The sequence below is a fragment of the Mustelus asterias genome, unplaced genomic scaffold (genome assembly GCF_964213995.1).
Source record: "Mustelus asterias unplaced genomic scaffold, sMusAst1.hap1.1 HAP1_SCAFFOLD_1047, whole genome shotgun sequence".
NCBI lineage: Eukaryota > Metazoa > Chordata > Chondrichthyes > Carcharhiniformes > Triakidae > Mustelus > Mustelus asterias.
Window position 1 is genome coordinate 1 of NW_027590992.1, and position 117,500 is coordinate 117,500.

General features: G+C 46.1%; 2 protein-coding genes across 4 annotated transcripts; both read right to left on the bottom strand.

Moving 5' to 3' along the window:
* Positions 1–612: 612 nt before the first annotated feature.
* Positions 613–23,290, bottom strand: dolpp1 (dolichyldiphosphatase 1). The gene is made up of 8 exons (XM_078205885.1): positions 23,184–23,290; positions 12,026–12,126; positions 9,585–9,669; positions 8,374–8,473; positions 5,819–5,917; positions 2,849–2,977; positions 2,347–2,436; positions 613–793 (listed from the first exon to the last, which is right to left on the bottom strand). Exons 1-8 carry the CDS (start codon positions 23,266–23,268, stop codon positions 757–759), a joined length of 726 nt encoding a protein of 241 aa, XP_078062011.1. The 5' UTR covers positions 23,269–23,290; the 3' UTR covers positions 613–756.
* Positions 23,291–30,952: 7,662 nt separating this feature from the next.
* Positions 30,953–88,487, bottom strand: miga2 (mitoguardin 2). Of its 3 annotated transcripts, XM_078205881.1 has the most exons (17): positions 88,416–88,465; positions 77,831–77,938; positions 73,754–74,196; positions 65,093–65,282; positions 63,925–64,037; positions 60,176–60,296; positions 59,924–60,060; positions 58,808–58,922; positions 58,571–58,677; positions 49,512–49,627; positions 48,325–48,397; positions 44,039–44,125; positions 43,202–43,300; positions 40,278–40,412; positions 37,799–37,852; positions 37,493–37,609; positions 30,953–33,102 (listed from the first exon to the last, which is right to left on the bottom strand). In XM_078205881.1, exons 3-17 carry the CDS (start codon positions 73,847–73,849, stop codon positions 32,896–32,898), a joined length of 1,767 nt encoding a protein of 588 aa, XP_078062007.1. In that variant the 5' UTR covers positions 73,850–74,196; positions 77,831–77,938; positions 88,416–88,465; the 3' UTR covers positions 30,953–32,895. The 3 variants fall into 3 exon arrangements, with proteins under 3 accessions (XP_078062007.1, XP_078062009.1, XP_078062010.1); XM_078205883.1 differs by lacking the exon at positions 73,754–74,196 and having other exon boundaries at positions 88,416–88,487; XM_078205884.1 differs by lacking the exon at positions 73,754–74,196 and having other exon boundaries at positions 88,420–88,477.
* Between the last annotated feature and the right edge of the window lie 29,013 nt (positions 88,488–117,500).

Below are 117,500 nucleotides of genomic sequence, written 5' to 3' on the forward strand. Positions count from 1 at the left end.
AATCCTCACTTCTGTTTGGCCCAACCTCATTGCGAGAATACAGAATGAATGGTTCCTTTGGGGTGGCAGAATCCTAATAAATGCTCCGCTACAGAGAGTTTTAAACAAGCCACTAGCTAGATATAACTAACTGGCAAGAAAAAAATTTTTTAAAAAGTTTTTCCACTCACATCACTAGTGTTTCTTTGTATATAAAAAGAACTAATTTATTTTTCTAAAGTGCAACATGATCCCTTATAGTTTTCTCTGGATGCTACAGAGGTGACCCTAGCACGTCAGATACCTGATTGCCAATACAAACTGCATCGCTGCCCTCCTATCTAACTGTTCTTAAACAGTCGCGTAAAAAATGCCACCTTTTTTTTGTAAAATAGCACACCACTACCATGTGAAGGTTGGTCCTTTCCTCCCCTATCACCCCTTCCAAAAATTAAACCAAGTTCCTGAATCAGATGCAATAATATCACATTTCACCAGCACTGTGTGAACGCGCTTGAAACGAGTTCAGTCCAGCACTCACACGAGTCTAACATGCAGTAGAAAGCTAACAGCAAGCTGCATCAACACTGACTGCTGTCACAGGGGGTGTCTCAGCTGCCGGCAAACGCCTCAGCTTGCCTTTGACTGGTCTGCAAAATAAAAATTAAATTTTTTTTTAAATGTTTTTTTTTTGAGTCGGTTTCCTTTTCATCTCCTTCTCGGCCGGGTCCACACCACAGTCCTGTCCCACCCCCAGCAAAAGGTGTCGACTTTGCCTCATTGCATCTTGGTGCCCAGTTTCCGTTGTCTGTTTCTGAGGAAAAAGGCAGAGGAAAAAAAGTTTAAATTCAACCCAAGGAAAGCAGGCAGCAAGCGGATTTTGTTAAAGCTTGTGGGGGGAGGGAAAGCAGTGGCACAAGGGTATTTTCACTAGATTAGTTATCTGGATACTCTACACACCCGGGTTCGAATCCCACCACAGCAAATGGTGAAACATAGGAGCAGGAGGAGGCCATTCGGCCCTTCGCGCCTGCTCCATCATTCATTACAATCACGGCTGATCGTCCAACTCAATAGCCTAATCCTGCTTTTTCCCCATAATCTTGGATCCCATTCGCCCCAAGTGCTATATCCAGCTGCCTCTTGAATACATTCAATGTTTTGGCATCAACCACTTCCTGTGGTAATGAAATCTGAATTCAATAAAAATCTGGAATTAAAAGTCTAATAATGGCCATGGAACATTATCAATTGTCATAAGAACCATCTGGTTCACTAATGTCCTTTAAGGAAGGAAATCTGCCATCCTTACCCGGCCTGGCCTACATGTGACTGCAATTCCACAGCAATGTGCTGACTCTCTAATGCCTTGTACAATCTGAGCAAGCCACTCAGTTCCAGGACAATTAGAAACGGGAAACAAAGGCTGGACGCCCACATTTAATGACTAAAAGAAGCTGAAGAGGATATACTAACTAATACGCTAATGGAACATGTAATTCTTCTCCTCACCAACACCCCCACCAATTCTAGCAGAACGGCCCTGGATAACAATAATAACACTAACTATACACCACCAACGACATAGCACACTTCACTGAATTAACCAAAATGTTATCATGTCGCATCAAGAGATACGATGACAGATGATCAAAAGCTTCGAGTAATATCTTATTTGGAGAGAGTTTAAGGACAAAATTTCAGAGTTCAGGAATGAGGATTCTGAAGCCATTGGTGGGTGATGAAAATCAAGGAAAGCAGCATTATCACACAAACTGAGTTTCAACACGGTTTGTAAATGAATCACGGCTTGGTTCCGGTACACAGATGTTTCTCTCCCTCCTTTTTTTACACTCCACCATTTACTGGGAGACAACAGGAAATGCATGTCAGGTTTTGGGAGTCCAGGCTCACAACGGCAGTGGTGAATAAGTCAGAGTGAACAGCTTAGCAGAGAAGGGGCCAAACGCCCGACAACACAATACCTAGCAAATAGTGAGGATGGTCAAAATGACAAATGTGAGGAGGAAAATCTCCCTCTACACTGTCCCCATCAAACACTCCCAGGACAGGTACAGCACGGGGTTAGATACAGAGTAAAGCTCCCTCTACACTGTCTCCATCAAACACTCCCAGGACAGGTACAGCACGGGGTTAGATACAGAGTAAAGCTCCCTCTACACTGTCCCCATCAAACACTCCCAGGACAGGTACAGCACGGGGTTAGATACGGAGTAAAGCTCCCTCTACACTGTCTCCATCAAAGACTCCCAGGACAGGTACTCTCCAATGCGTTTAATGCAGAAATTGTGAGGAGTGTCTATTCAGATCAGCAAGAAGACAGATGTGAGGAATTGACCATCTTACCGTGCTTCTGACCTTGTGACCGTGTACTCAAACCACAGGATGTTTGGAATCAGACTTGTGTCCCGTATCAGGAAGAACTCCGAGACTGGCCTGAATCATGGAATGACAGGGAAAGCAGGTATATTAACCATAGTGTCCGAAGTTAATGCAAAACCCAGCAAAGAACCAACATGATGAAGATTTACACCCAAAATATTAGCCCAGCGTTTGTTTTAGGGCGCGAGGCCTGTACTGCTTTTCAAAACAAGCCCATCAATGTATGTTACACAGGAACAGTAGCTACAGGGGGTCGAGGGCTGGGGTTTTTGCAGGTCAGAATCCTGACACGCAGTTCACACCAAGTCCCTATAAAAGACAGCTAAATAAACACATTCTGGGAATTGAAGGGAAACATTTTTTATATTTTCTTGTGCCAATTTAATCAGGACTTCATATAAAACTGGAGCAGAACATGTAGAATATACCAAAGTCTTTACAACGCAAATTAAAATTTTCTATTTACCATGAAGCTATCCTGGGGAATAGCGGCGTTAGTACCTCTTGTGTAAAGATAAACCAGACTGCTCCCATTACCCCACCTGCTATAACTCCATATATCACTTGGCTCCAGGAATGGTACATCAAATAGACTCTGCAAGAATAAACACAACATTCCTTTAAAGACTGAATCATAGAATCATACAGCACAAAGGAAGGCCACTCAGCCCATCGTGCCTATGCTGCCTCTTTGATAGATCTTTTCCCAGCAGCCCTGCAAATTCTCCTTTTCAATTATTTGTCCAATTCCTTTTCAAAGGTTACTACTGAATCCACCAACCTTTCAAACAAAACACCTCTTGTGTATCATTCTATGATCATTCTATGATCTATGACTGCAGATCACGATGTGTCTCCCAAAAACAACCCTCATCTCCCTGTGCTTCTTTTGTCAGTCACCTTAAAGCTGTGTCTCTGCTTATCAATCTCACTGTGTTTACAAAGCAGGGATTCCCCCTGAGAACTAACACCCAAACACCCCAGGAGGAGTACCTCGCCCTATAGTCTGTAAGAAGTGTGTGAGAAGTGGTGGGACCTGCTCTTCAGCAACTTCTAGTGGTTAAATACAAAATAAATCCCTGACACTCTCTCTAAAATCAACACGTAACAATTTATTTATCTAACTAACTGTGAGCAAATTAACTAAACTATTAACAAACCGAATAAATCCCTTCTATTAACTATTCCCAAAACAAACAAGATTCTAATGGAATTCTTTTCCAATAAATACAATTCCCACTCATTAACAAAATAGAATTTAGTCGCTCTCTGAGGTTTTGCGTCTTCCGGAATATTCTGGGCTTTCTCTGTTGATTCTTCTGTCTGGAATTTCTTTCTTCTTTGCTATCTAGATGGTGCTTTCTCTAAGACATAGATGAAGCTATGAGAGCCAGTGATTTTCTCTCGAGAGCAATGTTAGCTCTGGCAGATGGCAGTTGCTCTGTTTCTTTGTCCCACTGCCCCCTTCTTTTATACCCATGACAACATATCAATATTTCCCACAATAGGATTGGTGCTAGGTTGTCAAAACCATCAGATTTAAATTTAATAGGTTTTTGGTATCTAAGTGCCTGATTCAAATTGATTGGCTAAATTCAAAGCCTGTTGTCTTGGTAACACTGCTGCTTGGCCTTTTGATACTAATGTTTCAGTTTGGGCTCTCTGTGTACTTGCATTTTTAAAATCTCTAAGCACAGAAAAGTACCACCTTTGAAAGGGACTACTCAATGCTTCCCCCCCCCGAACATTTTACAATTTTATCATTTTTACAAACTCCAAATTCTAACTTCCAACCTCCCAATCTACAATAACTCCACCCAACTTCACAACAACTACAAGTGAAAAAAATACTGTTCCACATTGTACAAAGAAAATGTTGGTCTCTTTTGTCTCAAAGGCATCAGCAACCCTCTAGGACCTTGGTCAAATATTCTTCACATACAACAAAAGCTCAAAATAAAAACAAACTGTGCTGTTGCCTAGCAACAGAGGTCCAGACACGGGAACCCAAAGAGTCAGTGATGACCAAAAAAGTAGTTTTAGTTCAGTTGGAAGAAAGTGCCGGAATGGGCAGGACATGAAGAGAGATAGAGAGCAAGTCCCAAATTAAAGAAAGTTTCAAAAACTAGGGAGAGACAAAAAAAGTCCCAAGGTGACAGTTAAGTCAAGGAACAAGGACAGGGATCATGAACAGATCCTGTTCAGTGGAGTTAAGAGTGAGAAGCAGAGGAAGCTCCAAGCTTAAGTGAGAAAGCTGCAGGAAGCAGACTTAAAGTAAAATAGGCCTGCGAAGCAGCGGTATGCTGGTGGTACGGTCGGGTGTGTGTGCGGAAGGCCATGCTCGAATGCGTGCAACAATCCAAGGGAGAGGAACCTCAGAAGGAGAGATCAAAACCCTGGAGGTGGACCAATGTGAAAGGTGTCCGAGAGAAAGCGCTGTTTGGGAGAAGATGCCACAAAGCAAGTACTTTGAGCATTGAGATTGGAAACCCACATGTCAAAGACAAGCTTTGGTGAGACCAGACAGTCTCTCAGGGTGACAAAGTTTGGGGGGAGTTGATGAGAGACCCATCGCATATGTTGGGGGTGGACTATCACTTGGTTTTGGAGTGTGTGTCTGACCATAGGTTGCCTATTAGTTTACTGGACTGGGTACTTGCTGTAAACTTTAGTGTACAAGATAGATTTTGTAACTTGTGTTATCCTTACGAATCTGTAAAGTTATAGTTGTGGGTGATGGAATAGTGTAATATAGTTTATATTTTCTTGTTTAACAAATGTTTTATTATTTGGTATAAACTTCTCAGTTGACTTTGAGACTCTGTTCATTAGTCACTCTCCCATGTTTCTAAACAAAGAGAGTTAGGATCTAGCAGGCCTAGTTCCACCCTAACCCTGACCAGCAGTAACACCAGGCAATTAAACTCTGAATGACCCACTGTTGTCATCGGTTTTTTATTTTATTCATTCATGGGATGCGGGCATTGCTGGCTGGGCCAGCATTTATTGCCCAGCCCAGAGGGCATTTTTAAGAGTCAACCACATTGCTGTGGGTCTGGAGTCACATATAGGCCAGACCGGGTAAAGACGGCAGATTTCCTTCTCTTACAGACATTAGTGAACCAGATGGGTTTTTACAACAATCATGACTTCATGATCTTTTAACTCCAGATTTTTATTGAATTCAAATTTCACCATCCGTCATGGTCCCCAGAGCATTACCCTGTGTCTCTGGATTACTAATCTAGCGACAACACCACCGCAACGCTGCCTTCCCCCTGAACAATAAGGCTTTGTGGCCTGCAAGGGACGCCCACTGCACCTTAGCCACAGAATAACACATTGATCACCACATCGTATAACACCCTTCCCCTCATAAAACAGTGCATCATTCACCTTACTGTGAGAATCAGTTCATACAAGAAGTATTACCTACCTACTATATGAGACAAGGAAGGCCACAGCCAGCAAGCATATGGATAAAACATGCCTCCATAACAGGTCTAAACATCTAGCGTTGTTTGTTTGGTGCATTCTGAGGAAAGAAACAAATAGGTTTTTTTGAAAATGTGCACCCCATGGTTTACAACAGCTCGCATTTATATAGCACCTCTAACATGGTAAAACATCCCAAGGTGATTCATAGTAGTGTCATCAAACAAGGTTTAACACTAAGCCTCATAAAGGGGCATTAGAACAGGTGATAAAAGCTTGATTAAAGAGGTAGGTTTTAAGGAGCAATTCAGGGGGAAGAGGGGTCGAGGAAGAGAATTTCAGAACTCAGACAGCTGATTAAGATTGGGGTGCTCAAGTAGCCAGAATTGGAGGAGGGATTGTAGGGCTGGAGGAGGTTGCATAGATAGGGAGGACAAGGCCATGAATGAATTTAAAAACAAGGATGAGAATTTTAAGATCCCTAAGCAAGTAAGCACAGGGAATGTTCAAATAATCTGCATTTATTTGGCACATTTCACTGTGCTTAGATCCCACTTCACTGCTGCACCTCCTCCTCATGTGAGGTAAGTAGTGTCAGCAAACCTACCACCACTGCAGTGCACCCCAATTCTGACTTACTAAATCAACTAGTTCAGTATCTTACCCAGTGGTGGTCACTCAATGGTTAATACGTTTGTGCCCACTCCCCTATTTCTAGTAGAGGGGTGTTGTTATTTATTCAACATCTCTGCTGAGATCGGTTAACTCAGCAGAAACAAGAAACCAAGCCCAATACTCACTCTGCATCACTCATTACTGCAACTGCCAGTATTTACCTGCTAGGCAGTGAGCTCCTATGAGGCACTTACTAAATAACGCAATACCTAATCTCTAAAAGTTCAGTATAAATATACAAAATAAACTTCATATAGGTATGAGCAGTGTGTTATATTTTGCTATTATAAATTCCTATATCGACAGCCATAATAGAAACTGCTTATGTAAACTTAAAAATAAAGTAAAAGTAAAGTTTATTTATTAGTCACAAGTAAGGCTTACATTAACACTGCAATGAAGTTACTGTGAAATTCCCCTAGGCACCACAGTCTGGTACCTGTTTGGGCCAATGCATCTAACCAGCTCTTCTTTCAGACTGTGGGAGGAAACCCACGCAGACATGGGGAGGACATGTGAACTCTGCACAGACAGTGACCCAAGCCGCGAATCGAACCCGGGTCCCTGGCGCTGAGGCAGCAGTGCTAACCACTGTGCTACCGTGTCGCCCACTCGGGCACTAGGGTCCAATCATCTTCCATCCTCTGGCCTGAACAGTACACTTGGTCTTCATTCCCTTTTTACATGTCTGCAGGAGTTTCCTCCCAGTCCAAAGATGTGCGGATTAGGTGGATTGGCCATCTAAATTGCTCCTTAGTGTCCCAAAATGTGTAGGTTGGGGTAAATATGTGGATTACGGGGATGGGGTCTGGGTGGGATGCTGTGTTGGAGAGTTGGTACGGACTCAATGGGCTGAATGGCCTGCTTCTGCACTGTAGGGTTTCTAGGAATAGCAGTGTCCTCAATAGTGTTTATAAAGATCAGTAAAGATGAGGGAGGCAATCAGCACGTCCCGCTCACCTTTCCATAGAAATTTATGGATTCCCCATCATGGCAACCGATTGCTTCACGTGATTTCAGAGCTTTTGACTTCACTACCAGCCCAGAGCTCATTCCAATGTAGGGCGGCACGTGGCACAGTGATTAGCACTGCTGCTTCACAGCACCAGGGACACAGGTTCGATTCCCGGCTCGGGTCACTGTCTGTGCGAAGTCTGCACGTTCTCTCCGTGTCTGCGTGGGTTTCCTCCAGGTGCTCTGGTTTCCTCCCACAGTCCGAAAGACGTGCTGGTTAGGGTGCATTGGCCGTGCTAAATTCTCCCTCAGTGTACTCGAACAGGCGCCAGTGTGTGGCGACTGGGGGATTTTCACAGTAACTTTAAGTCAGTCCGTGTTCCTGACAGCACGGATCTTGCCTAGCACTTATTTGTAACCAAGCCCTCCTGCGCTGCTACAGTGATTTAATTTGAAATATAGCCGAGGATTAAATTCTTCTTGGAATCTTACATCACAGAAGCAAGCCATTCAACCCATCATGTCTGTGCCAGCTCTTTGAAAGGGCTATCCAATTAGTCTGACTCCTCCTGTTTTTTTTCCCCATGGACCTATTCCTCCCCCACTCCGCAAAGTATTTATCTTTTGAAAGTTGCTACTGAATACACTTGGCACCCTTCATTCAGGCTGCACATTCCACATCATCAGAACTCTTGTTAAAATAATTCTGACCATCCCTCTTGCTTCTCTGCCAATTGTCTCATGTCCCCTGGTTACGGACCTTCCTGCCAGTGGAAGCAGTTCCTCATTTACGCAATCCTGCTCTAGTCTAATTAGTATTTGTACACCTCGACAAAGTCTCCCAGTATTTAATTTTCATGGATGAAGAGTTGAAGTTTTTCTCACCTTCATACTGAATCATAAAACAGACCCAACAGCCATACATACCTTAAATAAAGGAAAAGGAGGGAGTAGATGGAAAAGAACCATATGAACTGGGAATGACTGGAGGGCATCCCATACTCTGTAAACAAGGTACTGTGGCCACCTGCGGACAGAAGTAATTAAGAAACATTACAAACTGTGAAGTAATATAACCTTGTACAGAAGCTGAAGGATCCTCAGGATTAGCACAATTAGGATACCATATTCCTCAGGTTAGACACGTTCATCCATAGGAACATAATTCCCTCATGGGATAGGGACTTTGCTGGCTAGGCCCAGCATTTATTGTCCATCCCTAATTGCCCTTGAGAAGATGGTGGTGAGCCGCCTTCTTGAACCGCAGCAGTCCGTGTGGTGTAGATACACCCACAATGTTGTTCGGGAGGGAGTTCCAGGATTTTGATACAGCAACAGTGAAGGAACGATGATATATTTCCAAGTCAGGATGGTGAGTGACTTGGAGGGGGACCTCCAGGTGATGGTGGTCCCAGCTATCTGCCGCTCTTGTTTTTCTATTTAGTGGTGGTCGAGTATTTGGAAGGCGCTATCTAAGGAGCCTTGGTGAGTTTCTGCAGTGCATCGTTTAGATGGTACACACGGCTGCTACTGTGTGTTGGTGGTGGAGGGATTGAATGTTTGTTGAAGGAGTAGCAATCAAGCGGGGCTGCTTTGTTGTGGACGATGTCAAGCTTCTCGAATGCTGTTGGAGCACTCATCCAGGCAAGTGGGGACTATTCCATCACACTCCTGACTTGTACCTTGTAGACGGTGGACAGGCTTTGGGGAGTCAGGAAACGAGCTACTCGCCACAGAATCCCTAGTCTCTGACCTGCTCTGGTAGCCACAGTAATTTTATGGCTAGTCTAGTTCAGTTTCTGGTCAATGGTAACCCCCAGAATGTTAACTGGTTCTAGGCAGCTGAATGAATAGCACAGTAACACCAGACTATATCTCAGGTTATTCCCACTCCAGCATCATCAGTATCGCAGTGACTTCTCTGATCCAATTAATATTCTGTTCTTTAAATAAAATTAGAAAGTGAAAACTCTAAGCAACTTAAATACGGATTGGTACTATGATCTCATATTTACAGTACATTCAAATATTAAGGTGGTGTGACCTGTGAACCAGAAACTACAGTCGGTTTTCAGTGAGACCTCAGTAAGTCTTATTCAAAAGGAACGGAAACATTTATTACAAAGAGTTGCTCTCACCTTGGCATGGTCTGGGTTCTTTGATAATATTCTTAATTACCCAGTTGAAGCTTTCATTTAGTACCAAACCGCAGAGAAATGAAATCTGAAACAAATAACAGAGTGCAATCACCGTTCATGTGGCTGCACTTTGGGAAACTGCCGTTCACCAACATCAGATTGGAGTTCACTGCAATTCTTACCATCCATAAAAGGGGGGAGCGAATTGCTAAAGTTGCCCATTGGCTGCAGGCAAAGTAGTACAACACAAGATATTTCGCAAAGGGACTTACAAACTATACAGAGTACTGAAAACTAAACAGAGTGCTGAAATTACTAGTCAGCTTAACGGTTTTACAGAAACAGTCCCATTATACTTCAGCCCTATTCCTAAAGCTTGAACAAGGGACCCAAAGAGGGGGGCTGGTGGGGAAGCAGCGCCCGACAGCAAGAGACGTAAATACCTCCAGCCACCCTTTTCTTCCTGGCTAAACATTTTGGGGTTCACCTCTGCTCTGTGCAAATCATCTCAGCCATTCAGGGAAGGTCCAAAGGCCAGAAAATTAATTTGGTGAGTTGTAATTTTCAAACCTTGCCTTCAATCTCACGTACAATTGTTTTTTTCCCCCTCTTTACACCACTGCTGGAGCAGCAGCTCTACAATGTAAAGAGGATACAGTTGAACAGCATCAGAAGCTCCTGAGATTACAAACTACATCTATATGGAATGGTTCTGCAGAGTGAGTTTTGCACAGAACACTCTTCACACTCCAATGCAAAACGACCTCAAAGCTTCAAAACCTCACTTCTTTTCCCCCCAGAAAAAGTACAGTGGTGCACATTTAGAGTAACCAAACAAATATTTCCATAGCTACCCTCAATCCACTTACATGTTCTACAGACACTGGACTGGGAAAAATTTCCACATGGTTTACTTGGGACAAGAGCACTATGAAGTGCCGCGCATGAAGCGCAGTATGCTGGACCCACTGCTCTGAATGAGAGATCAGAGACCCACATACTCCATCCATTTCTCGCAGTTTTTCATGTCCCCTCATATATTCCACTCACAGGGAACATGCGCAAGTGATCCTGTCCAGAAGGGCTATTCATTTACAAAGAGTCATAGAGGTTTACAGCATGGAAACAGGCCCTTCGGCCCAACTTGTCCATCCCGCCCCTTCTTTTTAATCACTAAGCTAGTCCCAATTGCCCACATTTGGCCCATATCGCTCTATAGCCATCGTACCCATGTAACCGTCTAAACGCTTTTCAAAAGACAAAATTGTACCCGCCTCTACTATTACCTCTGGCAGCTCATTCCAGACACTCACCACCCTCTGTGTGAAAAAATTGCCTCTCTGGAACCTTTTGTATCTCTCCCCTCTCACCTTAAACCTATGCCCTCTAGTTTTAGACTCCCCTGCCTTTGGGAACAGATGTTGACTATCTAACTAATCTATGCCCCTCATTATTTTATGGAAGGAGAATTTATAACATCTATTTTATAAGAGGAGAAAATTATTCCCACTAATTTAAGCTGAGGAACTCACTATGTCCAGAAATGAAGCAAATACACAACCGGCTATCATCCAATCTATTTGGGCGGCTGATGCCCATTTCTTTTTGTTTTAATTTATTCTTGGGATGCGATTCACTGCCAAGGCCAGTTTATTGCCCATCCCTAACTGGCCCCGAGAAGGTGAGCCACCTTTATGAACTCCTCCAAATGGCTCGCTAGGTCATTCCAGAGGGCAGTTAAGAATCAAACATGTTGCTGTGGGTTTAAAGTCACATATAGATCTAGACTGGGTTGGGGTGATAGACTTCTTTCCCTAAAGGGCATTACTGAACCAGAGTTTTCACAACAATCCAGTAATTTCATAGTCACCATTACTGAGTCTAGCATTTTATTCTTCATTTAATTAATTAATTCAATTTAAATTCTCCAGCTGCCATGGTGGGACATGGCCTTGTCTCTCTCTAAATCATTAGTCTAGACCTCTGCATAGTCCGAGAACAAATCCATTATGTTACCAAATTCCAAATGAACTACAACATTTGAAAAGATCAAATTAAGTAAATGTATTTTAAACATTGATCAAATATTTATAATGTTTAGTTTAGATTTAACATTGCATTCATTCCATCATATCTATAAACACAAATAAAAACGATCACATTTAAGCAATGTTTGGGGAAACCAACTATGAGGCATATGGGTTGCATGATGCCAACACCTTGGTGCATCCGCCCACACTGCAACAGAATCCAAGACATTTCCTTCTGCCCGACAGTGTCAAGCGGGGAAGTCCCTCAGCCAGCTTCCCCACTCACCTCGTCGTCCAAAGAGGGGAGGGAGATTGGTCATGGGGAACATACTAGAACAGTGACCATCCCATTGAAACTTTCAGAGCCAACAATTCCCAGAGATCAAGATAAGAAACATTTGCAAGACTTACAGAGTGCAGCTCTCTTTTGAACACGATGAGTGTGATGAAACCAAAAAGGATAAATACTGGTACAAGACTTAAATATGCAAGAACCTTCCCTGTGAGGTCACCTAGAGAGCAAGAAAAATTAGACTACAATTAGGGACACATTAGCAACACAGGTTTAAAGAAAAAGTTGATGCAAATTTTAAAATATTATTTAAACTTTTAATTTCCTCCCTAATGTGCCTCAGATGTCTCACACCGAGAGTGTAAAGGATCATCTCCCAGGGATCTGCCACTGCAGCTCTGGGCCAGATCCTAGAAGTTAAATTAAATACAGGGAGGGCCAAAGCACTGTTTTCAGTCCCCATCATAAAATGCGTTCCCTGGCCACCAACTCCATCATCCTCCCTGGCAACCATCTGAGGCCGAGTTCGATCATTCTCAACCTCGGCACCGTATTTGATCAAACTCCAGCATCAAAACTATCCACTCTGCTGTCAAAGTCCTCATCCATGTTTCTCTCGCTTCTACACTTGACTATTCCATGCTCTCCAGTCTCCCACCTAAACCTGGGCTCCTCCAAAACTCTGCTGTGTGCATCCTAATTTGCACCAAGTCCCATTCACCCGTCGCCATTCTCACTGGCACTTCGATTTTAAAATTCTCATCCTGGTTTTCAAATCCCTCCATAGTCTTTCCACTTCCTATCTCTGTAACCGCCTCCAGTCACACAAACCTCACACATCTCCGTGCTTCTCCAATTCAGGTCTCTTGTGCATCGCTTCTTTTAAACACTCCATCATTGGTGACTGTGCTTTCATCCAACTGGGCTCTAAACTCCTGAATTCCCTCCCAAAATCTCTCTGCCTCTCTCGTCCCTTCCTTGAGGTGGTCCTTAAAAGCTGCCTCTTTAACCAAACTTGTCATCTGATATCTCATGTGACCTGACGTCCAACTTTGTTTGTTAATGCTGCTGTGAAGCACTCAGAGTTTAGACTATGTTAAATGTGCTTTAGAAATGCAAGTTGTTATCAAACACTGACTGCTCACTTCTCCATAGTCCAGCTTCTGCTATGACTCAGTGGGCAACCGCAACCCTCTCATCTGAGTCAGAAGGTTGTGAATTCTAGCATACTTGACAGACTCCGAGCACAAAACCTAGACCAACACTCCCAGTGCAGTACGAAAGATACCGTTGCATTGTCAGAAGTGCCATCTTTCTGACCAGATATTAACCCAAGGCCCTGTCTGCCCTCTCAGGTGGATATAAAAGATCCCATGACACTATTGTGAAGAAGAGCAGGGGGGTTCTCCCCAATGACCAGCCCAATAATTTCTCCTCGACCAATATCACCACAAAAAAAAACTGGTTGTGAATACATTGCTGTTTTGTGGAAGTTTGCTGTATACATATTGACTGCTGCGTTTCCTACATTACAACACTTCAAAAAGTACTTCATTGGCTGTAAAGCACAAGTTTTTCTTTTGCCGTCACAACCCTGAACAGGTTATGGGTTTTCACTACATCAGCAGAACATAGATAGAGAATTCCACTGCAGGTGATTGGATGGCAGGGAAGGGTTAATCAAATATCTTTCCACTCTGGTGCACTGTCTACGCTATCGCATTAAATTCATACCACAATCCTCTTAAATAGCTTTTCTAAAGTGGTGACAGCTACTGCAGGTTAGATATCTGATCACAGTGCAATTTTTCCCATGGCCTTTTCCCTTTCTCAAATAATTGAAATGAGGGCTTGACAGGGTAAATACTGGGAGGCTCTTTCCCCAGGCTGGAGAGTCTTAAACTAAGGGTCATAGTCTCAGGATAGTGTTAGCCACTTAGGACTGAGATGAGGAGAAACGTCTTCACTCAGAACTCCAAACCCTTGGAATTATCTACATGTTCACGGCTATGGGGTTGGAGTAGAGGAATAGGACTGACTGGAGTTCTCTACAAAGAGCCGGCATAGAATCTATAAACCAAATGACTCCTCCTACGCAGTAATGACTCATGACCTGAGAGCCTGCGGATGTTCGGTTGTCGAGTATATTCAAGGATGAGAGATTAACGGTTTTTGCATATTGTAAAATACAGGAGATCAGTCGTGACCTTAGTGAATGGCAGAGAAAGTTGAAAGGGTTGTATGGCCTATTCCTACCCATAGGATCCCTACTGTGCAGGAGACGGCCATTCAGCCCATTGAGTCTGCACCAACCCACCATTTTATCTTACCGAGGCCCTATCCCCGTAACCCCACACCACACCAATCCCCCCTAACCTACACATCTTGGGATGATAAGGGGCAATTTAGCATGGCCAATGCACTTAACCTGCACATCTTTAGAGTGTGAGGAAACCGGAGCACCCAGAGGAAACCCACGTAGACACGGGGAGAACGTGCAAACTGCACACAGACGGACATATTGCCCATATTATTTTCCTAACACAATCCTATATCTCAAAAATGTCAACATTAACAGTTCAATTATATTGCCATATAAAAAGAAATTTGACACTTGGTAAATATACAGCAAGGATGGAACTGAACCATTCATCCAAGGAAGACTCCAAGTTTGATCAATATGGCAACAGGGACGCCGCAATCGTCTTAGGCTCAATAAAGGAAAATTAGAATTGGCTAATGTTTCCACTCCCAGCCACTATCTGATTAAGATAGAAGCAAGTTTGGCAACAATTGATGCCTTGCTGTCAACTTCCCTCTAATCCTTTCGTGCAGTTTGACAGAGCACTGGACAACACCCCAAATTATTTATCAAGAGGCACAAGCACAATGAGTCAAGTGGTTGCTTTTGTGCTACCCCTGCTGGCCATGCCTCCAGCTACCTCGGCCCGATGCTCTGAAATTACCTCCCTAAACCTCTCTGCCTCTCAACTTCCTTTAAGAGACTCCAAAAAAACATCTCTCTTTGACCAAACTTCCAGTCAAACATTTATCCCCAAGAAGCAGGGCAGGATTTGAGGAGAATTTCTTTTTGTTACGATGACCTGGACGGAGTGAATAGCCTGAGAGGGTGATGGAAGCAGATTCAATGGCGAAGAGGGAAAAAAATAGGACAGCTATGGGCTAAGACCTATTGCATATATACAAACGTACGAATTAAAAGCAGGAGAAGGCCCCTCAAGGCTGCTCTGCCATTCAATTAGATCATGGTTGATCTGATTATAACCTCAACCCAACAATCCTGCCTTCCCCCATTAGCCTTTCACCCCCTTGTTAATCAAGAGGGCAGAACGGTGACACAGTGATTAGTTAGCACTGCTGCCTCACAGCGCCAGGGACCTGGGTTCAATCCCGGCCTTGGGCAAATGTGTGAACAAAGAACAGCACAGCACGGGAACAGGCCCTTCGGGCCACCAAGCCTGCGCCGATCACGTTGTCCTGCCTAGACCAACCGCCTGTATCCCTCAGACCCTGCCTGTTCATGTGCCTATCCAGATCATTCTTAAATGTCGCTAACGTATCTGCCTCAACCACTTCGCTTGACAGTGCATTCCAGGTCCCCACTGCCCTGCGTAAAAAACTTCCCCCACACATTTCTACTGAACCTTTCCCCCCTTATCTTGAACTTGTGCCCCATTGTGATTGTCCTTTCTGCCCTGGGAAAAGGCTTCCAACTGTTCACCTTATCTATGCCCCTCATAATTTCATAAACTTTTATCAAGTCGCCCCTCAGCCTCCGTCTTTCCAGGGAGAACAATCCCAGTTTATTCAATCCCTCCTCATAGCTAATACCGTGGTTTGCACATTCTCCCCATGTCAGCATGGGTTTCCTCTGGGTGCTCCGGTTTCCTCCCACTATCCAAAGATGTGCATGTTAGGTGGATTAGCCATGGTAAATGCGCAGGGTTATGGGGATGAGACGACGAAGGGGGGCCTGGTGTGGGATGTTCTTTCAGAGTCAAAGGCCAAATGGCCTTTTTCTGCACTGTAGGGATTCTGTGGTTCTAAGAATCTATCTGGCTTTGTCTTAAAAATATTCAAACACACTGTTCCGCTGCTTTAAGATAAAAATTCAACTTTCGTCACATGCCAAGCACAGCATAGATTTGGATTATCGAGTGTGCTGGTCCCTAAATTAACAACTATTGCCCAATTACTGCCTGGGGCAACTCCTAACCATGAGGAGTGCCAAACTGATGGCTGATTGGCTGGCTGCCAGATACCTCCCACTGATAATCATTAACTAACTGTCGGACTTGGGCAGGTTCAGAGATTACCCAGGCTGTGCAAGCGAGGAGCCAGGGAGCTTTCTCTGGAACAGCCCTTTTGCACATTTATACAGAGAATGGCTGTCAGCAGGCAAATGATTATTCTGTGCAGGTGAATCTAAAACCCAAATAACATCAGTAAAATCAGGGCTGAGCAGCAGATAGTTTACCCACTGCTCCAATTTAAGCTCCAACACACTGGTATGGATTCAAGCCAGCAATTCCACACAATACAATTCCCAACATTACAACTTGCATTTATAGCGCACCGTTAACATTGAAAAATACACCATGACACTTCATTAAAATATCGGGTCTCTAGGAGGGTCAGCATTTATTGCTCATTGCTAGGTGATGCTGAGCCACCTTCTGGAACAGCTGCAGTTCGTGTGGTGACAGCACTCCCAACACTTACGGAGGGAGTTCCTGGATTTTGACCCAGCGACAATGAGTGAAGGATGATTGTATGAATTGAGTTGGGATGGTGTGTATCATGAATGGGAAGTTGGAAGCGATGGTGTTCCCATGTGCTTGCTGCCCTTGTTCTTACAGATAATGGTGGTTAGGGGTTTGGAAGGAGTGTTGAAGAGGGGTGGCCAGAAGCTTGGTGAAGGGGTTACGGTCGAAGGGTTTTAGGAAGGAAAGTGTGGAGCTGAGGTTGACAAAGGCACAATTGCCAACAGTAGAGTGAAAGGAGGAGGAGAGGATTCGCTAAGAGGCGAGAGTGACAGAAGTGGGTCGTTCAAGCACAAGCTAATAGTATTAAAGATGGTTACAGTTCTGGAGAAGAGTGATGCCACAGGGTGATTCAAAGACTTGAGCTAACCTGGAGTAGGGAAACACCTCATGAAAATTAGACAATTTGCCACACTTTGAGGAGGAAGGCAAGGTGGCAATGTGTCACGCTGGGACATTCTCGCACACCTCCCCAAGGCCAATTATAGAATGGCCGGTCTTGGGTCTGGAAACTGGCTGTTCAAGTTGGTTTTCAAATAACCAAAGATAGAAAAGGAGGAAAAAAATGGTTTAAAAAAGGTATGACAATAAATGGATCGAAAGTGGGAACATTCACAAAATGTGCAACTTGTTGAGATACCTTTTTCTCTCAGAGTTGAGTGTCTCTGGAACCCTCTTCCTCAAAAGACTGTGGAAGCAGAGTCTTTGAATAATTTTAAGGCAGATCTATTTAGATTCTTGATTAACAAGGGGGTGAAAGGTTATCAGGGTGGGCAGGAAAGTGGGGTTGAGGTTATCAGGTCAGCCATGATCTTACTGAATGGCGGAGTAGGCTCAAGGGGCCTATCCTGCTCCTTGTTCGCTCATAATAGTCTTGTCTCAATAGGCACGTGGTTAGTTACTCCCAGTTCGAATGTTGTGAGAAATATTCTTCCAAATGCCACCTTTAATCTGCGACTGGGTTTCTGCCTCTATGTGGCTAATGTGCCAACCAGCAGAAATAATCTCCCACCATTTTTCACACACTTTTAATTCTGAAAAGCTTAGTTAACCCTCTCTGTTCCATTGGCAAATACCCAAATTTTCCAAGCCTTGCCTCAAAATCATAGTCCCTCATTTAATTGAGTTTCACTGTAACCTTTCAATTACTCAAATATTCTTCCTACAAGTAATGACCAGTTCACCAAGCAATACTCCAAACAAATCTAAAACTTTGTCCAGCCCAAGTTTTCTACAGTTTCAAATCACTTCCTTGTTTTGGTAGCTGATACTCCCAGATATACCCAACTGTTTCAGATAGACTAAAATATGTAACACTTTACCCTTTACCTTGTATATTCACATGTGTCTATACATCTTTAGACTTATTCTTACTACAAAACCAAACTGAAAACACATTTGGAGGAAAGTTGCATACAATCTTTTTCCTTCTCAAGATGCCTATAGGGAAGCCCAGACATGGAGACATTAACCAAAAGAAAGACTTGCATTTATATAGCGCCTTTCATGACATTCCTAAGCATTTTACAGCTAATGAAGCCATTTTGAAGTGTTAGAATATTATAGTGCAAGAAATAAGACAACTAATTTGCACACAGCAATCCTCCAGAAACATCAATGTGATATGACTGGATAATATATGTTTGTAATTGTGGTTGAGAGATAAATATTGGCCAGGACACCAGAGATAACTGCTCGATTCTTCTAAATAGTATCTCGGAATCTTTTCCATTCATTTAAGAAACTCAGTTTAACGATTCACCCAATGCGAGCCTTCCAACAGTGCAGCATCTCCTCAATACCGCAATGGAGTGTCAGCCTAGATTGTTGCACTCAAGTCTCTAGAGTGGGACTTGAATCCTCAACCTCTGACTCAGAGGTGAGCGTCTTACAAATGGTTCTTCCTTCCCATTCTTAAGTACTTTTATTTGCTTCATTTCAAAGGTTCATCCATGTTTCATGGGGGTGGGGTGGTGGAGGTGAAATAGGAAATAGCAAAATGACTTTACAATTTAGAATTACACCATTTTCCTTACAAAGTAACAGTTAATTGTATACACAACTATGGGAATTTGAAGGCTACATAGAAAAGCAAACTAAACACTAGGCTCCTTTAGAGAGGAAGCAAGCAGGGAGGATATGCTAAACATGAACTGAACCTCGGTTAGACCACACACAGAGTACTGTGCACAGCTCTGGCCTCCACAATATACAAAGACTATAGGGCACTGGTGAAGGAGCAAAAACGATTCACGAGGATGATACAAGAACTGAGACTCCATAATCCATAAGGAAAAACTGAAAAGATGGAGGCAGTTTTCTCCAGCTGACGGGCTGATCTGATAGGGGTCCTAAAAATAACAAAAGGGTTTGATAGGATGGGGTAGAGAAAATGTTATCACTTGGGGCGGCACGGTAGCACAGTGGTTAGCATTGCTGCTTCACAGCTCCAGGGACCTGGGTTCGATTCCCGGCTTGGGTCACTGTCTGTGTGGAGTTTGCACATTCTCCTCGTGTCTGCGTGGGTTTCCTCCGGGTGCTCCGGTTTCCTCCCACAGTCCAAAGATGTGCGGGTTAGGTTGATTGGCCATGCTAAAATTGCCCCTTAGTGTCCTGAGATGTGTAGGTTAGAGGGATCAGCGGGTAAATATGTAGGGATATGGGGGTAGGGCCTGGGTGGGATTGTGGTCGGTGCAGACTCGATGGGCCGAATGGCCTCCTTCCGCACTGTAGGGTTTCTATGATTTCTATGATTGTGGGGAAGCCCAAAATTACAGGCCATAAATGCAGGATAGACATTAATAAATCCAATGGGTAATTCAGGCGAATCTTCCGTACCCAGAGATTGCTGGGAATATGGAACTTGCCACAAGGCAGAGTTAAGGCAAACAGCATTGATGCATTTAAGAGGAAGCTGGATGAGTACAAGTGGAGCAGGGTGAAGAGACTTGTGCGGAACATAAACACCTGCAGCGATAAACTGAGCTGAATGGCCTGTCTTCGTGCTGTAGATACACTGTATTAGCCAGTTTGCAAATCAGTATATTTTTGAAGTCAAGTTGCCATTTGCTGTGGTTTAAGGAACAGCCGAGATTAAGATAAATTCAAGCAATTGGACTTCGACAGCAAACTGACAGAAATAGTGGACGAACTGGTATACCTGGAAATATTTATCCCAAAGGGGCACATGAATGAGATGATCGGATACATCATCTGCCTGGAATTGTTTATGATCAACTATTGATGCCAGAATGTTGGATGATTGTGGAACATGTTGTACAAGCAACAGGTTAGGCATCAGCTGGGACGACAGCGTAAACAATGAAGTCATAATAAAAGTGGCCTGCATCCAAAAAAGCAAGTTACAGCAAGGCATTGTGACTGACAGGTCGGGCGCACGCTACATAGATGATTATCAGTACACTGGGGAGTTAATGGAATCAGCTCCACTGGGAGGCTAAAGGCAAACCTGTCTATGGGAAGCCAGCAAAGGACGTGCATCTACGTTACAGCTTTTAAAACCCTTGGAAGTCCCATCGTGCCTTACAGCCTGTGAAATGCACCTTCCAAACCCATGGGCTCCACCACATAGAAGGACAAGGTCAGCAGACACATGGGAACACCACCACTTTACAAGTTCCCCTCCAAGCCACACACAACCCTAACTTGGAACTATATCGCTGAGCCTTCACTGTCTCTGGAATCCTGGAACTCCCTCCCCAACAGCACTTGGGATTACAAAGAACAAAGAAAATTACAGCACAGGAACAGGCCCTTCGGCCCTCCAAGCCTGCACCGACCATGCTGCCCGACTGAACTAAAGCCCCCTACCCTTCCGGGGACCATATCCCTCTGTTCCCATCCTATTCATGTATTTGTACAGACGCCCCTTAAAACTCACTATCGTATCTACTTCCACTACATCCCCCGGCAGCAGGTTCCAGGTACCCACCACCGTCTGTGTAAAAAACTTGCCTCGTACATCTCCTTTAAACCTTGCCCCTCGCATCTTAAACCTATGCCCCCTGGTAATTGACTCTTCCACCTTGGGAAAAAGCTTCTGACTATCCACCCTGTCCATGCCCCTCATAATCTTGTAGACTTCTATCGGGTCGCCCCTCAACCTCCGTCGTTCCAGTGAGAACAAACCAAGTTTCTCCAATCTCTCCTCATAGCTAATGCCCTCCGTACCAGGCAACATCCTGGTAAATCTTTTCTGTTCTAAAAAGCTGCAACGTAACATGCCAATTTTTAAACTCAATGCCCCAGAACAGTTCCAATGGTTCAAGAAGGCAGCTCACCACCACTTTCTCAAGGGTAAATATGGAGAGGAAACCAATGCTGACGTCGCCAGCAATGCCCACATTTCAAGAGGAATAAAAAAAGTATTTTTTGAAAGGTGGTCACTTGTAACGTACTGACACGCAGCGAGTCATTTGTACACAGCAAGTTCCCACACACAATGTAATAATGATCAGATAATCTGATTTACTGTTGTTGGTTGGAGGATAAATATTTTAAAATTTTGCACAAGATTTTCACCATGCACTTGAGAAGGCCTCACACAGGGGCACACTCCCTCAACATGTTCATCTTTCTGGAATGGGTTACACCCATGTCAATTGGACTTGGAGGTTGAAAGCGTTATTCCAGAACCAAGAACAAAACCGAGATTTGATTTCCAGTCTGATAATGGCCGGGTCTTATGTCTATGTTCAACCAGGTTACAATTCACTGACCAGGTCAGTTGATTAATTTATAAAAGGCTTTGAATAGATATTTTATGCTGTGTTTTATTTTGCTTTCTTTCCTTTATCAGACCCCGGCTCCACTATACACCAAGCCACAGCTGTGAAAGTCAGCGGCAACCTATCCCAAAACACTGGCACTCTGCAAATGATTTCTCATTTGGCATCTTTCCCACCCTCTCCACACACCTGGGGGACATTCGACGTTCGTGAGGAACAGCAGAAACCAAGCACTGAGCAACAGCTAACCATCTTTAAACACATCATGGAGACCCGCCGTGAGCTAATCACAGCATCTGTGATGGCCTGAACCAATCACTGCACAAGAGTTCCTCCACCCCACCTGGCTGGTCACAACTATCTATTAGGCGACGTGCCTGCAGGAGTGCTCAATCATGAAGATGGTTGGGCCTAGGACACTACCCTGAGGAATTCCCACAGTGATGTCCTGGGGCTGAGATGACTGACCTCCAGCAACCATCTTCCTTGGTATGACTCAAATCACTGGAGAGTTTTCCTCCTGGTTCTCATTGACTCCAGTTCTGCGAGGGCTCCGAGATGCCACACTCAATCAAATGTGGCCTTGATGTTAAGGGCAGTCTCTTTCACTTCACCTCTGTTGTCCATGTTTGAACCAAGGCTGTAATGAGGTCAGGAGCAGAGTGGCCCCAGCGGAACCCAAACTGAGCATCAGTGAGCAGGTTACTGCTAAGCCAGTGTCGCTTGATAGTGCTGTTGATGACCCCTTCCATCACTTCACTGATGGTTGAGATGGGGGTGATCATTGGCTTGGTTGGATTTGTCCCACTTTGTGTGTACAGGACATACCTGGGTAAGTTCCACATTACCGGATAAATGCCAGCATTGCAGCTATACAATATTTCAATTGTTTGTCAGTGTATCATTGTTAGTGGGAGCTTGGTGTGCACAAATTGGCCACCATATTTCACAATAGTGACTACACTTCAAAAAGTCCCCCATTGACTGTAAAGTACTTTGGAATGGCCTGTTGCCTTGAAAAGCTGCACAGAACTGCAATGCTTCTTTTTCTCATACTGGCCCCTAAAATGTCTTATAGCACAGAAACAGATCAGTTATATTTTGTTCTCCATTTGATCTACCTTAGCTAATCCCACCACCCTGTTCATGCCCTCGTATCCTTCACCATTGCATTTTATCAAATTTCCTTTATTAAAAATACCAATTACAATGAGAATTGGCCTTCAGTATTTTCATAACAAGATTCCATCCTTTCAAATTTTTTTTTAAGATGTTATAAAAGCCAACAAACGACTTGGAAAGATGCAACACTGCAGTTACTATAATCTCTCATTAGTCATTGCTATAAATATTTTCACCATGACAGCTCTTTGCTGCCTGATCGCTGGGGCGCAATGCGCATGCGCTGCAAAACCAACCCACCAGTCCGCGCATGCGTCCAAGGGAGGGCTGCTGGTCGAGCATGCGCACTTATGTCTCAGATCCGGACACAATTTAGCAGCAATGGGAAAGTGTGAGTACGCATGCGCGATTCCAGGTCGGACATACACTAGCCGAGTGGCGCATTATTGTGCAGCTGCGGCCGAGCGGAGGAGTTCCTTCCCTCCCCCCCGTTAAGGCCTGCAAACAAGGCTGCGAATCTCCCCTGCACCGACCGCTCGCTATTTATTTCCTCCGCCCGTTAAAAAAAATTCTAAAGGCAGCCGAGAATCATTCCTGCAAAGCCCTGACGGGAAACGTTATACCTGGTGGATATTCGACGTACGTGAGGGACAGCGGCTGCCACCGCTCCTTCTCCACAGCAACCGAGCACTGTCCAACCGCCGCCATCTTCACCGCATCACAGCCACCCGCCAGCAGCCAATCACAGCCATGGCATTCCAGCCAATAGCGGCTCGGCCTCTGCAGCTGACTGAACCAATCACAGCGCGGGACAGGGGATCCTCCCGCCCCCTGGCCGCTCGCAGCCCTCCTATTGGGTGAGTGACAGCAGCACGTGTCCAATCAGAAGAGCGGAGGCTCCTCTAATCACAGGACAAGACAACTTCCAGGCAAAGTGGTGGAGGCAATTTCAGAGTTGGCTTGAATGAATGGAGATGAACCCAATTACTCTCCATCTCCAACTATCTCACTATAAACGCCCAATTTGGAATCAACAGACAAGTGGAGCAAAACTAAACTTGCATCAGCATAATTTATGGGCTCAGTGGGGAGTATTCTCACCCTGGAGTCAAAGATTGTGGGTTTAAACCCAACTCCAGAGACCAGAGCACAAAATCTCGGCTGACACACCCTGTGAAATAGTGCACTGATGTGGAGATGCCGGCGTTGGACTGGGGTGAACACAGTAAGAAGTCTCACAACACCAGGTTAAAGTCCAACAGGTTTATTTGGTAGCAAATACCATTAGTCCACTGGCAGAGGGGACGTGCAGAGGGCGTGCTGCACTGGCAGAGGGGCCATGCAGAGGGAGTGCTGCACTGGCAGAGGGGCCGTGCAGAGGGAGCGCTGCACTGGCAGAGGGGCCGTGCAGAGGGAGCGCTGCACTGGTGGGGGGGCTATACAGTGGAAGTGTTGCACTGACAGAGGGCATATAAAAGGATGGTTGCACCAGCTGCTTTTTGGATGAATTGTTAACCTAAGGCACGATCTGCCTTCTTAGGTAGTTGTAAATATCCCACAGCAATATTTGAAGAGCAGCAGTAGGTCTGATGTCCTGGCAACGATGATCACTCAACCAACCTCACTGGAACAGATTATCACTATACTACATATGAGACTTTGCTGTGTGCAAATTGGCTACCACACTTCCCACATTACAATAGTGCCTAAATTTTAAAAAGTACTTTGAGGCACCCTGAAGTTGTGAATGGTACTATAAATGCAAATTATTTCACCTTACTTTATCAAGCTCTCAAATGACCAAGCCACCCAATGCATTACTTAGTGCCTTGTTCTAAGGTGGAGCAGCTAAGAGAAAGCAAGAATTTGTGCTTAACGCAGTGTCGGCCTGGATTAGGTTTGAACTACGTTGATGGTCACTCAGTTGCCTAAGACTTTAAAACTCTCAATACTTCCCCAAACCTCCGCAGACTCTCAATTTCTTTTTTTTAAAAAGACGCTCTTTAAACCCTACTTCTTTAAGTCAAGCTTTCGGTCACCTGTCCTAATATCTCCTTACGTGGCTTAGTGTCAAATTTTGTCTGGTGACACTCTTGTGAAGCACCTTGGGAAATGTTACACAATCGCACCAGGGCAGCATGGTGGCACAGTGGTTAGCGCTGCTGCCTCACAGCACCAGGGACCCAGGTTCGATTCCCGGCTTGGGTCACTGTCTATGTGGAGCTTGCACGTTCTCCCCGTGGATTTCCTCCGGGTGCTCCAGTTTCCTCCCAAAAGACGTGCTGGTTAGGTGAATTGGCCGTGCTAAATTCTCCTTCAGTGTACCCGAACAGGTGCTGGAGTGTGGCAACTAGGGGATTTTCACAGTAACTTCATTGCAGTGTTAATGTAAGCCTACTTGTGAAACTAATAAACTTTAAACTTTTCATAAATACAAATTTCTGTTTCTGTCTCTAGCATGCTCATCCCACAATTAGGATATATACAGTGCCTCTAAATTAGGAAAATGTTACGGGATATTTGTGTGGACGATAGTCAGAGTAAGAATGTAAGAACACGGGGGTGCTGTTTGCCATTCAATTAGTTCATGGCTGATGTATCTTAACTATTTACCCGTCTTGGCTCTATAACCCTCAATATCCAATAGTAAATAAATCCATTTACAGACATTTTTGTTCTGTGATTTTTTTTTAATTGCAACGTATTGATGGATACAGGACAGCAGCGACGATTTTAAAAATAAAAAAAATCTCAATTCTCAAGATGAAAAGTTTTACATCAAAAGCAATAATTCACACAATAAACAGAAATAGGCACACATTTATATAATGAAAGAATGACCATTTCAGACACTTTCCCTCCCCATTCCCTTTTCTTCTTAGGCCCCCAACTTATTACAAACCTCTGAATCTTTGAGAAGTCTCAATAGCAGCTTCAAAAGACTGAACCCACAGCTCAGTTCAAAATGGACTCAGCTCAAGTCTCAGTACATGACAAGCTTAATTCAAATTCTGGACAGTGCAGCAATTTTGCCATATACCATTACCAAAATTAACCAGTAACCTTATAATAATCAGTAACAACCAAATTCATTGTCAACTTAGGAAATCGTGGCAGGGAGGAATGACATCTTAGAATATCCAGATCAGAATATAGTGTTTCTGTGCTAGAACGAGTTGGGACTTTTCAGTTGCTGGTGCTAGTTTGGTACCAATTGAGATATTCCTTGGCTTACTTGCTGGTAAAGAATGAGCTGGTATTGATATGGTAATTGTTCTGGTCTATCCTACAACACTTGCACTGATATTAGTTACTTGTCCAATTAGTTAATTCCACTCAAGTTTAGTTAATCCGCTGTTGAAGCAGCATCTTAAAGGCAGTATGTGGGCTGAACTGTTTCTTTAGGTCTTCAGCACTTCCCAACACTCTCTCAATGGGTGACATTCTTTACAGGAACTAAAAACATGATTTGATTGAGGGGAACTCAACGTGCGGACAGAAAATATTTTAAAAATTAAAATGAGAACAGAAATAAGGTCCAATATGTCCACATCATCAGATTGTCACTTACAGACTCTTTGTCCCTTCCCTCTTATAGGTATAAACCACCTTCCCACAGTCACATCCTCACAAACAGGCAGGTAACTTGCTCCAGTCCAACTCCAATGCTAGTCAAAAGATGCATGAACATAGCCAGAGGACTGTTCTTTCCATTGATTTGATTTTACAGCTCTCCTCCTTCACTCTCCTGGACACCATACTCATACCAACTCCACTTAAAGTTCTATAACTTGGCTCCAAACTTGAAAGTTGCATTTTTTCTGTTGCATTTTCAAAATATACCACCATTACAAAACCCAATGTGCTGCCCTCCCACCGGGTGATGCACACATACCGAAAAATTAAATGTCTAATGATCTTTCTCTTAATTATCTTGCACAGTAAGCCCAGCCTGACACAACTGGTATCCGGGTTAACTGACAGAACAGCAGGTAAGATTATATATACCTTTCTAAGCACACAACTTGGACACGTGGTGTCTGCTGGTACATTGTGTGGATCAATCAGGCTCTTTAGCTTCCAACAAAATATTAGAAAAAGATGAAAAGAAACTTTCGGCCGTTCAATAACCCTCACCTTGAGGTGACCTGGTCAATAAAGTAAAATATGAGTAAAGTAGTAAACATTTCTAAAGCTGATTTACATTTCAATTCTCTTTTAAGTAAAAAATCTATTGGAATTAACAGAAATAAATCCAAAAGACATCTTGCTAGTTTTGTAAACAATACAAAAAACAGTTTTGCTAGCAGTGGGCTGAAATGTGGAGGCCAGCCCACAGTTGGGGAACTTCAGTAGCACCAGGCTAACAGAATGGGGCCAATACCAGAAGGGTCACTGTGATCTGTTTATTCCACTGTCAGCGTGCGGGCACTTTGCTTTTTAAAACTAACTTTTCATTGATGGCTGAAGATTAAAGCAACACCTTGCTCAAAGGCAGCTCACGGAATGCTCCAACCTATTGCACTAGTTAGTGACAGAATACGGGTCTACACTTACAGTTCTCCACACAAACATCAAGACACTCACTTCATGAATGGTACTCAAATAGCTACGGTGAGGGGAGGAGAGGCCTCGGAATCTCAGTAGACTGGCTGCTTAAAACATCAATCCAAAATGGGACAGCAATCATAAAGTAAAGTTTATCTCTCACAAGTAGGCTTACATTAACACTACAATGAAGTTACTGTGAAAATCCCCTAGTTGCCACACTCCGGCACCAGTTCGGGTACATTGAGGGAGAATTTAGCACGGCCAATGCATCTAACCCAGCACATCTTTGGACTGTGGGGGGAGCACCCGGAGGAAACCCACGCAGACACAGGGAGAACGTGCAGACCCCACATAGACAGTGACCCAAGCAGGGAATCGAACCTGGATCCCTGGCGCTGTGAGGCAGCAGCGCTAACCCATTGTGCCACCGTAAGAACGTTAAATCACCAAAAACAGCTCAATGCAAATCAGAGGATGTTGTACTCAAACTGTACAGAGCTACGGTTAGATCACTGCTCAAGCACAGCATCCAGTTCTGGTCACTGAAACACAGGTAAGAAGTCTAAGGCTGGAGAGGCTGTGCAGAGAAGCAAATCTCTATTGTCAGCAGTTAACCAGGAAAAAAACATTAAGTGACCCAGGCTTCTCAGCTGGAAAAGGAAATGAACTTCTAGAGGTATCTAAATAGTAAATAGTATGGAAAAGGATAAATCTAGAATATTATTTTAAATTACGATAGGAGTGGGACACAGGTTCAAACTGGTAAAAGATAACTACTGATTTCAGCAATGTCGTCGTGCAGAGTGGCTGACACTTGGTAAGCTCATCCCAGTAAAGAATTGGAGGCAAAAACACTAGAACATTTCAAGAAATTATGCAGTGCTGGAGGCTATATTTAGTTGAATAATGGGCCTCTGTATCAACAATTACATTGAGATTTGAAACGTGCCACCATTGCTGGTTGCTAATTAGAGACCACAGGAAGGCGGGGGGACAGAAACTCAAGGCCTGTGAGCTTTACGGCTGAGTGCACACCGCTTCCTAAAGGAATTCTCTCACTTTCTCCAGCTTAGGCGAGGAATCAGCGTTGAATGTCACTTATGATGCTAGCTTGTAACTAGGCAATTCACAGATGTAAATTCAGAGACGCTCCCAAACCTTCACCAGCTACCAGAATGCAATCCTGCTGTCCCACTCCAGAGCTTTGAGAATAAATTCCCGGCTCACACACAGAGTGCTGCACTGTTTTTTGGATGAGCTGTTAAACAATGTCGCCCAGCTGAATATTCAGATGGACATAAAAGATCATGTGGTACGACTTGGAAGAGGAGCAGGGGAGTTATCCCAGGGGCCTTGGCCAATATTTATTCCTCAACTAACACCATAGAATGCCTATGGTGTAGAAGGAGGCCATTCGGCCCATTAAGTCTGCACCAACTCTCCAAGGAGCAACACCCCCGTCCTATCCCCGTAACCCCACGTATTTATCCCATTAATCCCAACCTACACATCTTGGGTCACTAAGGGGCAATTTAGCATGGCCAATTCACCTAACCTACACATCATACGCAAAAAATAGATGATTCCATCACAATTGCTGTTTGTGGGATCTTGCTGTGTGTGCCATGTGACTGCATTACAACAGTGCCTGCACTAAAAAATCTTCCATTGGCTATAAAACACTTTGGGACTTCTGAGGTCGCTATAAAAACGCAATTTTTTTTCTTTTAAAATAGATACAGTTTAGGAAAGACGGCCACTCGGGTTTGGGCTAGGATGAATTTTTTATAAACAAATAAAGTGCATTAATAAATCTGGTCTCTACACAGCCAAACTGGCTAACATAAAAAGAAAACATAGGCAATTGGACTTTTATTGGGCATGAGTGCTTTCTGACACATTGGCTGGAATTTTACCGGCAGGTCCGTCCCGAATCGGGGGCGGGCGAGGCTCGGAGAACGGCATCCTCCATTGGCCTCGGGCAGGATCGTACGAACCTCGGGCGGGTGTGCCGGTAAAAAGGTCTCGGTGCACAAGCTGGTTCAAACTTGGTGACACACAGCCTTGGACTCAAAATGCCCCAAACCACCCCCCCCCCCCCCCCCCCCCCCACCCACTTTCCTATCAAATACTCTCAGATCAGTTATACCCTGTATTAAGAAGCAATGTTTGAAAAAAGCTCCCTCCCTTAAAATTATGCACTTTAACTCCCAACTGCAGGATAGAACGCCTGGCTGAGTTACTTTGACTCCAGTCTCCCTTGTAGCCTCTCCGGCTGAGGTTTTTAGATATCATGCTGAGGACCCTCACCGACTTAAGGCTGCCCCAAACTCATCCCACCTAGAACCCTCACGCCAATCAGCCAGCCAGAACGGAATTCCATCTCCGTCTGAGCTGAGATTTCAACCCAGGAACTGGCGGTGAAGGGACCAGTGTCCTCACTGAGCACGACACCCAGCCCCTCAGGCCAATCTCTCTCATTTAAAAATGAGTAACGTTTCCTTGTCCTCTTCTAAAGGGAAACTCCTCTAGATTGCAACTCCTTTCTGTCGACTTTCACAAAATCAGCAGCCACTTTATTTTCAGAACACTGTCACAAACACGTTTGTGTCTCCAGACCTCCCAATCTCACCGTGTCTTCCCACAAGTCTCAATCATAATTCAGGAAGAAAACAAAACCAAGGGATCAACGCGATAGAAACCACTGCTTAACATCCTAATACATTCAGTAGTCTGATTATAAATCCTTCAATGACCAACAAGATGTCATTCCGGAAAAATATATTGACCAATTTATAAGTAGTCTTTATGTCACACTGTTGGAGAAAAAAAGAAATTCATTAATTGTGAGCTTTACAGAGCAGTAGTCAGTAAATATCTCAGAATCTGATTGCATCAGGAAGCCTGGTCTGGTGCGAACCTTCGAAGCTCCAACAGAAGGTCACAACGCCCAACTTGGAGCCCCCATCCTCCCCCTCAAGAACAAGTCAAATCGCCACACCTTTCCATCTTAGCGTTGAGTACTCTCACCTTGTTTTGGTTGTTGGTGTAGGACACTCCCAATTACTCCAAAAGGCAAGAACGGACTTTTTCAAGGCTGATTCTGTTGATGGCAAACAGGTTCTCTAATATAGTAATTTCAAGGACAAAAAAGGTTGGCGTCATCTATTGAGGATAAAACATTGATATCAGATATTGATATATCAGGCCTCTTTATATCTTTTGGGGGGGGGGGGGGGGGGGGCGGAAGGTGGGTGAGGGTTACCCAAACCTGAGTGTTAAGGCAGTTGGAATTTTGATCCACATTAATCGAACTCTCCTTTAATCCCCACCTCCCACACCACATCTGCATTCCCACATCATGCAGTCAGACATCGCTATTTGGGCCAATCAATGGTTCCAACCCCAAGGCCATTCATAGAGAGAGTGCACGAGACAGGCAGGCAGAGAGAGAGACCAGAATACTAAAAACAAACCTCCCTCCAGAATGAGGAGTACCTTAAGAGAATGCAGATCAGTGGGGAAGAGAGAATGCGTGATTGTAATTATTTTTAATAGTGCAAATTCACTTAAAAATTTGGTTTAAACCTTTGAGTTCACAGAGGGAAATAGCTTCAGGAGTATCGATCAACTAAGTCGACGCCATGCCTGACAATATTAAAATAATTGCCCCCTTACCAATTTCAAATTGAACTTCAAGAGCTGATGGTGAGCCATTTCGTTACGAGTTATGCCAGGAATGTTTTAAAGCTTTTGAGCTGGTGAGTGGGTTTAGGGACACCAAACATCCACATGTGAGAGAATCCGAGCAGTGGGAGTAATGTTCCTTCTTATTTTTCTTCGTAAAGTGCTGCCTGTTTATTGCATAGCAAGACTGGGTCATTGTTAGAGGGAAGAGTGGTTGCATGTGGCCTGTTTATGGCACTGTGCAGTACTTCCCAGGTTGTGCACCCACAGAGGACAGTAAGCGGAAGTGAATGAGACTGCTTGAGCAGCGCAGCAGCACAAAACCCCTCCTAATGACGGTTTGGGTGAAAAATGAGAATCTTGCTTTATGACTGTCTGGGTTACACGGAACCACTCCCCTTATGTTTGACCCAATCCATTTCACCTACGTTTTGCTACCAGAGCAAATACCAGCGCCGCTGGCAGACAGGAATTATTGGCAGAAAACAAAGTTGATGTAACAGCAAACAGAGTCTATTCAACGGGAGCACCAACAAACTTCCTCAAACCAAACTCTCCCAATAAAAACAGAATTATTTCCCCAGCAAAATACAACAAGTGGAGGATAGCTAAAGAACAGAAATCAAGTGAATCAAACCATTGCTATTAACTAGAGGCAGTGCAGTCTCCAGGTGTGACCGACAGGAGAATTAACCCATCACCACCATTCTGGCTGGGTTTCACTAAAACCTATCAACTTCCTGAAGGCACAGGGTTATGAAGAGAATTACTTTAGTTAATTTCCCTCCCTCCAGTGTTCTGCAGGATTGCTTACTCAAGGAGGTGGAGGGGGCAGTGCAGGAAAAATAATCTACATCTAGCCCCCAGCCATTCTGGACACTGACCTCTACACAGTGTGAAAATATCTCCCGACTGCCAAGTGACACGTACTCATGGGAGGGATATTCAATTAAAAAAATGTGGGGAGGTGGTTTAACTACGGAATTATACATCAAACACAAACAGTGGAATATCAGGAAGCATCCAGCCCCTGCTTCACTCAGTTTTATCCTGGTTAAAATATCAAAACATGCCCACAATCCGCTGGTATCGACTCAGTGACAGTACAGGACTGCCGCAGAACTGGAGAACAAATGACAGATCGTGTAACAGCATCAAGAATCATATCGATTGACAAGAGTAATAACGCATTAAAAGTCAAATTACTTTTTTTTTTCGAAAAAAATTTAAACAAACTAATTGCCCGATTTCTCAGCTCGAATGCTGGTCTTGGATAAAAAAAAGTGCCCTGAATTTTCATAGATGCAATCCTTTTTGTGTCAAAGAATGGGTTCCTCCTGTGCTGTATCATTTGATGATTTGGGGTAGTACTGGGCTGGGGGATGAGAAAAAAGCGCAGGCATGGAAACATTAGATAAGGAGGAATGTGCAGGTTATGGGGAGAAGGCAGGGGAATGACATTGGGTGCACTGTTCATAAGGGGACCCAGCACAGACACAATGGGCCAAATGGCCTCCCTCTGTGCTGTAACAATTCTGTGTTGTTTCTTCCCTAGGCGAGTGATGCTAAGGCCAAATGTTGTGTGCTCTTTATAACCCTGGACATCTACCAATCACAATGACATTTTCTCATCTGTATGGCTCAGTAACAGACCAGGCAATGTATTCGTCCACTACACCACTGAGAGGGGCAGTTGCACCTGAGTTTAAAGAGCAAGGCTGATTCTATATCCCCCCCCCGTCAAATGTAAAAGTGAAGGGAAGCATATTTCTTGTCCTGCAATTCATGAGTTATCAGGGTGGCTTATCTCACCATCCAACAAATTGAAGATGCATTAGATTCTGGAGGAATAACTTCCCATTCTTCCTGTCCCCGACCATGTCATATCAAAATGCTGATATCCAACAGAATGAGCCAACCTTAACATGTGTGGGGTATTCGAATCAAGACTCTTACGAGTCTCCTCAAAATGGGGGTCATCCAGGAATCAGTTATCAACCACTGATTCTCAGTGCAAAGTGGTTTGATTCATTTCTTCCCAAAATTAATTTTCTTTTTAGTCTTTTTTTTTAAAAAAAAAACCTTAGTGCCAGGGTTTCATACAAGACTGGCCTCTTCCAAAGGTCCATTGTCAGTGGGTACAGTCCCATTCATTTCTGCTATTGCATCAGCGCCCAGGTAGCCCAGGAGAATCTCGCTGCGTCTCCGTGACAACTGCACAATGTCGTCCGCTAGCAAATTCACTGTAGTGTATCGCACTTTATCCAGATCAAACATATCCTTCAGATACTGGAGAATTTGTTGCTGCAAGACAAAGGAACAATTGTGTGTAAAAACTATAGTTAAACAACAAATATATAACAGACAGTATTCAAGACATCCCTCCCCCTCCCCCTCCCCACGTCTTTCCTCTAAATTACAGAAACATCTTTTATCTACTTCTGCAGTTTGAAACTTTAAAAAACTCATTGCAAGATTGCTGCAGTAACACTAGGTGCCAGTGGGTGGCAACATCAAGGACAATTGAATCTCTAACAGGGAAACAGTTGCAGGGCCATCGAGAAAGAGCAAAAAGTTAAGTTTATTTATTAGTCACAAGTAAGGCTTACGTTAACACTGCAATGAAGTTACTGTGAAATTCCTCTAGTCGCCACACTCCGATGCCTGTTCGGGCCAATGCACCCTAACCAGCACATCTTTCGGACTGTGGGAGGAAACCGGAGGAAACCCACGCAGACACGAGGAGAACGTGCAAACTCCACACAGACAGTGACCCGAGCCGGGAATCGAACCCGGGTCCCTGGCGCTGTGAGGCAGCAGTGCTAACCACTGTGCCACCGTGCCACCAGGGAAATAAGATTCATTAATTGCTCTTTCAGGCATGAGGAAGGCATGATGGGCCAAGCGGCCTCCTCCTGTGCTGTACCATTCCACAATTTCTATGAATTGTCAGCGCCACACATTTATCCACCAAACTGTCCGAGAAATTCCAAAAGTGGTGAGTTAAATATTATGGAATTAAGATTAATTATTGTAATTAATTCAGAAACACTTCACTGGGCCGTTAATACGGCTTCGTTGCATATTCAAGGCTCAATAACATTTCTATCAGTTAAATATCAATATATTAATACTATACAGCTCCCAAATCTCCACTGATAAGCAGCACTGATGTGGAGATGCCAGCGTTGGACTGGGGCAGACACAGTAAGAAGTCTCACAACACCAGGTTAAAGTCCAACAGGTTTATTTAGAATCACGAGCTTTCGGAGCGCTGCTCCATCAGGTGTGACAACACTTACCTGATGAGGGGGCAGCGCTCCGAGAGCTCCTGATTCCAAATAAACTTGTTGGACTTTAACCTGGTCATAGAGGTTTACAGCATGGAAACAGGCCCTTCGGCCCAACTTGTCCATGCCGCCATTTTTAAAAAGAAACTCCTAAACTAATCCCAATTGCCCGCATTTGGCCTATATTCCTCTATACCCATCTTACCCATGTAACTGTATAAATGCTTTTTAAAAGACAAAATTGTACCCGCCTCTACTACTACCTCTGGCAGCTTGTTCCAGACACTCACCACCCTCAGTAAAAAAATTGCCCCTCTGGACACTTGTGTTGTGAGACTTCTTACTGTGACTAGAAGTACAATAGCAATAGATACACAGGAATGCCCCCACCTCCAAGTCACACACATAATCCCAACTAGAGTGGCCCGGCATCCAATTTTGTACCTGTTGTGTTTTTTTAGCCAGCCTGACCATTGTCCAGTAGTGGATGGCTTTACATCCAGTATTTCGTGCCTTTTCCCCGTCCATGTCAGCAGTCCCTCTGCATCCAGGAAGGCTTCCTGTTCGACTGGTTCCAAAATGTCTGATAAGTCCAATGTGCGATCTGCCGACGCTGCCACACATGGCGCGGGGGGAGGCGTGGGGGGAATAGTGGGGCAACCTGCAGCCTGGGGGCCACATGTGGCCCAGCTGGGTTCTGGGTTAGGCCACAAGACACTTTGTTAACCATTTCCCACACACAGGGTTGCCACATTCTGCTGATTTCCATCCATGTAGCTTTTCCCCTACTGGTATGACTGAAGTGACAGACACAAAGGAAGGCCTGCCGTGAAGTGAGGTCCATGCTGATTACACGCAACATTGCATGCAAGAGCAGTGCGCTCCCTCTGCATCCTAAGTGTAAATAGTTTTGTCTTTACTATTTGAAGTTGATGAGAGTTCTATTAATATATGTATGATTAAGTATTTTATAACTGGTTGTGAAATATTCAGCGTGTATTCAATCTCATTCATAGGGTCAGCCCACTGAGATGAAGGAGGGTCACTCACTCACTCACCAGTCTAGGTTGCCTGTCACGGATTTGAAGAGTTGGGCATATGAGGTGTTTGGAGGTTTGTGCATTCCCTCGGACACTTCAACTTCACCTCTACATGTTCCGGAGTCTCTCAAAGCATTCAATGGTTTGCTGAATAAACTTCAATATGGTCAGTTACATGAAAGGGACTCCCATGAGCCAGCAGTGATGTTAGATCTCCTCAGGGTGCTTTGAGAACATCCCTAAAGTATTTCCGCTGTTCTGGGAGTTTCCTGCCCTAAGACTCGAGCAGAGCAGTTGCTTCGGGAATCTGGTGTAAAGCATATGAGCGATGTGTCTTGCCCGGTGGAGCCAGTTTAGAGTGATTAGCACCTCCATGCTGAGCAAGCTGGAGACGGCACTGCTGTCAGACTGCCTTAATGGCCACTGGCATCTTGAGAAGGCACCACTGGCGATACACTTCCAGTACTCTGGGTTTCCTGCTGCAGGTTGTCCAAGTCTCCAAAGCATATGGGAGTGTGGAGATCACTACTGAGCAGCAAACGGGGATAGGGGTTGGGCGGGATTGTTGTCGGTGCAGATTCAATGGGCCAAATGGCCTCATTCTGCACTAGGGATTCTATGGTTTCTAAACCAAGACCGCAGTCTCGGATTTGAGAGCCTGATCTTCGAATACTCTTTTCCTCAGCTGGCCGGAGGCTGAGCTGGAACACAGGAGGAGATGGTGAAGTTAGTCATTTACATCCGCCTTCATTGAAAGGAGGCTCCCAAGATATGGAAAAAGGTCCACAATGGCCCACCTTTGATCTTATTCAATAGGTGGGAGGGGTTCTGCTGTGGGAGCTGGCTGGAAAAACGCCTTCATTTTCCAGGTTTTTAGTGAAAGACCCATTTTCACATTTGCTTCAGAGACGGAGTCGGCGCTGACCTGTGGCTCAGTTTCTGAGCGAGCACACACAAGCATCATTCTGCATCCTGAAGCTCAATGTCTGACGCTGGAGCGATATTAGTTTGGGGTTGAAGGCAGTGTGAGTTGAAGTTTCCTATCTGTTCTTCACGCCTGTGGGTAATTTGCTGGAGGTGAGGGGCAGTATTGCAGCAAGGAAAATGGAGAAGAGGCTTGGTGCAACGGACACAACCTTATCTGATCGGGGTCTTCACAGAAGGATATATTGGCATTGGAGGGAGTGCAGAGAAGGTTCACCAGGTTGATACCGGAGATGAGGGGTTTGGATTATGAGGAGAGGCTGAGGAGATTGGGTTTGTACTCGTTGGAGTTTAGAAGGATGAGGGGGGATCTTATGGAGACTTATAAGATAATGCGGGGGCTGGATAGGGTGGAGGCGGAGAGATTCTTTCCACTTAGTAAGGAAGTTAAAACTAGAGGACACAGCCTCAAAATAAAGGGGGGTCGGTTTAAGACAGAGTTGAGGAGGAACTTCTTCTCCCAGAGGGTGGTGAATCTCTGGAATTCTCTGCCCACTGAGGTGGTGGAGGCTACCTCGCTGAATATGTTTAAAGCGCGGATGGATGGATTCCTGATCGGTAAGGGAATTAAGGGTTATGGGGATCAGGCGGGTAAGTGGTACTGATCCACATCAGATCAGCCATGATCTTATTGAATGGCGGGGCAGGCTCGAGGGGCTAGATGGCCTACTCCTGCTCCTATTTCTTATGTTCTTAAGAGGCCTTGTGGTGATTCCATTGACAAGTTGTCTTCAAATCACTTTGCACCTTAGAACCAGAGAATCCTTACAGTGCAGAAGGAGGCCATTCAGCCCAAGATCAACCTAACTTGCACGTCTTTGGAGTGTGGGAGTAAACCAAAGCACCCGGAGGAAACCCACGCAGACAGTGGGGGAGAATGTGCAAACTCCGCATAGACAGTGATCCAAGGCCGGAAGCGAACCCGGCTCCTTGGCGCTGAGGGGCAGCAGTGCTAACCACTGTGCCACCATGCCGCCCCTTCTGAATGAGATGATGCCATCCCCACACATCACAATGGTGTCTGGCATTAGTGACCTCTGGCAATGGCCACCCTAATCCTGACTTGGAACAATACCGTTAGTCCTTCATCATCACTGGATCAAAATCCTGGCATTCCCTCTGTGTTGGCACTGCCCCTTTCAACATTGCAGCGATTCCAGATAGCAGGCCAGCATCACTTTCTCAAGAGACAACCAGGGATGAGTAATAAATAAATGCCGGTTTTGCCGGTCACATCCTTATCCCCAGAACAATGCTTATCTTTCAATAAACAAAATCAAAGAAACAAAATCATAATCAACACCCGAGAAGGAGCAAGCCACCTTGCCCTCAGCTGCAATACAACAGGAGACCAAAGAGATTTTAAAAGGAGTGTCTCACCTTAAAGACAGTGCAAACTTCACAGAGGTGTTGCTTTGGTCCAAGAAAGCCCCAGGCGAGGACAGGACTGACATGCTCCGAAATGGAGTAAAAATGGGAAATGAAACCATCAGGGACCTACAGTCACAGGACAACAACATAACTAACACTTAACCAATGCTTAAACCGAACTCCACAGTATCATTTAATTTTAAAATTACTTTGTTTTTTCAGTCTATTTCAGCCAAGCGGGCAGTGTTCTCTACGCCTTGCGTGTGAAGGTCTTTAGAATCATTGAATCGTCCCCTCGCCCCTTTGATTACTGACCTGTAGCAATCGCCTTTTTGCTTTCAACACCGACCAACAAGCTGTGGCAAGCGCCTGTGGGGTTCAAGGGAAACAAGAGGAGTCAAAACACAGAATAAAATGCATCCCCAATCACAAAACAGAGGGCATGTGATGGCTGCCAGTGAATTATATGTGCACTGTTTGCCACTAGCTAAAGATAGGCAATGAGACCCACAAAATGCAGAACAAAGAGACTCAATAGAAATTAGTCTTGCATATCATAAATAAAGTCCTCTTGGCCTATCAAAATGTCTAAAATCGCAATTCAGCCTTTTGGTTAAAATCAAGCATCAGATCTAGCCCAAGATGGGATGCGATGCCGTTTCTTGTCAGCTTAGATCTCGTATGTGACCATGAATTGAATTAAATTTGAATTGGTTTTTTTTTTAAAGAGTGTGCTGACTTCAGTCAGGCAAACGAGGTTGGAGTATAGAACATAGATAGAACAGTACAGCACAGAACAGGCCCTTCGGCCCACGATGTTGTGCCGAGCTTTATCTGAAACCAAGATCAAGCTATCCCACTCCCTATCATCCTGGTGTGCTCCATGTGCCTATCCAATAACCGCTTAAATGTTCCTAAAGTGTCTGACTCCACTATCGCTGCAGGCAGTCCATTCCACACCCCAACCACTCTCTGCGTAAAGAACCTACCTCTGATATCCTTCCTATATCTCCCACCACGAACCCTATAGCTATGCCCCCTTGTAATAGCTCCATCCACCCGAGGAAATAGTCTTTGAACGTTCACTCTATCTATCCCATTCATCATTTTATAAACCTCTATTAAGTCTCCCCTCAGCCTCCTCCGCTCCAGAGAGAACAGCCCTAGCTCCCTCAACCTTTCCTCATAAGACCTACCCTCCAAACCAGGCAGCATCCTGGTAAATCTCCTCTGCACTCTTTCCAGCGCTTCCACATCCTTCTTATAGTGAGGTGACCAGAACTGCACACAATATTCCAAATGTGGTCTCACCAAGGTCCTGTACAGTTGCAGCATAACCCCACGGCTCTTAAACTCCAACCCCCTGTTAATAAAAGCTAACACACTATATGAACTCCGATTGAGCCCTGACTGAATACTCCAGAAATCCGGAAGGGAGGGTCCAGACAGAGTAGGTCCGGGATGGCCTCCCCCTTCCCCCCTCTGGCCGAACATCCGTAAGGTGTAACCCCCGGACATAAGTACCTCTGGAGGGTTGAACCCCCCAGCAGGGGAAAAACCCAGGAGGCAGTGCCCTGGAGGGCAACGGATATGCTTCAATGTTTATTTTTGTTGTGTACAGTTTGCTGTGTTGTACTAATGTTTGTAGATTTGTAAATTATGATTTGTAAATTGAGGTGCATTTAGAGGGCAATGCCCTGGATAACTATAACCGACAATGAACCCTCCCTAAATAGAAGGTAGTAATTGTAGGTTATCGATAAATGGATGGCGTTAGCCATTGGTAATGTATCTTTCATATTCGTTCTTTGAATATTTGCAATTGTTTTGTAATAACGTAAATGTAATAAACAAAATAAATCCCTGATTGAGTCCTAATTGATGGCCCAATCAGGGAGCCTCATGTTCCCTATTTAAAGCAGGTGTGTCAGTCTCTCTGCCTGCTGAAGCAGGGAGCACACACAGAGCACTCGGTTGTATAGTATATCTTCTAAATAAAGGAACCTTTGATGACAGGACCTTCACCTCTGTGGAATTATTACAGGAGCAAGCAAGGAGCTGGATTAAGGGGCTAGCTCAGTCCACTCTGAGCATTGGCATTGTAACTTGAAGAATGGAATAAAATATTTTAAAAATGTCTTAAAGATATTAAAAATCTTACACTCGCACGTACTTCCTGTCAACTTTTACCATTATAAATTGGTGTCCATACTTAGTATTGCAACTTAGCATGTAAACACGTCACATTGTAAATTATAGCCTCCGGCCACTGAAGGCACCTCAACATTCCCGCAGGCTCGGGTTGGGCAGGAGAGGGGCTGAAAGTAGTAGGGATGTAATTACAGCATAGTGAATTTACACAGACAGCTTTCATCATAAATGCAGACACAGCAATTTCTAACAAAGGCGAAGCTAAAAAGAAGGAAACGATGACTCACTTCGAAATGAAGACTGAATTCTGTCTGTGCACCCCGATTAATCCATGCTCCAACCCCATTTCACCTGAAGACTACACTAAATCACAATGGAGAGAAAGGCAAACAAGGCACGTAACACACGCGACCGAAAGAAAGCGCAGGCATGAGACAGAGTGGTTAAAGTTAGTCCTTGGTCCTTAGTACCTTCAGTGACCCAGAAAAAGCAGCACTGACAGCCTCAGGCCTCGGGAGAGCTGTCTAACGGGCATGGAGATTAATGGGACTGGTTTTAATTAATTTGCTTGCAGCACAGGTAGCTTGTGAATCGTCTTTCCTACAGTCACCGCAGCACACTAACGCAAATCAGCCTGACTCACCGTCTCTTTAAAACTATCTGAGAGCCAGCGGTTCCGTAAAACAGCGACCACAGACGACGGGGGGCTTTCCAAGTCTTCAAAGGCGTCCATCAGAATAAAATCCAACACAATATCAAAGAAGCTCATGCACACAACCTGTGAACACAAGGCATCATCTCCCGTTAACAAAAGAAAGATCTTGCATTTATTTTAAGACAGAGATACATAGGTTACATACATACAGAGATACATGGGCAGCACGGTAGCACAGAGGTTAGCACTGCTGCTTCACAGCTCCAGGGACCTGGGTTCGATTCCCGGCTTGAGTCATTGTCTGTGTGGAGTTTGCACATTCTCCCCGTGTCTGCGTGGGTTTCCTCCAGGTGCTCCGGTTTCCTCCCACAGTCCAAAGATGTGCAGGCTAGGTTGATTGGCCATTCTAAATTGCCTCTTAGTGTCCCGGGATGCGTAGGTTAGAGGGGTTAGTGGGTAAATATGTCGGGATATGTGGATAGGGCCTGGGTGGGATTGTGGTTGGTGCAGACTCGATGGGCCGAATGGCCTCTTTCTGCACTGTAGGATTCTATGAGACTTCTTCTATGAGGTTCCTAAGATAAACACAAAATGCTGCGGGTGCTGGAATCTGAAACAAAAACAAAAAATTGCTGGAAAATCTCAGCAGGTCTGACAGCATCTGTGGAGAGGGAATTGAGCCAACGTTTCGGGTCTAGATGACCCTTCGTCAGAGCTGAGGGGATAGGCTCTTGATTGGTAAGGGGATCAAAGGTTATGAGGAAAAGGCAGGAGAATGGGGTTGAGAAACATATCAGCCATGATTGAATGGTGGAGCAGACTCGATGGGCTGAATGGCCCAATTCTGCTCCTATGTCTCAGACAGCACCAGTCCCAACCTCAGGATGTCACAAATTGCTTTACAATCAGTTTTGAAATGTGGTCGCTGTAATGTAGAAAAGAACATAACATAAGAACATAAGAACATAAGAAATAGGAGCAGGAGTAGGCCATCTAGCCCCTCGAGCCTGCCCCGCCATTCAATAAGATCATGGCTGATCTGACGTGGATCAGTACCACTTACCCGCCTGATCCCCATAACCCTTTATTCCCTTACCGCTCAGGAATCCATCCATCCGCGCTTTAAACATATTCAGCGAGGTAGCCTCCACCACCTCAGTGGGCAGAGAATTCCAGAGATTCACCACCCTCTGGGAGAAGAAGTTCCTCCTCAACTCTGTCTTAAACCGACCCCCCTTTATTTTGAGGCTGTGTCCTCTAGTTTTAACTTCCTTACTAAGTGGAAAGAATCTCTCCGTCTCCACCCTATCCAGCCCCCGCATTATCTTATAAGTCTCCATAAGATCCCCCCTCATCCTTCTAAACTCCAACGAGTACAAACCCAATCTCCTCAGCCTCTCCTCATAATCCAAACCCCTCATCTCCGGTATCAACCTGGTGAACCTTCTCTGCACTCCCTCCAATGCCAATATATCCTTCCTCATATAAGGGGACCAATACTGCACACAGTATTCCAGCTGCGGCCTCACCAATGCCCTGTACAGGTGCATCAAGACATCCCTGCTTTTATATTCTATCCCCCTCGCAATATAGGCCAACATCCCATTTGCCTTCTTGATCACCTGTTGTACCTGCAGACTGGGCTTTTGCGTCTCATGCACAAGGACCCCCAGGTCCCTTTGCACGGTAGCATGTTTTAATTTGTTTCCATTGAGATAGTAATCCCATTTGTTATTATTTCCTCCAAAGTGTATAACCTCGCATTTCTCAACGTTATACTCCATTTGCCATATCCTCGCCCACTCACTCAGCCTGTCCAAATCTCTCTGCAGATCTTCTCCGTCCTCCACACGATTCACTTTTCCACTTATCTTTGTGTCGTCTGCAAACTTCGTTACCCTACACTCCGTCCCCTCCTCCAGATCATCTATATAAATGGTAAACAGTTGCGGCCCGAGTACCGATCCCTGCGGCACGCCACTAGTTACCTTCCTCCAACCGGAAAAACACCCATTTATTCCGACTCTTGGCTTCCTGTCGGATAGCCAGTCCCCAATCCACTTTAACACACTATCCCCAACTCCGTGTGCCCTAATCTTCTTCAGGAGCCAGCCAATCCGTGTGCAACCAAGATCCCGCAAAGAGCAATGAGAAAAGCAGGTAACCCATTACTGGTGATGTCAATGATGGAGTAAACATTGGCTCGGACACCAGGGAGACCTTCCCTGCCCTTCATCAAAATACCTCCATGGCAATCTTTTACATTCACCTGAGGGGGCTGACAGGGCCTTGGTCTAACACTTCACCTGAAAGACAGCCCCTCTGACAGGGTAACACTCCCTCTGTACTGCACTGGGGATGTCAATATGTATTTTGTGCTCCAGTCTCTGGAGCGGCGCTGGAACCCATCATTTACTCACCAGAGGGTGAGTCAACATCAGAGAAATGCAGCAAAATAATAAAAAACAACGTTTCCTAGAGTGTTGTGATCTGGATCGCTGCACACGAAGCTGCTACTCTATGCTGTTCTATCCTGCTGGGGGTATACCTACACCACATGGACTGCTCGAGAAGGCAGCATATCACCACATTCTCAAGGGCAATTAGGGATGGGCAATAAATGCTGGTCTAGCCAGCAACGCCCACATCTCATGAACAAATAAAAATTATCCTTCATAGCCCAGAATGAATATTTGGCACTGCCCACAGCAAGAGATGCTGATGTACTTAAAACATTACATGGTTCCACCTCAAGTTCACCACAGTGCAGTGGACATTGGAATATATCTCTGTTGACTGGCATTAATGTGTTGGAAAATGTAAATCTCCGGTAATTCACACCAGCAAAACACTGAATGGAAGTTCAATTCTGGCGCTACCCAGACAGCAGCTGAAAAGGTTTCAGGACCTACCCCTCGTCCCTCCAGTTCCCTCTTTGTCGTTGCCCAAGTTTCTTCCCTTGCTGCATACTGCAGCATTTCCTCGTAGGTCTCGTGGAATCTATTTACATTCTGCAAGAGGCAAAGTGAGACAAGGAAAGGAAGATCAGATTCTTTTTAATGACATTACAGTAATGGGAAGATCAGATTTTGCCACTGTTTATGCCCAGATTCGCCTCTTTCTTCAACCAGTCTAATTCTGTCACCAGCACCGCTCACCTCAACAGGAGAAATGAAGAATGGCGAGCAGCGCCTCCGATTTCAGAAAGTCACTCGGTTAACAGACTGGCATTTCCCTCTTTGCAACGGGACAGATCCTCCCTTGAGCTGAGGAATTAAGGCTGCCAGGCTGTCATGTAAATCATCTGAGCATCTGGCACATAGTGTTCCAGCATTTACAGGATGTTTGGGGAGAGGTTTTACAGGACATTTTGGGCAGGGGAGGGTGGTTTACAGGAAGGGGGGTGGGTTTACAGCATGTTTGAGGGAGGGGTGGTGTTTAGGGTGGCACGGTGACACAGTGGTTAGCGCTGATGCTTCTCAGCGCCAGGGACCCGAGTTCGATTCCCGGCTTGGGTCACTGTCTGTGTGGAGTTTGCTCATTCTCCCCGTGTCTGTGTGGGTTTCCTCCGGGTGCTCCGGTTTCCTCCCACATTCCAAAGATGTGCGGATCAGGTTGATTGGCCATGCAGAACTGCCCCTTAGTGTCAGGGGAACTAGCTAGGGTAAATATATGGGGCTACGAGGGATTGTGGTCACTGCAGACTCGATGGGCCAAATGGCCTCCTTCTGCACTGTAGGGATTCTTACCTTTCCTGCACTGGACATCAGTCCTGTGATCATCTGCTTCCCAATTTCGCTGAAGTATAGCCGGTTTGACTCATCCTGCAGCAACACCTGTGACAACGATAAACTTTTATTAGAAATGGAAGCAAGGTACAGTGAATAAAGATCCAGCTTCCACCCCTAATATAATAAAAACAGACAATCCTAGGAATACTCAGCAGGTCTGGCAGCCTCTGTGGAGCGAGAAACTTCACATTTCAGGATCTTCCACACAGACTGGAATCATTAACTCTGTTTCTCTGTCCACAGAAGATGTTTCTGATCAGTGTGAAAGATCCTGAAACATGAACATTCTCTCTCCATGTATGCTGCCTGACCTGCTGAAGGTTTTTGGCATCTTCAGTTTTAATTTTAGCTTTAATTTTTGCTGTTGTACCACCATCTGATACACTAAGAGCACAGCAACTACAGACAACGGCTGGACCTCAGAGAGGGAAATATCAGATTGCCTTATGAATACATTTTTCTCCAATCTTCAACAAATTAGAGGGAAATTTACTCTTTAACAAAAGCTGCTTCCCTCCCCGAGCATCGGTCCCTCATTATAATGGAACATGTTTATATCATTAACCCTCTTCCTCTCTTCAGCTGAAGCCACTGATTCAGAATGGGGTTTAGCTCCCCCAGCACCCTCCGGTAAATCATGTGTTACTTTTTGAATAGGAGCTGGCCATTCCACCACGGAGGCATCACAGTGAAACCCAACCGCTGCCCCCCCTTCTTTTGAAAACTGCAAACCTCTAACTGAGTTAACTGGACAGTGACGAGGAGCAGGAGAAGTGGATTATCATCTCCACAGCCCTTCGTTATTATCACAGAATCCTACAGTGCAGAAGAGGCCCTTCAGCCCATCGAGTCTGCACCAACGCATGAAATGCCCTGACCTGCCCACCTAATCCCACTTGCCCAGTACTTGGCCCATAGCCTTGAATGTTATGATGTACCAAGTACTCATCCAGGTACTTTTTAAAGGATGTGAGGCATCCCACCTCCACCACCCTCCCAGGGAGTGCATTCCAGACCCTCACCACCCTCTGGGTAAAAAGGTTTTCCTCAAATCCCCCCCAAACCTCCCACCCCTCACTTTTAGCGTGTCTCCACGTAACTGACCCTTCAACTAAGGGGAACAGCTGCTCCTTATCCACTCTGTTCATGTCTCTCATAATCTTGAACACCTCAATCAGGTCGCCCCTCAGTCTTCTCTGCTCCAATGAAAACAACCCAAACCTATCCAACCTCTCTTCATAAACTTAAAATGTTCCATCCCAGGCAGCATCCTGGTGAATCTCCTCTGCACCCCCTCCAGTCCAATCACATCCTTCCTATAATGTGGCGACTTGAACTGCACACAGTACCCCGGCTGTGGCTAATTATAGATTAGGGGGAGTAATGATGATAATATCACTGGACTAGTAATTCAGAGGCTCAGGCTATTGCTCTGGGGACATGGGTCCAATCCCACCAAGGCAGATGATGGATTTTTTTCTTGTAGCAACCAATCTGGTTCACTAACGTCCTTTAGGGAAGGAAATGTGCCGTCCTTACCCGGTCTGGCCTACATGTGACTCCAGACCCACAGCAATGTGGTTGACTCTTAACTGCCCTTTGAAATGGCCTAGCAAGCCACTCAGTTGAAGGGCAAATGGGCAATAAATGCTAGCCTTGCCAGTGACACCCACATCGCATGAAAGCATAAATAAAAAAATTACACAGTGATATACTCAGGTCTTGGGCAAAAGTAGAGCTTTGGCTAGCTAGCCTAGCCTTCCAAACCTCTCATCAGGCTGCACCACAACCCCGGAACTAATAAATGTATGTTCCTTTTACCAATTGGAATGCACTCACTCCTTTGGAAGCCCTGTCTTGGCAGTCTGTTCCACCATCATCGCTAATAACAAACTAATCTAAGGGTCATCTGGACTCGAAACGTCAGCTCTTTTCTCTCCTTACAGATGCTGCCAGACCCGCTGAGATTTTCCAGCATTTTCTCTTTCGGTTTCAGATTCCAGCATCCGCAGCAATTTGCTTTCATCTACTGCCCTTTTAGAAAACATAAAGTTGCATGGATCTCCTATTTACTTTCGACTCCCTGAGGCACGATGGCAGTGGTCAGCACTGCTGCCTCACAGCGTCAGTGACCCGGGTTCGATTCCCGGCTTGGGTCACTGTCTGTGCGGAGTCTGCACGTTCTCCCCTCGTGTCTGCGTGGGTTTCCTCCGGGTGCTCCGGTTTCCTCCCACATTCTGAAAGATGTGCTGTTTAGGTGCATTGACCCAAGCAGGCGCCGGACTGTGGCGACTAGGGGAATTTCACAGTAATGTCATTGCTGTGTTAATGTAAGTATTACTTGTGACTAATAAATAAATAAACTATAAATTTTATAAACTTTAAAGCCTTGTCCCCAATTCTTGGATCCTACATTGAATGAAAATTTTATTTTAAAATACTTCAGGATTCAAACGGTTGTAACTCCTCAGATCTCCCTAATCAGAGTTAGAATTAAATCCAGAGACAGAAATATATTCCCCACCCCTCCCAAAGTGACACCATCTTTTAAAGTATATTTTTTTATTATCCCTTCCTTCTTCCCCTCCCCCTTGCATACACTGCATTCCAGCCAGCATCTTTCTGGCCCTCTGCCAGTGCTAGTAAGTATATGACATGATTTAGGGAGTTCTCACTGTAATTCTCCCCGCTGCCTATGGGATATCCCCATATCTCACCATGTGGTGCAGCTCCAACACAAGGCACAGTTTACTTAAGATTTACCCTTTCCTCTCCCACATCACCTCTCTCCCCTTCACTAGTACGTTACATAGGACTGTGAGACTTAAGAGCAGGAGTGGGCCATTTGGCCCTTCAAACCTGCCCCACCATCCGGGGGTTGTTTATGTTCACAATTTCACTTTCTTGCCTGTCCCCCATAATCCTTTCTCTAATAAAAATCTATCTATCTTGGCCTTGAATAAATTCAATGACCCAGCCTCCACTGCATGATGTTCCAGGTGGGCTGCATGGCTCTCAGCGTTGCTAACACTGTCCTCCCATGGTTGGGTGGTAGACAGGGAGTCATGAGCCAGGCGTGTAGCGCAGATACCCTGGTCACCCAACAACCAGCCTCTGGTTCTTCATGCTGGGTGTAAGAGCAGGATGAATTACACATTGTTTCCTTCATTAGGAGAGAGCAGACGACCCTTACCCTGTAAGCAACCTGGTACATCAACTGTGATGTTCCCCTCAATTATTCTACATTGAGTTACAACATAGAAATAGGTCTTGCTTCAGCCCAACCAGCTTGTGCCGAGGTTCCTGTTCCACATGAGCCTCCTCCATATTGCTTCAGCTCCCCCTATCTGCATATCCTTCTATTCCATTTTTCCCCTCACATCTCTGTCTAGCTTCCTGTGGGCGGCACGGTGGCACAGTGGTTAGCACTGCTGCCTCACAGCGCCTAGCACTGCTGCTTCACAGTGCCAGGGACCTGGTTTCAATTCCCGGCTTGGGTCACTGTCTGTGTGGAGTTTGCACGTTCTTCCCTTGTCTGCGTGGGCTTCCTCCGGGTGCTCCGGTTTCCTCCCACAGTCCAAAGATATGCAGGTCAGGTACATTGGCCATGCTAAATTCTCCCTCAGTGTACCCGAATAAGTGCCAGAGTGTGGCAACTAGGGGATTTTCACAGTAACTTCATTGCAGTGTTAATGTAAGCCTACTTGTGACTAATAAATAAACTTTTAAATGCATCTATGCTATTTGCCTCAAAACCACTCCATGTGTCAGGAAGCTCCACATTCGCAACACTCTGAAGTTTCTCCTGAATTCCCAAATGGATTTACTAGTGACTGTCTTATAATTACGGCCCTTAGCTTTGGAATTGTCTTCCAGCGGAACTTCGTCTGTGTTTATCCTATCCAACTGCTTCAGAATTTCAAAAACCTCGCGCACACCCCCCCCACCCCGCCCCACACACACCCCGCCCCCCCCAGCTTTCCCCTTTCTGCCTGGCAGAAGTAGCGAGCCTGCCCCTTGGTGTCAAGAAAACCTAGGAAAAGGATTTACAGCGTGGAACAAAATAAAATTCCCAGAATAAGCCCCTCACCTCATCCCCAGACAGTCACAGTGAGACTGAAGATTGATGCCTTTTACACGCACATTTATGTACTCACAAACTCCCCCATGCACACACCCAACACCTGAAAATCTCTACAACACTGTCTCCTTCACCCATCGACCAGCCTCAAAAACAGGCTTACCTCAAATGCTTGCCGCACGCAATGCAGTTTTGCCAGGAAGTCCTCATCGCTATAGCATTCCAGGATCTCTGTTCTGAAATTCACAAGATAGCCAGCATATTTACAGTCAGGGACTGGAAAAGAGTTGAATCTTGCCCAGGCTGACAGGCAGCTCCATCTCTGGACAGGGACAGCTCTCTGAGTCAAACAAACTTGTATTTATATAGCGCCTTTAACTTAGTAAAATGTCCCAAGGTTTTTTAAGAGAACATAAATCAGACAGAATTTGACACCAAGCTATAGGAGCTGACAGTAGGATTTAAGGAATGTCTAAAAGGAAGAGAGAATCATAGAATCCCTTCGGTGCAGAAGGCGGCCATTCGACCCATCGAGTCGGCACCAACAACAATCCCACCTAAGCCCTATCCTTGTAACCCCACGTAATCGCCCTGACACTAAGGGGCAATCCCACCCAGACCTGTCCCCCGTAACCCCCAAATATTTACCCCACTAATTCCCCTAACCTACACATCTTGGGACACTAAGGGGCAATTTAGCACGACCAAGCCATCTAACCTGCACATCTTTGGAGTCTGGGAGGAAACCCACGCAGACACGGGAGAACGTGTAGACTCTGCACAAACAGTGACCTGAGGCCGGAATTGAACCCAGATCCTTGGCACTGTGAGGCAGCAGTGCTAACCACTGTGCCACCGTGCCGCCCATGAAAGGTTGAGAGGTTTAGGGAAAGAATTCCAGGGCATCGATCTGGGGCAACTGAAGTAATGGCCAATGTGGCAAAGGGATGCTACAAGAGGTTGGAATTGGAAGAATGCAGAATTCTTGGAGAGTTTTAAGGTGTAGGAGGTTACACAGATAGGGAAGGCTGAGGCTCTGAAGGAACAAGAAAGCAAAGATGAAAATCCTGAGCTGAGAAGGACCTGGAGGAAAATCAGCCAAAGTTATGCTCCACAATAACTATCCAGTAACGACTCCTGGGAAAAATGCGGCAGTATGGACAGGATGGAGCTTGACTCCCGAATCTGCTCTTCCAACCACATCTGGCAATTAACCGTCCGACCTCACCCATAACGGCACCAGAAGACCACATCACCCTCGAGCTGTAACCCTGCTGGAAGACCCTTCTGCAGGGTAGGAGGGGGGAGGGGAAGGCAGTGAGGAGACTGAGGAAAGATTTGGCCACCCACCTGAACGATCGGCAGGCAACCTGGTCGTCTCGGACGATCCTCATGGCTTCTTCGTATAAAACGGATGATCTGGACGACTGATATCGCTCCTCATCGAATGATAAAGAATCAAATAGCTGCAGATATAAAAGTGTGGATGATATTTAAATCTCTTTTCTGCACAGGACACATGGTAGCTTAAATGTTGCAATAGGACACAAGTTCAGCGAGTCAACATTCCTCTCCGTCTGCATGTCCTTCTATGTCCACAGTCCACCAGTGAAGTCTGCAGGATTGTAATTTGAATCTGACCTGGAAGCTTCTGGCAGACCTAGCATGCAAAAGGGGAGCTGGCCCATCCCATACTCTGCTTACAGCTGCAGGATCTATTTTAGGCAGTTTTATTTCTCATTGGTAGACTCCCCCAATGGCCTCACTGGGTAACAGTAACTTCCAGCCAAACAGTCGAGAAGGTCCCAAGTTCAATCCTTGGTCACGGTGTTAATTAGAGGGCTACAGTTACCTCTAGACTCTCCCAGCCTGCTTCCCATTTTGCACTCTCAGTAAGCCTGTGCTTACCCAGACCTGTGCTGCCCATATCCTGATTCACACCAAATCCTGTTCACCCATCACCACCAGCGCCTGCTGACCTTCACTGGCTTCAGGTCTGGCAACTTTTTTTATTCATCTGTGGGACATGGGTGTCGCTGGCAGCCAGCATTTATTGCCCATCCCTAGTTGCCTGAGGGCAGTTGAGAGACAACCACATTGCTGTGGCTCCGGAGTCACATGTAGGCCAGACCGGGTAAGGACGGCAGATTTCCTTCCCTAAAGGACATTAGTGAACCAGATTGGTTTTCCAGACAATCGACAATGGTTTCAGGGTCATCAGTAGATTCTTAATTCCAGAGTTTTTTTATTGAATTCAAATTCCACCATCTGCTGTGGCGGGATTTGAACCCGGGTCCCCAGAACATTAGCTGAGTTTCTGGATTAATAGTCTAGCGATTGTACCACTAGGCCATTGCCTCCCCTCCTCGAATTGTAAAATCCTCACCTTTGTTTTCAAATCTTACCCTGGATCCATAAACTCTTTCAGCACTACAACCCTCAGAGACCTCAGCAGCTCTCCAACTCTGGGCTCATGCACATGTCCATTACCCCATCGCTGGTATCATACCTTCAACTACCTAGGCTCTAAGCCCTGGAATTCACTCTCTAAACTATCCACCTCTCTCTTCTCCTTCAACTGAAAACATACTCTTTGATCTCTATGTCCTAGTATCTCCCCATATGATTTGCTGTCAACTTTTATTTGATAAATAGCTCTTGTGAAACATCTTGGGATGTTTCTCTATGTTAAAAATGCTCTAGGCGATGGCCTAGTGGCATAATCACTAGACTGTTATTCCAGAAACTCAGCTAATGTGCTGGGGAACCAGGTTCGAATCCCGCCACGGCAGATGGTGAAATTGGAATTCGATTTTTTTCACAAGTGGAATTACGAATCTACTGATGACCATGAAATCATTGTCAATTGTCGGGGAAACCCATCTGGTTCACTAATGTCCTTTAGGGAAGGAAATCTGCCGTCCTTACCCGGTCTGGCCTACATGTGACTCCAGACTCACAGCAACTGCCCTCCAAGGCCAGCTGGGGATGGGCAATCAATGCTGGCCAAACAGTAACACCCATGTCCCACAACTGAATCAAAAAATAAATAAATACAAGATATTGGTGCTGTTTGCAACCTTTGACTTGGAAGCAGTGAAAGACCAGCCAGGGTTCCAGCTGCTGTTCGCCATCAGTACAGGCTAAAGCTGGATGCGGGGATAGGAATAGGCCATTAAAGCCACTCAAGCCAGTGCCATCATTCAGTGAGGAAATTGCTGATCTGTATCTTAACTCCATTTACCCACCTTGGTTCCTTAACGTATATCCTTGCCCAACCAAAATCTATGTATTTTGGTATTGAAATTTTAAGTTAACGTCCCCCTGCCTCAACTGCCTTTTTGTAAGGAAAGTTCTTGATTTCCACTCCCCTCTGTGTCAAGAAATGCTTCCTGACATCATCTCTGAATGGTTTTTGGCTCAAATTATAAAAAGTTATACCTCCTACCTTTGATTCCATCCATTTAAGGAAATAGTTTATCTACTCTACCAATCGTTATGCAACAATTGGGACAGATCACACTACAAACTTCGAAACTCAAAGCAATACAAAACTTTCATACACAATCTGCTCTCAGGACTTACCTCCCTGAACCCCTGTTAGAGATTTGGGTACCAGCGGCAATGTTCTCCCACAATTGTACAGAGCACAGACTAAGGGCCCGATTTTACCATCAAGTTGCGCCCATTTTTGGGCGTGAAAACTTGGTAAAGTCGGGCATGAGGTGGGTAGCACAATCCACACCCACCTCCGTGCCGGTTCCCCCTTTACCAAGGCCCAAAAATGGCCACCATCAGGACCGCACTCGAAATGGGTGTGATCGGTCTGGGTGGCTGAGGGGGGTTGGGGGGGGATAAGGGAGTCAGTAATGTTGTGGGGGTGGACAATATCTGTGAGGGCCAGGGGGAGGCATTGTCCAGCCCGGGAGGGATGTGGCAGGGGAGCAGCATTCTATCATTTTTTTCTCTGTGCATGCGCAGTTGGAGGCGCCGATCGGAGCTGCAGGATTTCAGGTGTGTTAAGCCCCGCCCGCAGGCTTCTGCAGCGCGATTCGGAATCGCTGATATTTTTTCAGGCAGAGTGTATATGGGGGCACCTGAGAACGGGTCTAAAAGTCGGATCTGAAACATTCTCAGTTTGAAGTCCACCCAGCACTTGGAATCAAAATGGCAAAATAGGGCCTTAAGTGTCCAAGTTCAGACACGGGAAACGATCATTTGGGCTGCGGACCAGAATTGTAGCAGAACAAAAGGAGAGAATGCAGGAAAATTTGGAACATGGGTGGGTTAATGGTGGAGAGAGAATGACGGCAAACAATTCACTTCATTCTCTAGTGCTCAGAGAGGAAACAGGTCTCCAGCCCTCATACTTGGAAGGGAGATAGGAATTTAAAATATACTGCATAGAATATAGATATAAAAAGCAATATAATCTGAGCCATTTCAGACATTCTGTGCCACTAATCCAAGCAACACCCAAGGCTTCCTGCACAACCCAAATTGTGTGTACTCATGGCGCACAGATGATCCCAGGGACATCTTACATTTCTTTATTATTAATTGATTGATTTGATTTATTATTGTCACATGTATTAACATACAGAGAAAATTGTTTCTTGCGCGCTATACAGACAATGCATACCATTCACAGAGAAGGAAACGAGAGACTGCAGAATGTAGTGTTACAGTCATAGCTAGGGTGTAGAGAAAGATCAACTTAATGCAAGGTAAGTCCACTCAAAAGTCTGACAGCAGCAGGGAAGAAGCTGTTCTTGAGTCGGTTGGTGCGTGACCTCAGACTTTTGTATCTTTTTCCCAACAGAAGAAGGTGGAAGAGAGAATGTCCGGGGTGCGTGGGGTCCTTAATTATGCTGGCTGCTTTGCCAAAGCAGCAAGAAGTGTAGACAGAGTCAATGGATGGGAGGCTGGTTTGCGTGATGGATTGGGCTACATTCATGACCTTTTGTAGTTTCTTGCGGTCTTGGGCAGAGCAGGAGCCCAGACCAAGCTGTGATACAACCAGAAAGAATGCTTTCTATGGTGCATCTGTAAAAGTTGGTGAGAGTTGTAGCTGACATGCCAAATTTCCTTAGTCTTCTGAGAAAGTAGAGGTGTTGGTGGGCTTTCTTAACTATAGCGTCAGCATGGGGGGACCAGGACTGGTTGTTGGCAATCTGGACACCTAAAAACCTGAAGCTCTCCACCCTTTCTACTTCGTCCCCGTTGATGTAGACAGGGGCATGTTCTCCTTTATGCCTCCTGAAGTCGATGACAATCTCCTTCGTTTTGTTGACATTGAGGGAGAGATTATTGTTGCCGCACCAGTTCACCAGATTCTCTATCTCATTCCTGTGCTCTGTCTCACCATTGTTTGAGGTCCGACCCACTACGGTGGTGTCGTCAGCAAACTTGAAAATCGAACTGGAGGGGAATTTGGCCGCACAGGATTCTCAGGCTCGGCCAACATTTATTGCCAATCCTAATTGCTCGAGGTGGTGATGGTGAGCTGCCTTCTTGAATCACTGCAGTCCATGTGGTGTAGGTATACCCATGGTGCTGTTAGGGAGTTCCAGGGTTTTGACCCAGCAACAGTGAAGGATTGGTGATATATTTCCAAGTCAGGATGGTGTGGGGCTTGGGGAAGAACTTGCAGGTGGTGAAGTTCCATAGCAGCTGCACCCTTGTCTTTATAGGTGGTAGAGGTCACAGGTTTGGAAGGTGTTGTCTAAGGAGCCTTGGTGATTGCTTTGTGCATCTTGCAGATGGTACACATTGCTGCCACTGTGCACCGGTGGCAGAGGGATTGAATGTTAGTTGGTGGATGGGTGCCAATCAAGCGGGCTGTTTTGTCCTGGATGGCATCAAGTTTCTTGAGTGTTGTTGGAGCCGCACTTATCCAGGCAAGTGGAGGGTATTCCGTCACACTCCTGACTTGTCCCCTGTAGATGGTGGACAGGCTTTGGGAAGTTGGTTAATGAGTTACTCACTGCAGAATTCCCAGCCTCCCACCAGCTGCCTCAGCATTTATATGGACGATCCAATTAGGTCTCTGGTCAACGGTAAGCACTACATAATGTGGGGGATTCAGTGACGGGAATGCAGTTGAATATCAATTGGAGATGATTAGATTCCCCCTTTTAGAGATGGTAATTTCCTGCTGCATGTGTTATATGGTTAAGGCAAGGCCTCAGGATGGCACAGTGGGTAGCATTGCTGCCCCTCAGCGCCGGGGACCCAGGTTTGGTTCCGGCCTTTGGTAACCATCTGTGTGAAGTTTGCACGTTCTCCCCGTATCTGCGAGGGGTTTCCTCCGGGTGCTCCAGATTCTTCCCACAATCCAAAGGTGTGTGGGTTGGGTTGATTGGCTGGGCTCAATTGCCCCTTAGTGTCAGGAGCACTAGCAGGGTAAATATGTGGGGTTATGGGGATAGGGCCTGGGTGGGATTGTTGTCGGTGCAGATTCGATGAATGGCCTCCTTCTGCACTGTAGGGATTCTACGAAAAGTCAGTCAGATCAGGTGCAGCTCCTGATGCACACTGGAACTTTTCAGTATCTGTGCAAAGTGAAACCACTTGGCACTGACGCCAGGATTGAAGTATAAACAGACTAAAAGGCCAATGTGGAATTCACACATGGATGTGACTGATCACTGGAACTGCTTGCTGAAAATAAATCCATTAAAGTAAAAAGGGCAGTGCCCGTTAACATTACCGCTTGTAGTGTTGGAACAGCTATCGGAGAGGCTACAAACAAAACAGGCAACATTATTCTGCATTCAACCAATCTTCCTCTATTTATAGCAGAAGTTTGTTCCCAACAAATCAAGCTGCCTTTGCTCGTGCTTCTCAGATAAATTCAGACCCAAGTAACCCTGTGATGATGACCAACATCTGATCAACAAGACCAATCCGATTTACAGGACATGGAAATATCTGTTGTAACAATACAATTTCTCACCAAGTAAACCTGATCAGCAAATATCACATGGTTGTGAGAAGTTACAGAGATGTCTAAAGGAACACAATGATAAAGTTTTCCACCTACTCCTTACAGAGTGGAACTGGTTTATATTCAAGGTCTCACTACAGTGTGATCGACTCCAGCTGAAGAGCCACTCCCATACAAGGAGTACAACAAATAACTCTGAATCTGCAGCGACACAAGAGAAAGATCCTGCAAAGAATTATACAGCACACAACAGGTCAGTTGGTCCATCTGGTCTATGTTTGTTTTTCATGTAAGCAACATTTTACCTCAGTTTCAGTGCAGTGAAATGTGAACCTATCTGTATCCATATTCTACCTGATCCAATTGTCACTTTATAGTTTTGCTTTTACATTATTAATGTTCAGTCTATCCAGTTTGGTCACTTTCATCCAGTCGATTTAATTATATTAAGACCGATCGGTTTTAGTAACAATAAACACCAAATGATGAAATCTAAAATAAACACAAAAGATACAGGAATGACAGATTCGTCAGCAAAGATCAATATCCAAGACATTTGGGGTGGGACTTTCCTGCCGCGCTCGCCCCAAAGCCAGATAATCCCGCCTGAGGTTAACAGACCTTTTCACAGTCTGCCGCCCTGCTCCCCACCCGCTACAGTTCCTGTGGTAGGCAGGACAGGAACATTCCTCCCTTGGCGTCTATAATCTGACCACTCCATCTGACGAAGGAGCATTGCTCCGAAAGCTTATGGTATTTGCTACCAAATAAACCTGTTGGACTTTAACCTGGTGTTGTGAGACTTCTTACTGTCTATAATCCACACAAGCCTCTTCCCACCTTATCTGTTCCATTCACCCTCTCTCTCTCTCTCATGTTAATCCAGCTTTTCCCTAAATGTCTCTATGCTATTCACCACGCCTACACTCCAGGGAAAGACTGTTCCCCTGAATTCCATCTTCCATTCATGGACATAAAACAATAAAACCGGAGTGGGTCGGATCTCAAACAATGATGAGACAGAGTACAGGAATGAGACAGAGAATCTGGTGAACTGGTGCGGCAACAATAATCTCTCCCTCAATGTCAACAAAATGAATGAGATAGTCATCGACTTCAGGAAGCGTAGAGGAGAACATGCATCAATGGGGATGAAGTAGAAATGGTCGAGAACTTCATGTTTTTAAGGTGTCCAGATCACCAACAACCTGTTCTTAAGAAAGCCCACCTCTACTTTCTCAGAAGACTAAGGAAATTTGGCATGTCAGCTATGACTCTCACCAACTTTTACAGATGCACCATAGAAAGCATTCTTTCTGGTTGTATCACAGCTTGGTCTGGGCTCCTGCTCTGCCCCAGACCACAAGGAACTACAAAAGGTCGTGAATGCAGCCCAATCCATCACGCAAACCAGCCTCCCATCCATTGACTCTGTCTACACTTCCTGCTGCCTTGGCAAAGCAGCCAGCATAATTAAGGACCCCACGCACCCCGGACATTCTCTCTTCCACCTTCTTCCGTCAGGAAAAAGATACAAAAGTCTGAGATCACATACCAACCGACTCAAGAACAGCTTCTTCCCTGCTGCTGTCAGACTTTTAAATGGACCTACCTCGCACTAAGTTGATCTTTCTCCACACCCTGGCTATGACTGCAACCCTACAATCTGCACTCTCTCCTTTCCTTCTCTATGAACGTTATGCTGCGTCTGTATAGCGCACAAGAAACAATACTTTTCACTGTATACTAATAGAACATAGAACAGTACAGCACAGAACAGGCCCTTCAGCCCACGATGTTGTGCCATACATGTGACAATAATAAATCAAATCAAAATCAAAATGAAGTACCCTTGGCAAGATTCCACAAACAACAAGGAGATAAATGACCAGACAATCTGCTTGTGCCATTGACCAGAATGCCAGGGATTATTCCTCTGTTCTTCTTCATGTTATGTCCTTCCACACCTAACTGAGGGGCCAGACAGAGCTTCAGTTTAAAGTTTCATCCATTAGAAGGACTGCTATCTCTGTTGCATGCATCTCAAGTCTTGCAAAATGATACAAAAGGCTTATGGCAGCTTGTCTTTTGATTCAAGCAGTAAAATCCCTCTGGGCAGCAGATTTCCTTCCCAAGGTTTGCTGAAATGATACCAACCAATACAAATTTCTGACATTGGTGTTGGAGGATTAGAGTTTCTGAATGACCCTGGTTATTTTAACTTTGCATCAAAGTCTGTAATTTCATGAAGCTAAGATATATGTCATTGGCCAATCTTCCAAAGTGCCCGAGCAAAATGGGTGGACATTTCACATGGATGACTGTAAAACAATCAATTAGATCCAGCAGACCTATGGGGAGATTGTAGCATGTCGCTGGGCTAGTAATCAAGAGGTTCATGCAAATAGTCTGCGGAAAGGGACTCCATGGCAGCAGGTGGAATTTAACTTCAATTAATAAATCCAGAAATTAAAGCTAGTCTCAGCACAGACATAATGGGCTGAATGGCCTCTTTCTGCACCGTAACTTTTCTATGGTCCTAATGGTGACCATGAAGCTATCATCGATTGTCATAAAAACCCATCTGGTTCACTAATGTCCTTCAGGGAAGGAAATCTGCCGTCCTTACCTGGTCTGGCCTCCATGTGACTCCAGACCCACAGTAATGTGGTTGACTCTCAACTGCCCCTCTGAAATGGCCTAGCAAGCGACTCAGCTCAAAGGCAATTAGCCTTGCCTTGCCAACAACATCCACATCCCATGAAAGAATTAAGTAAAACTCAGTCGCGATTATAAACTGCGATGGAGTCAAAGTAGCTGACACAGGAACTGCCAAGAAACAGTTCTTCTCAAGCAAGGAAAAGGGAAACGTCTGGGGGGCGTTTTTCCACACACAGAGTGGTGGGTGCTTGGAACGCGCTGCCAGAGGAGGTGGTGGAAGCAGGCACATTAGCAACATGTAAGAGGCATCTGGATGGGTACATGAATAGGGAGGAAAAGAGGGATACGGACCAAGTAAGAGCAGAAGGTCTTTTTTTTTTTAGTTTAGTTAGGGCATCATGGTCGGTGCAGGCTTGGAGGGCCGAAGGGCCTGTTCCTGTGCTGTACTTTTCTTTGTTCTTATAAAGGATTGGGCTCCATTGAGATAGCTCACAATGTAGAGCAACTGACCAACACTCAAATGTCTGGATCCTCTCATGAAAAGTGGCCACTCAATGTGACCGGTAGCCATGAACTGTCCCACAAAACTAGGTCAGCCCCTTCAGGAGAAGGGAGAGAAAATACGGAGAAAGAGGGAGGACCAGAATGGACTCAATGGGCCAAATAGTCTCCTTCTGTACAGTAAATACTCTAAGAAAAGATTGATCCAAAACCAGGCAAACCAGCTGTAAATTCAAGCAACTCAACGGCAGGACATCTTAAATCTAACTAGAGTAGATACAACTTACATAAAGCTCACCTCTGCCGCTGAAAAGAAGGAGTCCTCCGAAGTCACACTGGCATCGTCATCGAGATAATATCTCCCAGGATCTTCTCCATAGGGAAGGGCCAGAGCCCCAACACAATCTGGGCAAAAACAAAAAGGTTTCTCTTCCAGGAAACTGCGCTGTGTAACCTTTGCTAAAAATCAGCAGTAATTACCCAATCTGTTCACAATATACAGGGTTCTCTTCCCAGTTTATGAATTCAGACTTACCAAAATCAGCCAAGACGCTGTTAGAAGGCACGGTCTCTCCAAACTCTTCCTGTAACCGGTACGCTCGATGCAGCAGGGCTTCCAGCTTCTGAGAAAACTCCTTGTTTCTTGATGGCTGTTTGAATATTTACAGGGAGGGTTTCTGCCTTTTGTTCCAATCACCCTGAACACTATTTCCTCTCTGGCTAATCCACAGCAGCCACATTTTGGCACGGAGGTGAAATGTAGGTCTCTGACAGTCACCCCACCCAAGACCTGCTGACAGCAAAGACCGAGGATGCAGCAGGTTCAGCTTGCCCAATCTAATGGCTCAATGAGTCACTGCACCACACAGGCCAGAGGGTTCCAGCTGATCCTGGCATCGTCAGTGCTGGGTTGTTACAACTGACCTTAGTGACTTTAGGTTAGCGAGTGACTCTTGCAGAAAAGCGTTGAGACAGGTTGACACCGTTATTTGTCAGCAGAAAGTTTATTATTAAACCCCCAGATTTATGAACACTGCCTGTCCGCACCTCTCATCCGTCGTTGCTTCTCTGGGGCACTACACAGAACAACATAGAATCCCTACAGTGCAGAAGGAGGCCATTTGGCCCATCGAGTCTGCACCAACCACAATCCCACCCAGGTCCTATTCCCATCACCCCTCATATTTGCCCTGCCAATCCCCCTGACACTCAGAACAATTTAGCATGGCCAATCGACCTAACCCACACATCTTTGGACGGTGGGAGGAAACCGGAGCACCCGGAGACACGGGGAGAACGTGCAAACTCCACACAGACAGTGACCCGAGGCCGGAATTGAACTCGGGTCCCTGGCACTGTGAGGCAGCAGTGCTAACCACTGCGCTACCCCATGACAAAAAAAAATGATAACATTAGGATGGTAAACGCAATTTACGAGCCAAGCACTTGTCTAAATCAGAGTGGTCAGTTTGAGAAAAACATTTCTGACCTTATTTTCACAAGCACATTTTGCTATGGTTACATCATCGCTTTGCCAAACACATGCTCAAGGTTTTGGCTCACCACAGCAGGCCGATAAAGCCACCACGCAAGCCACAACACAGACATTCGTACAGTCACAGAAAGCAATACTGCTTTACGCTCGGTGTACCTGACAGCTGTCCCCAATCCCACCGCTCGCTCCCAGGTTCATCAGACAATTCTTTTTCTCTGTTTCAGAGCCGCTGCTCTGCCGTTTGATCAGGGCGAGTTCCCACTTTTGCAAAGCTTCTTCAAACAGCTCCATCCCTGAACATTAAGCAGAATTACACAGAATATAAAGCTGAGCGACACGCAATTGGGCCCATCAGATAGTTGGTGCTGGTTACCCAACCCGCCCGCCCGTCCGTCAAAATCTACCTACCAATAACGTACAGGTTCTCAGCATTGGAATCCTCTGCCGTTTCATTCTCTTCCTGAACAGCTCCTGCCTCCCAGGGTTCAGCCGGCAGGCCGGGTGGATTTGGCGAGCTCGGTGGTCGCACCTGTAAGTAATTATTTAATAAAAGAAACACACGGTTCAGATGAAGAATAAACTTTTACTTATACATCGTCCTTAATGGTCTCCAGACATCCCAAAGTTCTTTGAAGCCAATTAGGTTTTTTTTGAGAAAAGGTGTCATCACCGTTCTAATGTAGACAAAGAAGACAGTCAGATTGTGCACAGCAAGATCCCACAATAATTACCAGACAGGATGCTTTGTGATACTGGTTTGAGGGATAAATATTGGGGAGAACACTCCTGCTTTTCTTCACAGATGTGGCCGGGGGATCTTCTGGAGCAGGTTTGATTTGATTTGATTTATTTTATTATTGTCACATGTATTAACATACAGTGAAAAGTATTGTTTCTTGCGCGCTATACAGACAAAGCAGACCGTTCATAGAGAAGGAAAGGAGAGGGTGCAGAATGTAGTGTTACAGTCATAGCTAGGGTGTAGAGACAAATCAACTTAATGTGAGGCAAGTCCATTCAAAAGTCTGACAGCAGCAGGGAAGAAGCTGTTCTTGAGTCGGTTGGTACGTGACCTCAGACTTTTGTATCTTTTTCCCGACGGAAGAAGGTGGAAGAGTTTAAAAGAATTAGAATGAAGTTTTAGAAGCATAGAATGAGAGTAAAAGATAAAATTTGAAGGTATTGCAAGAATCGCCATCTTGGAGAAAAAAAAGGTGATGCCTCCTTCTGTATTGTTACATTGGAAGATTCCTCTTGTCTAGAGAGGTTTGATGTAAAGTATCAATTTAATATGTGAACCCTGCCCTTGGCATCCACAAGAATACAATATCTACTGCACTTGGTCACCCTTCCCTGTTACCTCAAAGAATCCAATCACGGCACGGTGGCACAATGGTTAGCACTGCTGCCTTACAGCGCCAGGGACCCGAGTTCAATTCCTGCCTTGGGTGACCCTGTGTGGAGTTTGCACATTCTCCCCATGTCTGCGTGGGTTTCCTCCAGGTGCTCCGGTTTCCTCCTACAGTCCAAAGATGGGCAGATTAGGTGGTAATGCTATTTTTCCTCTTAGTGTCCCAGGATGTGTAGGTTAAATGGATTAACCATGGTAAATGTACAATGTTACGGGGATAGGGCAGAGGCGTGGGCCTGGGTGGGATGCCCTTTCAGAGAGTCGGTGTAGACTCAATGGGCCGAATGGCCTCCTACTGCACTGCAAGAATTCTAAGTTAGTCGGAGACAATTTACAGTTAACAGTCCTTGCTGCCTCTCTTTGATTCACCCACACTTTCCCAAATGGAAGTTAATTTTGTCCTTGATAATGGCTCCCCACCGCTGACTGGTCAGAAGGGTCAGTACTTACCCCTTTCTTGAATAGTGCTCTAACAGTAGCAACCCTCCAATCCTCAGGTACAACTACTGCATTCAATGAGGATTGGGAGATTGTGCCTAACACCTCTGCTATTTCCACCATTGCTTCTTTCAGCAAACAAGGATGCATTTCATTTGCACCAGGTGACTTACCCACTTATAGAAATGATAATATTTTTAGTGAATCTTCCCTATCTATTATTAACCTGTCAATAACTTCCCTCACGTATAACCTGCATATTACTTGCTTCCTGCAAGGAACTACAACAGGTCATGAATGTAGCCCATCCATTGACTCTGTCTACACTTCCCGCTGCCTTGACAAAGCAGCCAGCATAATTAAGGACCCCACGCACCCCGGACATTCTCCCTTCCACCTTCTTCCGTCGGAAAAAAGATACAAAAGTCTGAGGTCACGTACCAACCGACTCAAGAACAGCTTCTTCCCAGCTGCTGTCAGACTTTTGAATGGACTTACCTTACATTAAGTTGATCTTTCTCTGCACCCTAGCTATGACTGTAACACTACATTCTGCACACTCTCGTTTCCTTCTCTATGAACGGTATGTTTTGTCTATATAGCGCACAAGAAACAATATTTTTCACTGTATGTTAATACATGTGACAATAATAAGTCAAATCAAATCTTTTTTGCACACCCTCATCAGACTCCATGTGACCATTTCCCCATGGGTCCTTAAAGGACCTAACCTTTTTGCTAGCTAACCACTTGCATGTTATATGCAAGTTATATGTTAGGGGCGGCACCGTAGCACAGTGGTTAGCACTGCTGCTTCACAGCTCCAGGGACCTGGGTTCGATTCCCGGCTTGGGTCACTGTCTGTGTGGAGTTTGCACATTCTCTTCGTGTCTGCGTGGGTTTCCTCCGGGTGCTCCGGTTTCCTCCCACAGTCCAAAGATGTGCGGGTTAGGTTGATTGGCCATGCTAAAATTGCCCTTAGTGTCCTGGGATGCGTAGGTTAGAGAGATTAGTGGGTAAATATGTAGTGATATGGGGGTAGGGCCTGGTGGGATTGTGGTCGGTGCAGACTCGATGGGCCGAATGGCCTCTCTCTGTGCTGTAGGGTTTCTAAGATATGTTTATATAATGTTTTAGGTTTAATTTAATATTACTTGCTAATCTTTTCTCGTAACCTCTCTTTATCTCGAGAATCAACTCCCTCCTCTACTTTCCAAATGTTCCTGGTTATTACCTGAATTTTGCTCTTAGTATTTGCTATAAGCCCCTTTCTCAGTTTTATTTTAAATTTTCATCATCCAGTGTACATTAATCTTTGTACGTTCTATCTTTTCCCTTCAAAGGACTATGCCTAGTTTGTACCTGAACTATCATTCCCGACTGTCCTCGATTACTCCATCACTGTTTTATCCAGCAGTCACCTGTGCCAGGTCCCTTCTTAAATTACTGAAATTAGCTTCTGCCCAGTTGAGCACTTTTACCTTCCCTATATCAAATCTGCTCTGCTAGAAATTACGAACGTGTACACCAGGCAAAAACAGGATTGGACTGAACAATTCATATAGAGTTAAAAATCATCATGAGAACATACAGGACAGGAGGCCATTCAGCCCATTATGCTGTGGAAGATAGGTTGCAAACAATTGTGAAAATTAAAGTTCCATAATTGTCAAAAAGCTCTACTCAAGTAATGGAAAATGATTATTAGCCAAACAAGGCCTTCAGTGAGGCCTTCTCGAATGCCGTCAGTAAGGCCAATGCTTACGTACTCAAGATAAGCGACTAAATCTAAAAACCTTGTTCCATAAACACCACATTCCAAGACTAGGACCCAGGATACAAACAAAGAACAATGACAATTACCAAATAGCAAGATATGGGGATGTATTATGCTAATGAAGGATTGGCAGGTGACATGTATTGGATGAAAAAGGGCAAAAGGCAATGCTATGATTGGTGGATATGTATGCCAATGAAGGATTAGAAAAATTGCTTGTTTCTCATTTGCTGTGATTAACTATAAATTTTCTGTATGAATCAACAGAACACCCGGCAATACTTTGCTGGCCTCGTGTTCTCACTTATGCACAAGTTATTACAGCTTGGAAATTGAGTACTCTAGGTTTAAAGTGTTGCTTGTACCTAAGTCGACTGCAGTTTAAGTGTTGTCTGTACCCAAAATCCTCTACAATGTTTTTGCCGGCTTGTTGAATTCCACTAGTCCAATGCCCCACTCTTTCCCCACAGCCATGCAGTTTTTCTCATGCAGGAAAGACAGTGAAGAACACATAGTTTAATTGTTCCTTACCGACGTTAGACTATGGGAAGAGCTGGATCGCCTGCTCAGCACGCTGGAGGAAACTGCGCTGAGGGTATCATTGCTCTTACTCCCCGGACTCTGCACTCTTTTGGGCGGGGTTGCTAGAAGGAAGAGGAGAAATGTCAGGCATATTTGGCAGGGGTTGCTCAGAGGATGCAGGCTTCTCTGATAACCAGATGGGAGCAATCACTTATCGTGTTTCTGTCACCATTTGCATTGTTTCCATGTCAGAAACTGCTGCTGGAGAATGGGAAAACACCTAAGGGTCTGCCAAGTTAACACAAGGGACTATGATATGTTCGACCGTGCATCCAGCAACGCTAAAGACATTAATAATTAAACCAGCATGTGGAAAAGTTCAAAGCCTTAATTGAGCTCATCCTTGAAGAGTCAAGAAAGATAAAACAAATAACTCACACCAGGTCCAACAACTATGAAGTCAGTGGCAGCCACCGTGTTGAAGATGGCCATAGTAGTTGGCGGCTATAGACCCCCATCAAGGGAAGCTTTAAAGTTTATTTATTTATTAGTCACAAGTAGGCTTACATTAACACTGCAATAAAGTTACTGTGAAAATCCCCTAGTCGCCCACTCCGGCGCCTGTTTGGGTCAACGCACCTAATCAGTATGTCTTTCAGGATGTGGAAAGAAACCGGAGCACCTGGAGGAAACCCACGCAGACATGGGGAGAATGTGCAGACTCCACACAGACAGTGACCCAAGCCAGGAATCGAACCAGGATCTCTGGCGCTGAGGCAGCAGTGCTAACCACTGTGCTACCGGCCACCCAAAGTTACCCTCTGCAGCACAGGCTTCACTATGTTAACTTTACAGGACAGCCTCTGGACACCAAAAGGAACCCTGTGAAGTAAATGATTCCTGGCCGATGTTGAAAGAGTGATGTGCCACAGAAAACCAACCAGGTTCCCTGCTCAGGAGTATCAGTCAGTGTTTGCACATTAAGTGCAAACATTTGGGTGAGAATGAGATCTGGTCTCCAGAGGAGAATGCTGATCCCAGATATTGAGGTTCAGCAAGAAGAATAGATCCTGGGAGCAACACAACTGATACCAGTGGCCACAGCAAAAGTCAACCCATTCCAGAAGAAGCCAAGAACCTTTTCTTAAATAAACAAGTGGTGACATTGTTTCTTTACCTCTCTTGAAGGGTGGAAGTTTGCCCAATGCAGGGAGCTGCGACCCTGTACGTTTTTCTGCATCTTGCTTTTTCCTCCGCCCTCTCCTCTTAAGCTGGTGCGCTGTGAGGGCCAAGGCCACGGTTCCCAAAGCTGTTGCAAAAAGCACCTTCTTCAGCCCTGGAGACAGCCTCAGTTGCGAGAAGATAGACTTCAGATGGCATCAAATAAAGAACATTTTAGGATTTATCACATTATGGGACATCAAAATCACAGCAGAGAAACAAATCATCCGGTGTTTACGATCCACATGAGCCTCTTCCCACCCTGTCAATATAACCTTCACCCCTTTCGCTCTCATGTACTTATCTTAGAAGAAATAAGTGCCATCTTCTTCACTACCACCCTGTTAAAAATGCATTAACCTGCTGATCCATCCAGCCTAGATGGATGGGAAATACATGTCATCAGAAAACAGAGGCTAACTCAACCTCCTGCGAGGACAGCAGTAGATTCAACAGATGGATTTTACTTCAATTCAGTTCAGTGATAGGTGTAAAGCAAGTTGGCACCTTCAGCACCCAGCTAACACTCTAACCCAGTCATGACACACAGAATAGACAACTGAGCCAGATAAGCTACAGTCACAGAATTCAACATATTGGGGATACCACTGACCAGAAACTGAACTGGACTAGCCACATAAATACAGTGGCTACCAGAGCAAGCCAAAGGACAGAATTCCTGCAGCGAGTAACTCACCTCCTGACATCCTAAAGGCACAAGTCAGGAGTGTATTGGAATACTCTCCACTTGTCTGCTCCAACAACACTCAAGATGCTCCACACCATCCAGGACAAAGCAGCCTACTTGATTGCTAACCCTTTCACAAACATTCACTCCCTCCACCACCGGCAAACAATGGCAGCCGTGTGTACCATCTACAAGATTCATTGCAGGAACTCACCAAGGTTCCTTAGGCAGCACCTTCCAAACCCACAGCCACTACGTTCTAGAAGGACAAGAGTAGCAGATACATGGGAACACCACCACCTGGAAGTTCCCCTCCAAGTCACTCACCATCCTGACTTGGAAATATAATCGCCATTCCTTCATTATCACTAGGTCAAAATCCTGGAATTCCCTCCCTAACAGCAATGTGGATGTACCAACACCGCAACTCACCACCACCTTCTCCAGGGCAACTAGGGATGGGCAATAATGCTGGCCTAGCCAACAGCACCCACATCCCGTAAATGAAATGTTAAAAAAGTTGGGACTGAACTGTTTCTGTTCCCTCAGAGATTGGAGTGCAGAATGCACTAACTAGTAGGATGTACTAAAGCATAGACCAGGAAGGCTCCAAATGCACTGCCCCAAATCTGAGTTTGAGTGATCTTAAATCAGGCCAGAATAGCGTGCATACATTTCCCTCAATTTCCTTGCTCTATGGAGGGGCAGGAAAATGTCAGTCAGGTTTCATACTCATGGTCATCTCACTGAGTGAAGACAGCATCAGGTGCAACTGTGATGCCCTTGAGCTAACTCTCACTGCCTAAGCCTGGAGCGAGACATTGGCACCCACGGAACTCTGCTTGAGCCAATCACTTCAGGAGAGGTGGAATAGTGGGACAGGAGAAAACAAAGGGGCCGAAGGGTTACCAGGTACAGACTCCCAGGCAATGTCTGTCAGCCATACCTGGTACGTTGCCTGAAACCTGCCCCCAAGACTTTCATCTGCACAAGTCAAGTGTTTTCAAGTCACAACTCCAGAAGATGCTCAAACAAAGCCTGGTATATCCATGCAAGTGTGAGCACCCCAATACTGTGACAGAGAACTCCAGGAATATTAACATGAACGAAGGGGTTTCTTTTTGGAAGTTACATTTCAATTTCATTTTCTTGTCTTGCCCGTTTTCTCCCCCTTTCCTGAAGGCCCCTACCAGGGCACAATTTTACAAAATTGCTTTGCATTTCTATAGCACCTTTTACACCCTCAGGACACCCAAAAGCTCTTTACATCCAATTAAATTATTTTTGAAATGTAGTCAAAGCGACCTATTTATGTACAGCAAACTTCCACAAACAGAAATTAAATAAATGACCAGCTAATCTGCTTGGTGGCTTTGAATGAAGACTTTACCAGGGAGAACTCTCTTGCTCTTCTGCAGATAATGCCACTGGATCACATATTTATCTGAAAGGGCACGACATCTCATCCAGAAGATGGGAGCTCTGACAGTGCAGCACTCCCTCAGCATTGCACTGGGAATGCCAGTCTAGATTATGGTTCTGAACTGAGGCATTGACCCGCAACCTTTTGACTCAGGGGTAAAAGCAGCCACTATCGAGAAATAGCTGAGCCAAAGTACCATTTTCCCCCCATCCCTCAAAAGTACCAACTCAGGGACAGCTTCACCAGCAATAGTAGCTCTCCACAAATGTATTAAGAGTAGAACACAGCCCCTCAATCCTGCTTACAGCGCACGCAAAAGTAATACAATATTGACAAAGGCAGGAGTGAACGGAATGGAACGTTTCTGGGTCCATGATCTGAGATTTTGGAACTGCAATGCACAGCCAGTACGGGTCTTAAGCGTGCCAGGTAAATACGGCAGTTCCCTCCAGTGACTGAGACCAAATGCTGCGACATTTCAATCTGCACCATGGGTCTCACATTCCATCTTTCCCAAACTGTCTCCCGAAAGTGCTGAGTCGCGCTCAAGTTTCCAAAAGCGACAACTGCCTCAAGCAGCCACGTGAGGCTGGACACAGAGTTTCAGGAGGTTAGATGACAGTGGGATAATCTCTCTTACTATCTGACTTTCAAAACAATCCCAATTTTGAAACTCCCATCTTTAAAAGGTCTCTGAAATGGAGTGAAAGAAATGCATTTAGAGAAAGAACCCAAGCTTTCTGATCCCTTCTTTTTAACACCTTTAGTTCAATTCCTTTTACGATCAATAGAAACACCACATGAAACGTTAGGAATATGAGCTTAGAAATTAAAATCACGGCATGCACAGTAAGAGAGTAGGTAAGCCAAGTGTTATTGATTCATTTCAAAATTTTTGATTTTAAATAAATCAGTTTACAAGACTGATAGTCACAGCAGAGTGTTGCAGATTTCAGACCCCCCTCTTCTAAATAACCTCCCAGTTCCTACCCTAATTTGATAATAACCCAGTCCACCAACTACTTGCATCAGCAAACTCCAGGCTTCACCAACTGCAATCAGCAAACTCCCACAAATAAGAAATTAAATGACCAACTAATCTGTTTGGTGGCTTTGAATGCAGAGTTAGAGAACTCTTGCTCTTTGGGAAAAAATGCCACTTATATTCATCTGAAAGGGCACTACATCTCATCCAGAAGATGCAATCAGTAGAAATACTTTAATATAAATTACAATGGTGTGATGGCACCATAAGCGACTAAGAAAAGTTAATAAAAATCATAGAATCCTAGAATCCCTACAGTGCAGGAGGAGACCATTCGGCCCATCAAGTCTGCACTGACCACAATCCCACCCTATCCCCAACAAGCCATGCATTTACCCTAGCTGGTCCCCATAACGCTAAGGGGCAATTTAGCATGGCCAATCCACCTAACCCGCACATCTTTGGACTGTGGGAGGAAACCGAAGCACTCGGAGGAAACCCACGCAGACATGGGGAGAATGTGCAAACTCCACACAGACAGTGACCCGAGCCGGGATTCAAACCCAGGTTCCTGGTGCTGTGAAGCAGCAGCGCTAACCACTGTGCCACCCCAAATAAAAGCCTTATCTTGCTAATGCGGCAACTAAAGCAGCAAAGTCGCAGAGACCAGGAGGTTCCTCGGGGCGAGGGACCGAGTGATCGATCATCTCAGGAATCTGGATCCAAATCCAGGGCGGATTGCTGAGGTGAATGTAATTTCTGCTGCTGTAAGGGTTGCGTGTGAAATCATTCTGGACTGTCCCAATCTAACTGCATATTTGCATATCTTAATCGACGGTCAACATGCTGAATGGAACGGGCACCTTCGATTGTTGCACGTTGTCAGGGCAGATTCTGGGTACTTCACATTTGATCTGGGAATGCTCGATACACGATGCAAGTACATGATGACAACCTGGAATGTGCTATTTGAAGGACCGGTGGAAGCAAATGTATATTAATTTTCAAAAGGCAATTGGAGAAATATTTGAAAAGCAAAAATTTACAAAGAAGTGGGACAAATTGAAATACTTTTTCAAAGAGCCAGCACAGATACAACAGAACAAATGACAATCTCCTGAGTTCTTGATATCGGGAGTGTAAACTATCCCATTTTCCAGAATTAGCAAATCACTCCAAACACATTAAAGTTATTAAAGCAATCTCAGCTGTGTCGAGTCAGGACTCTTAGCTGGGGGCGATAGTAGGGGAATTGCAATTAGCTGTAGAGAGAGGGGACTTGATCTGGAATCTCACTCCTGCTTGCTATACAAGAGGTGGAAGTGTACATGTGATCAAACAGTGGCCAACACTCTGTCTAGACGGATGCTCACACAAGAGACCAGAAGCTAACTGGGAACCATTGAAACAAACCCCATCAAGGAGCCAAAACCAGGAGAGAGACAACAGATGGTGAAGAACAAGAAATTAGAGAAAAGCTTTGAAAGTAAGGATTGCAGATTAACATCCCACTGATGTACAGATTGAATCAGAGAATCCCTACAGTGCAGGAGGTGGTCATTTGGCCCATCAAGTTTGCACTGCCAACAATCCCACCCAGGCGCAATCCCCGTAACCCCACATATTTACCCTTCTAGTCCCCCTGACAGCTAAGGGGCAATTTAGCATGGCCAATCCACCTAATCCGCGCATCTTTGGACTGTGGGAGGAAACCGGAGCACCCGGAGGAAACCTACATGGGAAGAAAGTGAAAACTCCACACAGTCACCCAAGGCCGGAATTGAACCCGGGTCCCTGACGCTGCTAACCACTGTGATTGAGGGATAAATATTGGGACTCAGGAGAGAACCTCTGGGTCTCCCTCTATTAGTGCCTTGGGATCTTTTATAAGGAGTTATAAGGAGAGGCTGGATAGACTGGGACTTTTTTCTCTGGAGCGTAGAAGGCTGAGGGGTGATCTTATAGAGGTCTATAAAATAATGAGGGGCATAGATTAGCTAGATAGTCAATATCTTTTCCCAAAGGTAGGGGAGTCTAAAACTAGAGGGCATAGGTTTAAGGTGAGAGGGGAGAGATACAAAAGGATCCAGAGGGGCAATTTTTTCACACACAGGGTGGTGAGTATCTGGAACAAGCTGCCAGAGGTAGTAGTAGAGACAGGTACAATTTTGTCTTTTAAAAAGCATCTAGACAGTTACATGGGTAAGATGGGTATAGAGGGATATGGGCCAAATGCGGGCAATTGGGATTAGCTTAGGGGTTTAAATAAAAAGGGCGGCATGGACAAGTTGGGCCGAAGGGCCTGTTTCCATGCTGTAAACCTCTATGACTCTATGACCCGATAGGGCAGTTGCAGGCTCAGTTTAGCATTTTTCCAAAAGACAGCACAGTGCATCATTCCCTTAGTAGTGCACTGGAATGACGACCTAAGTTATGCAGTCAAGTGTCTGGAATGGGGTGAGATTGTTACATCCGAGTCAAGGGTGATATTTAGCCAACAGTAGATGCAGTTGAGAATCTGAGAAACAGCTAATAGTCTAGCCATCCAAGGCATGAGTGACAAGTATATATTTGTTCAGAGTAAGGTTGCATTTCTGGGACAAATATTGGAGAATAGTGCTTCGTCCTGGACAACTCCTTTAAGCAGTCACAGAGCAGTTTCACTGAAGTGGTGCTGAGGTTTAACACTGAATACCAGCAAACAGAGCATAAAGTCAATGAGTTTAGTGAGCTGCAGTGAGTAAAAAGCTCCAAGGAGGGGAGGGAGGTTTCAGGCACAGTACTCCAGTTGGGTGAGAATCTCATGGTTCCATCATAGAACAGTACAGCACAGAACAGGCCCTTCGGCCCACGATGTTGTGCCGAGCTTTATCTGAAACCAAGATCAAGCTATCCCACTCCCTATCATCCTGGTGTGCTCCATGTGCCTATCCAATAACCGCTTAAATGTTCCTAAAGTGTCTGACTCCACTATCACTGCAGGCAGTCCATTCCACACCCCAACCACTCTCTGCATAAAGAACCTACCTCTGATATCCTTCCTATATCTCCCACCACGAACCCTATAGGTATGCCCCCTTGTAATAGCTCCATCCACCCGAGGAAATAGTCTTTGAACGTTCACTCTATCTATCCCCTTCATCATTTTATAAACCTCGATTAAGTCTCCCCTCAGCCTCCTCCGCTCCAGAGAGAACAGCCCTAGCTCCCTCAACCTTTCCTCATAAGACCTACCCTCCAAACCAGGCAGCATCCTGGTAAATCTCCTCTGCACTCTTTCCAGCGCTTCCACATCCTTCTTATAGTGAGGTGACCAGAACTGCACACAATATTCCAAATGTGGTCTCACCAAGGTCCTGTACAGTTGCAGCATAACCCCACGGCTCTTAAACTCCAACCACCTGTTAATAAAAGCTAACACACTATAGGCCTTCTTCACAGCTCTATCCACTTGAGTGGCAACCTTTAGAGATCTGTGGATATGGACCCCAAGATCTCTCTGTTCCTCCACAGTCTTCAGAACCCTACCTTTGACCCTGTAATCCACATTTAAATTAGTCCTACCAAAATGAATCGCCTCACATTTATCAGGGTTAAACTCCATTTGCCATTTTTCAGCCCAGCTTTGCATCCTATCTATGTCTCTTTGCAGCCTACAACACCCCTCCACCTCATCCACTACTCCACCAATCTTGGTGTCATCAGCAAATTTACTGATCCACCCTTCAGCCCCCTCCTCTAAGTCATTAATAAAAATCACAAAGAGCAGAGGACCAAGCACTGATCCCTGTGGCACTCCGCTAGCAACCTGCCTCCAGTCCGAAAATTTTCCATCCACCACCACCCTCTGTCTTCGATCAGATATGATGTGGAGATGCCGGCGTTGGACTGGGGTAAGCACAGTAAGAAGTCTCACAACACCAGGTTAAAGTCCAACAGGTTTATTTGGTAGCAAATACCATAAGCTTTCGGAGCACAGCTCCTTCGTCAGATGGAGTGAATATCTGTTCTCCAACAGTGCACAGACACAGAAATCAAGTTACAGAATTAGTATTCTAAGTATACTAATATAGTATAGTATAGTCTTAGTGTACTAATTAGTATTCTGTAACTTGATTTCTGTGTCTGTGCACTGTTGGAGAACAGATATCCACTCCATCTGACGAAGGAGCTGTGCTCCGAAAGCTTATGGTATTTGCTACCAAATAAACCTGTTGGACTTTAACCTGGTGTTGTGAGACTTCTTCGATCAGATAGCCAGTTACCTATCCAATCGGCCAACTTTCCCTCTATCCCACACCTCCTCACTTTCATCATAAGCCGACCATGGGGGACCTTATCAAACGCCTTACTAAAATCCACGTATATGACATCAACTGCCCTACCTTCATCAACACACTTAGTTACCTCCTCAAAAGATTTTATCAAATTTGTGAGGCACGACTTGCCCTTCACGAATCCGTGCTGACTATCCCGGATTAATCCGCACCTTTCTAAATGGTCGTAAATCCCATCCCTAAGGACCTTTTCCATCAATTTACCAACCACCGAAGTAAGACTAACCGGTCTATAATTACCAGGGTCATTTCTATTCCCTTTCTTAAACAGAGGAACAACATTCGCCACTCTCCAGTCCTCTGGCACCATCCCCGTGGACAGTGAGGACTCAAAGATCAAAGCCAAAGGCTCTGCAATCTCATCCCTTGCCTCCCAAAGAATCCTAGGATATATTTCATCAGGCCCAGGGGACTTATCGACCTTCAGTTTATTCAAAACTGCCAGGACATCCTCCCTCCGAACATCTATTTCCTCCAGCCTATTAGTCTGTAACACCTTCTCTTCCTCAAAAACATGGCCCCTCTCCTTGGTGAACATTGAAGAAAAGTATTCATTCATCACCTCGCCTATCTCTACTGACTCCATACACAAGTTCCCACTACTGTCCTTGACCGGCCCTAACCTCACCCTGGTCATTCTTTTATTCCTCACATAAGAGTAAAAAGCCTTGGGGTTTTCCTTGATCCGACCCGCTAAGGACTTCTCATGTCCCCTCCTAGCTCTCCTAAGCCCCTTTTTCAGCTCATTCCTTGCTAACTTGTAACCCTCAATCGAGACATCTGAACCTTGTTTCCTCATCCCTACATAAGCTTCCCATCAATGAGCTAAATTGTTTCCTCACCCCTACATAAGCTTCCCATCAGTAAGCTAAATTGATACCAAGAACCATCCTGCTACCAACAGACAGTGAACCCAGGGGGACCTAACAACAGGTAGGATTTTTATTTTAAATAGAAAGCTGGCTTTTAGAAAATTTGTTCAAAAAGATACAATTTAATGATTATTTAAAAGTCAGAAAGGTCAAATGACTTGGCGTACCTACTGCAAAAACCACGTACAGTACAGCAGTCAACCACGAGAACAAGGGGTCATGCAGAACCAGGACTTCTTCCGCCATCCATCTCCCTCCCCACAACAACAAACCAGGAGTAAATGGAACCCGCCCCATTGATTGTCAACATACCTGCCCGAATGTAGAGTACAGGAATACTGGAATCTCAGCTACAGTCATCGCCAAGGCTTGAATAATGGATGCCCCATCTGTTCTCCTCAACGACATACTGCGCTAAGGTGATTTGCTGCTGTATGTCCACAAGGCAAATATCTGTTCACCGAGGTTTTTGTGCAGTCAGTTAGCAAGGGCAATGAGCAGAGGAGGTTGGGAAGGATGTCTCAGTCACTTGTCAGTACATTTTGAAATTCAGCATCGAGGCTCCCCCGAGAGGGGTAGGGTGCGATTGGTGGGGGCAGGGCGTGGGAAAAGACAGAAGTCACAGTCCCAACAAACGTCGCTCAGTCTTACTCTGCAGCTTCCTTCCAATGGCAACAGGTTGGCAGCTCCCAGTTACTGTGTGGTTCCGATCAAAGCTGCTGCCCTAGCCTCAGTGCTCTAAACACTTGTTCCTTCTAGATTAATAAAAATCCACGATTAAAAACAAGGTGACACAGTGAGCAACATCAAAAAAACACAACTGCCAAAAAGATACAAAGCCCTGGGCGCCTGACTCCTTGCTCAGGAGAAACCTGACAATTCTCTGCAGGGGTTAGAAAAGGGTAAAGAAAAGCATAATACCTCCGTGTAGTTACTTCCTCCTTTCCGTCTGAGAGGTAACGGTAGAAATCACAGAGCAGCAAGAGTGAGTAGAAAGTGAGAGCAAGAAAGAAGGGAGAAAACCGACTTGAAAAAGAAAGTGAAACAATATAATAATTCAACAATATACTTGACCAGACTGGTCTGGCCATGCCTGCAATTCCCCACTTCCCCACTAGGACTCATCTTCATTAACAGAACTGCAGGAGGCCACTCTGCTCATTATATCTGTGTTGGCTTTGTTAGAACACCCAAGACTAACCCCACTGCCCCACAGTCCTGCACCTTCCTCCATTGCAAGTATTTTCCACCTTCTCCTTAATTGATGCTAATGTCTCTGCCTCAACCACTCACTCTTAGAAACTAACAACCCCCTCATCGCTGACTCACCAATTAGAACAGGTTGTCTTTCCCCAATCACCCCACCAAAGCCAGCATAATTTTCATTTCTTCTGTATTGGAAATCGTTCCCCAGTCCCTCAGATTCTCTTCAGTTTTCCAATCTGATATCATATTAATGAATCTATCCTATACACTCTTTGTGGTTCTATTGTCCTTCCTACAATAAGGATTACACACAGCACTGTAACTATTGTAATACATCCTGTTCTTATATACATATAGACACAGGATTAAGCTTTGATTTCATCTCATGTTATCAAGGTTTTGTTTTAGTTACAGATGCTGTAGACGTGCACTTTTCTAGAACTAATAAACAGACAAAGTTGCTCATTCCCAGAAAGTTTCAGGTCAAGGATGACGCTTGGCAAGAAAACTTTTGTCAGCAAGGAGAGCTCTTTTGTTAGCAAGAAATACTTAATAAGCTCAACGGTCTCCCAGATAAGGCAATAATCAACAGGTTAGATATGAAACTGAGAAACAACTCCGACCACACAATAACAAATCAAAGGTTACAAGAAAAGGTGCAAGTGGCTAGATCCCGATAAAGACTTTAAGCTTTCCTTCTCAATTTGTAGAGATAAGACTGAAAAAAAAACTGATGCGGGTTTTGTCTTAACCCAGAACAAAAGTGGGTTTCATTTCTCTACTTAAGATATCAAAAGTGTCAAGACAGATTGAACCCAATAGGGGTTATTTGCAAATCAAAGAATTGATGTCCAGCCTAAGAATCCAACCCTATGTTTGGTACTAATTTATTATTGCCTCTCCTCCATCCGATGTTGACCTTTCTAAGTTGATTTGACAACCCACACTTGCGTGTTCAGGTGATTATAATCTCAGGTCCCCTCTTTTCAGCTACATCCTTCAGTGTCTTTTCACTGAGTGTACACTCACACTCCATGTTACTCGTGGAAAACGAGGTACCCCAAAATAATTACGTCAACTGTTACAGCCGGCAGTGAGTGGGAGCCAGGTCCAAACGGAACTCGAGGGAGGGGATTTCAAAGTTCAGTGCGGTATTGGGTACAGACGGGGAAAGCTCAGACAAACCAGGAGAGAGCTAATGTCTGACCTAACTTCTCCAGAAAATAAAGCAGCACCAATCACAAATGGCTGTACACTAACAGGAGTACTGCCCAAACAGGCAGCGACGCACTCAGTCCAGTGTGCTCTCCCTTCAGCTAACAGAGTCAGAGAAGAATATTTCCCCAAGTTATCATCACAGCTTCCCAAAGCATTTCAGATTTAAACCAGGCACCTCGCCAAGCTGCTGCAGGCCCTTTAGTGAGTCACTGCAAACGTGTTCACCCTACATCAACATTAATCTTGACCCAAGTGGCATACAACAATCAATTTTATTTATATAACACCTTTCACATAGAAAGACAGCCCAAGGCTCTTTACAGGTGCTATAAAACAAACGTTGATGCCAAGCCACAAATTGAGATATTAGGACAAGTGAGCAAAAGATTCACAACCCTTTGAGTGAAGTATTTTCTCCTCATCTCAGTCCTAAATAATTGTCCCCTTATCCTGAGACTGCGCCCCCACGTTTTAGATTCCCCAACCAGGGGAACAATCTCTCGGCATCCACTCGATCAAACCCCTTCAGAATTCTGCAGGTTTTAATGCGATCACTTCTCATTCTTTTAAACCCCAAAGAATACAGGCTCAGTTTACCCAGCCTCTCATCATAGGACAACCCCTTCACCCCAAGGACCAACTTAAATTCACAGGTGAAAAATTGGGCAGGTTCTGTTGCGATCGAAGACCCAAACGATTCGGTGTGGCCCTGGTACAAAACAAAGGGAAAAACCTGACCCATCAACACTAAAGAGCACCTGAACATCAAACCTGAGTTAACTATGTGACAGGAACCGGACACCCTCAGTACCTTTGAGCTGAGAAGAGGAAAAGCTAACTCACAGCTCCGTGAGAAACATCCCCAACAGTATTGATATAAAAGCAAATACTTCAGATGCTGGAAATCTGAAATCGTTTTATAGCTTTAAAGTTTATTTATTAGTGTCACAAGTAGGCCTACATTAACACTGCAATGAAGTTACTGTGAAAATCCCCTAGTTGCCACACTCCGGCACCTGTTCGGGTACACTGAGGGAGAATTTAGCACGGCCAATGCACCCTAACCAGCACGTCTTTCGGACTGTGGGAGGAAACCAGAGCACCCGGAGGAAACCCACGCAGACACGGGGAGAAAGTGCAAACTCCACACAGACAGTGACCCAAGCAGGGGATCGATCCCTAGCCCCTGACGCTGAGAGACAGTAGTGCTAACCACTGTGCTACTGTGCCGCCTTAAATAACAGTAAATGCTGGAAAAACTCAGCAAGTCTTGGCAGCATCAGGGAGAGAAAAACAGAGTTAAAATCAACTCTTGTTCAGCACTCAAATGCTGCCAGACTTGCTGAGTTTTTCCAGCATTTTCTGTTATCATTCCAAGCAGTGTTGATCTGTGCACAAATGAATTTTCCAATCTTCTTGCCAAATTTCAGTGCACTCACTGAAGAGTTAGGGAAGGTTGCAGGATGCGGCCATCGCTGACAGTGTCAGCATTTCTTACCCATTGATGTTATACAATTGTTTGCTAGTTTACCTCAAGAGGTTAAAACCCAAAATTTGGTGGGACTGGAGTCACAAGGAGGTCAGACGAGGCAGAACAGCAGGTTTCCTTCCCCAAAGGACGTTACTGAACCAGTTAGATTTTAACGACTATCTGACAGCACTTTTACTGATACCAAACTGAATTCAAAAATGGCCATGGCGGGACCTGGAACTTCCATTTTCTCTGTTACTGCTACACGTCCATACCAATTCTCCGACCGAAATCAGGTGCAACACAAGTTAAGGATGGGACCTGTGACTCTCTTGTTCCATTAGACCTCAGTCCCATACCAGGTGACACAATGAGTCACGGAACCATTTGGGGACATAGGGGTGGCACTGCTCCAGTTAATTATACGAGGTTAGTCTGAATAATTTACTTAAATGATGCGTAGAGCTGATTAAAAATCACTTGGAGACAAGTACCTTGGACAACGTGGAGTGAGGGTCACTTCCCACTATTCCATCAGACATCCTCTGCCCCAGGGTTGGGGGAATTCAGGATATGGCTTGGTACAGAGTGGACCTTACATGCTGTTAAGAAAAAGAAACACAAGTTATTGAGGAAATTGCTGCAACCTGTAGCATTTATATTCATGAGAAAGGAATGAGTAGTGAATGCATGGAATTGTTCAGAAAAAAAACTGCTGTTTCTACCCGGAGCATAATTTGGCCAAGCTAAAAGTTTTTTTAAAATTAGTTTACAGGAGGTGGGCATCGCTAACAAGGCTAGCAATGCCCATCCCCAAATGTCCCAGGAAAGGTAATGTTGAGCCGCCATCTTGAACCATTGCAGTCCATGGGGTTCTCTGCTGTCAGTTATGCATCAGGATGATGCATAACTTGGAGGGGAACTTGAAGGTGGTGATATTCCCTCGGCTTCTACTGCCTTTGTCCTTCTCGGTGGTAGAGGTCAGGGCACTTGAAAAGTGCTATCAAAGACATTTCTAGTAACAGTGCCAGCCAGTGATGATTATGTTATTAAAGAGGTACAATGTTATAACTACAATCTATAATTATGCAGCATCGCTGACATGAACGTAGGTGCCCCAGGGCATCTTGCAGGAGCATTGCAACACAAAAAAAGATGCCAAACTAAAAGGGGAAATGTCAGAGATGTGGTTGTTTAGAGATATGACTTTTAAGGATGGTTTAGAGAGTGAATTCAAATGCATGGAGCCTGGGCGGCACGGTAGCATAGTGGTTAGCGCTGCTGCTTTACAGCTCCAGGAACCTGGGTTCGATTCCCCGCTCGGGTCACTGTCTGCGTGGAGTTTGCACATTCTCCCCGTGTCTGCGTGGGTTTCCTCCGGGTGCTCCGGTTTCCTCCCACAGTCCAAAGATGTGTGGGTTAGGTTGATTGGTCAAGCTAAATTGCCCCTTAGTGTCCCGGGATGTGTAGGTTAGAGGGATTAGTGGGTAAATATGTAGGACTACAGGGATGGGGCCTAGGCGGGATGGTTGTCGGTGCAGACTCGATGGGCCGAATGGCCTCTTTCTGCACTGTAGGGTTTCTATGGTTCTAGGGTTTCTATGGACACAGCTAAAAGCACGGCTTCAGACGGTTAGTCTGAACAAAAACAAGAACAAAATACACAATATGGCAACCCTATCACCCTGGTGATTCTTTAAAAATAAGCTGCCAGCATTGAATAACAAGTTAAAATATAAAGGTGAAAATCTATTCGCTAAGTAAATGATGCAAATCATCCCTGGTTACACAGATCACCACTAGCCAGTGGGGTCACCTTGCTGTAATTCAACACAGCGGCTCAGATAACATGCTGAGCTACGAGAAGCAGACGTCAGCCGATCCCTGCCTTCTGATGCTGCCTGAATTACACTGTAAAGGAGAAAGTCAACCACCTGTGATAGATAACTGCTCTGCTTCCAGTTCGCAGAATGGCACAGATCATCTCACAAATGGTTTTGTTCCTTGTTTCCAGAAACGGAACATCCCCAGCAGCAACCAGATACGGCCACTCCACTGCCCGCCAGTTTGCTGGTGCCCCAACCCCCTCTACCTCCCTTTTCAACCAAGTTTCACATTACCTCTCATAGAAACCCCTTCAGCTCAGAGCCTGGTTCGATCAGGTCACAGTCCAGTGAAGAACAATGAGACATGTTTCTACATTTAAAAGGCGTTTATACAGAGAATGGTTACATCACAGAGGGACACCATTCTGTTTGCCCTGTCCGTGCCCACTGACTGCAAGGGCCACTCAGCCAGTCCCATATTCCCATTTTTTTCCCCCGTAGCGCCGCAAATCTTTTCCCTTCAGCTAATCATCCAATTCTCATAAAATCGCAGTGCAGAATTTGGCCCATCGAGTCTGCACCGACCACAATCCCACTCAGGCCCTATCCAGTCCCGCTGACACTAACGGGCAATTTAGCATGGTCAATCCACCTAACCAGCACTTCTTTGGACTGTGGGAGGAAACCTGAGCATCCGGAGGAAACCCACGCTGACACGGGGAGAACGTGCAGACTCCACACAGACAGTGACCCAAGCCGGAAATCAAACCCAGGTCCCTGGCACTGTGAAGCAGCAGTGCTAACCAATGTGCCACCGTTCCGCCCCAATTGAATCTGCCTCCAGTACATCCTCAGACAATGCATTCCAAATCCTAACCACTAACGGCATAAAATAGTTTACAAATGCAAGTTACTGCCGTTTCACGCACAGGGTTGCCACAGCATGGAATGCTTTGTTACAGGGAGTAGGTAGCGAGACCAATAATCTTTAAAGTTCAATAAATATTTGAAGAATGACACAAGGGAAAGAGAGCAGGGCAGATCGCTGCTGTAGTAAAAAGTCAACAGAGACATGAACAGACCAGCCTGTTCTGTGCAGTAAACAGCTGCTGATGTTGCTACTGCATCTGCCCTACCCAAAGCTGTAAATCAGATTAAAAGGATAACTTGCCAAAATATTGATTAGAGCAGGAAATAAAGGGGCAGCTTGTGGCTGTGGTGTCAGCCTAGATTTGTTTCCCTCCAAAGAGAACAGGTAAGTATACTGAATACAGAACTAAACAACCTCAAATGGTTAAATATACAAAAAGTCTGCCAGGCACCCTGAAAGCAAAAGAGTCAAACGATTCAGCAAACGTGACAGAAAGGAATTAGCTGCCAGTTACCTAGGAACCAGTGACATGCGATAACACCTCACGCCGTAATATTTTTTGCTTAGGGAGAGAATTACAAGGAACCAAACTACTGACTGTTGATGCTTTAATGAACAAACAATAGCTGGGAGTGTTCTACATGCCAGGAGGTTACTCTAGAGATTTAAACATTGCTATAAATAGCAAAAAATCCAAGCTCTCACAGAGTCAGATGATCCCCAAGCCTGTACATCCGTTAACATAACCATTTTTCCTGGAGATGCCTACTACATTGCTAAGATGCAACACTGCTGTATAACTTATTTTTTAACACTCCGATATACCCGATACTTGCAAAAATATACTTTATTCATAAAATAGCTGAAAGAACATTGTAAACATTTCAAAATGATCATTACAGAAAGTGCAATAATATTCAGGTTTCCACACAGATCAAGTTGCACTCTGAGGTGCTTCCATACAATTGTGATATTCACCATAAACATTCAATGTGAGTCATACAGCCCATACCCCTCCCCTCGGTGCAATATGCTGAAAGGTCTTGGACAGCGACCTTCCCCATTGCCCCTCTGCAGCAGCTGCCCCAAGCTTTAGTGCGTCCCTCAGCACATAGTCCTGGACTTTGAAATGTGTCAGTCTGCAACACTCGGGGTCAAGGACAAGTCTCTGCACTGGAAGATCTACACATTTCAGACAGACCAAAAAGCGTCTTTCACCAAGTTGATGATCCTCCAACAACAACTGATTGTCTCGGTGTGCTCCAAGGAACAGCCCGCAGAGCACAGAGTCCCCGTCCCTGGAAACAGCCCGTAGAGCACAGAGTCCTGTGTCACAGAGCTGCTCTGGACCTCGACAAATACCACCTCATCTCTCTCCACACCTTCTTTGCAAAGGTGGACAACAGTGGACAACAGTCTCTTCCCCATCACAGTCACCTCAAGGGCAATGTGTAGACAGGGGTGAGACTCCAGGCATGTAGGAAGGACCTGACAGAGAGGACCTTTCTCACCACCAGCCAAGCTAGGTCCTGGTGCTTATTTGGAAGTTCTGGTGAGGAGGCATTCTGCCAAATTACTTTGACAGTCTGTTCAGTGGCTTTTGCTACCAAATAAACCTGTTGGACTTTAACCTGGTGTTGTTAAACTTCTTACTGTGTTTACCCCAGTCCAACGCCGGCATCTCCACATCAGGGAACCATCCAACAGGATCTATCACCTCTTTTTCCCGCATGGCCTCTAGAACGTTACATGCAGACTGTTGCCTGATGCACTTGTGGTAAAAGGTGTTTCTGTGAAAATAATTTTCACAAGGGACAGGTGGTACTGCACGGTCCAACTACTTCGAGCGTAGTGGCCAGACGCATCCTTCTCAACACAGGGAAAGGTAGAATCTCAGCACGTAGTGACACTTGGTGGTTGTGTACCAAGGAACAATGCACAGCTTGATGCAGCCACACACTAAAGTGGCCATCAGAATTAGGGCTATGTTGGGCACGTTTTTCCCACCTTTATCAAGAGGTTTGTACATTGCGTCCTAGTGAACGCAATCCATTTTCAGCCTCCAGATAAAGTGGAAAATGGCTTGCGTGTCCAGACCTGGATCATGTACAGCAACATCGAGAGTGCCTCACACCTAATGACCAGGTTCTAACCCACAATGGAGAAGGAGCGTTGTTCCCAGGTACCCAGTTTGTGTTCCACTATAGCTACTCACACCTTCCAGTTTCTAACGCATGCCCTAATCCCTCTGAACCATATCCACGGCACTTCCAGGCCATCTGACTTGATGGTGAAGGGGACATGGTATCAGTCAGCCCAGTTCATAGAATCCCTAAAGTGCAGAAGGAGGCCATTTGGCCAATCATGTCTGTACCGACAACAATCCCACCCAGGCCCTATCCCCGTAACCCCACATATTTACCCCACTAATCCTTCTAACCTACACATCCCGGGTAACTAAGGGACAATTTAGCATGGCCAATGCACCTAGCCCGCACATCTTTGGGTTCCCAAAGAACATGGCCTTGCTCATACCAGGATTTACCTTGGCACCCAAGACCAGTTTGAACCAGTCGTAGATGTTGATCAGTCTGCGCACCAGCAGCGGATCTGAGCAGGGGATGGTGGAGATGTCCACATAGAGGGAGGCTTTGACCAGAGTGCCTCTGCTATCTGGGATCATCATACCACTTACACCCAAATCCTTCCTGAAGGACTCAGCAAAGTATTTTATGCAACACACCAACAGGCCAGGAGAGAGGGGGCAGCCCTGCCTGACTCCAGATTTGATCAGAAAACTTTCTCTTTCCAATCCATCGACTGAAACTGCACTACTGATGTTTGTAAAGCACTTGGATCCAGTTGCTGACTCCCTCCCCAAAATCTAATTTTGGCAGCACATCCATCATGTAGGTGTGCGATATTCTGTCAAACGCCTTCTCCTGGTCCAGGCTGATGAGGCAGATGTCCACCCCCTGTCCCGCACATTGACAATCATATCCCTGACAGCAGGAGGCTGTCAGAAATCTTCCTGATGTGGAGATGCCGGCGTTGGACTGGGGTAAACACAGTAAGAAGTTTAACAACACCATCTTCCTGCCAGGTACAGCACAAGTCTGGTCAAGGTGGATGACTGGCTCCAGAGCAGACCCCTGTATATCTTACATTGAATCGCTGAAGTGTTGTTGTAATGAACATCTCAGGCAAACCCAATATATTCATTACAGCAAACTGTTTACTGCACTAAATTCCTGCACCTCTCACACTGGAGTCACTTCTCACTGATCTAGCAGCTGATCATGTATCTCAATATCCCTTCAAGTTGTCCAGTGTCAAATTTTGTCTCAAGCTCCTGAGAAGCACCATGGGAAATACGCAAGTATAAACTCAAGTTGTTACGGCAACAGTGACTGCACTTCAAAAGCATTTAATTGGCTGCAAATGCTTTGGGAAGTCCTGAGGTCATGAAAGTAAACTTTCCTTTGTACGTGTCAATATGCTGCCATTATCTCAGCTACTGTCAATAATTACAGGACATTTGTACAAACAGCCCAACTCATCTGGAATGACGATACTGGCATTAGGAGCAGCTTCATGTTCAGACAAAACACTGACTTTGGGCCACATACTGTACTGGGCGGCACAGTGCCAGGGTCGATTCCCGGCTTGGGTCACTGTCTGTGTGGAGTCTGCACATTCTCCCCGTGTCTGCGTGGGTTTCCTCCAGATGCTCCGGTTTCCTCCCACAGTCCGAAGGTTGTGCTGGTTAGGGTGCATTGGCCGTGCTAAATTCTCCCTCAGTGTATCCGAACAGGCACCAGAGTATGGCGACTAGGGGATTTTCACAGTAACTTCACTGCAGTGTTAATGTAAGCCTACTTCTGACACTGATAAATAAACTAAACTTCAAACTTGCTAACAAGTCTTTTAACACTCTGGCCAAACGTTAAAATGCCCACAGCATCACTATTCAGCCATCACATTTTAAACTAGTTTCTGTTCCGTTAACCAAGCTGATTTCCTCGGGTGGATGGAGCTATTACAAGGGGGCATAACTATAGGGTTCGTGGTGGGAGATACAGGAAGGATATCAGAGGTAGGTTCTTTACGCAGAGAGTGGTTGGGGTGTGGAATGGACTGCCTGCAGTGATAGTGGAGTCAGACACTTTAGGAACATTTAAGCGGTTATTGGATAGGCACATGGAGCACACCAGGATGATAGGGAGTGGGATAGCTTGATCTTGGTTTCAGATAAAGCTCGGCACAACATCGTTCTGTGCTGTACTGTTCTATGTTCTATGTGCTCAAAACATCCAACAGTTGTAGTAAAACCATCACCAATCAAAAACCAGCAACCTCCAAATCACCAATCAAATTGCCCCAATATCATTAGTAAATCCAATAAGGAGTGGAGTGTAGGAGAAATTAGTTTAAGCAGAGAGTGGGAAAGCATGGAACCCAGTGCCACATGGAATGGTTGATGCAAATAGCATAGATGTATTGAAGGAAAAGCGTGTTAAACGCAAGGGAGAAGGGACATGGTAAAAGGGTGAAATGGGGGTTTGTGTGGAGCATATTTGAAAAGCAACAGAGTTCTCCCCAGTATCCTGGTCAATATCTATCCATATTTACCCTTCAACTAAAATCGCAAAAGCAAATCATCCGGTCACTATTTCACTGCTACTTGTGGGATCTTGCTGTGCACAAATTGTCTGCCATGTTTCCCTACACTAGAACTTTGACTACACATCTAAAGTATTTCATTGGCTGTTACCAGGCTTTGGAGTGTCCTACGGCTGTAAAAGGTACCAAAGAAATGAAGTTGCTATTATGCATGGACCCACAGACCAAAGGTGGGAGCTTTCCTCCCCATCTAATCTATGCAAAAAGTAGAGTAATAGGGACCAAGGGCAGGCAGAAGGGATTAGTTTAATTTGGCATCAAACCTGGCACAACATCGTGGGCCGAAGGGCCTGTTTCTGTGCTGTACTGTTCTACGTTCTATAATCCATGAATAAAGGGACCAAGCAATTAAAGCACATTGAATACCCTAAAGTGTAAATACAGGTGGGTAAAGCCATTAAAAAGCTGACAGCATTTTGGGTTTACAAAAAAGAGCAAAGAAAATTCCAGCACAGGAACAGGCTCTTCAGCACCGACCATGCTGCCTGACTGAACCAAAACCCCCAACCTTTCCAGGGACCATACCCCTCTATTCCCATCCGAATCAAGTATTTGTCAAAAAGGGGCATAGAGTACAGTTAAAAACTAATGATCAACTTGTGTAAAAACATTGGTACGCCAGTTAGAATATTGCGTGCAATTTTGGATACTTTATTATAGCAGGGTAATTAAAGCCACAGAGTGAGGAAAATATGACTCATTATAGTTATGAGGAGGAATCGGAGATAGCAGGATTGTTTGTACCAGAGTAGGGATTGCTAGGTCAGAGTTTAAAGAGAGGGCTCAATAGTAGGAAGAATTCTGAAGAAGTGAATTAGGGAAGAGTACTTTATTTGGTTGGGAAGTCTGTGATTCTTAAAATACCAGGCATGGGCGAAACCATGATCCAGCAGGTGATGAGGCTAGCCCATTGCACTGGTGGGTGCGCTAACGCCTGCGGTGGTGGTTTGTCCAGGCTAGGGTAGAGTAAAGGATCAGGTTGGCCAGTAAGGTTAAACTGAGGCTTTACCTGATGCAATTTTTCAAAGCCATCTCAGCCTTTTGGCTAAGATGAAGCGTCAGATCCAGCCCGGGATGGAGTGCAATGCCTCATCCTGTCAGCTTGGATCGTGTTTGTCCCCTCATATGGGGACCATGAATTGGATTGAATTTGAATTTTGGGATGGAATGAAAATTCGAAAACAAAAGCTCATTCTTAAAATTGTCAACAAGAAAGAGGAGAGAGGTGAGGAGGATTTTTTTAACGCAGTGAGTGGCTGAGTATTTTGTCACAAAGTTGGCTGAGGCAGAGATATTGGAATCTATTGAGAGAGAATCTGGGCAAATGTTTGATGCAGAGAAAAATACAAATCTTGGAGGAGAGAGGAAAAGCAATGGGATTAGTCCAGGATTATACTAACAAAGAGTCAGCATGGATATAATGGACCATAACTGTGCTGCAACTCGTAAGGTTCACCTGCCAATTGTTTGATTCGGAAGAATAAAGGATGTTCAATTCCTTCCTCCTTTGTTCAGTGGTAGAATGTCTCGCTCCAGGGACTGGAGTGTCTGTGCCCGGCTGACGAGATACAGAGGAAACGCGACATTGGCTGAGGTACTGAGACATCGAACCAAGGTCTGAACAGGCGAGCATAAAATATCCCAGAGCAGGATCCAACATTTCTCCTTCAATCAACACAAATATTTGTTGATTTGCTTTTTCTGGGATATTCCTACAATTAGAAAATAACAGTGGCATGCATGCCCAAAACAAATCAATAGCAAGGAGGTAGTTAACAACATCCTGAGGGATTGGAAGACAATAAAATGCTCCTGTGTTGCAAATACTATGTAGTACGTAACTAAACATTCTTTCTTTCTCATAAGATCACCATACTACACCTGGCCTGGTAATGATCAATGCTGACAATAGGTGCACTGAATGAGAAAGTGTTTCATTTACTGGCACTGATATCCCTCACAAACCAGCAGATAAAGTAATAGGATATCCAAGTGATACTGGAGATGGGGATACAGATCCAAAGAATTACATAGAAGTTGCAGGAGGAAACAAGCTATACAGCCCAACAAGTCAACTTTGGTGTTTATGCTCCACACAAGACTTCTCCCAATCCAGCCCAGTCCATCACACAAACCAGCCTCCCATCTATTGACACTGTATGCACTTCCCGCTGCCTCAAGAAAGCAACCAGCATAATCAAGGACCCTGCACACCCCAGACATTCTCTCTTCCACCTTCTTCCGTTGGGAAAAAGATACAAAAGTCTGAGGTAATGTACCAACCGACTCAAGAACAGCTTCTTCCCAGCCGCTATCAGACTTTTGAATGAGCCTACATCGCATTAAGTTGATCTTTCTCTACACCCTAGCTATGACTGTAACACGACATTCTGCACACTCTCCTTTCCTTCTCTATGAACGGTAAGCTTTGTCTGTATAGTGTGCAAAAAACAATACTTTTCACTGTGTACTAATACATGTGTCAATGATAAATCAAATCAAAATCCCACTCTTCTTTCATAGACTAGAATCGTGGAATCCATACAGGAGGGGCCATTTGGCCCATCAAGCCTGAATCGATAACAATACCACCCAGGCCCTATCCCTGTAATCCCACATATTTATCCTGTCACCCCCCATTTAGCACTAGGGGGAAATGTACCATGGCCAATCAACCTAACCTGCACATCTTTGGACCATGGGAGGAAAATTGTGCACCCGGAGGAAACTCACGCAGACACAGGGAGAAAATGCAGACTCCACACAGACAGTAACCCAAGGTCGAAATCAAACACGGGTTCCTGGCGCTGTGAAGCGGCCACTGTGCCAACATGCCACCCACTTTATCAAACCTTTATCAGTACATCCTTTCTCCCTCATGTGTTTATCTAGCTTCCCCTTACCCTCAAGTTTAATTTTTTAAATTTTATTTGTCACAAGTAGGCTTAATTAACACTGCAATGAAGTTACTGTAGAAATCCCCTAGTCGCCACACTTCGGTGCCTGTTTGGGTACACTGAGGGAGAATTTAGCATGGCCAATGCACCTAACCAGCACATCTTTCGGACGTGCATCTATGCTAGTCGCCTCAGCCACTCAGCGGTACCGAGTTGATTATTTTCACCGCTAAATCACGTTCAGTCTGGATTCTGAGTGGCTGATTCGGCATGGACAATTTGGGCCGAAGGGCCTGTTTCCCTGCTGTAAACCTCTATGACTCTGTTGGCCTGGTCGCCAATCGCAAGTGGTAGGAACTGCTGGCCAATGGCGGGGATGAGGAGGGGGATGGAGGGGGCAGATTAGAGAAGGGGGGGATGCGATAATTCAAGCACACCACCCAACAAACACCACACTGATTGGTCAGCCACCCCTCAAGGCCTCCCAGAAGCAACCAATCAGCAGCATGCGAAGACAGCCACCATTTTACCCCCCCCCCCCCCCCCATATGTCAGAATGTGGCCCTCCCACACATCAATTCAGAAATATTTAATTCTGATTATAAATGGTGGCTTGTATTTTAATACCTATATTATTGTGCTCCTTGCCAATCCTCCCCTTGTAACCAGGCAGTGGGAGGACCAAAAATAGATTAACCTAACATCCACTTTATTTGCTACACGAAAATAAGGTTTGTTTTCTCATCAGTTTGGGTTATTTTGTTAAACTGTTAACTCTATCCATTGTCCCTCCCTCACTCACCCACCAGCCTCAACAACGAACGCTCTTTGCTCTTCATCACCTCAAAGGACAACTGCTCCCCAGCACACCGCAACCCAACCTGCTCACCGGAAGTCCCCTGCCCTGACTGACAGCCCTGCTGACCAATAGGATGGCCGGACCTCGCCAGGCCCTGACGTCGGCGGCCCAGTAGGAGCGGTCCGGGGGCGGGGCCTGAGCAAGTTTGGCTGAGAGCACAGGCTGGGTTCACCGGACGTCAGGGGCTTAGGGGCGGGAACACGAGGTCCTATTGGCCAATGAGAATGTGATTGGCAGGTTTTAAGCCAATCAGCAGGTAGGGTTCTGACCCATTCTGGGAGATACATTTTGCAGACATGCCAATTTTGGGATCCAAATATTTCAAATATTCACAATTTTAGCTTCTTCCCTGCTGTCATCAGCCTTTCGAATGGATCTACTTTAAAGTTTGTCTATTTATTAGTCTCACAAGTAGGCTTGCATCAACCAAAAGAGAAAATGCTGGAAAATCTCAGCGGGTCTGGCAGCGTCTGTAAGGAGAGGAAAGAGCTGATGTTTTGAGTCCAGATGACCCTTTGTCAAAGCTAAAAGGTACAGAAAGTGGGAGATATTTATACTGCAGGGGGAGGGAATGAAAGATGAGTCATAGCCACAAAACCCAAGGGGAAAGGCTGCTAATGGCAGCCCATAGAGAGAATAGAAGGTGTGAATGGCCAAACGGCAGAGAAGCTAAAATGACGATGTTGCGGGGGGGGGGGAGGGTGGAATGGATGGGAAGATGGAAAATTTAGAAAAGGGGAAGCAAAGGGGGAGCAAAGGGTAAGGAAATGGTGTTAAAGTAGGGGGAAAGAGTGGGGGGGGAAGAAAAATGAAGAAAGACAATAATGAAATAAAAGGTGGAGAACAGTAAAAAATTAAATAAAATAGAATGAAAACAAAGGGGTCGAGGTGGGGTAGACACTTACATCAACACTGCAATGAAGTTACAGTGAAAATTATATTAAGCTGACCTTTCTCTACACCCTAGCTATGAGTGTATAGGGCGGCACAGTGGTTAGCACAGCTGCCTCACAGTGCCAAGGACCCAAGGTTCAATTCCCAGCTTGGGTCACTGTCTGTGCAGAGTCTTACATTCTCCCTGTGTCTGCGTGGGTTTCCTCCAGGTGCTCTGGTTTCCTCACACAGTCCAAAAGACATGCTGGTTAGGTGCATTGGCCGTGCTAAATTCTCCCTCAGTGTACCCGAAACAGGTGGAGGAATGTGGTGACTAAGGGATTTTCACAGTAACTTCATTGCAGTGTTAATGTAAGCCTTACTTGTGACACTAATAAATAAACTTAACAACACCATATTCTACACCCTGTCCTCTATGAACAGTATGCTTTGTCTGTACAGCGCGCAAGAAACAATACTTTTCACTGTATACTAATACATGTGACAATAATAAATCAAAATCAATGCAAATTTCAAATTAAAAAACAAAGAAACCTCTATCAATTTAAAGTAGTTTTTATGTACAATTTTTCTTTAATTAAGTGGAGTGCAGGCACTGAGAGATTATCTTTTGAAGGTGGATTGGGCAAAGTCATCAGTCTGGCTTTTGAAGTAACACAGTAAGAAGTTTAACAACATCAGGTTACTTTAACTTCTTACTGTGTTTACCCCAGTCCAACGCCGGCATCTCCACATTTTGAAGTAACAAGCAAACGTGATTTTGAGACTGCCTGAAAGTGCTGGGGATTTGGTTCGGAGGGAGCAGGGCATGTGCTAGAAACTGGAAGGGGAACAAGTAGCTATGTTCTGTGGATGTGGGAGTGACACCACCTCCAAATGGGGAGGCGATGGCCTAATGGTATTATCGCTAGTCTATTAATCCAGAAACTCAGCAAATGTTCTGGGGACCCAGGTTTGAATCCCGCCACGGCAGATGGTGGAATTTGAATTAAATTTTTTAAAATCTGGAATTAAGAATCTTCTGAAGACTATGAAACCATTATTGATTGTCAGAAAAGCCTATCTGGTTCACAAATATCCTTTAGGGAAGGAAATCTGCTGTCCTTACCTGGTCTGGCCGACATGTGACTCCAGAGCCACAGCAATGTGGTTGACTCTCAACCGTCCTCTGAAATGGCCTAGCAAACCACTCAGTTTCAAGGCCAACTAGGAATGGGCAATAAATGCTGGCCCAGCCAGTGACGCCCATGTCCCATGAATGAATTTTTTAAAATGAGCAAACACCAGTAATACTGGGAAATGAAGCATAGCAGTAAAACATGTCAAACTGGTCTTGAAACCCATAAAATGGAGCTGATTTTTACTGGTGTTTGTGTGGTAATTGTACTACACACCAGTCTCCCATCCCCTTTATTGCTCCTGCGACTTACAGTTAGGAAGTCTTCACCTTGGGACCTACAACTCTGATCCGGGTATAGTTACAGGCCTCAGAACCCCTGCAGGTTGATTCGATTGGGCCAGCCTCCACTTGCTCAATAAGGCTGCTCATACTCCTCAAAGCCCACAGGGAGATCTATTAATGATTCTCTGTGGACTTCGTGGCCTGATCATAACAGTTTGTAAATTATAAACTGTTTTTTCCTTCTGGGGCCAGCCTGATCATTAGGTCTGAGCTACTTGCAGTGTTGCTTGACTAGGTTCTGGCCTATTCCTCACTTCTACACTGTGGCGATCTCCTGAGCCATCTTCCACTTTATCTGGATGTCAAAAATGGACCTGCAGCAACACGGTGGACCAACCACTAGATAAAGCGGGAGAAACATATCCACATCGCCCTCATTCTGTTGGCTACCTTTGTGCGTGACTGCAACAAGCTGTGCATAGATCCTCAGTACATTTGAATATCATTGCACTTTCTGTATTAACTATTCTGAAGTGTTTTGTGATGTCCTTTTAGCTATCTTATGAATAAAGTATATTTTTGCAAAGAAAGATTTATGATCTTTATACATTGAATATAAAAGCAAATAAGTCATTCTAAATCTGAATAAATCATGCGTTGGCCTCTGCTGGAGTAATATGGCCAATTCTGGACACTGTGTTTAGGAAGGATGTCACGACCTTGGAGAGGGAGCAGAGGAGATTTACTCGATTGTACCAGGGATGTCGAACTTCAGTTATGTGGGAAGATTGGAGAAACTGGAATTGTTCTCCTCAGAGCAGAGAATGATAAGAGACAAAGACTTGTATTGATATTACATCTTTCACAATGAGTCCTTTACAACGAATAAAGTATGTTTGATAATGTCTAAAAGAAACAGTGAATGTAGCAAACTCAGAAACCAATTTGTGCACATCAAGATCCCACATATGGTGATAATAGGACCATAGGATATTGGAGCAGAATTAGGCCATTCAGCCCATCAATCCTGCTCCACTATTCAATCATGGCTGATATGATTCTCATCCCCATTCTTCTGCCTTCTCCCCATAACCCTTGATCCCCTTATTGATCAAGAACCTATCTATCTCTGTCTTAAAGACACTCAATGACCTGGTCTCCACAGTCCTCTGTGGCAATGAGTTCCACAGATTTACCACTCTCTGGCTGAAGAAATTCCTCCTCATCTCAATTTTCAAGGATCATCCCTTCAGCCTGAGGTTGTGCTCTCGAATTCTAGTCTCTCCCACAAGTGGAAACATCCTCTCCACATCCACTCTATCTAGGCCTCTCAGTATTCCATAAGTTTCAATTAGATCCCCCCTCATCCTTCTAAGACCCATCAAGTATAGACCCAGATTCCTCAACCGCTCCTCATATGACATACCCTTCATTCCAGGGATCATTCTTGTGAACCTCCTCTGGACCCTTTCCAAGGCCAGCACATCCTTCCTTAGGTATGGGGCCCAAAACTGCTCACAATACTCCAAATGGGGTCTGACCAGAGCCTGCTCTTGTATTCTAGCCCTCTAGAAATGAACGATGATAATGATCAGATTAGCTGCTTCTAGACTTTGGATGTTTGAGGAATAAACATCAACCTCTGCAATTGAAAGAGCTCCTTGACACTGGCCATATGTAGTGGTGCCAACCCTCCAGGATTGGCATGGAGTCTCCGAGAATTGGCGACCAATCTCCAGGGCACTGCCGTGTGGAGAAAAATCATCGGGACATTTCACCAAATATAAAAGCATTGAAAATAGCCAGGGGAAAGGAAGGCTGTTTTGCTGACAGTCCAGCAGCATCCATTTGGGTGAGGAGTCTTTTTGCATTCCAATTGGCGTGGGGATTATGTCACAAGGATGGATGCGTTGGCCGACTAATGGAGTCATGTGATGAAACTGCCAGGAATACATTAATCACAATTGGCAATCCTAATCATACAATCATAGAATCCCTACAGTGCAGAAGGAGGCCATTTGGTCCATCAGGTCTGCACCAACTCTTTGATGGAGCATCCTACTCAGGCCCTATCCCTTTAAGCCCACATATTTACCCTGCTGATCCCCTAACCCACACATCTTGGGACACTAAGGGGCAATTTACTATGGCCACTCCACCCAAACTGCACATCTTTAGACTGTGGGAGGAAACTGGAGCACCCGGAGGAAACCCACACAGATGCAGGGAGAACGTGCAAACTCCGCACAGACAGTGACCTGAGGACGGAATTGAATCCATGTCCCTGGAGCTGTGAGGCAGCAGTGCTAACCACTGTGCCGCCGCCGTGCCACCCCTAATGGCACGGAGGCCGGAATTCTCGTTCATGCCCCATCGTTGCTGCCAGTGAGTGGGTCAAAATCCTGGAACTCCCTCCCTAACGGCATTGTGGGTCAACTCACAGCACGTGGACTGCAGCGATTCAAGAAGGCAGCTCACCACCACCTTCTCAAGGGCAACTAGGGATGGGCAATAAATGCTGGCCATCCAGTGATGCTCATGTCCCACGAATGAATAAAAAAAGGGAGAACTTGGCGCCCATCCAAGTTTCCATTCACTGCCATGGGGCCGGAGAAGTCCAGCTGTGGGCGAGGTCAGAGGACCTGACCCGAGATCTTTGCCGTCTCCTTTAAACATGCTCCTTTAAAACCTTTGCATGGTCCCCCCGCACACCCCCCACCCACCGCCCCTTGCTGCCTGCTATGATTCCTGTGGCGAGCAGGACAGGAATATTCCCCCCCAAGTATTTGGTCACATGTTCCAACGTCTCTTTATATTATTTGATGTGAAATCTAGTTTGGTAATTGCTCCTGTGAAGTGCACTGGGAAGTTTTGCTGAGTTAAGGATGAGTTGTCATTCACTTGGCCACATTTCAGGGTATCAAGTACAGTCCCCTGTAAGCGGTATGTTTACACAGTCGGGGTGAGGTGAGAGAGGTATAGCCTGTCCTGTCCAATAACTTCACAGAAATGATGTTCTGTGCTCTGTGCCAGGTTCTGAATCACCCTACCAAGGGAACAAGACTTATCCCTTCTTTATCTGATTAAAATTTAACTCGAGCTCCTCGACGTTGCAACTTTTGGACAGGGGTCAGGGGAGGATAGGAATCGCAGACCGGAATCACTGAAACTGACCATGAGTCACACTTAGTTTCACCTCAAAAATGCTGGACCTGGAAGAATCGACCAGGCCTCCTGTTGAAAAATGTGCTTAGAACGTGAGGGTAAGATCAGGCCCAGATATGCATCAGAGAATCCCTACAGTGTAGAAGGAGGCCATTCGGCCCATCGAGTCTGCACTGACCACAATCCCATCCAGGCCCTATCTCCATAACCCCACATATTTACCCTGCTAATCTCGCTGACATTTGGGTTTAGCATGGCCAATCAACCTAACCTGCACATCTTTGGACTATGAGAGGAAACCGGAGGAAACCCACGCAGACACGGGGAGAATGTGCAAACTCCACACAGACAGTGACCCAAGCCGGGAATCGAACCCGGGTCCCTGGTGCTGTGAGGCAGCAGTGCTAACCACTGTGCTACCGTGCCGCCCCATGTGCCGCATGATTCCCCCTCCCCCCTCCCTCCCCTCCACCACAATCAGATACGTTTATCACTCACACGTGGAGAATGGGTGAAGTAATGGAAGTTTGATGGTGCGAGTACTTGTCCACAAAGTAGGGGAGAGGAGAGGAGGAGAGGATAGGGGACTACAAGAGTGAGGAGCAAAGGAGGGAAGAGAATGGACGGGGAGGTTGAGGACGGGGAGTTTAGGACTATGGGGCAAAATAACCTAAAAATTAGAGCAACTACATAGAGTTAGGTCACAGATCAGCCAATGGCAAAATGGGCTCATATGGCTAAATGGTCACAGTTTTTAGTAAGACCGAGATGTGGAAAAGTTTCTCCCCACTCAGAGAGTGGTGGAGATAGGGTCATTGAATATATTTTTAAGGCAGAGGTAGATAGATTCTTGAAGAACGAGGGAATCAAAGAGAATCAGGGGTAGGTAAGATAGTGGCAATCAAGTCAGACATCATCTTATTGAATGGCAGAACAGGCTTGAGGGGCTGAATAGAAGATTATAGAATCCCTACAGTGCAGAAGGAGGCCATTTGGCCCATCCAGTCTGCACCGACCACAATCCCACCCAGGCTCTATCCCCGTAACCCCACATATTTACCCTGGTAATCCCCCTGACACTAGGGTCAATTTAGCACGGCCAATCAACCTAACCCACACATCTTTGGAGTGTGGGAGGAAACCGGAGCAGCCGGAGGAAACCCATGCAGACACGGGGAGAATGTGCAAACTCCGTACAAACAGTAACCCGAGGCCGGAATCGAACCTGGGTCCCTGGCGCTGTGAGGCGTCAATGGTCGTCATGATGTGGAGATTTCTGTGTCGGTGCACTGTTGGAGAACAGATATCCACTCCATCTGACGAAGGAGCTGTGCTCCGAAAGCTTATGGTATTTGCTACCAAATAAACCTGTTGGACTTTAACCTGGTGTTGTGAGACTTCTTGCTGTGAGGCAGCAGTGCTAACCACTGTGCCACCGTGCCGCCCATGAATGACCTTTTCCTGATTCTAATTTGGATGTTTGTATGCAGCAGGGACTTTGGATGAGATGCAGGCAGTGCTAAGGAATGCCTGATGACAGTGGCCGGGATTCTGCAGTCTTCTTCACCCCGCCACAGCTGCCAGCGAGAATGGTGCTCAGTTGCTATTTTTCTATTTCAACTTCAATTTCATTCAAACGTTTGTTTATTTCGCAATCAAATTCAGTCGCTGCCAAGAACCAAACCAGGGCAAGGTTTACAATCATCAGTCCAAGAAAATTACAAACTAAAAAGAATTGGAAGAAAGAACAGAGTAAAAAACATATCAACCATTAGATTAGGGTCCTGGTGTTATCAAATTTAAACTCCTAACAGTTATTGGAGTTTATTCCATGTCCGGATGAGGTATGGCATTGAACTATTCTTAGATCTTGTTGTTTTAGTAGTTTTGAATTCTGTAGTTGACAGCCACTGTGAGATCTGTCTGCAGGGAACAAGCAACTCTGGCATGTCAGCTACGACTCTCACCAACTTTTACAGATGCACCATGGAAAGCATTCTTTCTGGTTGTATCACAGCTTGGTATGGCTCCTGCTCTGCCCAAGACCGCAAGAAACTACAAAAGGTGGTGAATGTAGCCCAATCCATCACACAAACCAGCCTCCCATCCATTGACTCGATCTACACGTTCCACTGCCTCGGCAAAGCAGCCAGCATAATTAAGAGTCCCCACGCACCCCGGACATTCTCTCTTCCACCTTCTTCCGTCAGGAAAAAGATACAAATGTCTGAGGTCACCGACTCAAGAACAGCTTCTTCCCTGCTGCCGTCAGACTTTTGAATGGACCTACCTCGCATTAAGTTGATCTTTCTCTACACCCTAGCTATGACTGTAAAACTACATTCTGCACTCTTTCATTTCTTTCTCTATGAACGGTATGCTTTGTCTGTATAGCACGCAAGAAACAATACTTTCCACTGTATGTTAATACATGTAACAGTAATAAATCAAATCAAATCATGTAATGATGTTTGGAGATGGGCAGTGATTTTGTGAAAGAATGGCAGAATTGATTGTGTCTTGTTCCTCAGTATCTCCAGATTGCATTCGTATAGATGGCTGAGTATCTATGTTAAGTAGGGCTAAGAGTAACTTTGTTTGCCTTTTTGTGAACACTCCCAATGGCTAAGGGGAAACAAGGGGAGAGAGGTCAATAGGATAGATCTTTCAAAGGGACAACACAGGCACATTGGGTCAAATGGCTTCCATCTGTGCTGTAAGGTTCTATACGTTATGATGATGATAATCTCTACTCTTTGGTCGTTATGTTGAGAGTCTCTCTGGCTTAATCCAATATTTGATCCGGGCTAGAATTCTCCAACCTGCCCGTGGCTGGGATTCTCCAGTCCCGCTGTAGTGAATGGAGATTTGGCTCAGCGCCAAGTTCTCCATTCTCGCGGCTGCAGTGGCGGGGCGTGCGAGACCAGAGAATCCCGGCCATGGTCATTAGACATTCCTTAACGCTGCTTCCATCTCTCCCAAACAGAGGAGGAGGCCATTCAGCCCCTCAAACCTGTTCTGCCATTCAATAAGATGATGGCTGATCTGATCTTGCCACTATCTTGATGCTTTTTGATTCCCTCATTCTTCAAGAATCTATCTAGCCCACCTTAAAATGGGGATGAGAAAACTATCAGCCATGATTGAATGGCGGAGAAGACTCGATGGGCCGAGTGGTCTAATTCTGCTCCTATGTCTTATGGTCTTAAAAATATATCCAATGACCCCGTCTCGATCACGCTCTGAAACCTTTCCTCATCTCAGTCTTACTTTAAACTGTCCCACAAGTCTGTCCCACAAGGAGAAACATCCCAGCAGCATCCACACTAACAAATTCCCGCAGGATCTTATCTGAAGATCTGCATAAGATAAATATATATATATATAGAAATAGGATCTACCGACACTCAGGCAACCAAAGAGATTCTCCCATCACGCCGGGAGATTCTCGCACGGCCAATTCGTGGGGTTTGCCCGAGTGTTCGCGCCCCACTAGCGTCTCCCAGCGCTGGATTTCCGCCTGGGCATTGGCATCTGGCAATGTCAGCCTGGCCCTCTGCCACTGCCCAAGGGGCAAAGTATCAATGCCAAGGGGGCACCTTGGCACTGCCCACCGTGCATGGGCAGTGCAAAGGGGCAGGGCAAATGGGGTGGGGCAATCGGGGTGAGGGTGGGAGGGTCCCGCTGCCACTCTGCAGTCAGGATCGGTGGGGGAAGGAGGGAGGTCAGCGATTAGGGCTGGCCTTCGGGGTGGGGGGGGTCAGCCTGCTGGGGGGGGGGGGGGGGGGGGGGAGGTCGGTTCTGCAGGAGGGGTCTGCACCGTCGGTTGGGGGACTCGAGGGGGCGACTGGAGATCAGGGTGGGCCGGGAGGGGGGAGGTTCGGGGCTGGCCTGGGAATGGTCGGGGGGCCAGCGATCAGGCCGTGGGGGGTGGAGGGCCGGCGATGCGGGGGTTGTGGGACTGACCAGTGATCGAGCTGGCCAGCAGACCGGGACCATGGCACATATGCCGATCGCGGCGCTGACAGATTGGCGCAGGCGTAATGGCCTTCTCAGCCCACTGCTGCCAGCTGACTGGGTGGGAATAGAACTCGCCCACTGATTTTTAATGATATACTTGCCAGTGATCTCTGCAGTGCACAGAGTCTGGGAGATTCTTCCCTGAACTCCCACTGATGAAAAACAGTGTAAATTACTCCAGTTTTCACATGAATTCAACACAGAATTATTTTGGGAGAATTTCGGCCCAAGACTGAGGTCACGTACCAATCGACTCAAGAACAGCTTCTTCCCTGCTGATATCAGACTTTTGAATGGACCTACCTTGCATTAAGCTGATCTTTCTCTACGCCCTAGCTGTGACTGTAACACTGCATTCTGCACTCTCTCCTTTCCTTCTTGTCTATGTACTCTATGAACAGTATGCTTTGTCTGTATAGCGTGCAAGAAACAATACTTTTCACTGTATGCTAATACATGTGACAATAATAAATCAAATCAATTCAAACCAGAGTGGGAGCGGCTCTGAATAATATCCCAGGTTATGTTGCCGACACAAAGGCAACAGAAAGTTTCCTCAGGTTCCTGATCAGCATTCCTCCCTCAGACAACACCACAAACAAACAGATTAAGGGAGGACTCATCGCATTGATATTCGCAGATTGTTTTTGCACAAAGCACCTGCTGTATTTGTCCAGAGTGCCCGTCAGGTGTGAGGATTCATGTTGAGATATTGCTGAGAGGTCAGATCAGCTGCAAATGTTGCTCTCTCTGTTGGTAAGAAGTTTAACAACACCAGGTGAAAGTCCAACAGGTTTATTTGGTAGCAAAAGCCACACAAGCTTTCGGAGCTCCAAGCCCCTTCTTCAGGTGAGACTCACCTCAACCTGTTGGACTTTAACCTGGTGTTGTTAAACTTCTTACTGTGTTTACCCCAGTCCAACGCCGGCATCTCCACATCATCACTCTCTGTTGGTGTCAGGCTTGTTGGGGAACTGGACTAAGTTCAACCGCGCCTCATTTTAAAAAATGGAGGAAACAGTGCAGCGAATGGCAAAGCGGCAAGTAAAGGTAAGAAAGCGGTGGCAAAGGTAAAGGGCGGCACGGTGGCACAGTGGTTAGCACTGCTGCCTCACAGCGCCAGGGACCCAGGTTCGAATCCCGGCTTGGGTCACTGTCTGTGTGGAGTCTGCACATTCTCCCCGTGTCTGTGTGGGTTTCCTGCCACAGCCCAAAGATATAACCATATAAACCCTACCTTGCAGATGGAGGCCATTCAGCCCATCGAGTCTGCACCGATAACAATCCCATCCAGGCCCTATCCCTGTAACCCCACATATTTACCCTGCTACTCACTCTAACCCAAGCATCCCAGCACACTAAGATGCAACTTAGCATGGCCAATCAACCTAACCCGCACATCTTTGGACTGTGGGAGGAAACCGGAGCACCCGGAGGAAACCCACGCAGACATGAGGAGAATGTGCAAATTCCACACAGACAGTGACCCAAGCCGGGAATCGAACCTAGGTCCTTGGAGCTGTGAGGCAGCAATGCTAACCACTGTGCCACCATGTGCGGGTTAGGTTGATTGGCCATGCTAAATTGCCCCTTAGTGTCAGGGGGATTAGCAGGGTAAATGTGTGGGGTTATGGGGATAGGGCCTGGGTGGGATTGTGATCGGTACAGACCTGATGGGCCGAATGCCTCCTTCTGTACAGCAGGGATTCTATGATTCTATGACTGATGGTCAAACAGCCTCTCCTTCTCCATTGCCAATATTTTTATTCTTAATAAACAAAGTGTTCAAAGATCTTTCTTTTTTTAAAAATCCACAATTACTCTTAATGCTTGCTTTGATTTTTCTCCAGGGTTTGAGCGATGCAGTGTCCAGGAGATTTACCTTTTATTCCTGGGGAATCCAGGGTAATCGTGAAGGATTGCTAGGTGATATTAGTCTGGTAAAAGCTCCTCATTCTCAAAGAATGCTTAAAGCACCTAGAGACCAAAATATCCACAGATATTAACTTAAAAAATGAATAGAGAATACACACACAGTGGCAATAGCCCATGAATGAGTTGGATTTGCACTGAGTTTGTCATTCATAATTTTTTGCGGGGTAACTACTCGTCTGGTCAGCAGAGTGCACTGTAATGACGCCACTGAATTTCAGAGTGATACATTTCCCTGTTGATCGTCTCCCCTCCTTACTGAGGGCACCGACTCCTTCCTGGTTAATAATTCTACAAAAAGTTTAAAGTTAAAGTTTATTTATTAGCGTCACGAGTAGGCGTCACGAGCAGGTACATATATGCACTGGTACAGGTGTGAGCTGTACAGATATGCATTGGTACAGGTGTGAACTGGCACAGATGTGCACTGGTACAGGTGTGAGCTGGTACAGATGTGCACTGGTACAGGTGTGAGCTGGTACAGATGTGCACTGGTACAGGTGTGAGCTGTTCAGATATGCACTGGTACAGGTGTGAGCTGGTACAGATGTGTGCTGGTACAGGTGTGAGCTGGTACAGATGTGTGCTGGTACAGGTGTGAGCTGGTACAGATGTGTGCTGGTACAGGTGTGTGCTGGTACAGGTGTGAGCTGGTACAGATGTGTGCTGGTGCAGGTGTGAGCTGGTACAGATGTGCACTGGTACAAATGTGAGCAGGTACAGATGTGCACTGGTACAAGTGTGAGCTGGTACAGATGTGTGCTGGTACAGGTGTGAGCCGTACAGATATGCACTGGTACAGGTGTGAGCTGGTACAGATGTGCACTGGTACAGGTGTGAGCTGGTACAGATGTGCACTGGTACAGATTTTTAAAGTTTTAAAGGTTATTTATTAATGTCACAAGTAGGCTTACATTAACACTGCAATGAAGTTACTGTGAAAATCCCCTAGTTGCCACACTCCGACACCTGTTCGGGTTCACTGAGGGAGAATTTAGCACGGCCGATGCACCCTAACCAGCACGTCCTTCAGACTGTGGGAAGAAACCGGAGCACCCGGAGGAAACCCACGCAAACATGGGGAGAACGTGCAAACTCCACACAGACAGTGACCCAAGCCAGGAATCGAACCCGGATCCCTGGAGCTGTGAGGCAGCAGCGCTAACCACTGTGCCACCGTGCCCCCAAAGAGTGGTGGGTGCCTGGAACGTGCTGTCAGTGGAGGTGGTGGAAGCCGGCAGGTTGGCAACGTTCGAGGTGCATCTTGATGGACACATGAACGAGAGGTGAACATCGGGATAGAAACTGTGTATCGGTGCAGGCTTGATGGGCTGAAGGGCCTGTTCCTGTGCTGTATTGTTCTTTATTCTTTGGAATAGTGACAGTGGGGAATCTTTCCATTCCGTTTGTGACAGGCAGGTTCTCAGTTTAATGTCTCATTCCCACAATGCAGCGCCTGAGTGTTAACCTAGAGACCCGACCATGACCTCCACAAAAGCAAACATACAGCTGGAAATCTGAAACATAAACAGAAAGCCCTGGAAACACTGAGCAAGTCAGGCAGCAGCTGCGGGTAGAGAGGCAGAATTTACACTTCAGGCTGGTGGCCTTGCATCAGAATTAAAATTTATTTATTAGCATCACAAGTAGGCTTACATTAACACTGCAATGAAGTTACTGTGAAAATCCCCCAGTCGCCACACCCCGGTGCCTGTTCGGGTACACTGAGGGAGAATTTAGCACGGCCAATGCACCCTAACCCGCACGTCTTTTGGACTGTGGGAGGAAACCGGAGCACCCGGTGGAAGCCCACGCAGAGAATGTGCAAACTCCGCACAGACAGTGACCCAAGCCGGGAATCGAACCCGGGTCCCTGGCACTGTGGGCGGCAGTGCTAAGCACTATACCACCGTGCCGCCCCTTACCACAGCCTCCTGACTCTGGGGCGAGAGTGCGACCCACGGAGCCACAGTGAAAGCTCTCAAGTGTCACAATGGCTGGGAAGAGGGAAAAGGGGTTCAATTCCATTCCGGGCAAAACATCTGACAGCCACAATTATTTTTGTTTTTGAAAAAGCCTCCTGCTGTAGTATTTTTATTTCCAGCGAAGGGAGAGGAGCTGTTGAGGGTTGCCGAGGATTGCTGCAGTGTCCCTGATTACAAATGCAGGATGGATTATGCGTTATCTCACGGCGGAGAGAGGGGAAGTGAGAGCTCAGCTGTCATTTATTTCTGGGCCAGTTATTTCTCACCACTTCTTTCGGGTGGAACGCAGTGCCCGATGGCTTCTGCATCATTGTCCGGATTCCTGAGCTTGATTGAGATGCCCTGGAGTGTCGGGGAGGTGCGGAGGAGGGGTTAGGAAAGGCGGAGAGAGGCGAGGGTGGGAGGGGAGGTGGGCAGTACAAGAAGAAATTCTTACAATCGGTCATACTGGTTCAGCGGAGAGTAGGTCCTGGGCTTGGTACCACCGCCCTTAGATTTTTGTGCTTGCAACCAGGGCCTGTGTGTGTCACAGTACGACTCCGGAATGAGTTGGGAAGAGCAGTCGGGGGAGGGGGGGGGAGGTGTGATAATTGTTGATTAAAAAGTGATGGATGGCATATTAACCACAGGGTTTTTTTATCAGAGCAGTGCAGAGGGACCCAACCCTCATGACTGGGCAGATTCGCAGGACGGGAACACATCCTTCGAGAAATCAGAATGTCAGATTAGAGGCAGCAGCTGAAAAAGAAATGTCCCAGGGAAGAGAAACACAAACATCATCAACTGTTTTTTCTTCTCTCTGTCTCTAAACGTGGACAAAACTTTGTCCAGCCCTTTTTTTGCCCCCCCCCCCCCCCCCCCCCCCCCCCCCCCCCACCACCCCCCCCCCCCCCCCCCCCCCTCTTTCCAAAGTCAGCCTTTTGGATGAGTTGAGAATGAGCAGGGGCAGAGAGAGCTAAGAGGACACAGGAGGTGAGGAGATGTAGGCCACAATTCTCCGGTCTTGCATGCCCCGCTATCACTGCCGGTGAGCATGGAGAATTTGGTGCTCAGAGAAATCTCCCCTCGCTGCAGCGGGACTGGATAATCCCAACCGCGGGTAAGGTCAGAGAATTCCGGCTGTTAGCTGTGGCTCAGGGGGCAGGGTTCTCAGTGAGATCATGTCCCACTCCCGAGGGTTCAGCACAAAATCCAGGACAACAGCTTGAGGGAGTACTGTACAGTCGCAGCATCAGAGCTTTGGGATGAGACATTGAACCAAGGCTCCGTCTGCCCTCTCGGGGCATGGCACGGTGGCACAGTGGTTAGCACTGCTGCCTCACAGCGCCAGGGACCCTGGTTCGATTCCAACCTTGGGTAACTGTGTAATCATATTAATTCATTGCCACAGAAGGCTGTGGAGGCCAGGTAATTGAATATATTTGAGACAGAGATAGATAGGTTCTTGATTGGTAAGGGGAACAAAGGTTACGCGGAAAAGACAGGAGAATGGGATTGAGAAACTTATCAGCCATGATTGAATGGCGGAGAAGATGCGATGGGCCGAATGGCCTAATTCTGTTTCTATACCTTATGGTGTTATGGATGGATGTAAATGACACTGTTTCAAAGAACAGCAGGGGGATTTCTCTCTGGTAGCCTGAACCAGTATTTATATAAAACTTTGGTTAGGCCACATTTGGAACACTGTGTCCAATTCTGGTCACCACACGACCAGAAGGATGTGATGGCTTTGGAGGGAGTACAGAAAAGGTTTACCAGGATGTTGCCTGGTACATCTATTAACTATGAGGAAAGATTGCTTAATCTGGGAAAATCCTGGAAAATCTCAGCAGGTTTGACAGCATCTGAGGAGAGGGAATAGAGCCAAAGTTTCAAGTCTGGATAACCCTTCACTAGCTCTGACAAAGGGTCATCTAGACTCGAAACGTTGGCTCTATTCTCTCTTCACAGATGCTGTCAGACCTGCTGAGATTTTCCAGCATTTTTCTGTTTTTGTTTCAGATTCCAGCATCCGCAGTATTTTGCATTTATCTTGAATAAACTGGGATTGTTCTCCCTGGAAAGACGGAGGCTGAGGGGTGACTTGAAAGAAGTTTATAAAATTATGAAGGGCGTGGATAGGGTGAACAGTTGGAAGCTTTTTCCCAGGGCAGAAAATGACAATTACAAGGGGTCACAAGTTCAAGGTAAGGGGGGAAAGGTTCAGTGGAGATGTGTGGGGAGAAGTTTTTTACACAGAGGGTGGTGGGGGCCTGGAATGCACTGCCAAGTGAGGTGGTTGAGGCAGACACGTTAGCGACATTTAAGTCTTATGTGGATGGACACATGAACAGGCGGAGTATAGAGGAATACAGGCGGTTGGTCTAGGTAGGACAACGTGACCAGCACAGGCTTGGTGGGCCGAAGGGCCTGTTCCTGTGCTGTTCTTTGTTCTCTCAACCAACTCTCTGAAACCGATGATCTGGTCATTATTGCTTGTGGGATCTTCCTGTGTGCAAATTGGCTGCTGCGTTACCTACATTACAACATTGACCAGTGACAGGGGAACTCACCACATTTACAGTGACTATGTGGAGTAAGATACTGTCTATCCCAGAAATCGAGTTGTGCCATCAGCAAAAAGCAAGAATCAAAGTTCAGAAATATCCCTGAAGTAATGCTGTGAATCTCATTTGGGGCTTCGATACGCATTTGGGCCCCTGGACTACTTCCATACAGAGGGGAGAGAGCTGAGTGTAGTCACCAAGCTGGTGAACAGTGGTTGAATGTACTGGGGGATGGGGAGAAGGCAGGTAACTGCCACTGACCTCCCTCAAGAGGGAGGAGCAGGCAAGAACAGCGGAGAAGCTGGCTGAGCAGTGTTAGATTGTCGAGTCGATGCTATATGGTGAATACAGATTGATTAGCCCTGATCTATACTGTGGATGTGATAGTGATTTGCAAAGGTGAGATCATAATGGGCGATTGTTGAAACTTGCAAATGATTCTGTGGAGACGAGCGACAGACAGATTTATTCCATTGTTACTCTGATAGGCTGAGGCAGCACTGAACTGTAACATGACTTTCCCATGCTGCGTGCCTGACACATGAACATCTGCACCACCCCCCCCGCCCCCCCCCCATGGAAATCAGTCAGCAATGTCAGCTACAATACCCACAATCCTCTGCACCCCAGAAACCTCCCTATCCATGGTGTGGTGCATTCTGTTCTGGGAATGCTGTGGCTCTTGCTGTTTGTCAGTGCAATGAGGATGAAATGGGAGGTTATTCCCCGGATTGTTAAAGAACAACAAAGAACAATACAGCACAGGAACAGGCCCTTCGGCCCTCCAAGCCCGCGCCGCTCCCCGGTCCAGGATTGAATCCTGAATCCAGGATCCCCGCCCAATTTTCCAGCCTATCTACATACCAATATCCTATCCACCGAGCTGTCCCTCACAGCTACGATGCTTTGTTCATTACAACCTATTAACCCCCCCCCCAACCCCCCCATTCCAGACCATGTGATCTCCAGGGAGAGGCGAAAACCCAGAGTGAAAAACCCCAGGGCCAATATGGGGGAAAAAAATCTGGGAAATTCCTCTCCGACCCCCTGAGGCGATCGAAACGAGTCCAGGAGATCACAATGGCCCTGATCGGAAAATGCTTCCCAACCCTAGTCATTTCCACTTCCACGAACACCATATGAATTCCCTGCCCCGAGACAGGTTCCCAACTATCCGCAGTCTCGCTCTGTACTGGCACCAGCAAGATGATCATAGAATGAAGCCTTGAAACGAGAAACAAGGAACAATTAGCCCGCGCCGCTCCCTGGTCCAGACTAGACCACTCTTTTGTATCCCTCCATTCCCACTCCGTTCATATAGCTGTCTAGATAAGTCTTAAACGTTCCCAGTGTGTCCGCCTCCACCACCTTGCCCGGCAACACATTCCAGGCCCCCACGACCCTCTGTGTGAAATATGTCCTTCTGATATCTGTGTTAAACCTCCCCCCCTTCACCTTGAACCTATGACCCCTCGTGAACGTCACCACTGACCCGGGGAAAAGCTTCCCACCGTTCACCCTATCTATGCCTTTCATAATTTTATACACCTCTATTGAGTCTCCCCTCATCCTCCGTCTTTCCAGGGAGAACAACCCCAGTTTCCCCAATCTCTCCTCATAACCAAGCCCCTCCATACCAGGCAACATCCTGGTAAACCTCCTCTGTACTCTCTCCAAAGCCTCCACGTCCTTCTGGTAGTGTGGCGACCAGAACTGGACGCAGTATTCCAAATGCGGCCGAACCAACGTTCTATACATCTGCAACATCAGACCCCAACTCTTATACTCTATGCCCCGTCCTATAAAGGCAAGCATGCCATATGCCTTCTTCACCACCTTCTCCACCTGTGACGTCACCTTCAAAGATCTGTGGACTTGCACACCCAGGTCCCTCTGCGTCTCTACACCCTTTATGGTTCTTCCATTTATCGTGTAGCTCCTCTCTACATTATTCCCACCAAAATGCATCACTTCGCATTTATCAGGATTGAACTCCATCTGCCATTTCCTTGCCCAAATTTCCAGCCTATCTATATCCTTCTGTAGCCTCTGACAATGTTCCTCACTATCTGCAAGTCCTGCCAGTTTTGTGTCGTCCGCAAACTTACTGATCACCCCAGTTACTCCTTCTTCCAGATCATTTATATAAATCACAAACAGCAGAGGTCCCAATACAGAGCCCTGCAGTACACCACTAGTCACAGGCCTCCAGCCGGAAAAAGACCCTTCCACTACCACCCTCTGTCTTCTATGACCAAGCCAGTTCTCCACCCATCTAGCCACCTCCCCCTTTATCCCATGGGATCCAACCTTTTTCACTAGCCTACCATGAGGGACTTTGTCAAACGCTTTACTAAAGTCCATATAGACAAGGAGTGTCCGTGAGATTAATCTTCAACTGTGGGAGATTCCACCAAACTGCAACAGCAACTTGCATTTATCATAGAATCATAGCATCCCTATAGTGCAGAGGAAGCTATTCGGCCCATCGAGTTTGCACTGACCCTCTGAAGTGCGTCACACCCAGGCCCACCCACCTATCCCATTCCTGCAACCAGCACATCCGTCATAGCTAATCCACCTAATCTATGCACCAAGAGCAATTTATCCAGCTAATCACCTTAGCTGCCCATCTTTGGACACTAAGGGGCAATTTACCATGGCCAATCCACCTAACTTACACATCTGGACTGTGGGAGGAAACCGGAGCACCCAGAGGAAACCCACGCAGATACAGAGAGAATGCGCAAACTCCACACAGCTAGTGACCCAAGGCCGGAATTGAACCCGGACCCCTGGCGCTGTGAAGCAGCAGTGCTAACCACTGTGCCGCCGTGCCGCCATTGCATCCTTTGCATGGTGAAGTCTCCCAAGGTACTTCACAAGCAGGATCGTGTGACTAAGCCTGGCACTGATGCAAAGAAGGACACTAGTAAAGAAGAGTCTCAAAGGTGGAGAGTGAGAGCAAGAGAACTGAAGATGTTTAAGGAGGACATTCCAGGATTTAGTGTTCAGACAGCTGAAGGCATGGCCAATGAGGGTGAAGCAGTTAAAATCGAGAAGCTGAAGAGGACTGGAGGAGTACAGAGATCGCAGAGTGTTGTAGTTCCGGAGGCGATAGGGACTGGCACTGACCAAGGGGGAATTTGAAAATGAACACGAGAGTTTAAAAATCTTTCTTTCAGACTCTGCTTTAGACTGCGGTGAAACACCAGGCGGCACGGTAGCACAGTGGTTAGCACTGCTGCTTCACAGCTCCAGGGACCTGGGTTCAATTCCCAGCTTGGGTCACTGTCTGTGTGGAGTTTGCACATTCTCCTCGTGTCTGCGTGGGTTTCCTCCGGGTGCTCCGGTTTCCTCCCACAGTCCAAAGATGTGTGGGTTAGGTTGATTGGCCACGCTAAAATTGCCCCTTAGTGTCCTGAGATGCGTAGGTTAGAGGGATTAGTGGGTGGGATATGGGGGTGGGGCCTGGGTGGGATTGTGGTCGGTGCAGACTCGATGGGCCGAATGGCCTCTTTCTGTGCTGTAGGGTTTCTAAGATTCTAAGAATTCTCCCCAAAAAATTCCAAGTGTTGAATTCACGGGAAAAGTGGAGTAATTCACGTGTTTTTTTCAGTGGGAGTTCAGACTGGAATCTCCCACACTCTGTGCACTGCACAGGCCCCCAGCGTGAATCTCATTAGATTTCCGGGAACGGGGACTATTCCCGCCGGGAGTCTGAAACCAGAGGGCCTCTGCACAGTCGCCCCAAACTGTCAGCCTCCCGTTTGCTGGTCAGCTCCATCGCTGGCCAGCCCGGGACCCCCGCAGTGCTGCCCCCTCAACACTCCCCACGGCCCGATTGTGGCTGCCCCCGACTATTCCCGGGCCCTCCCTGTCGCAGACCGCCCCGATCTCCAGCCAAGTTACTGTGAAAATCCCCTCGTCACCACTCTCTGGTGCCTGTTCGGGTACACCGAGGGAGAATTTAGCACGGCCAGTGCACCCCAACCCGCACATCTTTCAGACTGTGGGAGAAAACCAGAGCAACCGGAAACCCACGCAGACACGGGGAGAATGTGCAAACTCCACACAGTGACCCAAGCTGGGAATCGAACCCGGGTCCCTGGTGCTGTGAGGCAGCAGTGCTAACCACTGTGCCACCATGCCGCCCCAATGAATCCCAGCTGCTCTCTCAGGCAGCCATTCAATGACAGCAAGCTAAGGGGGGGTGATGGGAGTGGGGCATCACATGTGAACGCAATCCCATTCTGGTTAATGTCCACACACTCACCAATTGTTGCACAAAGCTTCACAGACCAAACAGGTTCCATCTCAGCTCAGATTCCTGGGTCAAGGCAGGAGACCGGAGCCTACAATTTACCCATTTGCTGGTGAGGGGGTCGGGTTGTAAGGCGAGTGCCCATACACTGACTCATGGCACACCGTGTGGGCAAGTGACAAGCGGGTGAGGGCAGAGACAGCCACCACTGCGATGTCCTCTACAATTGAATAGCCAACCAATACTCACTGACTGGTGTTACAAACACGGACCCGATGAAAGCAGACCAGAAAGGGCACAGCGATCATCGACACCAGGAAGTGACAACAGTCACAGATGAGAAAAGGAAACTCATAGACTATTGCAGCACAGAGGGAGGCCATTTGGGCCATCATGTTTGTGCCAGCTCTTCAAAAGAGCCATCCAATGAATCCTAGTCGCCTGGGATTAATCTTTCCCAATGCCTCTGCTAATCTTTTGTTTTTTCAAGTAATTACCCAATTCCCTTTTGAAAGCTACTATTGAATCTGATTCCACTGCCCTTTCAGGCAGCGTGTTCCAAACCACTGCCGGAAGCTCCATAGCCGAAGGTCCATTCGTTATCCGAGCCTGAGGCCTGTTCGGGCCAACACTGCTACCCCACTCCCTCACTAAACCCCGCTCCCTCACTAAACCTCGCTCCCTCACTAAACCCCACTCCCTCACTAAACCTCGCTCCCTCACTAAACCCCACTCCCTCACTAAACCCCACTCCCTCACTAAACCCCACTCCCTCACTAAACCCCACTCCCTCACTAAACCTCGCTCCCTCACTAAACCCCACTCCCTCACTAAACCCCACTCCCTCACTAAACCTCACTCCCTCACTAAACCCCACTCCCTCACTAAACCCCACTCCCTCACTAAACCCCACTCCCTCACTAAACCCCACTCCCTCACTAAACCTCGCTCCCTCACTAAACCCCACTCCCTCACTAAACCCCACTCCCTCACTAAACCTCACTCCCTCACTAAACCCCACTCCCTCACTAAACCTCGCTCCCTCACTAAACCTCGCTCCCTCACTAAACCTCACTCCCTCACTAAACCTCGCTCCCTCACTAAACCTCGCTCCCTCACTAAACCTCACTCCCTCACTAAACCCCACTCCCTCACTAAACCCCACTCCCTCACTAAACCTCACTCCCTCACTAAACCTCGCTCCCTCACTAAACCTCACTCCCTCACTAAACCCCACTCCCTCACTAAACCTCGCTCCCTCACTAAACCTCACTCCCTCACTAAACCCCACTCCCTCACTAAACCTCACTCCCTCACTAAACTTCGCTCCCACACTAAACCCCACTCCCTCACTAAACCTCACTCCCTCACTAAACCTCACTCCCTCACTAAACCTCGCTCCCTCACTAAACCCCACTCCCTCACTAAACCACGCTCCCTCACTAAACCCCACTCCCTCACTAAACCCCACTCCCTCACTAAACCTCGCTCCCTCACTAAACTTCACTCCCTCACTAAACCTCATTCCCTCACCAAACCTCACTCCCTCACTAAACCTCACTCCCTCGCTAAACCTCACTCCCTCACTAAACCTCACTCCCTCACTAAACCTCACTCCCTCACTAAACCTCATTCGCTCACTAAACCTCACTCCCTCACTAAACCTCGCTCCCTCACTAAACCTCACTCCCTCACTAAACCTCATTCCCTCACTAAACCTCACTCCCTCACTAAACCTCACTCCCTCACTAACCCTCATTCGCTCACTAAACCTCACTCCCTCACTAAACCTCGCTCCCTCACTAGACCTCACTCCCACACTAAACCTCATTCGCTCACTAAACCTCACTCCCTCTCTAAACCTCGCTCCCTCACTAAACCTCACTCCCTCACTAAACCTCACTCCCTCACTAAACCTCACTCCCTCACCAAACCTCACTCCCTCACTAAACCTCACTCCCTCACTAAACTTCGCTCCCTCACTAAACCTCACTCCCTCACTAAACCTCATTCACTCACTAAACCTCACTCCCTCGCTAAACCTTATTCCCTCACCAAACCTCACTCCTCACTAAACCTCATTCACTCACTAAACCTTATTCCCTCACCAAACCTCACTCCCTCACTAAACCTCGCTCCCTCACTAAACTTCACTCCCTCACTAAACCTCATTCCCTCACCAAACCTCACTCCCTCACTAAACCTCACTCCCTCGCTAAACCTCACTCCCTCACTAAACCTCACTCCCTCACTAAACCTCATTCGCTCACTAAACCTCACTCCCTCACTAATCCTCGCTCCCTCACTAAACCTCGCTCCCTCACTAAACATCACTCCCTCACTAAACCTCACTACCTCACTAAGCCTCACTCCTTCACTAAACCTCGTTCCCTCACTAAACCTCACTCCCACACTTAACCTCACACCCTCACTAAACCTCACTCCCTCACTAAACCTCACTCCCTCACTAAGCCTCACTACCTCACTAAACCTCGCTACCTCACTAAACCTCGCTCCCTCACTAAACCTCACTCCCTCACTAAACCTCACTCCCTCACTAAACCTCGCTCCCTCACTAAACCTCACTCCCTCACTAAACCTCGCTCCCTCACTAAACCTCACTACCTCACTAAACCTCACTACCTCACTAAACCTCACTACCTCACTAAAGCATGCTCCCTCACTAGATCTCACTCCCTCACTAAACCTCACTCCCTCACTAAACCTCGCTCCCTCACTAAACCTCGTTCCCTCACTAAACCTCGCTCCCTCACCAAATCTCACTCCCTCACTAAACCTCACTCCCTCACTAAACCTCGCTCCCTCACTAAACCTCGTTCACTCACTAAACCTCGCTCCCTCACTAAATCTCACTACCTCACGAAACATTACCACCTCACTAAACCTCACTCCCTCACTAAACCTCACTCCCTCACTAAGCCTCACTCCCTCATTAAACCTCGCTCCCTCACTAAACCTCACTACCTCACTAAACCTCACTCCCTCACTAAACCATGATCCCTCACTAAACCTCACTCCCTCACTAAACCTCACTCCCTCACTAAACCTCACTCCCTCACCAAACCTCACTCCCTCACTAAACCTCACTCCCTCACTAAACTTCGCTCCCTCACTAAACCTCACTCCCTCACTAAACCTCATTCACTCACTAAACCTCACTCCCTCGCTAAACCTTATTCCCTCACCAAACCTCACTCCTCACTAAACCTCATTCACTCACTAAACCTTATTCCCTCACCAAACCTCACTCCCTCACTAAACCTCGCTCCCTCACTAAACTTCACTCCCTCACTAAACCTCATTCCCTCACCAAACCTCACTCCCTCACTAAACCTCACTCCCTCGCTAAACCTCACTCCCTCACTAAACCTCACTCCCTCACTAAACCTCATTCGCTCACTAAACCTCACTCCCTCACTAATCCTCGCTCCCTCACTAAACCTCGCTCCCTCACTAAACATCACTCCCTCACTAAACCTCACTACCTCACTAAGCCTCACTCCTTCACTAAACCTCGTTCCCTCACTAAACCTCACTCCCACACTTAACCTCACACCCTCACTAAACCTCACTCCCTCACTAAACCTCACTCCCTCACTAAGCCTCACTACCTCACTAAACCTCGCTACCTCACTAAACCTCGCTCCCTCACTAAACCTCACTACCTCACTAAACCTCACTCCCTCACTAAACCTCACTCCCTCACTAAACCTCGCTCCCTCACTAAACCTCACTCCCTCACTAAACCTCGCTCCCTCACTAAACCTCACTACCTCACTAAACCTCACTCCCTCACTAAACCATGATCCCTCACTAAACCTCACTCCCTCACTAAACCTCACTCCCTCACTAAACCTCACTCCCTCACCAAACCTCACTCCCTCACTAAACCTCACTCCCTCACTAAACTTCGCTCCCTCACTAAACCTCACTCCCTCACTAAACCTCATTCACTCACTAAACCTCACTCCCTCGCTAAACCTTATTCCCTCACCAAACCTCACTCCTCACTAAACCTCATTCACTCACTAAACCTTATTCCCTCACCAAACCTCACTCCCTCACTAAACCTCGCTCCCTCACTAAACTTCACTCCCTCACTAAACCTCATTCCCTCACCAAACCTCACTCCCTCACTAAACCTCACTCCCTCGCTAAACCTCACTCCCTCACTAAACCTCACTCCCTCACTAAACCTCATTCGCTCACTAAACCTCACTCCCTCACTAATCCTCGCTCCCTCACTAAACCTCGCTCCCTCACTAAACATCACTCCCTCACTAAACCTCACTACCTCACTAAGCCTCACTCCTTCACTAAACCTCGTTCCCTCACTAAACCTCACTCCCACACTTAACCTCACACCCTCACTAAACCTCACTCCCTCACTAAACCTCACTCCCTCACTAAGCCTCACTACCTCACTAAACCTCGCTACCTCACTAAACCTCGCTCCCTCACTAAATCTCACTACCTCACTAAACCTCACTCCCTCACTAAACCTCACTCCCTCACTAAACCTCGCTCCCTCACTAAACCTCACTCCCTCACTAAACCTCGCTCCCTCACTAAACCTCACTACCTCACTAAACCTCACTACCTCACTAAACCTCACTACCTCACTAAAGCATGCTCCCTCACTAGATCTCACTCCCTCACTAAACCTCACTCCCTCACTAAACCTCGCTCCCTCACTAAACCTCGTTCCCTCACTAAACCTCGCTCCCTCACCAAATCTCACTCCCTCACTAAACCTCACTCCCTCACTAAACCTCGCTCCCTCACTAAACCTCGTTCACTCACTAAACCTCGCTCCCTCACTAAATCTCACTACCTCACAAAACATTACCACCTCACTAAACCTCACTCCCTCACTAAACCTCACTCCCTCACTAAGCCTCACTCCCTCATTAAACCTCGCTCCCTCACTAAACCTCACTACCTCACTAAACCTCACTCCCTCACTAAACCATGATCCCTCACTAAATCTCACTCCCTTACTAAACCTCACTCCCTCACTAAACCTCAGTTCCTCACTAAACCTCACTCCCTCACTAAACCTCACTATCTCACTGAACCTCACTCCCTCAGTGAACCTCACTCCCTCACTAAACCTCACTCCCTCACTAAACCTCACTATCTCACTAAACCGTGATCCCTCACTAAATCTCACTCCCTCACTAAACCTCACTCCCTCAGTGAACCTCACTCCCTCACTAAACCTCACTCCCTCACTAAACCTCACTACCTCACTAAACCTTACTACCTCACTAAACCTCACTTCCTCACTAAACCTCACTCCCTCACTAAACTTTACTACCTCACTAAACCTCACTTCCTCACTAAACCTCGCTCCCTCACTAAACCTCGCTCCCTCACTAAACCTCGCTCCCTCACTAAATTTCACTTCCTCACTAAACCTCGCTCCCTCACCAAATCTCACTTCCTCACTAAACCTCACTACCTCACTAAACCTCGCTCCCTCACTAAACCTCACTACCTCACTAAACCTCACTTCCTCACTAAACCTCACTACCTCACTAAACCATGCTCCCTCACTAAATCTCACTACCTCACTAAACCTCGCTCCCTCACTTGATCTCGCTACCTCACTAAACCTCGCTCACTCACTAAACCTCTCTCACTCACTAAACCTCACTCACTCACTAAACCTCATTACCTCACTAGCCAAGAGACAAACTCTTAAAAATCAAAAGATTTGTGACTTTATTTTTCAAAAGATAAACCAATATAAGTGCGATACGGTGGTACAGTGGTTAGCACTGCTGCCTCACAGCGCCAGGGACCCGGGTTCGATTCCCGGCTTGGGTCACTGTCTGTGCGGAGTCTGCCCGTTCTCCCCATGTCTGTGTGGGTTTCCTCCGGGTGCTCCGGTTTCCTTCTACAGTCCAAAGATAGGCAGGTTAGGTGGATTGGCCATGGGAAATTGCCCCTCAGTGTCCCAAGATGTGTGGGTTAGGAATATAGTGGGGTAAATACGTGAGGTTACAGGGATAGGGCCTGGGTGGGATGCTGTGTCAAAGAGTCAGTGCGGGCTCAATGGGTCAAATACCCTCCTTCTGCATAGCAGGGATTCTATGATTCTAGTTTAGCAGTTGGTTGAAAAAGGGTGGAGTTCTTTACAAGAACTAGAATGACTGTATCTAAAACTGCTTTCGAATTTCTCATTTAAATCCACCCATTATCACCACATTGCAGCTCTGAGAAATTGATTTTGCAAAAAGACCTTTGCCTAAAAGAGGGAGCAAGTTATTACAAGATGATCACATTTAATTAGTTCTGAACTTCCAAGTGTTTACACAGATTAGCCAAATATTCCAAGATGTTTTAAAGGGGCATTGTCAAGACAAAATATCTCCCAAGTCAAATTAATGTTATCCAAAAATGTGTGCCGTTGTTCATTCTATGAATATTCCAACAGGTCTGTGATTAATTCCTTTCATTTCAGCGGATATATTTTTCACCAGTTTCAAAGCTTAAATCAGAAACTATTCAGTCGTTCTGATATCACCAAAATAAAAGTGGAACAATGGTTAGTACATTGTCTGACAGGGAGGTCATAAAATCATAGAATCCCTACAGTTCAGAGGCATGCCGACTGTCTCTGATAGAGCATCTTAGTAAGAAGTCTCACCACACCAGGTTAAAGTCCAACAGGTTTATTTGGTAGCACAAGCCTATGGCTTGTAAACTTGTTGGACTTTAACCTGGTGTGGTGAGACTTCTTACTGTGCCCACCCCAGTCCAACACCAGCGTCTCCACATCAGAGCATCTTACCCAGACCGTAACCCCACTTACTCATAGCTAATGCCCTCCATACCAGGCAACATCCTGGTAAATCTTTTCTGTACCCTCTCCAAAGCCTCCACATCCTCCTGGCAGTGTGGCGACCAGAATTGAACACTATATTCCAAGTGCGGCCTAACTAAGATTCTATAAAGCTGCAACACGACTTGCCAATTTTTAAACTCAATGCCCCGGCCGATGAAGGCAAGCATGCCGTATGCCTTCTTGACTAACTTCTCCACCTGCACTGTCGCTTTCAGTGACCTGTGTACCTGTACACCCAGATCCCTCTGCCTATCAATACTCTTAAGGGTTCTGCCACATCTCTCCTGTGGGGTGATGCCCAGAGCTCAGTGTGACAGTTGCGAAGTCAAATTGAAAGAATCAGAGTATGACAAGATTCAGAAACTCCCTGCACTAAAGTCACGGGGATGGATCGGCGAGGCAGGCCGGGCTCTGGGAGGGAGAGAACAGCTAAAGGCAGGGGAAGGTTCTGGAAGTGTCAGATAGCTTTATCAGACGCCACCGCACTGCCAACTGTCAGCTCTCTCACGTCACATGTGTGGGAGGAGAAGTGACTTTCACCGCAAAGATACAGATGTATCGACAATCATAACCAGAGCACCTTCCAGTTGCCTGCCAACAGCGTCCAGAGCTGCTGGCTACATCTGATTAGTGAGCCAAAACATCAGCTCCGTACTCCCAACTACCCTTCCCCCACAACTAGACTGATTCCTGGACTGAAGAGAGAGATTGAGGAGAGATTGAGTAACAAAAACAGAAAATGATTGAGTAAACAGGGCGCTGTTTTTTTTATTCATTCATGGGACATGGGCGTCGCTGGCTGGCCAGCATTTATTGCCCATCCCTAGTTGCCCCCAGGGCAGTTGAGAGTCAAACACATTGCTGTGGCTCTGGAGTCACATGTAGGCCAGACCAGGTAAGGACGGCAGATTTCCTTCCCTAAAGGACATTAGTGAACCATAGAACATAGAAAAGCTACAGCACAAACAGGCCCTTCAGCCCACAAGTTGCGCCGAACATGTCCCTACCTACTAGGCTTACCTATAACCCTCTATCTTACTAACTCCCATGAACTTATCCAAAAGTCTCTTAAAAGACCCTATCGAATCCGCCTCCACCACCACTACCGGCAGCCAATTCCACGCACCCACCACCCTCTGAGTGAAAAACTTACCCCTAACATCTCCTCTGTACCGACTCCCCAGCACCCACCAGAACCAGATGGGTTTTTCCAACAATCGACAGTGGGTTTCATGGTCATCGGTAGATTCTTAATTCCAGATTTTTTTTATTGAATTCAAATTCCACCACCTGCCGTGGCGGGATTCGAACCCGGGTCCCCACTAGGCCATTGCCTCCCCCTCTGTTCAGAAGAATGGGAGATGATCGCATTAAAACATTTAACTTCCCCAGAGGGCTTGACAGGGCTCTTGCTGAGAGGCTGTTTTCCCTGGCTTGGGAGAATGTCAGATTCGCATGGACTCGGGATAAGGGGTCGACCATTTAGGAATGAGCTGAGGAGGATTTCCTTCACTCAAAGGATATATCTTTGGAATTCCCTGGCTCGGAGAGCCATGGATGCACAGTCATTGAGTATATTCAATATACTGGGAGTGGCACAGTGGCACACTGGTTAGCACTGCTGCCTCACAGCGCCAGGGACCCGGGTTTGATTCACTGTCTTTGTGGAGTTTGCACGTTCTCCCCGTGTCTGCGTGGGTTTCCTCCGGGTGCTCCAGTTTCCTCCCACAGTTTGAATGACGTGCTTGTTAGGTACATTGACCCGAACAGGCGCCGGACTGTGACGACGAGGGAAATTTCACAGTAACTTCATTGCAATGTAAATGTAAACCTTACTTGTGACTAATAAATAAACTTTAACTTTACTTTTATATTCAAGGCAGGAATCAGTCCGATCATGAGGAAATGGAGGATATGGAGATGGGTGCAGTTGAGATAAAAGA

Bases quoted from the DNA above. Each gene is read 5' to 3' on its own strand.
- dolpp1 (XM_078205885.1), bottom strand. From the start codon at position 23,268: ATGGCGGCGGTTGGACAGTGCTCGGTTGCTGTGGAGAAGGAGCGGTGG. The intron at 12,127-23,183 runs GTATAACGTTTC...CTTGCTCTCTAG, and splicing joins GTACGTCGAATATCCACCAG to GTGACCTCACAGGGAAGGTT. The intron at 2,978-5,818 runs GTAGGTAATACT...TTATTCTTGCAG, and splicing joins TTCCTTGTCTCATATAGTAG to AGTCTATTTGATGTACCATT.
- miga2 (XM_078205881.1), bottom strand. From the start codon at position 73,849: ATGTCGTTGAGGAGAACAGATGGGGCATCCATTATTCAAGCCTTGGCG. The intron at 60,061-60,175 runs GTAGGTAGATTT...CTTAATGTTCAG, and splicing joins TGAGAACCTGTACGTTATTG to GGATGGAGCTGTTTGAAGAA. The intron at 33,103-37,492 runs GTGAGACACTCC...TTTGTCTTGCAG, and splicing joins AAGTTTGCACTGTCTTTAAG to CAACAAATTCTCCAGTATCT.